The following is a 129716-nucleotide window of genomic DNA, read 5'->3' on the forward strand; positions in this document are numbered from 1 at the left end:
TAACCAACCAGTCCCGATAAAATGACTCACCAGGTGGCATACTCAATCGACTCACTAATGTAGACAAGTTTGGAAACAGTAGTTCATTCCGCATTGGGATCCACGGCTCCATTGGGATACACTTTTTTATGGGGAAGTGTAATTGTGTATCCCGAGGCAGAAAGATTTACGATTCCGAACTTGTCATGTCAGTGAGTCAATTGAATATGCCACCTGGCGAGTCATTTTATCACGACTCATAACCAATTTAGCCGAAAGTACTATCATCTGATAGTCTTTCTAATATCTTGGGCCACAGAATGGGCCCCTTTATAGGTTGTAGATATCCAAAAGTGGTATTTTCGTAAATCACTGCCAACTTAAGGGGTACGATTCTAGACAAAAATTCCAGGTCGAATAAATTTCCAGATGGCAATCTACCATTCTTGAGTCTTGAGTAAGTATCACATAATATTTGTGACCCGGAGCTTCTATTCAAGTAGCGAAGGAGCCTTGTCTTCCGCCACGTGTCCTATAGCTACCACGTAAGCAAGCCAATACTGCCACGTATCATGTAATGATACAGCAGGACCCGTGACCTCTTCTATTTAAGGCCCTGAGCCCCTGATATCTCTCTGATCTTTGAAGCAAAAGATTGCAGAAATTGAAAATGGAAAGAAAATCATCAATTGAAAGTGAACCAAGGACGCTAAATTTCAGCCAAATCCAATTCGCAAGGGTTGGTAAATTAATCTATATTATTTTTATTTTATAACATTTTTTTTATTAAAATAAAATTTTAAATATATAGACTTCATGTTGTAATGCTACTTTCTTAAATATCTTTTATTTATAGAAATTATAAAACTATTGCATTGATGTTGTCCCATGCAATCTGAAAAAATTTGAAGTGGGCAACCTCATCACATAACTCTAGACCTCAATATTTTGAGTTGTGATAATCTAAGCCCCCATCACAGAACCGCAATCATTTGCCTTAGGACAAACAAGAAAATATTTATGATTCTATGTATCCCGAGGCAAATGATCTATGATTCTTTGACGGGAGCGTCAAAAAATCATTATTAATCATTTTTTAGAGATATATTATGAAAAAGTGATCAACTTTTGAATAATTTAAAATTCGATTGATTGGCACAAAAGATAACAAATTCAGAGGTTTTAAAGTGACTATTTCGCAAGTTTAAAGTGACAATTTCACTTTGAACTTGCGAAATAGTCACTTTATTTTGAAATTTTTTTTTTAATAACAAAAATGTGATTCATGTTTTGATAATTAAAATGAAAAATGGTCGAAATTGTAAATAACTCATTTTCAACTCATGAAATAGTAATCCACCATTTTTTTTATGAGTCATATTCTATGCCCAACATATTTTGTCTCATATAGGTTCGAAGTTTCGGAATGAATTAAATTTTGGTGAGGAGATCATTTCACAAAAAATCAGTCCATTTCAAAACTTCTAATCCCAATTTATAAGTTGAATAATCACATGTTTCTTTGTAAATCACTTTGGATGGGGTTAAAAAGTTTTGGAACAAATTGATTGATTTATTTTGGCAGCGAGATTGATCATTCTCATAAAAATTAGCCCATTCTAAAACTTCTATCCTATACAAAGCGTGGTTAGTCAAATAGTTGATTGTCGAATGAATCATTTTTTTTAATTATAAACTAATGAAAAATAACTTAAAAGTCCCTTGATTTTTCTTCTTGAATCCTTAATTTTTCTCCCTAGAATTAATTATCTTTGACCGCTTGGATACAACGATGGCATTGAGATTATTTTTCATTAATTTTTAATAAAATTGTATCTCTAAAAAAATTATATTAATCCCTACAAAACAATAATCAATCTCGAATTCTTTTTTATTTTATATACTAAAGTCTTTGTTCTAATGGTGAAGATTTTTTTCTTTTAGATCTAACTTATTTTATATCTAAAAAAAGAAGGGAGAGAAGGAAATGATTTGCACGTCAGCACTTTGGATCAGGTACATCACCCAAAAAGAAAAAAAAGAAAAACAAAATCCCAATTATGGAAAATCCGAGAAATCAAAAACTAAAAACAGAACTTCTCAAGAGAGATGGATGTGGGCCACAATATACTGCTGGTGTGCCAATATAATTGGTGTATGATTAGAAAAAAAAAATTGGCATGGTAATAGAAGCTCTCATATGTAAGAGTATTTTGTTTATGTTAAAATCTAAGACCATTTTAACTATTTTTCTGAAAGGTTGGTTACCAAAACGGCCAAGTTTAATGCCAAAATTATTAGTCTGCTCCTTTATAAAATGTTTATCAAAAAGAGTATATATTTGTTCTGATGATTATATATATCCAAAAAGGGAACGTGTGTGTGTGTGTGTGTGTTTTTTTTTGTTTCAAAATGGAGTCCAAATATCTAACAAAAAACGTATTGAGAAAGGGACTTCTAATTTGCTTTATTTTTTATTTATTTTCTTGATGTTTATGATTGATATCAAAGAGTTTGGAGTCTGTGAAGAGTGTCGCGAGGCTAAAAAAGGATTGTGAGAAAAAATTCGGGCGAGTTCAACTGCATCCAAGATCAAACACAACTTCCACACCTTGTCACAAAGTTGAGGGATATAGCCTCTGCACCCTTTTCGGTGCTTTGGTTTCTATCTAATGATAGCTAGTTTTTCTTTCCTTTAGATGGTTCTCTCTTTCACTTATGTGAAGATGAAATTTTTTCCTTCCAACCTTCTCAATAGTGTCTTGATGCTTGCAGAGTTATACAAAGAGAATGAAATACAGATCTTTAATTGTTTAAATTCATGCAAAGAGATTTATATAAAAGGTTTCAATTGTTGGGTCATATTGTTTTGGGTCCACAATCTGGTGAGTCCACTTTTGGGCCCTATAAACTTTGGGATCCTGGTCCACTTCTTGGACATTAGTAGCAAAAATCAATTTGATTGGTTATTGCTCATTTTCCACCCAAGACGATGAAAGTTGAATTTTGTTCAGAAAAAAAAAAAAAAAAAAAGTGTCCACTATCATCAAAGTCTTGTCTAAAAAATTTAAGCTGAGTTGTTTCTCGGATTAATTATATCTAAAGTTAAATTTTCTATTAATTTTGGTTTACTAACAATTAAAATTAAAATTAAAAAAAAAATTGTAGATTATTAAACATCGCTGACCTTACAGTGATTGGGTGCAGCCCAAAACTAAGAATGTTTGGCGAGTTCTAGACCAACCCAGCAATTATCTTAATCTAGAGCTTTGTCTCGGATTGTTAGATTCTGATAATAGATTGTTGGAAGCAGACTATGAAAATTGATTTTCAAAATTCAGTCTCATTTGGCTACAATGTTTCTGGAAATTGATCAGAATTCTCTAGTATGATATTATCTGGCATTATAAATATCATAGTTGATCGTGTTTCTATAGTTATGATGCAAAATATTGCATACCTAAGTGGAAAAAAAAAATCTTATTATATTGGAAAATTACTAAAACCAAATTAAAAACTTCAGACGAAATGCTGCCTAATGTCTGTAAGGCACCAATCTGATTTCACAGTGTATAATGTGCCAAAGTCATGAAGTTCTAGCCATCGGTGTCCAACCAACAGTTGAGATGCAAAGCTGTTCCTAAAGAAGATTGGATATTAAATTGATTCTCTTTATAGTGATTAATGGTTTATATAAAAATCATAGAGAATCCTAAATAGAATCAAAATCTAAGAAAATCTAATCTAACCATATCTATCTAAATCATAATCTAAATGAGATGATATGATATATCACATTACACCTTATTACAATGCATGAAATCCTAATACTCTAACACCCTTCCTCAAACTCATGGTGATTGGAGATCAACAATTAATGTGAGTTTGCTGACATCAATAGCCTCATAGAACAAGATGTCGAAGACAAGTCACCAATATCAAATGCACGTTATCGAAGAAGACCTCCCAATGATCACATGGCTTGAAATAAATCAAATCACCTCAAATATGAATGAACAACCCGAAAAATAAACATTATTGAATGACCTCTTTTGGATCTTGAAATCGGTTCAATGTAGGCTTCATTGTGAGTTTGATCATTGGCCATTGCGTCTTTTGGGTTTTAAACGATCTCAATGTGACTCTATCATGGACTCAATCATTAACCTTAATTTGGAATTTCATCAATCCATAAACATCTTTAAAAGAATATGATGGGCTGAACCATACAAATTGGTAGTGATTTGATCTTGGGTGAATTTGTCTAGGGGCTTAGAGAAACAAGGCAATAAGTGTCCGATGTGGGACTAAACTCAATGTATCCTCGCATATATGAGTTAGACTGGGCCAGAGCACGTAGAGATATGAATTGGGTGACAGCTAAGAGAGAAAGGCTCACTCTGATACCATGAAGAAGATTGGATATTAGATTAATTCTCTTCATAGTGATTACAAGAACCTAGAGATCGTAGAGAATACTAAATAGAATCAAAATCTAAGAAAATCTAATCTAATCACATCGATCTAAATCATAATCTAAATGAGATGATATTGTGTATCACATTACAGTTCCTCAGTAATTTTTCTAGAAAATCTACACTAAGCCCCAAAAAATCTTTATTCTTCTTCTCATCTCAGCAATATCTGGGCACACAGCCTACAATGTCTGTTCAGACATTGCTAAAGTCTCAGGCCAGATATTCATGTAATCAGCAGTGGGCCATGAAAAAATACTAGATGCCCCATTCTGGGATGCCAACATCAAAGTTTTGATACCCATAATAACACCAAAGTTGGATTTTAGAGCCAAAAAAAAAAGATTAAATTAAATTTTATTTTCAAAATTTTGAAACATGGTTGTTAACCCAGCAGGAACTTTGTACCACGTGTCAATCGTAATGAACAAACGTTCTGTGTCAGTACTGACTACTGAGGGCCGGCCGTTTCAAATAGACTGCTGCTCACTCTCTCTCTCCCTCTCTCCCTCTCCTTGTTAGTGTGTTTGAAGAAAAATAATGGAAAAATCTACAGAAAACCAAATTGAAGCAACCCCATCAATTGAAAGTGAACCCTTGACTCTTACAAGTGAACAAATGAATGCTGCAAGGGTAGTTAAATTATTTATCTTTAATTTTTAAGTATTTTTCCTTATTTTCTCTCTTAAATATCTGATGCAAGTAACATGCATTCTCTTAAGGGTCATTTTAATGAACTCTATACGTGTTTATTTTATGTTTTAGCCTATTTTTGCCAATTTTTTCTAAGTTTTTTTTTTTTTTTTCTTTTACTTAAATGCATGCAGGAGGAAGCTCAACATGTGGTGGAGACTAAGAGCTTTGAAGAGGCTCTTAAAATTTTCACAGAGGTAAAAAAGCGTAAATCAAAGTACCCATGATAATATAATTATAGAACCTTGGAAACAACAAAGATCCAATTGAAAATATATTTAGTTACATTAATTGGCAGATTGATCCATCCCACTTGTGCATGATTAAATTGATATATAATGCATTAACATATCCAAACAAGAAGTCTAATTATACATAATAAAAGACATGACTCTAGACAGAATTGGGGGTGGGTGTGGGTGTGGGAGAGATTTGTTTAACCAGATCCCTAATCTTCCGAAGCTTCGATGATTGTGACCATGAATTCGAACTTATCTTCAACATGCATGCCTAATCCCAAGTATTTACAGTTGCTTTGTGGTCTAAGTATAATATTTGGCCAATTCAGATCGCAATTAAAATAGGCCCGATTGATATGATAATTAGGTGATTTTTTATTCTCAAGTTGAATTCTGCAAGTGATCACTGGTTGGTGTGGTTCTAATTAAATTTTTAGAAGGATTATGATTATTGTATTTTTGTTCTGATTTAGTGATTTAGTTGAATAATTGCTATTGTCGTATTATGTTGGGATTTAGTTGTCGCATTTTGTCGGGATGATTATTACCGTTTTATCGTTATCGTAGATAATTTAATATTTTAGCATTAAATTTTTGTATAAATTAATTTATGAATAATGATGAATGCACACGGTTTTAGTACACAGATGACATGGTAAGGGCACAAAACTGCACATATTTTTCTGTTTATCCCGATGAAAAAGATCTATGATTCTGTGCCCTTGCCACGTCAGTCAGGTACCAAAACTGCGTGCATCATTCACGACTCTTAATTTATATAATTCATCATTCACTACTCTTAATTTATATAATTCTAGATATTTTTTCAACCAAAAGAACAATGGCTTGTTGTAGTTAATTAGCAAATCAAGATCACTTTTTAAACAAAATTTTTATTGAGGGATTTTGACTCTAAAAAAATAATAATAACTTACATCATTGTCTATGCATTAGCCCAGTTTCTACGAAAAAAATTGTCTAAAAATATAATCCTTAAAGGCCCATGACTTAGCACATCAGTGCCAGCATTTAGCCCATGTAGGATCTATCCAATGGGCAAATCTTGACAATTATCCATCATCCCTATCAAGCGTGGGGTCGTCAAACAACTCTTCATCCTTTTATATCAAAACATCAAAAGAGCATTAAACAATCCTCTTAGTTTGGTAATTAAAAATTCAAATCCACAATGAAGCCGGCATTAATTCCCTGTAAAGGCCCATGGTATACGTGGCTGATGACTGAGCTCTTGATGGACTTAGAATTGAGCCCATTTACAGGCCATCTGATCATGTAATTATTATTTTTCCTTCAAAAATTAATCCCATGGGCATCAATCTTACCTATACCATCACCTGCACACTATACCTTTAAGAGACAATCCATTATGAATTGAGATATTTCCTTTTGAATAATGCTGCAGTGACCTCAAGATTGTTCCTCATATCTCACTTCCTAGAGTTGAAGTGTGTAAGAACCATAGGCGCTTTTCATCGAGATACGAGTGAAAAAGCATCTATGGTTCCTGCACACTTCCATGTCAGGAAAGTGAGATATGAGGTACAATCTTGAGATTACTCCAATACGATTTCTATAGTAAATCCAACAGTGTTGATGTTATCAAATGATCCAAGCAACACAAAGTTTCTCGAAAGAGTCGTGACAAAATGACGTGCTAAAACGTACGTGGCTGATGTGGCAAGTGCACAGAACTGTAGATCTTTTTCCTTGGATACACAAGGAAAAAGATCTACAGTTCTGTGCACTTGCCACGTCAGCCACACACAAACCGCGTACGTTTTAGAGCATCATTTTATCGTTAGTCTTCTCAAAATATTGTATTTTTGGTACTTCACCCAAGAAACAAGTATGTTATGCACCCAAATGGGAAATATATTTTATGAAGTTATGGCTATGGAATTAGTATAAATCCTATTTTAATTGTGTATATTGTATTAACTGACAAGACTTTTATGCAATAAATAAAAATATTTCTACAGGGAATTAAAAAACATTTTATACGCTATAAACAAGCGACGAATTTCTGAAATAATTTCATACAATATACTCGATGAATCAACTAATTGAATTAATAAGGTTGACCAATCTTATCTATTAAAAAAAAAGCCTTATATGTTACTTTTTATTGTGAATTGAACTCTATGTTGCTTCAGATCTTGTTTAAAGGGATAGCCATAACAACTGAGTCATTGTTACCTACATTAAAACACTCTAAAGCCTTCTATAACAGCTACATATAGTTAATATTAATATAATTCTATCATCGTAATATTTTTAAATGGAGAATGCTGAGTGACTTTGTTCGACACTGCGCTCAACACTGCACTGACATGGCAGTGGGAAGAGAACCATATTTTTTTTTCCTTGTATCTCGAGGAAAAAATCTATGGGCCCACTACCACATCAGCACAGTGTCTAACGAAGTCAGTTTAGAACGATTCTTTGTAACTAGCGGTTTATGAACCTAGGAGAAATTACATCCTTGAGATGTGTTTGCATTATGAGATTTGGAATATTGGTCAACTGTGTTATTTTAAATTTACATCTAAGGCTAACTTACAATGATAATTAAATGGTGATGATTAAGGGTTTGAAGACAGAGATAAGCAATGTTAAGCAGGAAGGAAATGCAAAAATTGATTCGGATGACGATTCAATGTTTTTGTATGAGAGCGATAGTGAATTATATTCGGATGAGGAGAGCAACTATGGTGAAGGTCCAATACCGGTTCCACCCAAGAAGAAGATGAAGGATGTACGCTCGGCACCTTTTTAGGTGGGTTGGTTTAGTAGTGGTCGTCTTTAGATAGTTATGTGCTTTACTACTGTTATGTATGGAACATGAACCGTTCTTCGTTTTCTATGATCACAACATATGCAGATGTGTTTCCAAAGTCATATCCTTTTGGTGTCTACTGTTTTGTTCTTTTTTCCCAGCTTTTGTGTGTATGTGTGTGTGTTTGTAGGCCATGTTGTGCTAGGCAAGCAAGGGTTAGTTGCAGCTTGACATGCTTCTTAAATATAGCCATTTGGTTGCTTCTCTTCAACTTTAGAAAATTGACACACTTCTTCAAGTGTTCATTATTAAGGTCATCAAACATGACTGACATAGAATCACCTGAACTACCCATCTCAGCAAATGTCTCCAATTGTTCATTAAGTTGCTTCTCTACATCACTAACTGTCTCATCAACCGAGACAATTTCATCCAATAGAATTTTTTTTGACACACTCTTCTTCTAGTGCTCATAGTTCAAATCATCAAACTTCACTTGAACCATTTTAGGTAGAATCACCTGAACTACCCATCTTAACAAATTGCACCATCTTTTCAATTGAGTCAACTTCCTCAACTTCAGAAAATTAGCACAACTCTTCTTCTACTATTTGTAATTCAGAGCTTCAAACTTCACTTATATAGAAGAGCACGGACCATCCATCTACCTAAATGCCATAATGTACATTCGAAGGCATAAAAGAGTCATTGGATGTGGGTTTTTCAGGGAGTGACTCACTATTGTTTTCTTACCAGGATTCAGTTTGACTATCCTTCAGAGGAACATAAGAAAGCAAATCAAATATTCTTTTTAAAAATAATCAATGGGTTTTCCAGAATATGCCTCTTCAAGTGTTTTGCATTCTACTTTCATGGAAGGTAATCCACCGAATAGGAAACCTGTTTTAAGTCTCAAGTGCATCATATTAGTTCTTTCTAAATCACATTCCTATCGTAGAGTATTTGTTGACATAAATATCAATGGATTTAATTATTAATGCAGTAATTAAGAAGGAGATTGTATTTCAAAGAAATTAAAGACATGTTAGAAGCTTTATCCGGCAACATCATATTAATTCTTTCCAAGTACCCATCCTATCGTAGCATATTTTTCTTGATGATAACTATCAATGTTATAATGCATGCATTATTCAAGAATCAGAAGAAGATTTTATTTCGATGAAATTTGTTTGGGGCCCGCGGGGTGTGGGGTAGGGGGGGAGAGAGTTATTAGTTGTTCAAGAACCCTTAGAACATAATGGTTCTTTGTATTATTTGCTTGAATAATTGAAAAAAGGAACGTTGGAGGCTGTATCTACCAAATGGATGAGATGTGAAGATATTCCCTACAACTTCCCTATAAAATGGACCATTGGGAATCTAGAAGCCTGCACTAATCCCTAGGAATGCTGTATTTCTCCTCCCATCTCAGCTTTATTAAAGACAGTTGGAGGCTAGAAAGCCCTTAGAAATGTATTACATGCATGACAACCCTTTAATTTTACAAGAATAGTTTCTAAAACTGTAATGTCTAGAATACCAATTTTCTTTAAAAGATTTTTTCTTTTCTTTTCATCAGAGGTCCCTCCTTTAGTTGTTATATATAAAGATCATAAAATGCGAGTTCTATACGCAGAGATCTTTCAAATGCAAATAATTATATGTAACAACTTTCTTCTTTGGTGATCTTGAAATATTCTCTTGAATAGAATGAGAGATACAAGAATTTCTTCACATAAGTGATATGATATGGGATTTTCGAGGGTTGACAGATTCTTAGGGGAACCACTCAAGTAGGTAAATTAGTTGGCATTGTTTCCACATTGACAAATAATATGTCATGATGTGTTATATTACCTAACTAGAACTTGCCTGTGCCTATGGCACGGTCATCCTTTTTGGGGTTAAGGGGGTAAAAGAGGAAAGATAATAAAGTTGTAGTGGTACTATTGGAAAATGGGTAGAAGGGTAAAGATAATAAAGTTGAGGGGGTATAATTGAAAAAGGGGGAGAAGAAGAAAGAGAATGAAGTTGGAGGTGTATTACTGGAAAGAGGGTATAAGAGAAAAGGCAATAAAATTGAAGGGGTATTCTTGAAAATAGATGACGGAAAAGGGAAAAAAGTTGAAATTGTTCCTCGAGATGCTTGTGAGATTGAATCAGAACTGCTCTTTATGGGGATAAACATTGGGGGAAGACAAACGTTGTGTGTTATCATATAGATAAGCATGATTCAGAGCCCCTTAAAATTTAAGGGGTTGAAAAATATAGCCCAAACCTTGATTTGGTGGGATAGTAACGCAATGGTTCCCACATGGGAGCTTCTTTAGTTGATGAGTGGTCCACATGGGTAAATTGGGCATTACAAAAAAAATATTGGGATATTGAATTATTATTATTATTTTATTTGTTATCTTATTTTTTATGCACTAGATGTAGTTTGATCGTTTTGTTTTTAATTTACAGGACAATGGTAGGGTTGGACTATGAAACAATATATAAATCTTACTTAGTGCTTTTTAGTACATTTAATTAATAAAAATTGCAGCGTGTTTTCTAAGGAGTTCAATGGGGTCTTTTTTGAAGATTTTATTGTTAGATGGGAAAGGGTTTGTAATTTGACGTTGGGCAGCGTGTTTGCTTCCTTGTTGCTTTGGGTCGGTCCCCTCAACAACCATTTAGTCTGGTAAAATTAAGCTCTGTTTATCAACGAAACTACTAAGTATTGGTTCAAGAGTTTTGAACATGCCCCTTAGATAATCATACTCAGTAGTAATGAACCGAAAGTCCTAAATATAGAACAGAGATATAAAAAAATGGACTACCACCCATGCATACAACCCCAAAAAAATCAAAGGTCCTAACACAGAAATGGATAATTATAAACATGTGACTAACAATTCCAATTAGAGATATAACATGTGATTGAGCAATCACTAAGAATAAGTTTCCACACATACCAGCCCAGTTTGGCAACCATTGCAAGGAGAAAGCCCCACATCAGAGCTATGAGCGGACCTAGGATAAACATAAATGTAAAGCTGCTGCCGCATGTAGCCTCCTTGAGCGATTGTGCCCATAACAACACAGACAAGGGAACTCCCCCAACTTTTTTGACAAAGCGTCCTCAATGCACCCACACCTGACAGACACCTCAACCTTGACATAGATGGGGGAGCCATCATAATAAGCAAATAGACTATATAGCCTTTGGATCCCTTTTCTCGGTTGGTTGGAAATGAGCAATCTGCGGCCGAAGCAGCATGATTGGGGATGGAACCCAATAGGCATTGGAGTCTCAAATAGGAAGCAATGTGCAATTTACCTGGAATGAGCATGACAGCAATAATGAAGATGGACCTCACAATGTTTATTATTAAAGAAAATCAATTACAACGGCAGCAAAAACTTGCTGCACCCTCTGAGGCTTACAGCACAAACCATAGGATACATAACCTTTATTGAAGGCCAAGATGGCAGAAAAACTGAAGACTTCACTCAGGGTTGCAGTGATTAATTGCAAAACAAAATGAACTACAAAAAATAAAAAATAGAACCCCAACATCCATTTGGTTCATAGTTTTTGCTCAAGCTCCCTTTATGTTCCATTTCGTAGACTGAAATCCACTAAAACATCGGCATTGCATCGAGGACAGTGAAAGCTACCTCTAGCTTGTGAAGTGTGTATATTCTCTCTTTCTGGTACTCCGCCTGAAGGAGCCGCAGGGGTTTTGACTGGCATCTTCATATCCAAATATCGTAGTTCCTCCAAATCCATTATCCTGGAATAATTGCAATATCAGTAAAAATCAAATAATGGTATAAAAATGGTATAGAAGAAAAAACAATCAAGAAATGTGGGGGAAAAACAAGGGAATAAGCATAAACAACCAAAAACTTACATTTGAAACCACAGCCAGGTGCACCTCAAATATAACAGATCCAGTCGGAAGCATAAAATGAGGCATGTTTACCCCATAAGCAAGCATAACAGTTTCCGAAGGAAGGGCTGTATTAACTAAACCTTCCAGATTACCATAATCATTAGAAATATCACACAAGTCCTCAGGTGGGATGGGTTCACAACTTTCAACAGGGTTTATCATGGGATACTGAAGGTCATTCAAGTCCATATAATCGCCTGAACATATTTGTATCCCAAACTGCTAGGGGACTGGAATTGATCAGTTGGATTCAGCGCTGAACTGGTGCTGTAGTGATATGGAATGTGCTAGAAACCGTTAGCTTCCAAAGGGAACTCCATGGGGCACTGAAGATTTTCTTTTACGGGGTATGGGGAACTCAAGATCATCCAACCCAATATAGGATACATCACCTCCTAGAAGCGTTTGATCCAGAACATATTTGCCTCCCACGTTAGGGAGGTGGAAATTGTCAATTATGTTCAGTTCTGCCCTGGTGTTGAGGTACTCCAAGCCACTAAAATCATCAGAGTCATCCAAAAGAGGTGGTGCTTGAAAAATCCTGAAAGTAATGTTGAAGAGTACATCACCTCCTAGAATCGTTTGATCCAGAACATATTCGCCTCCCACATTAGGGAGGTGTTCTGCCCTCAAACCACTAAAATCATCAGTCATCCAAAAGAGGTGGAGCTTCAACATTACTTTCAGGATTTGTCAAGAGTGGCCTCTGAAAAGCCAATAAAACATGTCTGGATTAATAACGTTCGAAAATATGAAACACAGTGAGAATAAAACAACCCATCTGTACATTTCACATGAAATAAGACGGGACAACTGAGCAACAAGTGAAAAAGGATAATTTGAACAATGCCTCTAAACTACAAGACCTGTCAAAATTCATAAGTAGAACATATATAATAGTAATCTATTCAGGCCAAATGGCTAACACATTACAGTTACCTTGCTGTTATCATCACCAATGAGACACAATGGATCTTCATCATTCGGAGTTGCCAACAGAGATTCAGTATCAACATAGTCTGACGACCAAGGATACTTCTTATTGGCAATAGGCGACTCATTTAGAAAAGGAATAGGACCCAATGAAGACCCACAGATGTTCTTTTCCATGACAGTATTTTGGTCATCAGCCAGACTAAATGATGGAGAACCATGGTTGCCAAGGGGAGAAGAATCCAAGAAATTGTTTACCATGTCTTCCTCCCAATCTTCCTTTTTAAATGACGCTCCATACTGTTCACAATTCTTTGGGCCCGCACCACTCTTTTCAAAGACTCTGCAAAGCATATACGCATCCTACAATGGTACAAGCCAAACATTTTCACAAAACAGTTGGAACAAATACTTCCATATCAAAACTGACATTTTGTCTATCGTTTCTTTTATTAAGGCATGAAAACAACTCGAGTAACCTGAAACAATTAAAAAGGATCAGATACCAATCATCACAATAGATTTTATTTTTTTAAGAAGAAAACTTTATTAATCAAAACTAAACATAGAGGGTGAAGAGACCTAACAACCATAAAGGAAAAAAAAATGAAAGGAAAACTACAAACATGGAAGGACCGACCCACAAGAATATCCCACTTAAATATAAAATCCTCAAAAAAGAAACCGTTGAAATCATCAAAACATTTACTAAAGGAAAAAAAAAACAGGCTTAAGATTGTAATGATGACCTCTTGGAAGGAATGCTCCTCCCCCATGAAAAAGCGACAATTTTTTCTCTCCTTCCAAACAAGCTAACAAACAAAGCAAGGTGTCAAGCTTATAAAAGCCTCTCTCTAGATTTAAAAGTAGAGGACTGCCAACTTTAAAGGAGAGACGTGATTGATCTAGGGAAAGCCCATAAATGTGAGAAAAAAGAAAGAAAGAAATGCAATGGGCCCAGGTGACATGAGTGGGGGAATAATAAATAAGGAGATGATTAATAGAATCTCTAATAGTTTTACACAGAAAGGGAAAAAAATCAACTAAACTGAATCCAGCCAACCAAATGAAAATTCCACCTTGGATGGGACTTTAGGATCCTAAATACTTTATGCTGGAAAATCAAATATAGAACCATTATCAAGGGATTGATAAAATTATTTAACCAAGAAAATACCATCTCCATCTTCTTCTAAACCCAGCAATCTTACTCTGAAGTCTGAACTTGAGATGGTTATGACTTATGACTAATATCTGACTGATAAAGGTAAGGATTGACTCATGCTCAAAGTATCCATATGATATTATTGCATCGATACTTTCATGTCTCTAAAATTTAAAAAGGAGACCCAAGTTTTACCTGTGAGGTTCCTATATTTTCTAGACCCTTGTCTTCAAGTCTATACTCATGCATTACCCAATTTGTTCGAGTGCCTCTCGGGGCCCTTCCAACATGAAAAACCAATGTCTTTTTCATCCCTACAGTCTGTGAATTATGGAAAACAGCACTATCCCTCCCAGTTGTTTTCCAGTATCCAATTTCAGTAGCACGATCTGTCCTTAGCCCATTGGGATATTTCTTGGAAATACCACTCGAGGTGCCTGCTTCGCCAGAGAGATTTTTCTGCAGACAAGGGAAAGTGCATGATAAGAAATGGGTTCTAATTAGAAACAAAGGGGAAAAAGAGCAAATAGAGAGTCGTACACAAATTAACACTCATTCTCATAATATAAAATCTTATTTTTCAAAAATAAATTCTCCTTTCAGAAACTAAATAATAATTCAGTGCCAATCAAAATCTAATATGACTACATAGAACAAGAACATTCAACCTCATCAATATTAAGACTCTCAATCTAGATGAAAAAAAAATAGAGAAAATAGAACAGAGATATACCTGGAAGATCCCAAGGAGCAAACTTGTAAATGTCTACCTCACAGCACTTTCCCCATGACTTTCCTCCTAAGATAGTACATAACTAGCTTGACATCCAAAGGATAGAAGCGAAAACCGGGTGACAGACGTGCTGGCCTCATTTCTAAGTGTTGTTACTGAATACTGATTTCTTATGGCAGAGAGAGAAGAAGTTAAAACAAATCTTGATTTTGAAATTGAATGTAATAGAAAAATATTACCTAAAAAAGAAATGGTTGAGGCATGCACAAAGCACTGTCCTAAAACGAAATTCGCCCCTGCTACGGTACCACTTCGAACTCGACGATGTTGTGTGCTCTCACAATGAATAATAAATTACTAATAGTCGAAAAGATGTAAAATAAAATCAGAGATCAAGTGATTTAAATCAACTAAACATTGGACATAAATAAAGAGAAAGTGACTGTTTAAAACAGTCACAAACCTATTCCTAACAGACACATTGTGCTGGTTCAGAATAAACACACTAGTTCAAAACAGAATTTAAATTTAAAAACGTCTAGAATTTTTAAATAAAAGCAAAAACGGGCCTTTGCGCGCACCCACGTGAGGTGTAAATCCGAGATTTTCAGACCGGTGGATCCAAATTCCAATTAGAACCATGGGTTTTCCTCTTGGGCCCCCGTGTGCGCGCGTGAGCCCACCCACTACTTCTATCCATTTTAAAGCTATTAGAAGCACAACTATTTAAGAATTACAAATCAATTCTTCTCCTAGTCGATGTGGGACTAAAATTACTCAAGGCAAAAACAAAACTATCAACTAAACTTAAAGCAATAAAGTAAAAGGCATAAAGCATAAAGCATAAAGCATAAAGCAAACATGGGATTGAAATACCCTATGGTTAATAGATTGATTTATCATATGGTTAAAACTAATTGAATATTAAAGGATTTTCCAATTCACCCTCTAAATTCCAACACTAAGCAGGAAAGATTAGCACCACCAGTACTATCTATTTTTTATTTATTCTTTGAAATGTTCTTTAGCTGTCTTCTTCGACAACCTAAGATATAAAAAAAGAGAAAAAAATTGCTTTATATCAAAACCTGCGACAAACTAAATCTAATCCAGGACTAAATTAAACACCAATGGCAAAAATAAGATTCGTTGAGAATAACAACCGACACTCGATTCAAGAAACACAATTCACATAAAAGAAACCATTGATGTTTGTTGATGCCATGATCAATGAACATTAGGCATACCCTGTTTTCAACAATATTTGTCTCCGAAGATTATATTAAAAAAAAACGATGAATCCAACATAACAAAACCTCAGAACCCTTCAAAATCCGAAAGAGGTGATAAATCAACTATATCGAGATACAGAAAAGAGAGTAATAAATAAACTTCAAAAACATCAAAAAGCCTTGATCAACCACGGAACCAAATGCACAAGGCCTCAAAATTCCTCCAGATAGCAAAGACAACAGACAACAAAGATTAAACAGACTCAGATAAGAGGGAAAAAAACACAAATAGACGTAAACAAAAACCAACCCGAAACAAGAGAGAAGATTAGAAAAATCAAATCCAACAAAAAACTATATCGAACATCTAAAACACTAGAAATCCAAAATGTAGGAATAAATCAAATTCGAAAACAAATCCTGAACACGTAACCAGATGAATTAGAAGCTCTACTGATCTTACCATGACAAAGAGAGGGAGAGAGAGCTGAAACGAGACAGTGAGAGAGTAAGAAGAGCTCGAAGGAGACAAAGCTGTTCTGCGCCGCGTTGAGTGAAAACTTCTCTTTGAATCCTCACTTATATAGTGGCAGAATTTAAAGATTTCAAATTCTTTCCTTTTAGGGTGTGTTTGATTGAACATGGAAAATAGGGTGGAAAATGACATTTTTCAAGTGTTTGATTCCACATAGAAATGGAAATTCATTTTTCACTTCATTCAAAATGTCCACTAAATCATGGATTTCACTTTCTCACCCATATGGGTGGAAAAATGAAATCCACCCATATTTTCTATCATCAATTCTTCCCTACCATCGCCACTACTACCATTACCACCACCACCACCATTACACTAACCTCGTCGTCGTCGTCATCACCGTCGTCACCATCGCCGTCGTCATCGGCTCCGTCTCCGATCACCTTCTCTCTCTCTTCTTCTTTTTCTTATTCTCCATCCCTCACTTCCTCCACCACCACGTTCTCCTCACTTACCTCCGTCGTCACCATCGTCGTCGTCGTCGACGCCGCAATCGCCGTCGTCGACGCCGCAATCGCCGTCGTCACTACCGTCGTAGTCATCGCCGACACCGCAATCGTCGTCGTCGTCGTCACCACCTTCATCGCCACATCCTCCCTCCTCCCTCTTCCTTATCATCTTCTTCTTCCTCTCCCCCTCCTCACATCTTCTTCCTCCTTCTCCTCTTCTTTTTTTTCATATTTTTCCATGATTTTATCCAAGTGAAATCAAACAATGGAATTTGATTTTCCAACCCTACCTATTTTCCACAACTAATTTTTCATGGATTTCAAATTCCATGAAAAGTGATTTTCAATGCAATCAACACATACCCTTAATGTTTTTCATTTTAATTATCGTAGAGAGTTTGGATTGGCAATTGCACGTATACAATTTTTTGTCTTTTATCACTGCACGTGGCAAAATATTATTGGTTTATTTACTCTCAATATTTGAACCACTGTTTGACTACAAAAATAAGCCTGCTTGATAAGTTTTCATAATGGGCTTTGTGAGTAGGTCCATTGGTTGGCCTTGTGAATCCAATGGTCGAAAATAATTCCAATCAATTTGATATGTTTGATCTTAGGTTCAAGTAATAGATCTTATTTTATTTGTCAATGGGCCCAAAGCCCTATAAGAAAGGGACATGGTAGCGAGCGACTATCCAAGTTAAAGGAGGATGGAGTCAAAACTCACTACCACGTCATGGATATTATATGGATAATGTCGACACCGTCGATCCATTAATCTTAACCATCCATTAAGTTGTCTAAATTTACAAAGAAAAATGATAATCTATCGATAGCATACGTATAGTGAAATAAGACCAAGATCCAAACATTACGAACTCCTCGATTATTTGAATTACGAATCTCAAGAACTGTTGATGGTTTGGATCTTAAGTTGATGTCAATATACCATACATCATGGCCATATAGAATACTTGGCGATTAATTTAAATGGCACGTTACTTTATTGCAATCAATCATATTCAATGCGTAAGGTCATTTGTTATAAATATTGGCATTATCCAAGCGTTGTCACCAAGAGATTCACAATCAATTCGTTAAATATATGATTATTATTTATATTAATATGAATTTTTCGATGCCACGTTATTAGTAATTACAAGGATATTGTGGAAACCAAGTTGACACCCTAAACCAAACATCCATCAGTGGCAAATATGTAGAGGTTTAAAATCAATATCCAAAAGTTAGATATCCGGCGAGATTTTTGTGTTGTGGATCTCAAGGATTATCAGTTTGGACCTAAGGTTTGACATGGTGAGGCATCCGACGTGACCAGATAGATACACTCTTTGTTTACAAAAATATGACAATTTTTTTTGTAATATTAGATCAAATACAATCTCTAAATTGATTTGCCATAAATAAAATGCTAGTTGGACGTTGCCTCGAGAAATTTACAATATTCTATATATTTTATTTTATAATTTCTTTCAATGGTACCCTTAAAAAGTTGTTTTTTTACTAGTACCAATGACTTACACAAAAAGGGTTGGTAAGATGGTTAAGACCACACCTTAGGAAGCAAAGGTCATGAGGTTGAATCCCCCTTTAGGTGCCACCCTCGTTTTTTATTTTATTTTATAAGTATAAAATTAATGGATAGCAAATGAAGTTAGGGTCAAGGGAATTTGAACTTAAGATGTCAGAATAACACTCCAAATGTCTTACCACTTAAATTACTTGATGCACATGGGGGGAGGGGACTGCATGTGCGTCGAGGATTAGTCGAGTGCTCTAAGAGATCCGAATACCTCGGCTTCAAAAAAAGAAAGTATAGTACTTATTTTAACTATCCAACTTCTTCGTGAATAAAATGTAAGTAATATTTGTAATGTCATTTATGTATATAGTTGTCCATATGGGAGCCATGGTCCGGATTCCAAATTGGTCCATTTTGAAACAACTTGGATTGGATATATTATTTTTGGATGCTAGGTTGCGTCACATTTAGTCATTTTTTAGCTTGTGAGTTAGATTAGAGTCGCCACGTAGTTTTGATCTATGTTAGCTAGGAAAATGTTTGGTACAATTCATGTGCCTGACTCTGTAGTTTAGCATGTGTTTCCAAGACAATAACAAAAATAACATGTTTTTGTCTTGTTCTAACTTCCAACCCTTCCCGACCAAAATCCCATTCGATTTTAGGTTCCCTAAATACTAGCACATGGAATGTAATAATATAAATTTGGTTCTACATGTACTAGACACAAATACTTGAAGAAGAGTTGAACGAGAGTCTTACTTGAATATTTCATAAGTCAAATGAGCGGAGAAGTATTGTTCGAGTTTGTTTCCTTGGATTTGGAGTCCTCTCATTGAACTTCGACTCCTTGTGATGCCTCGGAGCCTTTTCTTCATTCTCAAATGAATCTCATAATGGGGTGCTTCAAGTAAGTTGGGATATGATTTTATTCAAAAAAAACAAATAAAGAGTAGTAAAGGAATGGGAAATGTGATAACAAAACCGCGGAGTCTATGTGCTTGGGTGCGGACAGGATCCGTGCCCATGAGTCAAACCGCCGAGAAAACTAAAAGTGTCTCCAATGAACGGGAGCAATCTAAGCTAGCTCTTAAAGTATTTTGTGCTACAACAGAGGTTCTACATATATTTTACAACAATCTAGGATTGCTTATCATAAGCTTGAAACCCAATACTCCATAAAATTATTTAGATTCACGGGAAAAAAAAATCTATCAACAATAAATAATCACTTAAACTTTTGAAAGTGATAAACATCTATGATTCTGCATGCACCTCCACGTCAGCAAATTATGTATTGAGGTCAATTTAGAGGTCACTCCAACACAACCCCAAACTCTTTTTAAGTGTACAAGCCAACTACTGGGTTAGTCATTGGATATTTAGTGGCATAGTGTCCCTTAAATCACTCTAAAGAGGAGAAATCATGGAGGTTTGTCATTGTTATTGTCAAGGAGAACTATTAGGATTGATCGATTGATTGGAAGCAAGCAAAGTCTGTAGGGAACTATAGATGGTGCATAAGTAACAAAGTACAACAAACAATCGGTGGGACAAACATGGCATATTTTTGAGGTTAAGATATGATTACAATAAGTGGGGTGATACCTTATCCATTCTTTATCTAAAAATACATTTGTCTCTCTAAAATCTATTGCTAGAATCTCTAAACACCCCCTCCCTCCTCACACACCCACAAAACACCCACAACACACGCACACAAATCATTTTGAAATTAAGTGGAGGTTTACTTATGGATTGGTGTGTTATAAGTTAGTGTGCTAATAGTAGCTCTCGAATAAGGACATTAAGCACCACCCCCTTCCCATCTTTATTTATTTATTTATTTATTTATTTTTCGGAGCAATTAACACCGGGTAGAGGTGTTGACGACAAACACGCTAGTTCTCCCTAATCATCAAATACCATCTGTTTAAAGGATAAAGCCGCCGTTCGTTCTCATTCTTCTCTCTCAGACAGTGAGAGAATAAGATGATTTCTCACACTGATTTCTCTCAGTTTCCCAAACATTTCTTCTCCCAAACAAGAATTTCAACAGTAAGAAATTCTGTTTCTCTATTTTCTTCCCCATTTCGTCGCCACGTTTCCAGAGCAACAATTCTAGGGTTTAAGAACAACCCACTCTTCATCACTAGTCCTAAGAGGATCAACAGTGATTCCTATTTTAAATCTTCATGTTCGAATTCAGACTCCATTGTAGTTTCGAAAGACGTAGGAGAAGAAGAAGAAGATATCGAATCCGCTCGTCTCTTCGAGGTCTACTAAATGAGTAATTTTTTTTTTGGTTTATTTATATTAGATGAATTGCGTTTTTCCTATGAATTTGTATTTAGTTTCTTGTTTAGATTACCATTTTTGAGCCAAAAAGGAAACTTTTTTCCTTTTTCCTGGAATTTTAAATCCTGTTTAGAACTCTGTTTGAGCGCAAAAAGTGAAGAAATGGGAAGCTATACAGGCAATTAGTTTAGTAAGATACTATGCTTCTCGATACATTCAAATCCTTTAGGTTTGCTCTAGATGTTCACAATTCATGAAATTGGAAACCCCAATTCTTCTGTTTGTATAATTTTTTTGATTATAAATTGAAAATTGGATGTTAACTATTGCTCACTTTCTTAAACCTTCGGATTTTCAGAAACTCAAGAATGCAGAGAGGGAACGCATAAATATATTGGAACAACTAGAGAACAAGGCGAACATGCAGTTAGAGAGGCAACTTGTATTGGCTTCATGTTGGAGCAGGACATTACTGACTATGCGAGGGAAGTTGAAGGGAACTGAGTGGGATCCTGAGAACTCACACAGGATTGACTACAGTGAATTTTTGAGACTTCTTAATTCAAATAATGTCCAATTTATGGAGTATTCAAATTATGGTCAGACAATATCTGGTAGGTCTTACCTTTTTTATTTATTTTTGGTGGTAGTTTATTTATTTAGGGATTTTTGTTGTTATGCTTGATGACATGAAACACATTGCTCACATTCATTGAATGATGAAATGAACCTATGTTACCTGGTTTTTCGGTTCACTTGGTTCGAATTTGGGTTTGTGGTTCATGGTTCATCACTCTAGAATGAACTTGGTTTGTAGGGGTAGGTAGAGATAATTTGTTTCTTGGTTCACTTTGGTTTCCTAGATCGATTCACTAGCATGGTTCACTTGTGCATATGTATAATTCAAGTATACAAGTTATAAGTATAATTATAATGCTATTTTTTTTTTTTTTTAAAAGTTAAATTGAAAAAAATCAATATAATAATCCTGATTTTAAATATAAACAATGAAAAAGATATAATAAATTGGTTTGCTACCAATTAAAAAATGCTTTGGTTCACCGAACCGAACCCAATCAAAATTTGGTGGGTTCGTGGTTTGCTTGATTTTATGAACCTAGTATGAACCATACTGCTAACTGGTTTGCTTTGTACCAGTTTATGGTTTGGATTAGTAGCAACAAATTGGGTACCATAGAAATGCACTACCACTTTATCTTTGTGGTGTTTCATTTATTAGCATTCTAGTTTTACAGGTTTTTAAACCAGTTTCAAAAAGAAACTAGTTTGTTTGCTAATTTGGATGATGATGTATCAATTGCGATTGGTTTATGTTTAAACGAAACAATATATGGTGTCGACATCATATCGATGTTTCATTTATTGTGGCTCCATTTCTATTTTAAAAGGGATGATTCATGTTGGGAAGTTCACCTTCTTTCCCTAAGCCTTCCAATTTTATTTTTCTACTTATAATCATGTAACCGGTATCTTTCCTACTGAAATATAACAACTTTTCTCTTTGGATTTCTGTCATACACGTGTGACACTGTATATTATGCTTAAGGAATATAAGTTGGCATTTTAGTTAAAAATAGTATTATATTGCTTGGGATTGGGAATCATTGTCGAGTTGCTTTTCATGCTCATTTCCTGGACACTTATCTAGGTGAAGACTGCTTATTCTTTTAGATTTTATCGTTCTGCAGTGATTCTACCATACTACAAAGATGGAAAGATGGAAGAATCAGAAGGGAATTCTAAGGGGGACATTGTTTTCCGGCGCCATGTGGTTGATCGGATGCCAATTGACTCTTGGAATGATGTTTGGCAGAAGTTGCACCAGCAGCTAGTAAATGTTGATGTTCTTAATGCGAACACCGTACCTGCAGAAGTCTACTCCACAGTTGCAATTGCCGTTATATGGTCAATGCGTCTTGCCCTCGCTATTGCTTTATATGTCTGGATTGACAATTTCATGAGGCCAATTTATGCAAAGTTAATACCTAGTGACTTAGGAACTCCCACAAAAAAAGCAGAGCCTCTGAGACGCCATGCACTTCGATCATTTGGTACACTTGGATCTTTGGGTAAGAGCCGGTGAGTGGAGATCAATTTCCTGATAACTTGGTTGTTGGATTATATTTTCCATATTATTTCCTACCAAGTGAAGTTTATCACGATCTATTCCTTTCTGTTTGTTCACCATTTTAAATTCATTGAAGAAATAAAGAATGATCAAGGTAGGATATAAGGAACCAAGGGTGTTGAGTGGAGATCAATTCCCCGATAACTTGGTTGTTGGAGTACATTTTCCAATTATTTCCCACTCATTCACCATTATAATTCATTGAAGAAATAAAGAATGCTCAAGGTAGAAGATTAGAACGGAGGGTGGGTTTGCTCTGGATCCTTTCTTTGTTGTACAATGAGGTCTCTTGCCCTCTCAATATAAAAAAAAAGGTTCTCTTTTACCTACAAAAACAAAGAAACTAATTTGCATGTCACAAACCTGATGGTGGTTTGTATTTGCATTTGGAAGGTATCTTTGTCATGTTGCGAGCCTTATGGAGGTTTACATCTTGCATTTCAAAATATCTGTATCATATTTTCCCCCATCTAGAAACAGTTCTTTGTTCTTCCATTCATTTTTCTTTTTCTGCTTTTCAAAGAGCTGGGGGTGTTCACTCAATGTCATTATGATCTTTTAGTTTGGTATGAGTTGCAATTTCTCGTACTGACATTAAATTTTATAGTTCTTGAACGTTCCTCATAGTGCATAGCTTTACATGGTTTGATATTAATGTATCACCAGGGCGAAATTCATATCGGCAGAAGAAACTACTGGTGTCACATTCGATGATTTTGCCGGCCAGGAGTATATAAAGAGGGAACTCCAAGAAATTGTCAGAATACTAAAGAATGATGAAGAATTTCAAAATAAAGGCATCTATTGCCCAAAAGGTGTGCTTCTTCATGGGCCTCCTGGTACTGGTAAAACACTGCTGGCCAAAGCAATAGCTGGTGAAGCAGGAGTTCCTTTTTTTGCATCAAGTGGCACTGATTTTGTAGAGGTGATAATATATAATACCTATATTTATGGAAACACAAACGTTGCTTTTCCCTTACACGATTGCATTCAAATTTCTATTGATTCCATGTGGAGTACTTCTTTGATCATTTTGTTATTTTGTTTTGTAAATTGATTCATGTACTTTTTGAATTATTCTTTTTCACTTCTCATGTTTGATTGCTGCATTACAATATGTATCTAGAAAACCTGATTTTCAGTTATCCATAATTCCATAGTGTTTTAACAGAAGCTCACTGCTGTTAATTGCAAGGTACCACTCAAACAGAAAACTCAAACCATCAAACCAAAAGAAAAAAAAAATCGGGCTGAAGTAGGTGCCAATTGAATTTCTCTGTTTGAGAATGTCATCCGGAATATTCCTGTAATGTTTATGCCATGATCCTTCGAACCCATATTTTTTGGTTTTTTAGGTCATCTTGTTTCTTCTTGAAGTTCTGTTGAAGAATCAATCCTTTTCAAATTTTATCTATCCTTTCCTATGGAGAAGAACTCACCCTCAGGTTGCAGTCTATACTCTGAATTGCCATTCTTCGCCATAAAACTTGTAAAATTTATGTAACTTTTAACTTGATCTTGGAAGTGTTGCATTGGTCTCTTTCAATTTCTTCTTGTTGAACGCTCTGCTTTGGAACACTTTTGATTGAAGCAGGTGACCGTAAGACCTCCCTTTTTTATGGAAGTTATTTGGGCAGTAATTCCGGGAGAGGTTGTTCATTGAAGATATGAGTTGGGTGTCAAATGTGTATTCAAGGTCTGTAAGCAAGTGTCCAAAGGTATAGGGTTTTTGGAATGAGTATTAGGAATGTATGAATAAAGTTAGTTTTGGGAGAATCATTAGTGTGGGGATATAAAATTTTGTTTTAGATTTTCTTCTTTATATGATAGTCTGGTTTAAATATGCCTTTGCAAACGAGTGTTTTTATTTGGGGCCCAGGGAGGTTGGTGATGTGGAGTATTTGATCTTGTAGGAAATATAAGGGAGGAGGATATCAGACCATTACTAGGGAGTCTAGATAATGAGTCATATGAAGAATTTAAAAGTTGGTTTGAACAAGGAATCCTGTACGTCCATTGATTTTATGAGAAGCTGATCAGTAACTTGGAAAGTGTCTTTCCTCATTCCATTTTGTGGATGCATAGTCCACTTAAAGTTAACACTTCTCCAAGGTGATTCGTGATTACAGTTGATCACTAAATCGCTGTGGCAAGCAACTCCAAAATGGTTTTCTTCTTGTTTCCTTTGCATTGAAGCTGAGGAAGATGTGCATTACCTCTTAATGGAGGCATTTTATTCACTTCTCCAACATCTTTGGATAATTTGGATGTTTTATTGTTACATTAGTCGACTGCATGGCAGGGGTCCACCAATGCATTTGGGGATGAAAGGTACAATTTTTTGGAAGCTTCTACTATTCATTCTTTGTGCGGGCGTTCAAAGGAGGTGGATTCTAGATTTTTCCTAGCTAAAACTAAATCATAATTTGTTAATTTACTCAATATGAAGCTTTAGATGATTAGGCAAATATACATTTTGAAAGAATTCAGAATACCATGTAACTGACCTTGATTGGATTAGAAAACTATTTTTATGTAGTCTCGATGGAAAAGTTACTTGAAAATCAATAAGAAGCTAAAGAGAGGATGGTAAAGTTAAATTTTATTTAATGCTCTTAAATTCTAACAAATGCTGTTTTGACAATCCCAGCCTGGTTGGCCAAGAAACACTTTAGAGATGGAGGTCCCAAGCTTAAGGTGTTTTTTGGTTCAACTGGCATCCAAGAATCAAATGTGGCAAAAGTGACGGTTCCCAAGCTGAAGGTGTTTTTTGGTTCAACTGGCATCCAAGAGTCAAATGAGGCAAAAGTGACGGCTCTCCTTGGAGGCCTAAAAGTGTGTCTCTTTCTTCTCTAGGCTTCTTTGGTAGTGGAGGCTGACTCTTGCAACTCCATAGTGTATAGCTGTTAGGTGCATGGAAATTTCTTTTGAGACACCAAATTTTGTAGATCATATTCAAGGCTTGTGTTTAGCCAAAAGGGAGGGCTCTCCTTAAGGGCCTAAAAGTCTTTCTGCTTCTTCGATGCTCCCTTGGTAGTTGGAGTTGACTCTAGCAACTCCATACGTGGGTGCGTGGGGATTTTGTTCTGAGACATGCAAATATTGTAGAAAATATTTGAGACACATGTCAAGGAAAATAGATTATGTATTGTCATAACTTGTACTCACAGGAATGCCAACGACGATGCAAGTCATTGGCTAAAGATGTCATATATTGGTATTCTTGGTATACTGGAAGCAACCCTAGAGCCATCTTTTTCTATTTTACATCTTTGATTCTAAAGAATAACACACGGGCAATTAGTAAGACCTGGTAGCTTCTATAGATGTTCTTTAAGTTTCTTAGTTTGCTAGGATTGCTTCTCTTGAATTGATATACATACTATTATTATACATGTCATTGGTACTAATTGATACATATCCTCTCGATTCAATACGCATATTATTGTCATGCACTAGTAAACTAGTTAATGCGTCAAGGTTTCAAATGTAGATATATGATTTTAGTTTGCATCACTTGGTCATTTCTCTGTCTGGAAACATATGCAACTTTTGTTTTAACGTGTCTTTTTTGGCTAATCTACAACTTTATTTCTTCTACAGATGTTTGTTGGTGTTGCAGCAGCTCGTGTCAAGGATCTTTTTGCTAGTGCGAGATCCTTTGCACCATCAATTATTTTTGTTGATGAGATTGATGCAATTGGTAGTAAACGTGGTGGACCTGATCTGGGAGGGGTAAGATAATCCATGATGTTCATTCTTTTAAGTTTAAATATTGTGTATTTAAATAATTTTTATTTTTGCTTCTTGTTTCTATTTCCTGTATGCCATTACATCAACAAATCAACAATTTTTGTTGAGTTTACCATCTAATTTTCTATCATTTGAGCCCATTTGTTCCACAACTTGATACTTGTTTTATTTAAATGTTCTTTTCTGAAACTGTTCGAAACCTCTTTGAGGAAATTGTCCCACATTGATAAATTAGGTGATTTGACAGACAATATGTGGAAATGCTACTACTTAGGTTTGGCTTGTCTTGGCACTCATCAAACATATATGGGATAGAAAACTGTGAACCTTAATCATTTCTTTGAATACAAATGAAGAGCAAACTGCAAACCATCACTATCAAATAATATGACGAGGTGAGAAAGCTTTAGAGGAAAGGCAAATCTTTAAATAGGAATCCTTAATTTTCAGGAAGGGATCACAGTCCACTGTCATCGACCCTTATGTGACCTTTTCTTCACCATTAATACCAGCCATTGTGCTTTGAGAGTCTCCTTCTTGCTATAACTGAAGGACATGGAGTTTTGGGAGGGAGGGGGAGATGTTTGCAGGCGATTTTAGGGTTTGGCTGAAAAATTTTCAGTGGAAGGTTTTTGGGTTGAATTTTAAACTGAGTTGTGTAAGAGATACATGTAAAACGTTTTCTATGTAACGATCAGAAGAAAAACAATATTTGATAAAGTAATTAAATAATGATGATTTACTGTAATTTGCCGAGAGCATTTAGTTGAATGAGCCTGGTTTGAGACTCAGAGCTCAGGTTTTGTTCGTTGAGAAGCAATTCTTTGATCAAGTTGAACGATCTTGGCTCACTAAGAGCCTTATCTCACAGGATTCACCTCATCCCAAATCTGAACTTGGATTCTGACTCAATCAAGTCAAATTCACTATCACACTTGTTTCCAACTTTGGTTAGAATTGATACTATTGTGCTTATGTAATCAACTCATAAGTTTGAAACCCCATTTTAAATTAGGCCATCTTTTATTTCCATTGCTTCTTCATGCTCTCTACTACGTGCTTCTGTAATTAAATGTATATTTTACTGATAACAGGGCGGTGCAGAAAGAGAACAAGGCCTGCTTCAGATACTAACTGAGATGGATGGATTTAAAGTTTCAACATCACAGGTATGATTTAAGATATTTTCTGCAGATTTAACCAAAGAGATTGTTAGGAATTTATTACTAAACTTGGGCTTGTCAGGTATTAGTTATAGGTGCAACTAATAGGCTGGATATACTCGATCCTGCTTTATTGAGAAAAGGCCGTTTTGACAAGATTATAAGGGTTGGTTTGCCCTCCAAAGATGGAAGATTGGCCATATTACGGGTATGTTTTCCAGTGTGTTGGTCTTTTTTCAGTTCAGATTTGTGAAGTCTGTATTATGACTTCATTATTGGAGATTTTTATTGGTGATCCAATGCATAACAGGTGCATGCTAGGAATAAGTTTTTCCGGTCGGAAGAGGAAAAAGATACTCTCCTTCATGAAGTTGCAGAGCTTGCTGTTGATTTCACTGGAGCAGAGCTGCAAAATGTACTGTAAGTACTGCTTTATCTTAATTATTTCTATCTCAACATTGGGAGAGAAGTTTGACATTTTTTTTTTGGGCTGGATGACAGGAACGAAGCTGGAATCTTGACTGCCAGAAAAGATTTAGATTACATTGGACGAGAGGAACTGTTAGAGGCATTGAAGAGGGTGGGTCTCCTCTTTTTCATTCCACTCTTGGATAAAAACATTATTTAACTGCTTTGATTTTTTTTTTTTTTTTTAAATGTGCTCATGCCATTTCTGTTTCTGCAATGTATGCTTTTGCAGCAAAAGGGCACATTTGAAACAGGTCAAGAAGATAGCACTGAAATTCCAGAGGAATTAAAGTTGAGGTTGGCTTATCGAGAAGCAGCCGTGGCTGTTCTTGCATGTTACTATCCAAATCCTTACCGCCCTTTTACAGAGGTCAATAAAATCATATGAGATTTGTGTGAATTATTTCTCCTGAAAGGAAGTTTCTATGCTGTCTGTTGCTGTGATGGCTTTTAAGTGTTCCTTGATCAGGGACTTTTGTTTGTTGATGCAAGTGTGATAATTTCTGTTGCAGACAGATATTCGTTCCATTCATAGCCAACCAAATATGCGCTATACTGAAACATCAGGAAGAGTGTATTCAAAGAAGCCAGACTATGTAAACTCTATAGTACGCGCATGTGCACGTGAGTTTCTTGCTCCTACCTTTACTATGTGGTATAGTTTTGATCTTGTTTAATTTTTATTGCTTGCTAATTATTTCTATTTTGTTTTTTTGCTTCTGATACAAACAGTGTTCATGTAAAATTTAGTTTAATAATTTATAATTGATAATTCATGTGCATGCCTGCAAATGAAATATCTACTAGTTGTTTTCCCTTCTGAATGATAACTATAGCTTTACAATATTGGCTTTCAATCTACCATTTGTTTGTGTAATTATGCCAGGAATTGGGTTTCAGGTGTCAGAAGTGGAGCTCAGTTTTGTTTTTAGATGGGTAAACTGGGAGCTCAGTAGGGTTGTTGATGAAGTCGCTGGTTTTTGTGTACCTTGATCTGAAATCTAAAGCTTGGTGGGGTATTTATAAATAACTTTTTAAGACCCAAGATTCGAGTATTCATATGGTTTACTATATGTGAATTCATATGAACAAGGGGCCTTCATAAAGGGTAGGCACTTTTTGGATGGTGCCTTGATTGCAAATAAATGCATTGATTCCAAAATTCAGTTGGGGTCCCCGGGACTCTCTGTTTACATTGAAATTTATGATCATGTCATTGGGAATTCTTGGAATATTTCTTGGGGAGGTGGGGTTCTGTGGTCTAGGGATTATGTATGGATATGACATGAAGAAAGTCTACGACTGTGTTAGCTTGCGAAATTGTTTATTTCTTTTTTACGTCTAGAGAGTTCTCTTGAATAATGAGGGGTTTTAGATACAACTAATGGAAGCTTTATTAGAAGGGTAGATAAAATAAATAGATTACTTTTGTATGCATTATTGTTAAATTTCTTTGGACATAATAGGAAAAATGCAAATAAATTTTTTTTTTTTACTTGAATATCTTGCCAATATTTTTTTTTATAACTTGAATAAAATATTCAATAGGGAATCACCGTGTAGATCTCGCTGTGAGCTTTCTAACGATACTATTTTTCTCGCAAAACCAACTTATAGCTGGGAGGTTGTGACATTTTGAAAAGTCTAAACAAACATGTTTTACATGATGCACATGTGGTTATTTATGAATAATATGATTGGTTTGCAATAAAGCAACTTTGAAAACTTCGTCTACTTAAGCAACTTAAGGATGGTTTACCGTGTATCTTTTGTCAAGAATCCTAATAATATTGGGAGAGGGTTTGCAATGTAGGTATGGGGTAACTTTTTTTTTTTGTGTGGCTGTTTTACAGCCTTGTGCTTGCTTGTTTCTGTTTTCCGGTTGGTCTCCTTGACCTCCGTTTTTGAATTGAAATCATCTTTACTTATATATATATATATATATAAAGAATCCTAATAATATTATATTTAACTGTCCTCAATAAATTACAGTACTATTCTTAATTATCGTATCTTGATACTATAGGGTTTCTTTTCTTTTTGTTTGAAACTAGTCATGGAAGAAGCCTCACCTTGACTAGTCAGGCCTCACAGTGAACTCGAGTACCATCACTGAAGTGTATAAATTATTGTCTTAACATTTGAGGCAAGATATTTAATTCAACATGAATTTGCCGACGAGAGACCAAGAATAATTCATCTTCTAAGATTCTGTAATGTACACGAGAGTGATATTTTGCTGGTTATTATATTCTTTTGAAAATTTCTATTTTAGTATATTGTCTGTTTTTGGCAATCAAACTAGTAGAAACATGGAATGACTAATTGCTCCATGTACCTTCTGTGTTTTACCAATTGCTTGAATCTATAGCTAGAGTAATCGAGGAGGAGATGTTCGGGGTTGACAACTTGTGTTGGATTTCTGCAAATGCAACGTCTGAAGCTTCAAGACTCGCAGAATTTTTGATTCTGCAAACAGGGATGACCGCATTTGGAAAAGCATACTATAGAAATCAAAGCGATCTTGTACCAAATGTAGGTTAATGGGCCCTGTTTTGTAATTTTTATTTATCTTATTTCATTTTGGTGGGTTAATAAAGAAAATATGAAAATGATCATTTACCCTTCAAAAACAGTTTTTTTTTCCGTTCCCCCTGGGGGCAGCTTTGCAGGTAGATCTATTTGGAATAAAAGATCGCATGAGTAGTTTACGTATATATTTTTGAGTTTTTATTCACAGCTTGCATCAAAACTGGAAGCACTTCGAGATGAATACATGCGCTTTGCTGTTGAAAAATGTTCATCTGTGCTGAACGAATACCATTCAGCTGTGGAGACAATCACAGGTCATCTTGTTCTAATTGTCAACTGGATTTATTTATTTATCATTGAACCCTTCATGGAATTAGATTGTCCAGTAGATGCCAAAATTTTTAACTTGAACTTACACTGGTGAATTGGGAGTCACAGAAAGTCAATGAGTTATGCTTTCATATAATTCAAAATGTGTTTGTACTTTTAAAATTTTTAGTGCTGATGGGCTACTGCTTTTGCATCGTGTCCAGATATTTTACTTGAGAAAGAAGAGATGAAAGCTGAGGAAATTTGGGATATATACACTAAAGCTCCAAGAATACCTCAGGTATATTCCATTTCTTGAATATAGCCGATGATTCGTGTAGTGACAATTTTTTGTTCTGGTTCGAGCTTACTTTTTATTGTTTTTTGTGGTCCATGAAGTTAATGTTTGGTTCTTTGTATGGCACTGCTGCACAATGCTGAACTATTTACATTCTTTAACACCCCTTGCAATTATAATGTGCTTTGGAAAGATAAATTTGACCTTCTTAACACTAGTGTTAGTTTTCTGAGATGCAGTTTCTAGGAGGTTGGGACTTTCTTGTTTAATTCAAGTAGCAACTTCACTCTGCAACTTGAACAAACAAATCTCATATTGGGTTATTTAAAATTTATGATAGGATCACCATAATTTGCATTTTGTCTCAATTACTAGGGTTGGCAAAGTGAAGCCTATTTTCTCCATCTAATTCTATCATTAACCTTGTCTTATAATCAAGGCATATTCCTTCGTTTCTTTTCTTACTACCTCCATGCATGTCATTTTTGGCTTTCTTCTTTCCCTTTTATGAGAGGACATAATCTTTACTGTCATTCAAATTAATTTATTAGTTTGTACCATTGCGTTTCATTTTACCTGAAAGTTTTCTAAATCCTAAGTGCATGTTTGTCATATATTTTCCTCTTTATACATTATTCCTTTATTATTTTTTCTTTTTTGATAAGTATAAATTTTATAAATTAAAAGGCAAAAAGGAGGCTGAGGTAGCCCCCAAACAGCAAGAAAAGCAAAAACAACAAAAAAAGTAGAAAGAAATAAAAAATACATGCCCTATGAGGGACTACTAGTCACATATGTTATCCCAATTAAAAACAAAGTCTTGGAAACGCGCTCCCTCAAAGTTTTTGCTCAACTTTGACCAAAGGAAAAGCAAACCCAAGATCTCTAAATGAAAAAGGCAGAACTTATATCAAAGGCAGAACTTATATAAATTGAATCAATGGAAAATAATTTTGTATGTACAAGAGGCTCTATAGAAAAGGTAGTGATCCCACGTCCTTGGTCCAAACCCCCTTGAACCCAACTTCATTTGCTAACCACTAACCTTATACCGATCAAAAAAATGAAAAAGAAAAAAGAAAAAGAAAAAGAAAAAGAAAAAGAAAAAGAAAGAAAAGGTAGTCACATACGTGGTCACTTCCAAGAAAATAATTTTGTATCTTGGGATGGTGGAGAAGTTCCAGGGAAATTTAATACTAGTATGGTTGAGAGAGAATCCCTTTCGATATTGTTTTTAAAGCTATAAAATATTGCTTCCTTGAATTAATCTTCGTTTTTAATTCTCATTGGTGTAGCCTCCGGTGCATCCAGTTGACGAGTATGGGGCACTTACTTATGCCGGAAGATGGGGACTCCAGGGAATTTCACTTCCTGGAAGGGTCACTTTTGCACCAGGGAATGTAGGCTTTGCAACGTTTGGTGCACCACGCCCGTTAGAGGTAAGAAAGAAAGCATATTCTGACCCTATTATCATGACAATATGCTCATGTCAGGTTATATGATGTGTTTTTTCCCCTATTATTGTCTGCAGACCCAAATTATCAGTGATGAGACATGGAAGCTAATAGATGGCATTTGGGATAAAAAGATCCAGGAAATTAAATCTGAAGTTTCTATGGAGATTGAAGAAGATACGAAAAAACCTCAACTTTTAATGGCTGATCACTTCCTTTGAGAATTCGTCGTTAATAATTTCTATGGTATGTATCTACTATATATTCACATTAGTCTATGCAGACAAAGAAGTGCAGTATGTGATCCAATAGGGAGGCATGCCATGGGCGAAAGTATGGTACCCTAATTTGGGTCAAATTGAATCTATTCAAGTCACTTCTGATCCTGAGAGTGCACTGGAGCACACTATTGGATGGATATTTTAAACCTCAACCAGGAAATGCACCATGAAATGGTATTATGGATATCCTAATAGGGAAAACATTGAACTTCTGTTCAAGTCACTTCATTGGACATACTGACATGTAAAACTGAATAGTTAAGCTTCTCTGTCCTAGACCTTTCTTGCTCGTGTCGCCACTTCATTTAGTTACTTGAAATTAAAAGAAAAAAAGAAAAAACAGGAATTCATTGCTAATGAAACAGTTCACACCAAAAGTTGGAGGCTCTCAACTAACTAGATTGTTGATGATACCAGTACTTCTTGGCTGATTGACATTGCTGGCTTGGTTTGCAGGCCTTACCATTGTTATTTGGTTGAGTTGGTCGAGTGTACCTGGGAAGGCTCTGAAGACGAGTCCTCCATAAAGATGTATGAATTGAGCGTGGCTTTTACAGAAGGTTTTAATGGGTCGTCTAAATTTGCTCAATCTGAGAATTCCAGCTGATTTTGAAGTGTTCAGTTGAATATCGATGATCATGGCAGCAACTGCAATATTCCGGATTGAGTTATGAGTAGACTTGGGAGGTACATGTTCATGAGAGTTCATATATCCTGGTGACTGCCTTGTTAATTTTTTTTTTTTTTAAGGATAAATCCATCACTAAGATGTATTTAATTTTTTTGTTGTTGGTAGAAGTTGTCATTTTGACAAATGTATTTCTCTTGTACATGCCTTCGGTCATCGATGAGAGTTGAGATTTACTTCACTTGGTGGTATTTTAATTTTATTAATAATTAACATGCTTATTGTGCATGTATTTTCGTAGAAGTGTTTGATCTGTTTTTATGTTCTGAAGGTTTGGAAACAAAAATTGTCAGAGACCTCGAACTCAAAACATCTATCGGGGAAGTTGGATGAGAAAGTGTGCACATGACATTATTTGGGATGCTAAATCAAACTTTTGGTAGATATTTTTAACATACTTTCATTAAAGTCTTATCATAAATCCACATTAAATATTTAAATTACCCTTTTTGGTGGTCACCTCGACCTGTTTTATGAAATTATCTTTATATATATATATATATATATATATATATATATATAGGATCAGGGTCCGTATACACATAAAACTACTCATAAAATTACAATGTGTTTTATCTTATATGGGTAAAAATGTTTGGAATGGGCTAATTTTTTGTGAGGATGATCTCTATGGTGAGGAGATCATCCTTGCCAAAAATCAGCTCATTATGAAACTTTTAGCCCTATGTTTACAAGTTGAAAAATTTTAGACCGTCCAATTTTTGTAAATCAGTTTTGATGGGGTTAGAAATTTTGGAAGGGATGATTTTTTGCAAGGATGATTCCTTCACCATAGAGATCATCCTCACAAAAAATCAGCCTATTCCGAATCTTTTTAATCATATAAGACAAAAACGTTGTAGCTTTATGAGTAGCTTTATGTGTCTATTGAACCCCACCCATACATACATATATTTGTTAAATTTTAAGAAGAAAAATGTTTGGCACCTTACTATTTATCCTACATGGTTTAGAAGTTTTGGAATAGGTTGATTTTTGATGAGGATAATCTTACATGGGTTAGAAGTTTTGGAATGGACTGATTTTTGGTGAGGATGATCTTTATGGTGAGAAGATCATCCTTACTAAAAAACAGTTCATTCCAAAATTTCTAATCCTATATTTACAAGTTGAAGAATCGTGGATTATCCATTTTTTGTAAATAATTTTTTATGGGATTAGAAGTTTCGGAATATGATGATTTTTGGTGAGGATAATCTCTTCACCATAGAAATCATCTTCACCAAAAATCAGTCAATTCCAAAATTTCTAACCCATGTAAGACAAAACACGTAGGATAAATAGTAGGATGTCGAACATGCCCCTCTTAAGAAAGTATAGTCGAGTAATGCGTTTGAAATGAATTACCTATATAATATATTATAAAATGATATATTTATCTTTAAAACTTATGTGATAATGTGCGAGCTTATGATTTTGAGGAATCTTTACTACTAATTTGAAAGAAGTGAGATTCTAGATAAGAACATAACAACCATTAACAAAGGATCATGAGGCATCAAGACAAGCCAAACGGTTAATTAATTTTGATCTTGAGTCAGCACCAATGCTACCTGTGGTAACGAATCTTTTGCCCTTGCCCAAATTATAATCGTAGTTAATGAGCTAAATCGAGTTGGCACGTTGCTTCCTATAAAAGTGACATTTTTGTCTTTCAGGATAAGATTCCCCTACATACATAAATGGAGGACGAGATCAACATCATGATTGTTGGATTCTGACTAAAGGATTCCCTTATCTTGGGGTTGGCCGTCAAATCTGCGTTACCATATTCGTTATTTGGTCTATCCTATGACTACAGTTTCTTCAATGATTGGCGGATTTTTTTTATATGTAGTCAGGTATCCCTATAGACAGCAGACCGGGGAACGGATTTTTCTCTAACAATGAATCTAGTAAGCTCATGATCATATTGCATTAATACTAGTTAAATAGTTACTTCCTACTAGATTGAATTGAAAAAGAGAGGAAGCACACAATTCGATTAGGCCTCTATCTCTATAATTTACTTCTTTGATTTTTTAACATTATAATTGTACTAGTTATAATTTGTATGTTTGAATTATATATATATGCACACGTGAATTGAATTAACGAAAACTAAACAAATTAAAAATGAATTATCTAACGAATCAAAAACTAATTATCTCTGCCTACTCGTACGAACTGAGTTCGTTCTATGGTTGGTAATTGCAAACTAACTATAACCTGATTATTTCCAGACTTTGTATGTTTAATTAACCTGACTAGTTTATACATGTGGGGATTGAGCAATCAAATTATTTTCATTATAGGAGAGCAGGAGTCGAAATTTAAACTAAGTCCAGGGTATTACAGGATCCCCACTAAGTGGAATTGGACATTGGCTGTAGATTCTACTCTTTATTCTTTCCATTATTATCCTTATATGTGCTACTATAATTACCAAAATACCTGTAAGCTGCCAAGATATATACAACAGCTTGTTAACAGCAAAGCCATGGACAACAAGTTTTGTAATTTCATGCCAAAGCGGGCATTTTGAGAAGAGCATCTCTATATAAGGAGTAAAACCCATGCTTATACTTGTCACATACACTCATACAAGAATATAGATAGAGAAAGAGAGATGAAGAAGTCTATTTGTTCAAGACTAAGTACTCTTCTCTTACTAGTTCTTTTTGTTACACTACTTTTCTCTAAGATTGAAGCCAAACCCTGCAAGCCTAGTGGAAAAGTGAGGGGGAAGAAACCCCCTCGAGGCCAATGTAATCGGGCAAGCGATTCAGAATGTTGCGTAGAGGGTAAGCTCTACAACGTGTTTCAATGCTCCCCAACGGTTTCTCATAAAACAAAAGCAGTTTTAACTATTAATGGCTTTGAGAAAGGTGGTGATGGTGGCAGTCCATCGGAATGTGACAATAAGTATCACTCGAATGATACACCAGTGGTTGCACTCTCGACTGGGTGGTTCAATAGGATGCGAAGGTGCCACAAAAATGTGACTATAAGAGCAAATGGGCGAAGTGTGGTGGCTATGGTGGTGGATGAGTGTGATTCAACACAAGGGTGTGATGCCGACCATGATTATCAGCCTCCATGTGCTAACAACATCGTTGATGCATCGAGAGCTGTGTGGAAAGCCTTGAAGGTGCCGGAAGATGATTGGGGTCTGTTGGATATCGTTTGGTCTGACGCTTGATATCAAGCACCACAAATAATGGATGCTCAAGTAAGTTTTGAGTGTTGTAATAAGGCAGGTATGGAGTAAGGAATGCCAGAGTAATGTTAATTTTTTATGTTTAAATAAGGTTAATTTCATATGTCGTTGCTTATTATAAAAGACAGACCAGGAAAGAGAGAATAGTGTATGTGAGGTTTATATGTTTGTAAAGAGGGTACTTGAGGCCAACCAGAACATTCATGGTGGTCCTAACTCCTAATGATACCAATTGTAATAGAAAAATACAATTTACAAAAGACTAGTGAGGGCTGTCTTTAAATGCTTGGGTTTATATAAATGGATTTATAAAAAAAGTATAAGGAGGTAAGGTGGTCATGAGAGTTTTTTCAATAAAGTTCCTAAATTATCTATGTAGAGGTAAAATCTTGGATGCCGTCGGTTCCTCAAGATTTACCCCTAACAATCGAACTTTATTATTCTTGACGCACTCAAATGATCAAAAATCATATAGAAAAATAATCACAGAGAAGGGAAAAAGAGAGATGACAAAAAGCAAGATTTGTTTATGGGGTTCATATCAAAATCGGACTACGTCGTCCCCAGACTCCGAAGAGCCATTCCACTATACTTCAAGCCATTACAAAATTTATAAACCTTAGCATCCTCTCAACTTTTTTTCTCCTAAGAGCCTCCCCCCTTTCTTCCTAATCGTTTTCTTTACATAGATAGAAAGATAAATTTTAAATGAAAAGTCAAACAAATCAGAATTCTCTACAAAATCTATCCTTATTTACAAATATATATTCTCTAGTCAATTAGGAGACTTTCTATTTCTAAATAAGATTATAATCTTAATAAAAAAAATCTAATTAAGGATATATCAATCAATGCCTCAAGATAAGTATTGAATATTGTGTGCATTGATTATCGATATTCGTCTTATTTACGCTACACGTCCAATACCAACTTTACCCTCTACAATCTATATATCATATGTGAAGTTAAATTAAATCATGATTTCGTTTGATAAAATTCGAAGGTCTCGACTTGCTAAGTTGATTAAAGATAATTGATATCACAGCTTGGGTTTAAAACCCCACCTTTGCCAACTAATTACTGCTTGTTAAAAAAAGAAAAGAAGACAATATGACTTCGAGAAATCCCAAACAAACTCTCTATCAAGTTTTGTTACATCCCTTTTAATTGATCGACAATGTAATTAATGAGAAATCTGTGGAGGATATTTATTGCTAGGTATCAAGGGGCGACATGTGACACCTAGGGATTTTAGTCAAGTACAGAGATACGAGGATAAGCTCGGTGACTCGGTCATAAATTGACCATGGGTTTGGGTCTCAGTTGGAGAAAAGCAGGGAATAGATCAAAATGGATCAAATCGTCCCTCATTTGAATTGTCCATTTGCAATATCAACACGTATTCCGATGTGAACACGTGGCATCATTTGAAGAGGTTTAATTTTCTTTTTAATGTAATAACTAATTTAGCTAAGGGTAATCTGGTCAATTGTATCCTAAGAAGGGTTAGAACTCTTTTAGGGATTTTCTATAAAAAGGTCTTGAGACCATTGAAAAGAGGATGAAGAAGGTTGAGGGGAAGAGGAGTTGAGGATGCCATGTAACCAAGAGATTCATAATGAAACAGCTCCTCGAGTCCGTGGACGTAAGCACATTTGTCGAATCACGTAAAAAATTTGTCTTCTAATCTTTTTCATGTTTTCATTATCGTTTTGGGGGGTTGAATGAAAAATGGTGGTAGAGGTTGATTTATCCCAAAATCGACCTCCACAAAATCCCATCTATGTTGCCAAAGGGATCCATAGACGTAGAATACTAGACTTAAATAGAACTCTCGCACATTTTCGTTAATCCATAAATCTAGAATCGGAATCTCATTTTGCTGATCATGTTTTTACAGTTGTAATAGAATGTAATGTATTATACACCTATGTGTAAAAACTGCCACTTAACACAAGAAAAACTTCTAAAATCACAAGAAATGAGTCCCGCATCATTTTAATCGATTTCCAATTCTAATTAAGAAAGATTCCCTTTTATAACATCAACCAAATGTAACGTTGGATTCTATTTGGGCATGAATTGGATTCTAGAATCCCGAAAGTGACATGTGATTCTAATACAAATACATGGGTACATGTTTCTTTAGGATTAAACAAAAAAAGAGAGGTTTTAATAAGGTAAAAAAAAGAAGAGAAGATGAAGTTACTCATTGTCACAAGGTACACCAGCGGTATTCTTGTTACGCGTTAAAAATAAAAAATACTTGACCCTTTAAATCTAGTTGTCACCCTGCTTCTGATAAAAATGACAGCTAAGATTCCCGACTTATATATATGTATATATATTGGATCTAATTAATGAACGACGGTATCGACGTAAATGCTGGATTCTTACTAGGGACTGTAATATTGTGAGATTGATGATGGAAATAAGAGAGAACCTTAGTAGAACTTCTAAATATTATAAGATTAGAGAAAGAGAGAAATCTAAGTTCATTCAATTTTTTTCTTATTATAATTAAATAATGTGTCTATATCTTATGTAACATAGAATAAATAACTTTAGTAACTGGAGTGCAATAAAAAAAAATATTAAGATACCATTAATTAACTCTAATCTTATTGGTAGTCGTGAATAATACTATGTTCCCTACTCCTATAGTTTAGTTGGTAAAATCTATGGGGGATAATATCATAGACCATGGTCCAAGTCTTGTCTCATTAAAAACTAAAAACTAGGGTTAGAGATCTTAGAAAAAAAAAAAATCCCTGGAGGTCACGGGTCGAACTCCATTATCTTCCATATTCTGAGATTATATGCTAAAAGAATAAAATACAGAATTTAAATGGGGAGGTAGAAAAAGACAATATATATGACACAAAACTGAAAATTTTAAATTTTATAGGGAATGAAATAGGAAGGAAGAACCCAACCAAAGAATATCAATAAAAAAAAGATTTAAATATGTAGCCGATTAGAAATATTTGTTTGTTTAAGAATGCAGATTGTATATTTGTATATATGTTCTCAAAAGATCAATTCAAACCACCAAGATCCAACAGCTTGCTTACCACAAAGCCATGAAAGGGGCATTGAGATGGCATCTATATAAGTAGTACAACCCATTCATCTATTTCTCACACATACACAGAGAGAGAGAGAGAGAGAGAGAGAGAGAGAGAGAGAGAGAGAGATGAAGAAGATTGTTTGTTTAAGACTATGTCTTCTCTCACTATTCCTTCTTGTTTCAATTCTCCTGAAAATTGAAGCCAAACCTTGCAGCCCTAGTGGCAAGCTTAGGGGGAGGAAACCCCCTCCAGGCCAATGCAACACCAATAACGATTCCGAATGCTGCGTAGAGGGTAAGCTCTACAACACCTTTCAATGCTCCCCAACGGTGTCTCGTAGAACAAAAGCAGTTTTAACTATTAACAGCTTTGAGAAAGGTGGTGATGGTGGCGGTCCATCGGAATGTGACAATAAGTTCCACTCCGACAATACCCCAGTTGTCGCACTATCGACCGGGTGGTTCAGCCGAAAGCAAAGGTGCAACAAAAATGTGACTATAAGTGCGAATGGGCGGAGAGTGGTGGCTATGGTGGTGGATGAGTGTGATTCTACACAAGGGTGTGATGCGGATCACGATTTCCAGCCTCCATGTCCTAACAACATCGTTGATGCTTCGAGAGCTGTATGGGAAGCCTTGGGGATTCCAGAAGACAATAGGGGTGAATTGGATATCTTCTGGTCTGATGCTTGATATCAAGCACGACAAATGGATGCTTGGGTGAAGCTTTGAGTGTGTAATAAGGCAGGTTTGGAGTGTGGAATGCCAAAGTGAAGTAGATTTAGGTGAATTTGATTTGTTGTTGCCTATCAACCCCCCCCCCCCCCCCCCCAAAAAAAAAAAAAAAAAAAAAAAAAAGGATTGTGTGATGTTTCTATGTTCTTTGGTATTTGAGGCCAATAAGATCATTTATGTTGGCCCAAGTAGTACCCTTATAACATAGAAAATACAATTTCTAAATTAATGCAAGTGATGTTTGTTCTTAAACTCATGGGTTGATGGCAATGATGCCTAAAGGCAATATTATAAGGTAGTTATTGTTATTAGAGCTTTGGAACTGAACTCTGTAGAATCTAAGTCCACTGTGAAGAAAATAAGGTGTTTATAGTTGTCCCTTTTTATTAGAAATAATTTACAATAGATGATATATAATATCAAATTGTAAGTTTTTTTATTTGAATGGGATGATGACCTATACATAAAAAAAATCTAATTCCATTGAAATTGAATTCCTTTTGAAAGGAAAATTGCATTGGTGTGACCAATTCAATAGATTCAATAATTTGTTGTTGATAAATAAGAGATCTTGTTGGTCTGACCCATGAGGAGGATTCCAGCAATGTGATTGAGACGATTGATGATTGGTTGCATTTGGCCAGTAAATAATGCAATAGCTTAAAGAGTAGTGGGTATTATCTTAATCACAAATTAACAATATCTGCTTCGCTAATGATCAGGATGGAGAAATATAAATTTTTTGGCTAGTTTTCTTTTCTTTTTATTTTAATCCAACGAGTTTGGAACTTTTGATTCATGTGACGGAACTTTTGTTTGTGTTCCATACTCCCAAGGAGGGAGTGGTAGGATTTATCTTTATCGTTTATGTTGAATCGATGGGTTTGGACTTAAATCGAACCAATTTATACAGTTGTCCTCATGGATGGATTGGTGATGAAATCCGTTTTTTAAGCATTAAAAACTTGTGATGAAAATGGATTAGACTGTTTGCAAGGAAGAATATAATTGGGATTAGACCCATACTCCAAAGCAACTTTGAGCTAGTGGGTTCAAGTCCATCTTGCCCATCATGGATTAAACTCTATAGGAAGAATTTACTTATTACTCAAACAAGTTAACACGATAACATGAATTATTTCATTTGTCGGATTGTCCAATTTGAACTTTTAGAAATGGAATTTGTACCCGAGCAATTGATAATTGTGAGAAAGGAGTGACTTAATTTCCTTGGTTCATTTGTTTTCACACTAAAATATTAACAATCAACAGAAAATTATTCTTTCACGTTCAGTATATAATTAAACAAGTTTTTTTTTTGGGAGTGGAAAGAGGGATAATTGCTATGCTTTTTCATAACCGATTTTCTCAAACTCTAAAGCAATGAGGGAGGAAGATCAAGAGCAAGGTCAAACGGGGGAGTACAATTAAGAACTTGTTAATAATTATATTTGAATGAAATCTGGTAAAGGTTTCTAGAAGAGAAAATGGTGGAAGAACCTAGAGCATTGGTTTTCTTGGAAAAAGAAGAAATTCCTCGGGAAAATGAAAATAAATTCTAAAGAGATAAAAAGCACAAAGAGGATTATTTGAAGAGGAAGAAAATGGATAATAAATATTCTGACAAGAAAATAGAGGGATTTATAAGAGGTAAATGATGATATATCAACTTCCAAGATTTTTAATTAATTAATTAATTAATTAATTGTTGGTAAACTTGTTTTTAATGAGTTATGTAACTTGGAGTTGGCGGGATTTGAACCTAGGTCTCTTGTATCATCACTCAAAGAGGGATATATATATATTTGTTTTGAATTGAGGTGAATTGATTTTGAATGGTTTTTACGATCCTGAAGAGATATGAATTGAGCTTTCTGCACCACTAAAATCTAGGTATTTTCGATGTGTCAATTGAGTTCGTATTATTTGGTATGATTAGAAGCAACACCATATCTCTCGGGTTCAACCCTGGGGAGAAGCGAATTCGAAATAAGGTTGTCTATGGGGTCCAAACAAAAGGGTACTAATTTTTTGAAATCCACCACAAAGTGGGTACAAAAGGCATTAGTAGACAAGGAGACCCGAAAAATTAACTATAGGGACCCTAAAAAATAGTTACTAGAATGAAAGCCGTCACAAAGTTGGCTGCTATGGACATCGACTATGCAGTATGGCGATACATTATGACCCCAAGGAGGTATGGACTTAATTTTCTGAATTATTAATGCTTAAGTGTTTTTAATATATTGGTTAAATTCATATCAATTATTTATTAAGAATTAATATATTTTTCTCAATCTATTTTCTAAATTCTCTCTAATTTTTAAAGAAGGAAAAAAACGGAATGGTAGATTTTCTACTTCAAAGAAAATCCAGTAAAAAATGATTAATTATTATTTGTCCTGATTTAATTTCAACAATGGGTTTGTTATAAAAAAAAATTGGTGTGACAACATAAGCTCGATAGTATTTGGCGGTGTGATACAGAAAAGTTGGTGGGGCAATATAACCTCCGTATAAAAATCTTGAAAGTTCATCGACTCTTCGGCCTTGTCACTGAGCGAGCGAAGTGTGTGCGGATATGGAGCTCCAATCAATCCATCGTCACCCAGCTTTTGCAGGTACTCCATTTCCATTAAACTTCTCTCCATTTTCTTGATTTCTCTTCGTTGAAGTTAAATAATTGGGGTAGTTTCCATAGAATTACTAGACTAAACCAAGTCCCTGGGCAGAAGTTATTGCATTTTAGTAATCAAAAAAGCATTGTGAATGCTTTTCTGCAAAGGGTATTTGATTTTTTTCAAATCTTGTAAAATTTCATGTTTGATTTTAATATACTTAAACACAGAAGAAAACAAGTGATCTTTGCCCCTTCTAAGTTGTAAATGTTTTCTTAAAGATAACTTCATAAATATGAACTCCATGGTGGTTGTGGATTGTAGATGTTTGCTCTGTTTTCATTAGTCAGGGTAGGACTCCAATAGGAGGACAGTGTTGGGTCTTGGAAACCATAACTTTCACTCCCAAATGTGATACCATTATAGTCATGCAAGTGTCTTACTAAGGATATAACTTTAGTGAAGAAAGGTGAAAATTTTGGAGAGAAATATAGGAGGAAAATGTTTTTAGGAAGAAATCTACAAAATTTGAGCTTCTCATGACCCAACCCACATCACACACTCTTTCTTTTGCTTAATGTGGGCCCGGGTATTTGATGTATACATTTCAGTGACGTTGCCCAATGATGAGACCCTTACTAGCTGCTTCGTAGTGCCATCGATTGGAATCGGAGTAAACACACATTCGCAGGAGATATCTGATTAGAACTTGATGGGTTAACACTATTGTCTAGAAAGATTTCCTTCTAACTTTCACTTGGGCTCTTCGACTAAACTTTGATACCTTATGCTCCATAGTGAAGAGGCCCTGTGCTGGTGGGCATATCTAGAAGATTGATTATTTTGATTGATGATCCATTTATGATTCGATCACATAATGTGTTTCTAATATGCTACACATTTGACGTCCACGTAGTTAAGTTTGATGCAAATTGTGTCATATTTGTAACCACTTAACTAACAAAGAACAATATATGTGCCTGTAACAGGGCATTTTTCCTTGTTGATGCGCCATCAGTTGTCAAAGCAGAGCCATCATTACCGAAGTGGCTCCAAAAATAAAATATCCGTACAACATAGGAGTTTCTACAAGCATCTGAGATCAGAAAAGAAATATTCTTCAGAAAGCAATGGAACTTCTATTTCTTGTTCAAATGGTGTAGAAAATGATCCTGTGTCTACTTCTGATAGGAGACTATCTGATGCACGTGTACTCTATTGTGTTGCTCCCGCTATGGGTCATAACCAGGTATTTAGAGATTGAGACGTACTGTTTTGCATATGTTTTTAATTGTTTTACTTTTATAGTGTTGGAGAATGATACTTTCTTTCTATAATTTACTTGTTCAAAAGAGGCATGGGAAGTAACATTGGAACAAATTAACTTTACGTGTTTTAGTGTGAAATTTGGAGATTTATTAAAACTTAGTACCATGCAGCTATAATTAAGGCAAGACTCACAAACTGATTGTTGATTAATTATTACCAACAGGAGTCGCATCCAGAATCTAACTTTAGGGTTCCTGCAATCACAACTGCTCTTGAAAAGATGAAGCTCAGTGCGAAGGTATGGAATATGTATTGCCCTCTCTCAATGCTATCTGTCAAACAGTTATTAATTTAAGATAAACCTTTAGGAGAAAGATTGTTAAGTTTATCACCTTTCGTTGATAGAATCTTGGCCCTGCCTTTGTGAATTTTAAAGCAAGAAAATGCCTTTTTTTTTTTAATAGGTAAAAAAGAAAAAAGTAAAATACCCTTTTTGCAATATGTTTACATGATTTTTGTTCTTTGAGGCTACGTTACCTAGATAAGCTGACAATGTGACCATGATTGCATCCAAGGTACTAACCTTCAAATTCTCCCTAAACTTCATTTGGTTAAAGTTCGGGATTGATCATAAGAAGTTCATTAAGACCCATAGAAGGTCTGTTAAACATTTGTTATGCAAGAGAAATTAGGGAATCCATATTATAAGAAAAGATAGAACAAGCACAGTGACAACTCTAATAACCCCATATATCATAAAAACCCCCATTGGAGTAACGTACGCAAAATGAATAACATTCTACACATGTCTCCGAAGTGGTAACCTTTCTCCTTTGTTTTACTGTTCATAAAAAAGAACAACACAACACACCTGTCTTTTATGTGGGTTTAGACCTTAACCATTGAGACAAACACAATCTCATTGCTTGTGTTCCCATTGATAAATATTCTTCTTTAATTAATTCTTTACTGAATCTGAATTCATATGTTGAATGAAACTTGTCACTTATTTTTTGATTCTTTTATTTTCTCTAGAGAAATTTGTGAATGAACTATTTTAAGTTGGAACGATTGCTTGATTTATTTCTTATCATCTTGGTTTATTTTTTATTTTAGTTCCGTGGTTCAGAGGTCATTGAAGTTCAAAATTTTAAGCCTGCTTCCGTGGAAGATATTGCGAGTGTTCATGCAAGAGCTTATGTTCTTGGTCTTGAGAAGGTGGCTTTTTCTTAATTATTCAACCTTTCTACTTTTACAGTCATTTTGACTTCCATATGAAATTTAAAAGGAAGTTTCTGAGCCATGCAAAAGAGGGCTCTGGTTGGAGGGGTTTAAGGGTTTCTCTTCTTCCTTTAAATCCCACTCCAAGTTTTAAGAAATTTTCTTTGCTCGCTAGAATATCAAAAATACCATTTTAGGAATACATGATTAAGTGAGCAACAATTTCATTTGGAATCAGCTTTTTTGAGTTGTCCTTAATTCTTCATTCCGTCCAAAGATAAGTAATTTTTATAACTTCAGTAGCGTCTCTGCTAATTAATTTTTTTTTCTTCATCATTTCTATGTTTATAGTCTATGGGTAAGGCTTCTCAAGAAGGTCTTATATTTATTGAAGGATCTGGACCGACGTATGCTACTGCAACTGTAAGCACCAGTCCTCTTTTTTTCTTCCCCTATTTTCTGGAGCTACTTAATTTGTTCATGTTCTCAATGGATTCTGAATTATGTGACAATTTTATCTGGATTTGTAACTTGTAAGATATTGTCAAAATGATTCTAAGTTGCAACATTTTTGGTGGGTAACATTGTTATCTTATTTATGGCATCGTAACGGTGCAGACCTTTCAGGAGTCGCTAATTGCAGCTGGAGCAGGAATTTCCTTAGTTGATTCGGTGGTGATATTCCAACCTAACTTACGTCGTCTTAAATTAGTCATTCTACTTTAATTTATTTAATAAAAAAAGTGAGTGAGATATACTCCTATGTCAAGTATGACTACAAGTCCACAACATATGCTTCCTTGCGTAGCCTTCCACCTTCCATATTCAAGTCCTATTCTGATGTTAATCTAGTCAAATTCTTGTTTGGGATGCTAATCTGCCAAAATATTCCATATTATCTTTCAGGTGGCAGCATCAAAGATCGGCCATGATCCACCTGTGGGATTTGCTTTGATAAGACCACCAGGTCATCATGCTATTCCTAAAGGGCCTATGGGGTTTTGTGTCTTTGGAAATGTCGCTGTCGCAGCTCGTCATGTTCAGCATGTGCATGGATTAAAGCGTGTTTTCATTATTGATTTTGATGTCCATCATGGGAACGGAACAAATGATGCCTTCTATGATGACCCAGATATATTCTTCCTTTCAACTCATCAAGTAAGATACGATTCACTTAAATTTTAATTATAGTGTATCTTACTTCCATTTATGATGCGTTGGTCAGTTAAACTTATATTTCATTTTAGTCTCTACTCACTACATGTCTACATAAACCATCTAGATGTCTTTTATCCTGAGTTCCAACCCCATGTAGGAATGGTTCATTTCATGAGGGAGCATGTAGTTGGACATATTAATATCTTGAAATAAAGCTTTAAGTCTACCTTGAAAATAATTTGAGTTTTGATGATGAAGCCATCTCAATAGTAGATCTTCCTTCCCAAACATTAACTTCGATTTATGGAGTGTGCTTCTTTACATTGTACGGAACCGGCAATCAAGTTAAGGGGAGATACAATAATAAGATAAGTAGATGTGGAGAAGAATTCAAAAAACGAATGTAATCCGTACCGCGTGGTGGGGGTGCCCCTTTTATAGGCATACTACTTGCTTGTTATCAACTGTTTGCATGTTTATCAGCTATTATGAGTTTGCGGAGTAGACATGTATTAGGCATGTCTATCTTGATGGAATTAAACATATAGTTTGTTGGTCCTGCAAAGCATGATTTGTACCGCCTAGTTAACATCTGTATTTTGCTAGAGATTCATCTTGATAAGTTTGACGTGATCGAATCCTGTTTTAATCTCTATAAATGTAGGATGGAAGCTACCCTGGTACTGGTAAGATAGACGAGGTAGGTCATGGAAGTGGAGAGGGAACAACACTAAATCTGCCCTTACCAGGAGGTTCAGGTGATACTGCCATGAGATCCGTGTTTGATGAAGTCATTGTACCATGCGGCCAAAGGTTCAAACCAGATATCATTCTCGTTTCAGCTGGGTAAGTTGCTTGTTCGCTAAAATTTGAACTATGGTTGAGAAATTGTTGGACTTTACTATGTACATCACTCTTGGGCTTAAAACTATGTATGGATGACATATATGAGACCTAGAGGGGGTGTTTACTTTGGGTTCTAGGGACCAATTCTGGAATCTGATACTTCATTTAATTCGGATTATTAAAGTGATTCACTCATAACCGGAAATAGGAATTGTCTAAAATCTATATAATAGAATACAACAGTGGGTCCCACTCCAACTATAATTACGTCACACTTCAGCCACAATGGAGTGGAGTCCACACTACCCCACTTAATTGCCTTTTCCTCTTCACCCCCTTCAACTTTATTGTCTTTCCTCCCCCCCTCCCTCCTTTTTTTTTCCCAATAATATCCTTCCAATTTAACTATCTTTCCTCTTTTACCCCCTTTAACTCAAAGATGATGCTTTTGCCGCAGGCATGGGCAAACTCTAGTAAAAAATAAGACATGACCTGGTTCTTGTGATTTTGTAATTTTTTTTCTTGTTCTTGTTCTTTTTTATTTTTATTTATATATATATATTATATTATTATTTAAATTTTAGGTATATAATATTATGTATCACAACTGTAGAAACAGGGTCAACAAGAGGAGATTCTGAAATTAGTTTCTAGAAAGTGTAGCCAAACGAGATTCTGGAATTTGGAAACCGATTTTTATGATCTGATTCTTGCAATCTAAAATTAGAGTCTAACAATCCAAACCAACTGCTTACATCCTACAATTCTAGTTAATCAGCTAACAACTTAAAAGAAAAATTGAATTTCCAGATATAGATCTACTTGCGATCTCTCTATGTATATTTACGTGGATTCCCCTTTATCCTACTTACACACTTCTTTTTTGCTTAGTTACGATGCCCACGTTTTGGATCCTCTAGCTTCTCTGCAATTTACAACAGGTACATACTACATGCTTGCATCAAACATTAAGCAACTAGCCAAAGAGCTATGTGGGGGCCGTTGTGTATTTTTCCTGGAAGGCGGGTACAATCTCCAATCTCTCTCATATTCTGTAGCGGACTCATTCCGGGCTTTTCTTGGTGAGCCTAGTTTGGCTTCTCAGCTTGATGACCCTACTATTTTGTATGAGGAACCGTCGGCAAAGGTGAAACAAGCAATTCAGAGAGTCAAGCACTTACATTCCTTGTAAGAATATTCACGTCTACTTGAATTCTTGTATGTGAATTGTTGTATAGATCTTACTACATTTACTAATTACGGTCAGTGCATTGTTGACATGATACCGATCCATGAAGTCGTGTAATGTTTTAATGTATATTTTACACTGAGTTCTTGTTTGTTTATAGGAAATATATATATATATATATATATATTTTACACTGAATTCTTGTTTGTTTATAGGAAATATATGTAGTTTCCATTTCTGGGGTTGGATAGGTATCAAGGTAGGGATGTCAATGTGCCTAGCGCAATCCCCAACGGACTGGGCCAAATAAAAAATGTGTAGCCCAAGCTGGACTACAAGTATTTGGGGTTATCATGGAGCCGTTGTAAAAAAAGTTGTATTATATAAATAAATATAATTATAGTACTTATCTTTACTATTATAATGAGAGAAGGCAGGGTAGAAGTGGTTCGGCACTAAAACTGAGCAGAGTATAATTAAATGCCCTCACTTTTATATTTAAATTTAGAGAGCTTCTATTGCCACACCAACTTTTGCTAATGTCACCCCAATTTTTTGGTGATTTACATATAAATTGGTGTGGCATTAGCAAAATTTGGTGCTGTAATAGAATCTCTTTAAATATAATATAATCAGGGTCATTTCTTTTATATTTAATTTAATATAATTAAGGTCACTTTGATATTTAAAAAAAAAAAAAAAAAATTGCTGCTGACGACCTTAGAATCATGTAGCTAAGTTTTCAAAATTGCATAACAGTCTTCCTATGACCTTGCATGCAACACTGCTCATGTGGTGGTAAGTGTGCAGAGGATCATAGGTTTGTGTAAAAGAAAAAAAAAATGGAACGTTATCACATTAGCAGTGTCCAAAGAAGTCAGTTCAGTATTTTTCATTACAAAAATATGTAATATTCAAACATCCTATAATCAATATTTTAAATTAAAGATAAGATAAGCCTTTTTATACATGTGCGATTGCATGTATACCACCATCTTATACATACATAAATATAGTTATAAATTAAGTTATAATAAGTTATTGGACTGGGCCGGGTCAGTGGATTTAGCTCCTGGTCCCAAGTTGAATTCCGTCCCTAAACATGAATCAGGCCTAGAAATACTATCCAAAACTGATCCATGATAGATCACACCGGGTTTTGATAGAATGTCATGGATGGCATCCCTGCTCCCTACTTGTGTTCTTTCATTTCTCCTAAAAATATCTTTAGGATCTGTGATGATGGATATAATAATCAAAGAAGCTAGAAAGATATCATTCTGGTGGGCAGAAAGTAGATGTGAAAATTTTCTTTCTATCCTTTTATGAGGAGGAGGAGGAGATAAGAAGAGAATCATTTCTCACATCAAACTCCACTCTAATTAAAAATAAAATAAAAAAATGAGGAGAAACACATCACCACCACCACCACCACCCATTATCTACACCTCTCTGACTCTGGTACGGCAAGCCAATCAAGCTCCCTAAGACCTATGATAAGTTTGAAGTGCACTAATTTTTTCATGATGGTTTTTAATAGCACGTGTCAAGCGTGCAAACAAATGTTACTTAAAGTTGATCCCACCAACTACATAGGAACAAAAACCCTTAATAATCACAATGTTCATAAACTAGTTAAGATGTCAAATGGAATGTTTCTAGGCTGGGGGCTTGGTGGGTCAGACTTCCTCTTTATAGGTTGTCATAGTTTCACTTAACGGTCCAACCCAAGCCCAATACAATATTCCAAAAAATAAACTGAATCCAGATTCTATACCCAAGAAGTTGGGTTAGCTACCAAACTCTAGGTCTTCTCTTCATACCACGTGGCACACAATGACAAATAAGAAACAGCTGGGATGACACAAGAACTTTGGCTAAATATTCGTATAGTTGTGTTAAAAATTGATGGTTCCACGTGGACTCAAGATGGAAGCTTAAGTATTGAAGTTTGCTGCTGACTCACATACCAAAGTTTCACCACTAGCTCCCTCCATCACTAACATTTGCCCACAGCCCCACAGCCGTTTCACATACGGGCAGGACAGAGAATTCTTCTCTCATATTGCGTACGTAAGTTTCACCGCATGGCAAACCTTTGTTATTGGACAGTGCAACAGCCGTTTGACATGTGGCAAAAGTGACGCAAGCAATAAGAGAGAGAAACTTCTTACAACTACCCGGCCGACCTCCTCTGCCCACTAACTTTTATTTTAAGATTTTAAATGTAAAAAAAACAAAAATTTCTTGGACCCATATGATTTGTCACATTGGCAATCTAACACCCGTAGTCTTCTAGATTTTTCCTAAAGTTGAAAGAATTTCGTCCCCTACAACCCCGAGACACGGTCTCATGATTTTGAATGCCATTTAAAAGCAAAAAAAAAAAAAAAATAAAATCCTTTTATCCCCCACAAATTCCTTTTTCCACAGTGGGCAAGAGAGAAATTTTCTCCCATATTGCTTACGTCAGTTTCACCACTTGTCAAACCATTGTTGGACTAAAGCTTGAATAACATCTAACAATATTCCGTTCCCCACCACCTTTAATTAAACTCAACTTCCCTCTCCCTCACCCTTTCCCTATAAATATCCAACACACAAAAACCTAAAGCACCGCCACCACCACTACTACTTATTTGTTTACTACTGAGATGGGAGACAGTAATGTAAACCTCCCTCCAGGCTTTCGGTTCTCTCCCACCGACAAAGAACTTGTCATTCATTTCCTTTGTCGTAAAGCGTCACTCCTACCTTGTCACCCCGACATTATTCCTGATCTTGATCTCCATCTCTATGATCCATGGGAACTTAATGGTGATATATCCCTCTATCCCTTCTTTCTCTTTACAAATTATTTGATTAATTTGTTGAGTTTTTCAAACTATCTTTATTAATCCAATTTCATTATATCATTTAACACAACTAATGCAACCTCTTTTTTTCAATTTTAATATTTTTTATGAGCTTGTAGGTAAGGCGTTAGCAAGTGATAATCAATGGTATTTCTTCAGTCGAAGGATACCCAATCGAATTACGGCTAATGGGTATTGGAAGCCAATGTGTGTTGATGAACCCATTGTTACAAATGATGGTAAAAAAGTTGGTATGAAGAAATATCTCGCCTTCTACATCCGCAAAGCTTCAATGGGGTTCAAAACAAATTGGATAATGCATGAATTTAGTCTCTTGGATTTTCGTTCTAGTAAAAAGAGAGGAACCCCAAAAATGGTTAGCATTCTCTTTGCCATATTAGTTAAAAAATTTCTTTAATTATGTATTTCTTTTGGTACATGAAGAAAAAATGTAGGACTAAAGCCGACAATATGTCGAAGAATATTAAGTAGGATTCTATAATTAATTTTCTTTTTGTTAGGACCGGAGTAACTGGGTTCTATGTCAAGTATTTGAGCGAAGTGATGATTCTCAAGGAAGCTTGTGGGATGACGATGAAGAAGAAACGGATCTTTCATGTTTAGATGAAGTTTCTCTGCCACAAGAAGATCTTGATGAAACAATAAGTTTCCCAAATTAGATAAATAATTCTGCTGCAAGATGATCTCGATGAAATAGTAACTTTCCCAAATTAGATAAATAAAAAGACCTAAATGAGCTCCTATCAACATTTTGTCCAAAAGTAAATATTCATGTTGTGTTGTTGTAGAGTATGGGCTTCTTTTCCTTCTTGTATTTTCTTCTTATAAACCAACATGAAAGCTTAGAGAACTTATCCATGTTGTTGTAGAGTATCTTCAATGGACTTCTTTTCCTTCTTGTATTTTCTTCTTATAGACCAACATGAAAGGTTAGAAAACTTTTTTCATGTAATTGTTTTTCCACAAAAAGAGACTTCTTATGTTTTGGCTAATTGGGAGAGGAAGGATAAACATGGAGAAGAGGTGGAACCCAAGCATCACTATTAGCTTGCTGAGCCTTCAGCATTCCTCCTTTGCTTTATTTATTTTAATCTTTCTTTTTTCCTGTTTGATGCTCTCTGGTGGTTGTCTTGTGTCACAAAACTAAGGAACAATTCTTTTTGAGAAACATTTTCCTAACTATGTTAGTATAGATTTGAGCCTTACTAAGGGTCGTTTTAGTCAGATGGATTACCACTTCAAGACCACAGCCCTGGAACTTGCTTTGAAAAAAATCAGATTAAAAAAATGATTTTATTTATTTTTTAAGTTGATCCAAGATTTTGAAAATGGAAAATACTGGAATGACACAAACAGAGACTCAAAGGTGACAAAAATAATGCGATGGCGCGCATATAACTATATAACCATAGATGCTTTTTACTCATATCTCGGGGAAAAACATCTACGGTAAGGTGCCCGACATCACGAGTTTTTGTCACCCTTATGTCACACCAGCACGACTCTTTGAAAATAGACACCTACCGAACTTCCACGTAACTCCCAACTTACTACCTTATTAAAACAAGTCGGATTCATTCCTTTTATTGGGTGCCTGCTTATGCTAGCATTTCGTCACATACCTTGTAAGCATTCACACTTGTAAATGATCACATGTTCCTTTGTGAGAGTACATACTAGTAATAGTAACAGGGGGCAGCTAACTTATTTGATAAAGTTTTGGGTAATATATCATAAACCTAGGTTCAAATCTCATCATCATCGAGATATTGAACTCAATAAAAACAAATTTATCGATAAAATAATAATAATTATTGGAGTTCCAATTATGAGATTGGAGGAAGTGGTTCAAGAATTAGATCAATTGAATTTGATTATGGTCAAGGGTATGCAGATATATTATTAAATATATAAATTAAAAATAAATAAAAAGACCAACTATTTTAACAAGGACACATGATACATTTAACCAATCCCAAATCTTTTGGATAAGACTTGGATGATATTGATACAAGTCAAATTCTGAATCTTTGATTTTGATTCGAATTAGATATCGATTAATTAGGTACCCGTTGATTCCTTATCCCCAACACCCACTTTTTTTTTCCATTCTTTTTTTTTCTTCTGATATTCCAAAAATTTGATGTGAGGGTGTGATCATTTTGCTTCTTTATTGTGACCAAAGCTAACTCAAGTGCAGTTAAGAGGGCTTTCCTAGAATCTATGAAATCAAAATGCAAACTGTTATGATTGCACTTGACATGCCCTTGAGGTTATCTAAGCTTCTTCATAAAGCTTAGTGTTTGATACGTAAGCCCCATCCCATCCACCTTTTAATTAGTTATGTAGGGACGATGATGGTGGTTCCAATATTGGCTTATTAGAAGTGGAAACTAAGCGGATCCATGCCATTATGTTAATCCATGCAAGTACTTCTAGCTAGGTCAAGCAAACCCTAACATAGTCACCAATCTCATGGAGAAAAATAACCCTCTTATGGTTAAAATGGGTTTTCATTAGGGGTGCAAACTTAATCCGGTTTGAACCAAGAGCCGAACAAAACCAAGAGCTTTGGACTGATTTGGTTCAGTCTAGACTCTAGAGTGAGTATTGGTTCCGTTTCAAGTTAAAAAAAAGATAGAACCAATTGATTTGGTTCATGTAATGTAAAGAACCGAACCAACCTAAGACCCAAACCTATATAAGATAAAATGATTTATTAGATTTGGGAACGAAACCTCTTGCATCTCTCTCTCTCTCTCTCTCTTCAGGCTCTAGAGCTTCTCTGCAATCTTGCCATGGTTACCACCCCTCAACTCCGGAGACTCTACTCAACATATTCACGTCAGTCTCTCTCTCTCTCTTTACTTGATTAAGTTTCCTTCTCTCTTGTACAATCTTTTTTCAATGTGTCTATGTGGTTTCAGATTTTGATTTCTCTCATTAATGAAACCCAGATTCTACAAAGAAGTTGGATTCAGAGCAAGTTATCAAATTTTCAAATCTTAAGTATTTCTCTCATAAGCCAAACTATTGATAGAATAATGAATTCTTTTAAGGATGGATAGATAATAGATTAATGAATTTTTCCAAATCCCCTCTCACCAAGTAAATTCATTTAAAGTTGAAAAAAATATTTTTATTAAAAATACATTGCTTCGAGAAGGTTATGGAAACTCATAGAACTGAATTGTACTAAGGTCAATTTAATTTAGTTCGGTTCTTTGGCAATTCGGTTCGGTTTTGCTTCTCATTTCATGGAATCAACCTAGGTTGGTTTGATTCTGATTTGACCTCAAATCAAACCAAGTTGCACCCTTAATTTTCATGAACCCCTCTCACAGGCAAAAGCCCATGACTTAAGTGGCTGACATGCTAGGGAGCCTCTTGCTTAAGAAGGTTATGACTCATTCGTCATGGGCTCAAGCCTAACATGCTAGCTGTCTGCTCTGACTAAATGATCACGAGTAATGCTGGTGTGACATTGGGATTTACTGATTCTCACATTCTTGATGTGGTGGTGTGCACATAATCATAGGGGTTTTTTACTCATATCTTGAGGAAACACATTTATGGCTATCAGATCAACGCAGTGAAAACACCACACACCTACACACACATGCACACACACACACACAAGATTTTCCAATGATCATACCTCTTGTTAGTACCATTCAAGTTTGGATTTGAATGGTCATTAGTTACAAACTAATTAAAACGAGGCAGATATCGATGATTTAATTGATCGATGGTTGCTAAGTAATTGCATTGTTGGAATCATACCATTAATACATTTCTAAAGCGGAAGTTCGATTTAGTGTCCCAAATATTTTTCTCATAATTTTTATTTTTTGAATTCCTCGAGGAGTTGGACAATGGGCAGGTGATCCATTGTCGCTACGATTATGGAGAAAAGAATAAGGTTGATTTTGTGTTACCAGATTCGCTTCTATAGTATATGGAACCATGAATTACCAAGTGAACCAATTCAAAATTCGTACTTAGTAGTTCATGGAAAGAATTGCAAACCACACATTTTGATCAATATCAGAGATACCCATTTGTTTTCAAACCTTTTTCATTTACAATGCCCCCTTGAACGGGGTCTTCTTCTCTTGTTATACTAACATAAATGATCTAAATTCCCTCTAAGAAACAAACTCTACTCACCAGATTCGTTATAGAGTGGCAAACAGTGAATCCGAATTTGAACATAGCGAACCAAGTAATTATATATTTTGGTTGGATTAATAAGAACATTTTCAGAGGATACAAGGGAAGGGATTGTAGGGGAGTAAGTTTGAAATAAGTTGTATATTAAAAAATTAAAAAATAAACAAATAAAAAAAGTTTGAAAATGAGTTGAAACTTGAAAGTCCTCAGGGAGACAGAAGCCCTTCTTTTTCGAAAACTTTAGTTTGACACACAGTCACACACCAACAGTGTGTCAATAAAAAAAAGTCTGATGTGCCAATATAAAATTATCTTTAGAGATGGTAGCAAGTGAAGGCTTGTTGGAACAAACGTTTTAGAAACGATATGAGAAATTGAGAATCACAAACGTAAGAGGCATTGATTAATGTAGTTGGACACTCGATGTCCAACGAGCAAATGAGATTGAAGAGATTTCAGAGGATTAGTTCAAGAATTTTCCTACACAGTAGCTGACCCACAACCACCATTCCATGGATCCTGTCCTACTCTTACCTAGGAACACTTTAGTGTCCAACGTCTCCTGCTCAGATGAGAAGATAATCCCCAAGGCTGATGAGATGGGAATATTTTGCCTAGGGATTCCCTTAAAGAACAGATGCCAAGAAAAACTGTGCCGATTGATCCGCCCTTGTCCAACGTTGTTGGACCCTACAAAATCCTTTACTAAAACGTCCTTCCACACAGCCTCTCTCTAACGCTAAACAGATAAGACAGAGTACGTTATTAAGGAAAATTCTATTGCTCAAAAGCTAAGATGGGAAGATGATTTTCTAGGGATTCCTTAGGGAAGCTGATCAGCAATCTCAGCCGTTAGTTGGACCTTATAAAACAACTCTTTTCAAGTAACTGAGCGACCCATTAAAGGCAAAATATTGGGACATTAAAATCCATAAAGAGTTGTAACTTGTAACTTATAACATCTACAGCTACAAAATATGACCTCTGTCCCATTCTATATATTTGTTACCGTACCAAGGCATCCCCATTGTAGACAAGACAAGAGAGAGAGTATAAATTGTAGGCATGGCAACCGTTGAATCGTCTTCCATAGTGACCATGGTGATGATACTATTACTGGCCTTATTCAAATCGGGCCTATCAGACACGGTCGTCGTACACAATAAACTGAAAGGTGACAAGCAGATTTATATAACTTGTCATGCCTTGGTTGATTGGGAGAAGTATATCAACATCGCCGCTGGTGAGGAAGCCACATTTAATGTGCCTTACATACAGAAACTTTTTGGTTTGAGGCCGTCCTACTGCATGGCCCAATGGGAAAGTATCCTCATAAGAATATACTATGGGTTCTATGACCACAAAGCATGCGAGGATAAGTGCATCCTAGAGGTGAGGGACAACGGCGTGTACCGATGGAATGGTTTGAAGAAAATCTGGGTTCCAATTCGCGGGATCTAAAAGCGACAACCCAGAAATAATATTAAAGATCACTGAACCCATTTTCCAACACTGCATTTACATAGTTCCAAAGTGAATTGTATCAGCATATGGATGACAATTCGAGAATCTAATAGTGGCTTCCACTGCTTTTAAATAATCAACATTGGCTTACTAGAAGTAGAAATTAAGTTGGATTGTGTGGGCCAATTAACATGTTGCTTTTGAGCCACTTAAACTAATTATGTTAATCCATGCAAGCACTTCTAGGTCAAGCAAACCTTGGCATGGTCAACGATCACATGGGGAAGCTTTAGGTCCCAAATAATCTTTTACTTCATAGGCAAAAGGAAAAAAAAAGACTATGGAGAACAAGAATGAGAAGGTAGGATTTTGTGTTACCAGAGTCACCCATACGGTTTCACAGTTTGTATTCGTGGAAAAAAGCAAACCTATTTGGTTGATTTTAGATGCCCGGTGTTTTGGTCAATATTAGAGGAGATACCCACAATTTGGGTTTTGGTCGATATCAAAGACACCTTGTGATTTCAAACTGAAGACATGACATAAATGTTCTTCACAAAATTATCTCTACAAACTCTAGGTTCGTTCTAGAGTGACAACCGTAGACTCAAATTCGAACCAAGGGAACAAGGTAACATAGGTTGGGTTAATATGAAGATTTTTATTTAAGGTAGAGGAGTAAATTTGAAATGAGTTGAAATTCCTCGGCAAGAGAGAAGCCTTCCTTTTCTAAAACTTTGGTGTGAAACACCAACAGTGTGTTAATAGAAAATTTGGTGTGACAATATAAACACTAGTCAGTTATGGTAGCAAGGCTTGTTAGATTTTAGAAAACAAGGTTTCAAAACTCGTTATCTCATCTTGTTCATGAACGAGACTGAGTTGTCTCAGACAAGTCATCTCGTTTCAGACGATTCATATTGGTTAATGACGAGACAATACAAAAATTTCATCATCTTTTACATCCCAAAAATCCTTTCCTCTTGTTGAAGTTTGAAGGTTGAATAGAGCCGCACCTTAAATGGATTTGAGGGACAAAAATCATAATATTTTACTTTCCAAAATCCAATCTTATTATTAGGGTTTGAAGGTGGAAGGTGGAAAATCTCTTAGATTGAAATTTAAAAACCTGTAAAAGACTAGGTTGGGGAGAAAATCAAGGGCATGGGTTGAGATGGAAGACGAAGGAAGGGGGTATCATCTCTATCAATTTGAAAACACAAGGTATCTTTAATATTTGCAAATATATGGACGTCTTTGCTTTAAAGAACCTATTTTTTTGATTATTATTTTTTTAATCTGCATTATAATCGCTCTCTCTCACTTATCTCATCCGAGATATTGTGGTTATCTAATGATTTCGTGTGAAGATTGTATCACATTGCAAATCTATCTTGTTGTGAATGACCGAGATGACTCGGGCAAATCGTCTTGGTCTCGAATGATATTTAAAATCATGTAAGAAAGAGAGATCTTATTGCCACACCAACTTTTACTAGCATTGCCGAGATTAGTGCCAATTCTTCATTAATATCATACTGCAAGGTGGCATGTGGAAACACACATGTTTAAAAAGGGTTATTTGTAATTTAATATACTAATTAAAGGGTTTTTTTAATAGAATCATGCTAAACTGACTAAAAAAAAGATACTAGCGTCGCATTGTGCATGGAACCATAGTTTTTTCCTCAAGGAAAAATCAACGGCTCCCTGCACACTGCCATGTCAGTGAGTGTATTTTGAAAGTCTCTTTTCCTTTTTTCTTTTTTTGAGTCGGTATAGAATTTATTCTTTTGAATATTAAATGGTAAAATGAATATTTGTAATTTGAAAAATTTATAATAGTTAAAGGGTCATGGACTCATGTGGGAGTGCCATTTTTATTTTTATTTTTGACCAGAATGACCCTGATTATATAAAATTTAAAAGTTAAAAGTTAAAAGTGGGCACATTTGTGAGATCCAAATTTTGGTATGGAACCCCTTCTACTCCGCATTCTCACATACAATAGTAAAGAAGATGAATTGGGGTGATCTTCGTAAAAGTTGGCGTGGAAATATAATCTCTCATTTAGAAACGTTATGAGAATCACAAAACGCTAGTGGGCATTGATTTTCCAACGTAATGCATGAACTTTTATCGGGTCCAACTACATCCGACACTCAAGTGTCCAACGAGCAAATGAGATTGAAGAGACCATGCAGTAGCTGACCCACAACTACCATTCCATGGATCCTGTCCTACCTAGGAACACTTTAGTGTCCAACGTCACCTGCTTAGATGAGAAGATATTCCCAAGGCTGATGAGATGGGAATATATTGCCTAGGGATTCCCTTAAAAAATAGATGCCAAGAAAAACTGTGCTGATTGATCCTTGGACCCCACAAAATCGAAACTAAAACGCCCGTCCGTGGCTTCTCTCTAAGACTCTTAACGCTAAACGGATGAGAGAGAGTAAGTTATTAAGGAAAATTCTACTGCCCAACGGCTAAGATGGGATGATGATTTTCAAGGGATTCCTTAGGGAAGCTGATCACTGATCTCAGCCGTTAGTTGGACACTATAAAATAACTCTTTTTAAGATATGAGCGACCCATTAAAGGCAAAATATTGGGACATTGAAATCCATAAAGAGTTGTAACTTGTAACTTACAACATCTACAGCTACAAAATATAACCTCTCTTCCATTCTATATATGTTACTGCACCAAGGCATTTCCGACTCACCATTGTAGAGAGAGAGAGAGAGAGAGTAAATTGTAGGCATGGCGACCGTTAGATCGTCTTCCATAGCGACCACGGTGATGGTACTATTACAGGAATTATGCGAATCGGGCCTATCAGACATGATCGTTGTACACAATAAACTGAAAGGTGGCAAGCAAATTTATATAACTTGTCATGCCTTGGTGGATTGGGAGGAGTATGGCAGCATCGCCACTGGTGAGGAAGCTACATTTAATGTGCCTTACAATGAGAAATTTTTTGGTTGGGTCTGGCCACCGCGCGGGCCAATGGGAAAACACCTTCATAACAATATACCCGGGGTTCGATGACCACAAAGTGTGCAAGGATAAGTGCATCCGAGAGGTGAGGGACAATGGTGTGTACAGTTGGGATGATTTGAAGAAAATATTTCAATTCTTAGATAGCCTAATCTGAATCTAAAGGTGACTTCATTTGTATGTGACAATGATGATGCAAATCATGTTCTACCATTAGAAAATAATACTAAAGTTAAAGAAATTGAGATCACAGAACCCATTTTCCAATATATTTTTTTTATAAATGTATCAAAATAATACAGAAGTGAATTGTCTCAGCATATGGATGATAATTGGAGAATCTATATTTTATGATTATATCACAATCAATAAAGGGAAAAGAAGAAGAAAAGAAAGAATAGGGATGCAACATCTTAAAGTTGGTATTCTTCTTTATACTGAAAAATCCTAAGAAAGTGTGATGAAGTGTTGCAAAGAACTAACCAGACTTGGGGGCCAATGCTTTGTTTCTCTTACGTATGTGAGGTCCGTATAGTGAGGATCAAGCAGAGTCGCAATTGTGAACTGGTTTTCGGCGAGCAGTGGAGCATGTTTGTCCACGTACAAGGCGGCTGCTAGAGCTGCATGCACTTCTGCAGAAAGAGATCATTGATCAATTAAAAACAAATTAACCTAAATTATTCTTCTTCTGTGCCTTTGTAGTGTCTGTAGCAGAAAGCCAGAAACTTTTATCTCCTCGTTCTACCAAGTTACCTGGATATCCCTTTAAAGATATGGAAACATCCTCCATCTCAGCAATTGCTTCTTCTCTGTCACCAACCTCATACAAGGCCAATGCTCTTCCCACTCTTGCATAGTCTGAAAAGGCAAATTCTTTGTAATCTTTGACCACCTAAAGTGATGTGAACAAGTAAGAAGGAAGCCGTCACATACTTTTCCTATAAATAAGAGGTGATGAAACTTTCCCACAGTAAAAATGAGACATGAATTGGCTCATTTACATAATGATAATATGTTTCGTAGTCAAAATATACCGAAGAAATCAAGACTCGTAATAATAACCTAAAAGAGAAGGGTCTTCTTGATTTCTTGTCTTCCCAAAATAATTCTTTTTCAGGGAGTAGTGTAGGGAACAAAAACAGTTGACTATTCTCCTTTTTCAAGAAATTCAAAGAATTCCTTTAGAAAGGGATTCTGTTATCCTAAATGTTTGGATATGTGTGATGAACATTATTTATTCAACTTGCCACCAGTATCAAAGAGTCGTTTATATCGTAAGCACAGAAAATCATTTTGGCTGAAAAACCAACACTTCATTTTATGGTTGGTCCATTTATGTATGCTTTTCCCAAATGAGCTATAAAAAAAAAAGAAAACTTCAAGTGGATAACCCAAAAAGGGGATCATCTCCTTCTTCAATGCTGAGATATACTAATTCTTCAGATCATTCTAAAATATTTCATTCAATTTCACATGTCGCCAAATTCTCATCACTAAGAGTTGAGAGGACAGCTCTCTGGCAACTTTCATATGGAAAGGGTCAAATAGACTGGATATCTCTCATAGGAAATCGAAAGAAAATGCAACAATTGATTAATGCCTGACAAAAATAGACAGGTATTCCTTCACTAGAAATCTCCACAATAGTCTTCAATCAAAGAACATGTAGTTTTCCCTAAATGAAATATTTTGAGTTTCATAAGGCACCAACTTGGCGAGTTGGTTGAGTTTCATCATCTTACATAATTAAAAAGAAAAAGATATCTCAAGTCTACAATAAGAATCCATTTCATATAAATGAAATGTCCTTGAAACAATCTACAAATAAAAGTCTCATTTTATATATTTGGATATATTTTGAAATAGCTTCTACGAGCCGTTCTTTGAGACAGTGTTTCCAAGTTACTCCAAGAGAACCCATTTAATATCTTCAATATAAAATTCAAAACCTTTTACAATGGACTTTACACCTTGTTTTGTTTTTGATACCTTGGGTATCCAGGCTTCTCAGAGCACCCGACTAATCCCTAGGGCACACATGTGACTTTACCCGTTTCAACCATACACTAATGAAACAAACTTAACAAATACTATCAAATCTGCAGAAGAAAGAGTGGTGTGTATGCTTCCTGTGTCCACGCGATTAAATAAGAATATTTCATATCAAGAATTTCTAAAGTTGAAACAAATTGGTTGGATCAACATTACTAAATCCAAAGAGAGTATAGCTTTTTGGCAATATTACACTTTACTTTGTAACAAATCTCAGAGAAAAACAGACTGAACTTTCACTGAAGAAACAAATCATTAATCAACAAAGATGAAGTACCTATGAAACCACACCAAGGAGATTTGTAAGAATCCCATTTTACTTAAATTTACCTAGTAACAAAAATAAGCCAGTGTACAATCTATCAAAGAAAATGTTTTTATTTTATTTTATTATTTTTACACTAAAACTGCTTTAGAATAAGAGAATTAAGAGAAAATCACAAGAATTGGCTACCAAGACCTGATTTAGCCTAAATTCTCAAAGAAATTTAATATATTTTTTTAATATATAATTAGAATATAGTCCACGACCCAAGTTCTGGCCATCAGATAAGAATTACTTAATTTGTTCACAAAACTAGAAATTACTAGAAAATAAAGAATAGGGAACCTCAAATACCCATCAACCAACACACCATCAAATACTCGAACATAAATACTCGAAGAACGGAAAAAAATTGATGGAAAATGAAGAAATGGGTACCTCAGTAAAGTAGTCTAGAGCTCGATTGAAGTCCCCCTGAGCCTGCAAATCTCTCCCTTTCTCGAGCAATTCGACAGCTTCCGAGACCCTACGAGTGAGGGAATTACTTGCATCTTTTTCTTCAGGGCTCACAGGATCGAAATTCGGAAGAGCACAAGAAGAGAGAGGTTGAGTGGTACAGGGGAGGAGAAGAAGAGTTGTAGAGATGGGGAGAGAGAACAGCAATAAACGCCTCGTTGTTGATGGAGTTGCAGAGAGGATCTTTACGGTCTTACGGTTTTTTCTTTGGTGAGGTTTAGGGTTTTGGGGTATGGGTGTTGAGGGACGAAAAAGATCGAAAATGGGTGCTCTGGAGGCACCCATTGTTCTTGGCAAGTGGCTCTGTTTCTGTTTGGTTCTCTTTTGTTACTCGAGAGTATCTCAAAGACTCAAACCGTCATAACTCACAACCGTAGTTGTTTTCTGGGAACTCGAACGAGTCCAGATAGTGAATCGGATCAATTTCATAAAACATGAGTTACATGACTAGGTTCACTCCACATCTGCTCCCGATTGATGAATAACAGACCAAGCCAAGACCACGGTTTTAAAACTCTGGTTTGGCGTTTCATCTCTTCCATGCCACGAGTTTTTCGATATGGTTGTTGCGTTTACTTCAAAAATGAAAAAAAATGAATGTGGGATTTCAAATCTTGATCAAAAAATTGATTTGTCCATCTATCTCGTCAAAATGACTCAAATGATAGGTCTCAGTTTCGAACGAGTTTTGAAACCATGGCCAAGACCATTACAATTCAAACAAAAATACCTCATTATTAGGAGTGTCAATGGGTCGGTTCTAATTCGATTTTTAAGGAACTTAGAACCATAGCCATTACATTCTTATCGGTTCTGGTTTCAAAAATCACGAGTACCCATCGATTCCGATTCTCAAGAATCAAATGACAAAAATCATATTTCAAATCATTATAAAAAAATTAACATATTATCAACAAAATTATTAACTTAGTTATAATTTGTTATACTAAAGATAAAAATTAATTATTTTTTTCAAAAATAAAAATTTATCTTTGTTAAAAATAATAATTTTTTAGAAGAGCAACTCATTTTAAGTTTCAATCGATAATTTATAAGAAAAATTAAAGAATTTTATATAATATGCATTTATTTTTGAAATAAAAAATACCTTAAAAATCATTCATAATATGAAAAGAAATGACAAAATAAATTGATTTCAGATACTCGTGGGTACCCATTGGATATAACCTAATGGTTTCGATTCTGGCCCCCATCGGTTTGGTTCCATTTTAGACCCGACTCTAATCTATTCTAATAAAAGGGGATCCGAAACTGGGGTATTCGATTCTGATTTCGGTTAAATGGGCACTCATTGACACCCCTACTCATTATAAAATATTTTAATAAAAAATTATAATGTTGAATATTGATGGTGCATCCTAAAATAATTTAAAAAGATAATTATAGTCAAAGACCATTTGTAAATTGCTTTTGATATGAATCCTATGAATAATTGAGTAAAAATTAAAGAGACCACTTGACTTCAATCTTAGTAAGAAACTTTTAATCTAAATGATTAAAATCCCCTCATTTTCTACCCTTTCTTCAACCTTTAGAGAAGTATTTCTAATCTATTTTTAAAGCCACTGATTCCTCCACGCCACCCAAAACCCGTCATGTTTAACATATGATATTTTTTACCCTTTTAAAAATTGTCATTCTTTATCATTAATAAAAACTGGGTTCAGAGTAAGAACGCGAGAATGCATAGATGAGGGCATTTTTATCTTTTTAAAATTTACCTTTATTTTTTTTTCAATGAAAGAAAGATAAAATAGAAAAATGGCATTTGAACATTATCAACCTTTGTCATACTCGTATGATATGGGAGGTAAGTGCCATTGTGAAAACTTTAGAAGATCAACATAGAATCATGCCAAACCATAGGGGTCAAAATTGTGTTTTACCTAAACAACAAAGTTTTTCTTCTTAGGCTCAGTTTTTGCTGCGCCATGCCATTTTTAGGGGGTTGTTTGATGGGTAAGGTCAACCCAACTCTGAGCAACCGAACACCATCTAGAGTCAGTCTAGACATGGTGTGCCCCATTGTGACTCCTAATTGAATACAAGCCAAGTAGCCTCAATTCATGGAACCAAAAACAAAAAAGAAATCAACGATGGCAGAGAGCTTTACTAACAACCAGAGGCATCAGTATACAAGGAAAAAAATAGACATGAAAAACATGAGAAATGAACAGGGTTAGAATTTGAGATTTGGTTTTATAGTTTCCCGCAAAGGACGGATGCAATATATAAGCGAGACTTCGTCAGATTGAAAATGGAGATCACCACCACCACGGTTACAACCACCACTCCTTTTAAGGGATTTGAGAAAGTAGTTGAAGACGACAAACACGATTAGCAACAGCCACTAGTTGATTCACTGGTTGGTGGAGGTTTTTCTTTGAAGATGTTCCTTTTCACACCCACTGAGCCCTCAGCCAAGAGACTCGGTGTATCCAAAATCTGCACATCATAAGCCATGCAATCGCTCCTCATTTTCTTGCACATAAGGATATCATGAAGGCACATTTCAACAATATCGAATATTATGAAACAAAAGCGGGGAAAAAAAAAAAAAAAGCTGCTTTCAAAATCAATACCTTTAAAACAAGCTCCTCAAAGCACTGCTCTACATTTACCCGAGTTTTTGCACTACATTCAAGAAAAAGGCATCCGTATTCCCTAGCAAAGTCAATCCCCTCTTTCTTTGTTACAGCCCTGTCACTTTCCTGGAAAAATCAAACCACCTTGGATTTGTATGTCTTGTGACATAGTTTTGTGGGGGACTATCCAATAAAAGCAAGACAAGGAAAAAAGTTCATAATTTCCATTTAAGCAGATAAGATACTCAATAATGAGTAGCAGCAAACCATTGCTGAATCCCTTAGTAAAAGGAGAGCATTCTAACCGTTAGATCATTAGAAGAAATACCTTATCAACTTTGTTTCCAACAAGCATCTTGATGCAGTCTTGATTAGTTGAGTAGAGATCAATTTCCTTTGCCCATATGTCAGAAAGATTCGTGAATGTATCTCGCCTTGTTACATCGTAAACTGCAGTGTTCCAAAAAGAAAGAAGAGAAGAAATTATGGTTGAACAGTCACCAGAAGAACCCTTCCTCTTAAAAACCAGATAAAAACTGTTTGTTTATGTTGAAGTATAGAGTTCAAGAATCTATACAAAAAGTTTACTTCCGACTTCAGAAAAAAAATAAAAAAATAGGAGGCGGATAATACATGGGCTAGTTCAATATAGTTCTTGACGTTGCTATTATTATTATCCTCACCAACTTCAATTGAAAGAGATATCATATTTTCTTCTTAAGTCAGTGATAAAACATAAATCCATTACACGTGAAGAAGTGCTAATTCATAAAATACCTAATACAACAAGGCCAGACATTATTTCTACAGCAGCTAAAAGAATGCCAACTCATTTTTTTATTTATAGGTAATGCCAACTCATTATTAGAATCATCGTTTGACGACTTCTCCTAGTCAAATGATGAGATGGGATTGGGATGCCCCTCAGCCTCAGGTCTCCTGGGTTGGAAAGCCAAGCTTTTATACTATGACAAAATGGTCCTCTACACAAGTAAAACCACCAGATAAAATCAAACAAAATAAGAAAATTCTAAATAATATTCTTCCCTTCAAAGTCCCCATGTCCTCTTCTTCAACTGAAATGCTTTCTCGATCCCTTTGATCTCCTTGTGTTGAAGAAACCTGGCTCGAATGATTTGTTTGATACCTTAGGTTAGGGTTGGACTGCGGTGATAAATGACTTCAGGGTTTAGATAAGGAGGTCTGGTGGCAAAAGCCTAGACTTCCAGATGTAGTTTGGAGTTTTTCTCCTTACTGTCCTTGACTTCCAGAAGTAGATCCTGATGCTCTCGTAAACTTGGACATTTGGGGATGATGGTGAGAACTGAGAATCTAAAGACAACAAAAGCTGGAAAAAAGGAACTCATGACCACTTCCATCCCAACAAAGTCATAGTGGAAGGGTTTCTCAACAATCACGTTTACTGATCTTTCTCAATAAAAGTATGTCTGTCGCCAATGACACGACAATGTAAGAAGGCATTATTACAGAGGTCGGTCCTCAATACTACCAATGAAAAATTCCATGTCAAATAGAGGATTCTTGCAGGTGAAAATGAGCCCAACGCACTGTTAAGGTAATTTACCAACTCCCACCCTATTTAAGACTGCATTCCAAATGAATTCATGCTATCACCAATACAATAAATAAAGAGAGCTCCTATTGCCACACCAACTTTTACTAACAACACCCCAAGATGTTTGTTAATTCTTTGATGATATACATACAAATTGGGGTGCCGTTAGCAAAAGTTGGTGTGGCAATATAATCTCTCTAAATAAATAAGAAGGCACAGTTAAAAAAAAATCAGCAGTAGTCTCCACGAGAACAAGAGTAACAAGAAGGGGGAAAAGGCTAACCCATTATGATCCCTTGGGCTCCTCGATAGTATGAACTTGTTAATGTTCTGAATCTCTCCTGCCCAGCTGCAAGATTAAAATAATACCTTTATGGAGTCGTGTTATGACAATCTTTCCATCTTTGAAAAAAAGAAAAGAAAACATGGTTTGGAAAAAATTAAATGACATACTGAGGTTAGGTGAAAGAAAAACAAACACAATGGGAGTATCTAATCCTAACAAGTATGTCCGTTTCTCATATTAGAATCCTTGTTCATTTAGCAAAGAAAAAAAAATTCACAAAATCAATTCACGCTTTCTTGTATTGGCACACAAACTTGATACAATGACATTATGACATTAATTTCTTATGTTGGAAAGATTTATTTTTTAGAATACTTAAAACTCCCGCAAACCATACAATATAAAAATAATTAATTTATATAACTTGATGAAATCAAACAAATAAATCATTCATAAATGATAGCTGAAAGCAAAATAGTTTAGTAAATTATGTTTTAATAAGTTAAGATTCATGTGGATAGGTGTGTCAGTGAGTGTCCATTAGTATAATATACTGTTCAACATGGAATCTTTTTAGGGAAGACATTGTACTTACCGGGGAAAAAAGAAGACATTTTACTTGTTATATACGTTCTAAATAATATCAGATTACAATGTTAGTGACAAAGTGGCCCTTTGATGTATATTTATCCAGCTTGAGAGTGAAAGTAGGTCTTTGATATACAGGGAAAAGAGACAACACTAAGAATTTCACAAATGGAAACACAAAAGCAAGAAGAGGAACATAAATCATATGTGGAAAAAGAACATTTGGCTCAAACCCTCGAAGCACACACACACACACACATGCACACACATTACCTGTGTCCCAGATTGCAAGCTTCAGCTTTTTACCCCCGAGAGTAACCACTTTTACCTTGAAGTCCACACCTAAAGAAAGGGGGGGAGGGACATCAGATTCGAATATCAAAGAAACATGATAAAATATTACTTTTCTTATAGCTAATTAACCCTATAGTATCTAAGCATTTGTAAACTTACAAGATGTTTAATGAACAAGCACTAAAAATAAACATGATACAAATTACTTTGTGCTTTAGAAAGGAGAAAAAAAAAGGATGCAAATATGGTTATTACCCATAAAGAATTCAAAGGCTCATCATACAATTGGCTATGTTCATATAACAATTACTATAGTTTGAAAAAATGGCTTAAGGAGCAAAATGTCAAGTTTCATCCATGAGATGTGCTAGGGGCACTCATGATAGTCCAACATAGCAGCCACTTACCCTATTTGTAGAACACATGTCCATGTGACGATATTTTCGCAGTTTACATGAAGCGCAAAACACAATACAGAATCTCCATGTTTCTCGATTCCTTGAGTGCTTAAAAGAAATTTGAGGATTCAATTTTAAAGATTTAATCCTTCTTCTTTTTTCTGTTTACCTATGACCAAGGTTTCAGATCTAGATTTCGCTCAGAGTGAGACATTGTAATACTAAAATATGTTCTGTTAATCAATCCTGCAAAATGTTTGATTTAGCTAAAAATATTACATTTAGCCTCACAAACTAAATTTTCTGATACAAGATGATAAATTCCATTATCAAGGACCATGGAACCTTATCAGAAAGAAACCCAATCGAAACAATGCTTGAACAAGTATCTAAATTCTCTAATCATACTTACGATTATGATCTGAAATTAAGTATCCAAACGAAACATTTTGCATAAAATTGCTTAAAACTCACAATCAAATGTACAAATGAGGAGAGAAATTTACCAATGGTGGGGGAAAGATCTTCAAAGGTATCAGAGGTGAAACTCAGAAGGAGACTACTCTTCCCAACCCCAGAATCTCCAATTAACAACAACTTGAACAAGTAATCGAATTCTGGTTGGCTTGTGCTTGATAAATCCATCAAATTCAATCCTTCAATCAGCCCTTTCTCACCTTCGACGCAACAACTACATATAAACCCTAAACACAGATCTAGATTTACAAGAACAGAGAAGAAAAAGAGAGAAAAAGCTCGAAAACAAACGCAAAAAAAGACGGGAAAAAAAAGCTTCAAAAGGTTCTCGCTTTCACGGTTTCACCTACTCTTCCGAACCAAGGCAACAAAGGAAGAATCTTTGTAATTCTGTACGTCGCGATATACGGTATTAAAAATGGTCCCTGAATCACACACACCCTTTATTTGATCAATCACAAGTAATGGAAGTCAAAAAGTTTTTTGAGCGATGATCCTGTACTCCAGAGTTCGGCGATGCCACCCAACTCCACCACTATCTATCACTATCATCTTTGATCTTACAACAAAAATTCAACTTGATTGGTGACTTGTAAATAAAATTATTGGGTATGAGATCATTTTTCGGTGGACCCACATCCTTAAGTCAAAACTCCAGTCGGTAGATACAAGTACGATATATATATATATAGGGTCACGTTCAATGGCTAACTTTTCGACAAACTTTTTGGCAAAACATTTTTCAAAACATGAGTTAGAAGTTTTGGAATGGGCTGATTTTTGGTGAGGATGATCTCTACGGTGAGGAGATCATCCTCACCAAAAATCAGCCCATTCCAAAACTTCTAACCCATGTTTACAAGTTGAAAAATCATGGACCGTCCATTTCTTGTAAACTATTTTTGATGGGTTAGAAGTTTTGGAATGGGCTGATTTTTGGTGATGATGATCTCCTCACCGTAGAGATCATCCTCACCAAAAATCAGCCCATTCCAAAACTTCTAACTCATGTTTTGAAAAATGTTTTGCCAAAAAGTTAGCCATTGAACGCCACCCATATATATATATATATATATATATATATATATATATATAGGGTCGCGTTCCTACGACCCCCATTACGACCCTCATCGCGACACACGAAGTCAGCCGTTCGATATTCGCAAGATCTACGGTCCAGATCGGGTGTCATTTTAAAAACGTTTGCAAAATAACATTTTTTTGCATATTTGGAAGCACCTCCCCGTAAATCATAAATCGGATTTTGAAAACAAAACTTCGTCTTCTTCGTCTTCTGCCCTCTGCTCTGCATTCAGAACTTCAGCTCCTCTTCTGCACTCTCATCTGATTCATTGTCTTCCTCTTCTTCTCACTTTGATACGCGCAAGATCCGAAGACGATCTATCATCTCTTCGATTCCTTACTCGTTATTTGCGTTCGACTTCCTCTCTGCGTTCAACGACACACAGACCAACTGATCTGAGTTCGAACGACAACCATTGCGTTTCTGACATCGTTTGTGACGGCACCGACGAACCATTCGACTTCGTCTTCACTCTCTCTCTCTCAAAGGTAAGAAATCACAAACCCTTCTAACCTTTTTATTTTTAAATTTTTTTTTTAAATTTCATGTTTTCTTTGCTGAGTTTCTTGCAATCAATCTCCGTTTTAGTGTGCTGTTGGGTAGGAAACGTTCTATTTTAAATTTCATTATGTCTTTGTCGATTTCAACCATCAAGAACTCCAACTCAAACAATGATTCATCATAGTATTTAGCACTGCAGGGAGAGCCAGCAGAGAAGTGAGTTTGGGGGTTTGGTTAGGTTTGTGGGTTCCAAGTGAAGGTATAGATGAGAACGAAGAAGAGTGAAATGGGAATAATGGGGTTTCGTCAATTTTAATAGAGAGATGGGATCAGAAACCATGTCCTTTATGAAGTATTGAAACACCTCAGGCTTTGTCTTTAATTTAACCATAAAAATTACACATTTCATATTTTGAAAAAAGATTTAGATCTAATGTTCAGTAATGTTAAGAAGAAAAAACAAGAAGAAAAGAAAAAAAAAGTAGGAATGATTGGGTAGATGTTTAAGGAATTGTAGTGTGTTGTTGTTTGTTCTGGTAAAATTTTTAGAGGGACATTTGATCCCCATCTTTGCATATTTTCAGATTGCCCGTTCTAACACGGCACTTAGTGTGAAGGCCGTGTTAGAAGACATTCCTAACCATGTGAAGGCCACTATAGGGGGTATGTCATAAGAGGATCCTCGACTACAATCTCTTCAAAATGATTGCCTGACTCATGAACCTAAATGTTAAGCTTGGTTCAACAGAACGAGGGTTGAAATCCCTATCAAACTCTTGTAGAATGATTGCCTGACTCATGAACCTAAATGTTAAGCTTGGTTCAATAGAACGAGGGTTGAAATCCCTATCAAACTCTTGTAGAACGAGGTGTTTGTTGATGCTAATGTACGCTAGAGGAATACAACAGTGAAAAATGCTCGCTCTCACAGTGGGTTCTGTTTCTGCCCCACCAACAGGAACAAGGACGAAATGCAGATGTTTTAGGAGGTGTAGAGGGGTTGCAGCAGATGGGTTCCCGTCATTTCTTTCGAAGCAAGTGGAGAGAATCAGAGACCCATTTGCTCGAAAGCTGGCTAAAAGGATTGAAAGACTTCCTGTAAAGGTGTGTCATTTAATATGTATATATTTTCCCCTTCTTTGATGTTTTCTTTTGTTCTGAACTTTTTGTTATAATGGGTTTTCTTCAATTGTTTGTTTGATGAAATTATAGCTGTGTGTGGGTGAGTGTGGCCTTTTTTTCTCATTGTAGGTGATAATTAGTAAATTTTCTTACGTTTTTGAGTTAGTTGGATTGATTTGAGAAATGGGAATTGAATTCCTACGCTATGTTATTTGTTTAAAGAGTTTACACCCAAACATACCGTCGTATGTTATTTGTATCCTACGCTTATATCTTCTAATATATAACTTATTGTATGTCTGCACTGTTGGCTTATGAGAATCCTGAGGGCCAGGCTGCTGGTATGTTTTACCTTTACCCAATCACATGTCCATGGCTCATGTTACTCATGTTACTTAGTTGACCATCTATATTTTGTTTACCAACTTTAGGTTTCTCTTAGAAGCTGATAAGGTCATTTTGACTGTGCTGTAGGTTGTGGAGAATGGAAATCCCATTGAAAGGCAGAACTGGTTTCCTGATATTGGGCTTTCTAGCCGTTGTTGCCCCCTTTTTTTTCTATTATCTTCATACTTCATAGACCACTTTCTTTCTAGCATGCTTTCACATTCAACTATATATTACTTTGATGGGAATCAGGGATGCCATATTCAGACTTTGGTTTCTAATGCATTTACTTTATCTACACCCTTAAAGAGGAAGAAAAGACTAATCATGGATTGAATACACTTTTGGGTGCTCTTCTATATTTGACTCATTTTGATGGTTCATGCTATTGAACTTGCAGTTTGTCAATGATTTGCATGGTCTTATCAGTCCAACTCCTCAAGGAACTCCTCTTCCAATTGTTTTACTTGGAAACGTACAAATTCATTGCCTATTTAATGTGATACTTTGTTTCAGTCCAAAAATGCATTACTGTCAACTTTCTTGTTTCTGGATCAAATTGTCTGGCTTGGGAGAACTGGCATCTATAAGGTACTGTTTTTATGTTCCTGCCATTATGTATTCCTCATAAAATATTTGCGGGGAAAAAAAAAATTTAATTAGTTTATTGGTACTCCAGAACAAAGCACGTGTAGAGCTAATTGGCAGGATCTCTCTTTTCTGTTGGATGGGCTCCTCGGCTTGTACCACCTTGGTTGAGGTTTGTACCATCTACATTCCAGCTTCAATGAGAAAGATTTTATACATAGGAATGTGAATAAATGAACGTTTTAGCTTTTGATTGAATACACATTCACAATATGATCCCCAACTTGAACTGTCTGTTTTGTTCCTCTCTTTTCTATATGAAGCTTGCAGAACTTGGAAGGCTTTCAGCATCAATGAAGAAGTTGGAGAAGGATCTCAAGAACACTGATAGCTAATCAAGTATGTTTAGCTTGACAGTGCAGACTTGTTTTAAGAGTGTGACCCTATCATATCTTCTCCTTCTCCATTTTTATTCCAAAGATTGGTTCTTTTTTTACCGCCTTCGTGAATGCAGAACGAGCAATACTGCAACAAACTCAAAAAATCAAATGATAGGACCTTGGCTCTCGTAAAAGTTGGTATGGATTTGGTGGTTGCGATTGGGTTGCTTCAACTGGCACCTAAGAAAGTCACTCCCCGTGTAACAGGAGGCTTTGGATTTGTCAGCTCATTGATCTCTTGTTATCAGGTAATGGCAAAATCCTGGTTTGTTTCTATATCTATGGTTATATAGCGCAGAGTTTGGGTGATGAAATTTGTTATGTTGTGCAGTTGCTTCCTTCCCCACCGAAGACCAAGACACCATGAAAGCGGGAGATTCAAGCTTCCACACCATGAAAATAAACAAGTTCCGCTAACTTGACAAATGTTCTCATTATTCAGTTACCCTTGATTCGATGAAGTTGTACTTGAATAGGAGATCTCAAAGTTCCATTCCAATAAGTTTCATACTGGGTGCAGTTCAAATCATTGTTAGTGAAGTTTGTACCATTTATTGTTGCTAAAAAAACTGGTTTATGTTGGTCCAGTTGTGGTTAATGGGGTTGCTATGCCCATTGAAATCATTCTAACTAATTATTCAAGATGTATTGGATTGCAGCCATGAGATTGTTGGAATTGTCAAAGAGGTTGGTTTCAATGTTGAACATTTTAAAAGTGGTAATCATGTTGGAATGGGAACTTATGTGAACTTGTGTAGAGATTGTGAGTATTGTAATGATGGGATGGAAATCCATTGCTCAAAGGGTTATACCTTAACCTATGATGTTGTTGATGAGAATGGTACAATAATAAAAGGGGGATATTCTGTTGAAGACCAATCATGCTTGGTTAAGAAAACTAAGTATTTCAATAATTTTTTAACATAAACTCAGGCCTTTTGTGAATTGAACCCACCCAACAAATCCAAAACACTTGAAACAAGATGTAAAACAGAATAACGACTTTATCGAAAACAAAAGCAAATTGTGCGAAGGCTTCAAACTACGCAAGTTGAAACTAGTTCCAAATTCAATTTTCAAAACAACTTGCATTGCCATTGCCTCTTGTCACCATGAATTAGTACATCTTTAAACAAATCAAACAATGACAACAGTTCTGCCATGCTTCTTTGTTCCATAATGCTTCACTAAAAATAACTAAAACAATAAACTCTAAAAATCTTAGATAAAAATTTATAAAAAGTTTCAATGCAGCCTTTTCATGCAAAGTGCCTGACATGTGACAGCCACCTCAGGCCCATATTAGCAGAAACATTGATAATCGCTTACCACATTCATAGGAAAAGCTAATAGAAAAACCATTAACAAGGATGGCCAAATAAGTAAGGATATAGGACCAATATAGTCCAAATGCGACATTCACACTTACATTGAAGTATCAGAACAGATTCCTGTCACCCAATTAGTAGTATCCTAATAACGTATGTAAGTTGAATCATTAATCCACTAAAGCATCACAATCGCTTACCACATTCAGAATCACTTTGGGTTCAGTCTCCTTCACAATAAAAAATAGTGCTCATACACTATGGGCAATATCTATCCATTCTTTTTCTCTTAGTGGTTATGGGGGAAATACATCTCTGAGGGTGTTAATAATGTAGAATCCAATGTCACGGACTTGGCTTCTTTATTTGAGGCGTGATGATGCTTGAGTAAATCTACTCATAAGTGATTTAGAGAATCCTTAATAACAGTACTTATTGAAATAAATAATGAATACTTAATAATACTCTTTAAACTCAAGAGAACACTGAGAGAGTTGGAACAAAAGATGTATTGCACTCTTCAACTTGAACTGAATCTCGAGCAAATACAAAAATTGAACAAAACTATAACCACATGACTAATTAATGAGAAACTAGGAAGTACAAAAATCCAAAACTTCCCAAAACTTAAGTTATAGAGAATAGTTCACAATGAAAAAATAAGCAACCACTTTCCTTATTTTACAGATTCAAAACAAACTATAGGAATGCAAAAAAAAAAAAAAAAATGAACAATATAACCAACATAAGTGTTGCTAATGGCCAGCAACATCATCTCTTATCCTATTTACATAACCAACATAAGTATTGTTTTATAATTGGTTACTGCTCATTCACTAATATACAACGTATAACTTAGAGAGTTGTCACAAGGCTGGAAACAGTTTGTGACCTTTCCCATCAAGGCCATAGCAAATCTTCATCACCATTTGCTATAACTGGAATAGAAAGTGCTGCTACAACATCAGCAATCTCACTCCACTTAGCAGGATCCCATGGCCTATCTGCAACTTTTCTGCAAGTTATCAACATGAAGGCATGCAATCATATTTTGGAAGGAGTCAGAATGAAGTCAGTCCATCACTAATGAAGACGGTCAAACTCCAAACAGCATATCAAAGGGAACATAATCTAAAAACAACACATTTATAAATTTTGGAAATTGCTATTAAATCCTCGATGTCTACAATTTGTCAAACTTCGAATATGAAGTAAAATGGGAATTATTGTAAAGTGGTATGATGTGTTCTAGTTGTAGACGATGAAATCAAAAACAAATTTATAAGTGATGGACTTTTACCTCTTGTATCTTATATAATTCAGAATGCAAACGTTGGAGACACAAGCACACACAAACACAAATAGTAACTTGTAAGCTAGAGCTTCACTGACTGTGCCATATGAGTCCAAATTGATTAATGACTGTACCAAGTTAAGTGTTGCTAAAATACCCATAATGAAGGTTCCTTCTCAAACCAGATTCCAAGAGTTGTTGTATGGGTAAGGGATAAGGCAAATGATCAATGGTGGCCTCTTTGTGAGAAGGTATGGCATATATAAAGAAGGATATCCAGATATAATGGAGTGTTCATACACTTATGAAAACCAAGAAATGGAGGGCGAGGTAGCCCCAATACAAGAGAAGGGAAAAAAAAATGCATGTATCGGTTATTTTCAATGTTAAGTCTATTATTGAGATAATATCTTGGCAGAGTACCAGGCTACATTTACAACCCAAAAGATTGTGTAAATCCAGGCTAATCAAACCCAACATGAGAAGAGAACTGATGGATAACTACCCAAATTGGTCCATTTGATCAAAAGTTCACAATAAATAAATTAGGGAAGTGAATGCAACAAATATATCCCAGATACGCGCAACAACTATTACATTATTCCATTGTATATTCATCATGGGAATACAACAACTATTACATTATTCCATTGTATGAAATTTTGGATGGGTTAATACCTGTTTTGCACATTCGTTGAGCACACAAGCATTCTGATTGAACCAAATCTTCTTTTACCAAATATCCTGTTTCAGCTATTATTTACATAGTGCTCATATGATTTGATTTTCACATTTATCAACTTAAACTTAGATGGAATTTTTATTTTATTTTATTAATATCTCTTAATAAATGGAGTAGACTGTATATAACATTTGGGATTGTTTGGATCACAGCGTTTGAACTTAATATTAGTGTCCGATACCGATAGTGGTATTCGTTGCCAAGTTCCATTGGTGTCTGTGTTGTTTTACAAGTCTATAAACATATACTTTGAAATTAAATTAAGTATTAGAAATGTAGGAAGGATTCAACTAGAAGACATCACTATTTTTCTGGGAAATGAACATATGCTTTGAAACTGAATTGGATGGATTATCGATAGAGACAACTCTACTCAACCCGTTGCACGTAGGAATTTCCAAGGGGGCTGTGCATGTGACCGTAGGATTAGTCTCACCCAAAGAGGGGGGGGGGGGGTACCCACGATAAGTATATATATATATACTTAGATGAATAGAAGAGGGAACTAATGGAAAGCCAAACCAAAGAAATGGTGTAAATTTCTCTGAACTACACTGATCATAAACAGAATAAATTAATATAAATTAAGAATTCCTCAACTCAAATTCATTAACCCGCATTCCGATACAATAAAATTAAAATCTAAATCCTGAAGTCAAAGAAAACGAAAATCTTCAATCATACCAATGCATATTCAATGATCCATGTTCAATGAAATAACGAATTAGAAAAAGCTATAATTCAAAAACTCAATAGAAAATGATACAAATTCAATAATATAGAAACTCAAAAGCACTGACAAAGCCCATAATTCAAAATCCAACAACAAGATAACCAACTCTCACCAATCCTTATAAACAAAATCAATATAACAAAATAATAAACATAAAAGATCAAATATCAATACCTAGCAAATAATTGAACGTAGAGACCGCTAATAAGACCTTGGTGACTAAATTACCATTCTACAAGAGTTTGATAGGGATTTCAACCCTCGTTCTGTTGAACCGAGCTTAACATTTAGGTTCATGAGTCAGGCAATCATTTTGAAGAGATTGTAGTCGAGGATCCTCTTATGACATACCCCCTATAGTGGCCTTCACATGGTTAGGAATGTCTTCTAACACGGCCTTCACACTAAGTGCCGTGTTAGAACGGGCAATCTGAAAATATGCAAAGATGGGGATCAAATGTCCCTCTAAAAATTTTACCAGAACAAACAACAACACACTACAATTCCTTAAACATCTACTCAATCATTCTTACTCTTTTTTCTTTTCTTCTTATTTTTTCTTCTTAACATTACTGAACATCAGATCTAAATCTTTTTTCAAAATATGAAATGTGTAATTTTTATGGTTAAACTAAAGACAAAGCCTGAGGTGTTTCAATACTTCATAAAATTGACAATAAATTTTTATGGTTAAACTAGGGACATGGTTTCTGATCCCATCTCTCTATTAAAATTGACGAAACCCCATTATTCCCATTTCACTCTTCTTCGTTCTCATCTATACCTTCACCTGGAACCCACAAACCTAACCAAACCCCCAAACTCACTTCTCTGCTGGCTCTCCCTGCAGTGCTAAATACTATGAAGAATCATTGTTTGAGTTGGAGTTCTTGATGGTTGAAATCGACAAAGACATAATGAAATTTAAAATAGAACGTTTCCTACCCAACAACACACTAAAATGGAGATTGATTGCAAGAAACTCAGCAAAGAAAACATGAAATTTAAAAAAAAATTTAAAAATAAAAAGGTTAGAAGGGTTTGTGATTTCTTACCTTTGAGAGAGAGAGAGTGAAGACGAAGTCGAATGGTTCGTCGGTGCCGTCACAAACGATGTCAGAAACGCAATGGTTGTCGTTCAAACTCAGATCTGTTGGTCTGTGTGTCGTTGAACGCAGAGAGGAAGTCGAACGCAAATAACGAGTAAGGAATCGAAGAGATGATAGATCGTCTTCGGATCTTGCGCGTATCAAAGTGAGAAGAAGAGGAAGACAATGAATCAGATGAGAGTGCAGAAGAGGAGCTGAAGTTCTGAATGCAGAGCAGAGGGCAGAAGACGAAGAAGACGAAGTTTTGTTTTCAAAATCCGATTTATGATTTACGGGGAGGTGCTTCCAAATATGCAAAAAATGTTATTTTGCAAACGTTTTTAAAATGACACCCGATCTGGACCATAGATCTTGCAAATATCGAACGGCTGACTTCGTGTGTCGCGATGAGGGTCGTAATGGGGGTCGTAGGAACGCGACCCATATATATATATATATATATATATATATATATATATTTCTATACAATCATGTCTATTTTTTGTTGGAAAAAATTTGGTCCACCAATCCAAGAGCAAAGTTTGATACACCAATAGAAAATGAAGTGTGTCTCATTTGCTCCGTATGTTTCATCCACCACTCTTAAATGGTTAAAATTAAGGGTATTATTGAAAAATAAGGTAAAAGTAGAAAGTATTAAAGTTAAATGGGGTATTATTGAAAAGGGGAGTAAAATATTATAGAAAAAGGGCGAGGGGAGGGGAGAGGGAAATGTCTAAAATTAGAAGGAGAAGAGAAAAGACAATAAAGTGGATTTCATAAAAATGTAATTGAGTAGATGTTTATCCCCCACAAAAATGTGGGGAGCATATCCTCTTGTAGTACAATTTCCTTGTAGTGATTTTTAAGTAGTAGAGATTGACATATTGAAAAGAAATTTTAACAACTTGACCTTGTAAGGATTATGTTGTAGATCAAACTTAAAAAAAAAAAGTCAATTTTTTAATTTTGACAAAAGCTTTGAAAATGGATAGTCCCTTAACTCTAATTTTTTAAGGAATGAGATTTTGTATATTTATGATGCATCTCTTCCTCAATCGTCAAATTCCACAACAGAGAACTGTAGGGGAAATGTACTACAGAGGACCCTTATCCTAATTGAATGGAACCCACCGTTGTATTTTATTATATGAATATTTTGTTATTGATATTAATTTATTTCTAAAGTTAATAAAGAAACACTCACATTGAGACGTGCCTCAAAATAACAAAGAAACGATACACAAGAAGTAATATCTCAAAACCATCAAAGTTTTACTGGTTTAATCAAAATTAGTTCTATAAATTGAATTCTCCTCTAAGCTGAACAACTAGAAAATGTCGAAGATAGTCACATGCTAGCAAGTAAGCTCATTTTCTTTCTTTATTATTTATTTGATTTTGTTTGTTTATTTAATTTCTTAATTTTATAAAATCCTAACCTTAATAGGTTTTTTTGTAAGAAATCTTGGGGTATTTTATCTTTAAAAGAGAAACTATTTTATTGTTTCTCCTTGTAGGCCTTTTATGGAAGAATTTCTTAAATTTTTTACAATTTTAGAATATTTAAACAATTTAAGATAATTTCTTTTTCTAAGCATTTATACAAAAACCTCATTTTTATTGTATTGTAAGTTGGAAACTAACCATTGATACAGTCATTTAGAAGAGATTGTTCTAATATCTTTTTTCTGTATTGTTGAAGAAGGAATCTTAATTATAAATCAACATTTGTATCAACAAATTAATCTATTCTAAGCTAATGAATTTTTTTCCTTGCAAATCTCATGGTAAGATGAGATACATATTCTTGACCTTATTTTTATAATAAATCGTACCATATTTCGGAAATGTCTTAAATCCTTAAAATTCTAATGAGTTACCTCCAATATATTTTATATCATATTTGTGCCTCTAATTCCTAATATAATTTTTTGTAATTTTAGGTATTAAGCCTTTTTTTCCAATCAAGTTTTAAAGTACACGAAATAATCCATCATCTTAACTAAGTAAATTTTTCAAAAATTTCATTGTAGGATCTTCAACTATGGAAATACAAAAACAAAAAAGAAAAAACTTTTGTGAACTTTATTGTGTTTGAGCATGACAAAAAATGGGGCAATTTTTTTATGGTAGAAACGAAAAAGGCCAAATGTACTCAAGCATACCCTGATATTATAATAATAAAAAAAATTTTAAATCAGAGTATTTTTTAAGCAGATAACTTCTATAGCTTTAAATGGTGAGTTTTGTTTTTTTTTTTTTTTTTTTAATGGTGGGTTTTGTTATATTTGAGTAGATAACCAAAGATATATAAGAACAGGGCTGTCAGTAAACTTTAGGTATGATTCACTATTTAATAAGTCATTCTGTAGACTAAAGTCTTTTCTTAATTTTTTACGTGGCAAAGGACTTAAAAATATGGGTACCTAGTTATGCAATTAGAAATAGGGAAAAAAAAAATGAGGTTTTAAGATTTTCATCACCAAATCACCTTACTTTTTTAAAGTATAAGATTAATATGTTTATACTATAGAAATAGTTCATTATTATTTCTTTTTTGAAGTGTTAGATCAACATGTTTAGACATTTATGAAAACAAAATCACTGTTTTTGTAAGGGGCATTTAATTAATGGAATTCTACATCAAGCTCCAAAAATTATAGAGCTTCGAATGATCATAACTATTGGATCAATGATTTACCTGACGAACACAAAGCTATCAATTCCTCATCAGGTATATTTATTTATTCCACCACTAGCTACTTTTCATTTTCTTTATTTTAATGGTCTTTTATGAAGAATTGTAAATGACTATAGTAGTTTATAACTATATTTTTGCCTTCTTTCTAGGAATCTTTTTTCTCAAAATGATACTATTTGATCAACAAGAATGAATGATGAAACTGCATGTTTTTCATTTATTGTTCAAAAAATTGTTAATGTTAGATATTTACTTATACTTTATTAGTTTAACATCATATAATGCCATATGATTAATAGAGTTACATATAAGTAATTGAGAAGAATTTGTAATAGTTGAACATAATATTTGTATATCCACTACGTTACTAGGATACAAACTTTGTTTCCAAACACCTAGAAATCCAACACAAGGACTATAATTTAACATGGACAATTGCAATGGAAAAGGATCTTCAAACTTAAATTGCCTCAAACACTATTAAAACTTATGCAAAACACAACACTATCATAATAAATAGAAATAGCCTTATTATGCCCAGGAAGGAGAGACCTCATTTTTCCGATCTTGATTTAGTGCCAATTGAAAGTTTATAGGTAGGACCAAGATTTTTACCCTCCTCGATCTTGATTTAGAACCAATTCTTCGATATCTCTTATTTTGATTAAGAATTAATTGGCTCACCTCCCCATCCAATTGTAAATTTTCCGTTGTTTGGAATTTATTGGAGGCGCATAGCATCAGGAATAATGCACTTGGCTAAACCTTCATCTGCTTCCAAAGAATTGGGTCAATCAAATTTGATTTAGCCGAAGCATATATAGAGAGTGCGTGTGTGGAATGCTAACCTTTTTTTAATAATTCTACCATCTGTCAAAATAGATAAAACTTGTTGTAATGTGGAGAATTTATATGAACAATTATCCATATTAATAGATGATCAATCTTCTTATCTCAATTTTTAGATTAGAAAAAGTTATTTAAGTTCGAAAACCAGTAACGATAATTATAGTCGAGCACTTGAGAAAAAGGTGCGGCCAAAGAGAGCTGCGATTAGCATGTACTTTTTCTTCTTATGAAATATATTCAGACATTGATTTATACTATTTTTTTATTAATCTAATCACATATCTTTTTCATAAGAAGTATGTTTTCTTAGCGTGTTATGTTGGCAAATTAAAGCACTGTATATTGGTGGGATTCGGGAAACTAAGTTGGTTTCTGAACATGTATTTTTATTTTAAGGATTAAAAAAAGTAATAAAGAAATACTAGTATGCAAATCTAATAAAATTGTATATTTATGTAATTTCGTTCAACAAAATAATCTCAATCCCGATGAGCAGTTTTTATCTAGAGTGAATTACTATTTTGTGAGCTAAAAATGAGTTATTTATGATTCTGACCAATTTTCATTTTAATTACCAAAACATGAATAATCACGTTTAAAAACCTATGAATTCGTTATCGTTCACTTTTTGGTAATTAATATGACGACAGACTCATAAATACGTCAAAAGTTTATCACTTTTTTGTAAATATCTCTTTTATCTAACCGTCCCTATGGTTTTGAAATCTTACCCACCGAAGCAGCAAAACCGAGACAATGGATAGGTATGGTCACTAGCCATACTACTTTCAATAATTACACTAAAAACAAAGGTTGGGGTCCATTTAATCCCAACCATTAAAATGCAAAATCCAGCAGTCAAAATATATCTAGGAATACATGAGGTATCTTCAATATACATGTTTTATCTCGACTGTTGGATTTTATGTTTCAATGGTTGGGATTATGTTTTTGTTTATGAGTTATCTTACCACGAGTACACCATCCCGCCCCTAATGATACTATTAGATTGTGGTATAGTGATCCAAAATCTTTAGGTGCTGACTGGTTTGTCTCACCTGGCAGCTGGTTTGGTTTGTCGCTAATCCAGCCTGGCAAGAATGTTTTATTCCTTGCCTTGTGTATAGATGACACTTGCTGTTTTTCTATTGGATTGGACATAACAAACTGTACTGCAGAACATTGTGATGAAAAAGGAATATATTGCTGGATCCAAGGAGGATTGAGGTAGCAAAAGAGAGAAGAAAGGTGTGTTAATGACTAGGTTCAGAGTATATTCATTAATTATATTTGTTTTATAGCCATTCTTTGCTTCTATAAAGCACCCAAAGAGAAACACACACACACACAAATAGAAGTCCTAGGTGAACATTGTAAATTCTAAAGAGGTAGTCGTGAGTCCTTCTTGACTTTTCTGTTGAAATGGATGTAGTAGAGGTAATTATAGGAGTAGGACCTTCAGGCCTGACTACCTCAGCTTGTCTAAACCGACATTCAATCCCCAACATTATTCTTGAAAGAGAGGATTGTCATGCCTCTTTGTGGAAAAAAAGGTCTTACGACCGCGTTAAGTTGCATTTAGCAAAGATGTTTTGCCAACTCCCTCACATGCCATATCCCCCTGATACACCAACCTTCATACCCAAGAACAAATTCATTCAATATATAGACGACTACGTGGCCCATCTTAACTTAAGCTCTCAATATCGTCGGTCCGTTGACATGGCAATGTTTGATGAGTCTGTTGGAAAATGGACTATCGTAGCCAGGAACACGGTCTCAAATGAGGTTGAGAGATATACTAGTATGTTCTTGGTGGTGGCGGCAGGAGAAAATAGCGAGGGGAATATCCCTGAGATTCCTAGATTAGATAGCTTTGGAGGGTAGATAATCCACTCTAGTCAGTACAAGTCAGGGTCCAAGTATCATGAAAAGAATGTCTAGGTTGTTGGGTGTGGCAACTCGGGGATGGAAATTTCTTATGATCTTACAATTTTCGGAGCTAAAACATCCATAGTTGTTAGGAGCCCGGTAAGCTTCTATACACATGAAGTGGTTCCTTTCCTTTTATTTTAATTTTTTAATTGAATTCTGATGTATGTATACTGGTATTGATGAATATGATAACCATCTAGACTCATAACCAATACAATCAGTATATTTTAGTTTTAACATATCTGGCCCAACCAAAAACCAGCTTATGTTATAGCGATATCGAGGATTCCAAGTCTCTTCTGAGGGAGACCTAAGTGATGGATTGAAAATGGGCCTACTTTGATGATTGTAACCATTTCTCTTTATATCCTTTTGAGTCTCCCCTTCTCTTTGAAAATTTATAAATGTTTATTTCTATATTTTATAATTATGTTTAGTTCCTCTAATTTATAATTTGTTAGATTCTATTCTTACTGATGGATGGATAATTGGCTGCAGTTCCATTTCCTCGCTAAGGAGTTGGTCTATGCCGGCATGTTCCTCCTGAGGTTCCTCCCATTTTTTTTAGTAGATAGTTTGGTATTGACACTTTCCAAACTTAAGTACAGAGATTTATCAAAATTTGGGATAAAAAGGCTTGCGCAAGGGCCATTCTATCTCAAAGCAGCCACAGGAAGGTCTTCAGTTATAGATGTCGGGACCATAGAGATGATAAAAGATGGAGACATAGAGGTACCTTAAAAGCTTTGAGTTTATCTTCATGAGATCATGATATGTTTGTTGTCCACACATCTTATCGTTTATGCTACTAATCGTAAAATATTTATGTGACACTCAATTCTTGTGTCAATATATGAAGGTCGTGCCGGCGATATCAAGTGTAAATGGAAATGAGTTGATGTTTGGTGATAGCAAGACAAAGGAGTTCTATGCTATAGTTTTTGCCACTGGCTATAAAAGCCTTGCTAACAATTGGCTTAAGGTATTTATATCATTTCTATCTTAAGATCACATCCTATTAGATAAAACATTTTCATAATATCCATATATGTTCTTCACCTAATGTAGGATGAAGGGCATCTCCTAAACGATGCTGGAATGCCGAGCGCTCCTTTTCCGAATCACTGGAAGGGGCAAAATGGGTTGTACTGTGCAGGACTAGCAAGGAGAGGCTTGGCTGGGGTGTCTATGGATGCTCAAAACATAGCTGATGACATAAGGAAGACTCTTGGTTCCAACATGAAAGAACTGTGATGTTAGAATTGTTATGAAGTTGTCATGTATAAGAAAGGAAGGGATGAATGATGTATGGGAGGAAGAGAAATTTTTTATTTATTTATTATTTAGGAAAATGCTGAAATGACATAAAGTATTTACTGTGATTCTCACAAATCTGACGTGGGATGTGCACATAACCATAGATGTGTTTCCTCGCGATACGAGTAAAAATCATCTACAGTTATGTATGCATGTCCACGTCAGAATTGCGAGAATCACAGTACATCTCTGTGTCACCCCAGCACTCATTTATTTTTTATTATCAATAATAAAGTGTTTTTTGTGATAGTTACAAATGAAGTACTGCTTTTTTTCTTCAAAAATTTATCTGAAATGCTTGTATAAGCAATGCCTTAAAGGTACCCTTCGAATCTGGTTTGAATGTGTGCTAATCCAATCTGCCGTAGCCCAGTAAAACCCTCTCAAACCAATTTGCCATTAATCACTCATAAATATATATTTGAGAATTTCAAAATAATTATTCTAACCAGATAATTTTTCACTAGTGTAGAATTTATTTGAATAAAATTTGTACAATAATTTACGAGGTTGTGCATATATGCCTAAAGATTATATCATGCTATAACTCAATAATTAGTTATTATTTTATCCATTTTACCTTACACAGGTGTCCCATCAAAATATAAAATCATCAAAAAATAAGTTCTTTTACTCCACAAATAGTTTAGACCATCAAATTTTCCAATCACGGATAATCAGGAAATACTCAAACATGGAATGAAAAGATTTAAACTTGAAAAAACTCTTTTATCTTACTCTAATAAATGAAATATTTCATTCAGTAATTTCAGTCTCTTTAAAATTTTATTTTATTATCTCATTCCGAACCCTTAGTTTTTTTTTTTTTTGTTGTCATATTCCTGAATTTTATTGATTTCTGAAAAATTATATGTGCTATATTTAATTTTTTTTTCTAAAACAAGTAGAAAAATAATGATTTTAAATTTTAATATTTTACAGATATTTTTCTTTATATACTAAATCCCATACCCATTTCAAAAAATTGGTATTAAAACTCAAAAACGGTTAAAATTCAAAAAACCCATAAAAAAATTTATATTATGAAGGAGCAGACCACCAAACTCTACATCCACAGCCAAGCAATCAAAACTACCAAAAGACCATATAACTTTATCTTGTTGGAGATGTTTTAAGGGTCAGGAACTCAATTTAGGGTTTGGAGATGGTGAAAATCAGTAAAATAGCATAGGGATCCATCCTACGCTAGAGTTTCATCATTATAATATGATGTATAAATTGAAGATCTTTATTGCATGATTTTAAACTAATCGGGTCGACTCAGTTGTAATTCCAGGTGACTCGATGCCTTGTATCCATGTAACCAACTTAGTGAGTGTACTCATCAACCTGGCCAAACGGACCCACTTACTGATTATACTCATCAACTTGGTTAACGTGTCTCAAAAAGGCATCACAGCGGGTTAGAAATCTGTGTAATAAAATACAATGATGGGTCTCACTTTGTTATAGATTTGTAGGATATAAAAATTGAGATAAAAGAGTAAGATTCACATAACTCCACTTTATTATCTTTCATTTTCTCTTCTTTCATTTATAGTATCTTTTCTCTCTCTCCACTTTCCCATAAGCACAATACCGTCCTTACGAACATTATAAGATTTTAAGTCTTTTTGCTCAACCCCATCTAAGGGTAGCCATGATTTTGCCCAAGTGGGGGCAATCAAGAGTTTAAAAAAAATTGTGGGGAAAAATAAAAATGAGAAAACCTAATTGTGGGAAAACTAAGAGAGGAATTTTTTTTGTGGGGGCAATAGTGGCATATTTTTTTATCCGCCACTAAAATCTGTCGCAATAACTCACTAATCCATAGACTTTGAAAATTCTTGTGGGGGCAAGTTCCCTGACTATAAATACGCCCCTGGTTAACTCAATGGCAATTGTAGGCCGTGAGTTTAATACCCAGTATGAGCATTAATTTCTCAAGGGCCACCCACAATGGTGCACCCTCACTACGTGAAAATTGGAAAATTCGACAGAAAAAATTGACGGGCCCACGAATTTTTGAAGCTGAATATTGACGGTTTAGGACTGTCAAAATTCTAGATATTCCCAGATTTGACGAATTAGAGTTGTCGAATTTCTCCCGTCCTTTATTAATTTGACAATTTCGGCCCGTTGAAGAAAAAAAATTTGACAATAAAAAATTCGAAGCCAATTCAACCCCTTTGTCCGTCGAATTTTATGAAATTTAATAGCCCAGGACTGTCAAATTTGGGCTTTTTTTACATTGTGCCTCAATTTTTGGTGTTTGTGATGTGTAGAAGTTGCACGTGCCTCGGGACTAGTCATGGACAAGACCATGGTCTATGGACGGGGCAAAACCAAGATACAAGCCTGGTCCGCTATCTACAGGGATACCCAGTTGTCAAAAAAATAATGGTTGTTTTGCTAAAATGGATTACCATATTAGCAATCCAACACCAAAGCCCTCTAAATTTCTTTTGAATTTGATCCAAAGTTTTGAAAATGGACAGCACAAGGTGAGTCCAAGGTCCCTTACTAAGGGTGAAATCCTTACTTACTAAGGGTGGTCAGAATCTTTGAATGATACCCCTCTAACTAAAGTTTAATACTCCTCCAATTTTATTATTTTTTCTCTTTTACCCCTTAATCCCAAAAAGGATACTTGTACTCTAGTCTAAACAATAAAACACAACAATGGATCTACAAAACTACAGTTTTGTGGGATATAAAAATTGAGATAAAAGAATGAGATCCACAAAATCTCATTTTATTACCTTTCCTTTTCTTCCCCTTCAACTTTATAGTCTTTCCTATTTTTTCATTTTTTTCTTTCTTCATAATACTCATCTAACTTTACTATCTTTCTTTTTTACCTTAGTAACTCCAAAGATTTTTTAATAACAACCCTCTAACTTTTTTATTTTTTTCCTTTTTTACCCTTTTAATACTAAAGAGGATGCTCGTGCCTACATTAATACTTCTCCAATTTTATTATTTTTCCTTTTTGATCACCTTACCCCAAAGATTTTTTAATAATACCCCTCCAACTTTATTATTTTACCTCTTTTACTCCTTTATCTCCAAAGAGGATGTCTGTGCTCAAAAGTGTACATATTATCTATTTTAAATGTATTAAAAGCAAAACTTTAAGTATTTAATATATTTAATTTTACTCATCCAAGTCGGATTCATCAGTTTCGATGATTCTAGCTCTATGAATATCCTACTCTGGTCACATTTTCTAAGTTTTAAAATTATGATTTACAAAAACAAAAAAAAAAACTCCTATTCTATTAGATGCGTTTGAATCAATGTTATGAGCTGGTTCGTTGGTTCAAATTTGGGTTTTCGATTCATGGTTCGCCACTCAAGAAAGAACCTAATTCATAAAGGTAGGCCAAACCTAGATAGAGGTGAAAAACAATTCAAATCTATTTTCTACTTTCAACATTTTAAGGAATTTAGTAGAATCTAAAATTATCTTTTTGAAGGAGAATGTCTTTACTATTTAAGTTAATGACAAACATCTAGAGATTGCAGACATAAGAAATCAATAACCATCAAATGTAAAATTAATAACGTCTAGGGTGTTCTAAGATATGAAATCAATAAGCAACAAGTATAAAATAGTGGCCAAATTATTCTTCAATGTATTCCAAGCCATAAAGGCGTAATGTAGGAGAAATCACAAAAATGGGATGTAAATGAGAGAAGATGAAGAATGCAGCTCTTTCTTTCAAATTAGGGCAAATACAAAACTACCTATGGATCTTAATTACTGAAGATAAAATGTGAAAATACCCTCATAGGAAATTACCAAATTACTCTTAATAGAATAATTTGATTAACAAAATATCTGAACAACTCCAAACACAATTTTGAAGGCTACGAAGGGCAGATGAACCTTTGTGTTATTCATGAAATGAGAAATTTGAATTCACCAAGAATGCATATGCTATCTTCAAAAATGGAAATCATACCATAAATGGCGACCAAAACAATTTAAGATTTTGGCACGACATCAAGATGTTTCAATATAATAAAGATTTTATTGGTTCAATTGAATAAACCTTTCACATAGAGATATTACACAAATATTAAAGAGTTCAAGCACGTGCACAAGAATGATTTAAAAGAAAAATACTAATCTTACATATTTCATTATATTAATGACTAGAGTTTGCCCATGCCTGCGGCGTGGATGTCCACTTTGAGGTTAAAAGGGTAAAAGAGGAAAGATAGTAAAGACAGAGGGGTATTATAAAAAAATGGGGTAAAAGAGGAAAGTTAGAAAAGTTAAAGGGGTATTAGTGAAAAAAGGGGGGTAAAATATTATCAAAAAAGGGGGAGGGAGGAAGGAGAGGAAAAAGTACGAAGTTAGAGGGAGGATAAGAAGAAAGGCAGTAAAATGAACCCCACAAAAAAGTAGTTGAGTGGATGTTTATCCCCAAGAAAAATGTAGGGAGCGGATCCTATCTAGTACATTTTCCATGTAGTGACTTTTAAGTAGTAGAGATTGACATATTAAGTAGTAGAGATTGACATATTGAAAGAAAATCTAACACCTTAGCCTTGTAAGGATTATGATGTAAATCAGACTTCCATTTATTTTTTTAAAAGGTCAAATTTTTAAGCCTATCAAAGGCTTTGAAAATGGACAGTCCTTGAACTCTAATTTTTAAGCAATGAGATTTTGTACATTTGTGACGTGGCTCTCCCTCAGTCGTCAAATTCCACTACAGAGAATTGCTAGGAAAACATACTACAGAGGATTCCCTCCCTTATCGTAGTTGAGTGTGACCCATTATTGTATTTTATTATATAATTAGTTTAATATTGATATTAATTTATTTATATAATCATGATAATTAATAAAGAAATGCTCACATTGAGACGTGTCTCAAAACAATAAAAGTTCCATTGGTTCCATCGAAGAAACTTTATGCAGGAAGTGGTATCTCAAAACCATCAAAGTTTTGCTAGTTTCGTCAAAATTAGTTCTAGAAATTGAATTCTCCTCTAAGATGAACAACTAAAAAATGTCGAAGATAGTCGCATGTTTGCAAGTAAGCTTGTTTTCTTTTCTTTTTAATTTATATGATTTGGTATGTTTATTGAATTTCTTAGTTTAATTTGTTAATGTCGAAGATAGATTTTTTGTAAGAAATTTTGGGGATTTTTATCTTTAAAAGCGTAACTATTTGATTGTTTCTCCTGGTTCGCCTTTTATGGAAGAATTTTCTTCAATTTTCAATTTTAGAATATTTAAACAATTTAAGAGAATTTTTTTTCTAAGCATTCGTACAAAAATCTCATTTTTATTGTATTGTAAATTGGAAACTAACCATTGATATGGTCATTTAGAAGAGATTGTTTTAATATCTTTTTTTTGTATTGTTGAAGAACGAATTTTAATTATCAACATTTATACCAAACGAATGAATCTATTTTGTGGTAATGAATTTTTGCCTTGCAAATCTCATGGTAAGATGAGATACATATTCTTGACTTTATTTTTATACTAAATCGTACCATATTTCGGAAGTGTCTTAAATCCTTAAAATTCTAATGAGTAACCTCCAATATATTTTATAACATATTTGTGCATGTGTCTCTAATTCCTGGTATAATTTTTTGTGATTTTAGGTATTAAGCATTTTTTTCTAATCAAGTTTTTAAATACACGAAATAATCCATCATCTTAACAAAGTAAATTTTTCAAAAACTTCATTTTAGGATCTTCAACTATGGAAATACCAAAAAAAAAAAAAAAAAAATTTGTGAGCTTTATTGTGTTTGAGCATGACAAAAAATGGGGCAATTTTTTTATGGTATAGAAATGAAAAAAGCCAAATGTACTCAAGCATACCATGATATTATAATAAATATTTTTGAAAAATCAAAGTATTTTTTAAACAGATAACTTCTATAGCATTAAATGGTGAGTTTTGTTTTGTTTTTAAATGGTGTGTTTTGTTATATTTGAGTAGATAACAAAAGATATATAAGAATGGGGCCGATAGTAAACTTTAGGTATGATTCACTATTTGATAAGTCATTTTGTAAACAAAAGTTTTTTCTTAATTTTTTACATGACAAAGGACTTAAAAATATGGGTACCTAGTTATGCAAATAGAAATAGGAAAGAAAAAAAATGTGGTTTTAAGATATTCATCATCAAATCACCTTTCTTTTTTAAAGTGTTAGATTAACATGTTTATACCATAGAAATAGTTCATTATTATTTCTTTTTTGAAGTGTTAGATCAACATGTTTAGACATTTATGAAAACAAAATCACTGTTTTTGTAAGGAGCATTTAATTAATGGAATTCTACATCAAGCTCCAAAAACTTTAGAGCTTCGAAGGATCATTACTATTGGATCAATGATTTACCTAACGAACACAAAGCTATCGATTCCTCATCAGGTATATTTATTTATTTCACCACTAGCTACTTTTCATTTTCTTTATTTTAATGCTTTTTTATGAACAATTTTAAATGACTTTAGTAGTTTATAACTATATTTTTGCCTTCTTTCTGGGAATCTTTTTCTCAAAACGATACTATATGATCAACAAGAATGAATGAGGAAAATGCATGTCTTTCATTTATTGTTCAAAAAATTGTTATTGTTTGATATTTACTTATACTTTATTAGTTTAGCATTATATAATGCCATATGATTAATAGAATTGCATATAAGTAATTGAGAAGAATTTGTAATAGTTGAACATAATATTTGTATATCCACTACATTACTAGGATACAAACTTTGTTTCTAAACACCTAGAAATCTAACACAAGGACTATAATTGAACATGGACAACTGCAATGGAAAAGGATCTTCAAAATTAAATTGCCTCAAACACTACTAAAACTTATGCAAAACACAATGCTATCATAATAATTAGAAATAGCCTTATTATGCCCCGGAAGGAGAGACCTCATTTTTCCGATCTTAATTTAGTGCCAATTGAAAGTTCATAGGTAGGACCAAGATTTTTACCCTCCTTGATCTTGATTTAGAACCAATTCTTCAATATCTCTTATTCTGATTAAGAATTAATTGGCTCACCTCCCCATCCAATTGTAAATTTGTCTTTGTTTGGAATTTGTTGGAGACGCATAGCATCAGGAATAATGCACTTGGCTAAACCTTCATCTGCTTCTAAAGAATTGAGTCGATCTAATTTGATTTAGCCAAAGCATATATAAAGACTACATGTGTGGATTGCTAACCTTTTTTTAATAATTCTACCATCTATCAAAATAAATAAAACTTGTTGTAATGTGGAGAATTTATATGAACAATTATCCATATTAATAAATGAGCAATCTTCTTATCTCAGTTTTTAGATTAGAAAAAGTTATTTAAGTTTGAAAACCAGTAACGATAATTACAATCGAGCACTAGAGAAAAGGGTGCGGCCGAAGAGAGCTGCGATTGGCGTGTAGTTTTTCTTCTTATGAAATATATTCAGACATTGATTTATATGATTTTTGATTGATCTATTCACATAGCTTTTCCATAAGAAGTATGTTTTCTTAGCGCGTTATGTTGGCAAATTAAAACACTGTATATTGTTATGATTAGGGCAACTAAGTTGGTTTCTGAACATGCAGTTTTATTTTATTTTTCGCTATAGTACTCAATATAAGGATATAAAAAAATCATAAAAAAAAATACTAGTATGCAAATCTAATAAAATTGTATATATATGTAATTTCATTCAACAAAATAATCTCAATCCCGATGAGCAATTTTTATCTAGAGTGAATTACTATTTCGTGAGTTGAAAATGTGTTATTTATGATTTTGACTAATTTTCATTTTAATTACCAAAACATGAACAATCACATTTAAAAACCTCCGAATTCGTTATCGTTCACGTTTTGGTAATTAATATGAAGCTGGAATCATAAATACGTCAAAAGTTGACCACTTTTTTGTAAATATCTCTTTTATCTAACTGTCCCTATGGTTTTGAAATCTTACCTACCTAAGCAGCAAAACCAAGACAATGGATAGGTATGGTCACGTAGCCATAGTATTTTCAATAATCACACTTAATACAAAGGTTGGGGTCCATTTAATCCCAACCATTAAAATGCAAAATCCAGTGGTCAAAATATATCTAGGAATACATGAGGTATCTTCAACATACATGTTTTATATCGACTGTTGGATTTTATGTTTCAATGGTTGGGATTATGTTTTTGTTTATGAGTTATCTTACCACGAGTACACCATCCCGCCCCTATTAATACTGTTTGATAGACAACTAATCTAATCTCAATATACTCTGAACCCAGTTTTTTAATAAATAGTTTTCCTAAAATGTTTTAGTGAATGTTCCAAATCTGTGAAGGTAGATGTTATCCTAAGATTTGGAGATTTTATTCATTAATTATATTTTTTTTGTAGCTATTCTATGCTTCTATAAAGCACCCAAAGAGAAAAAAAAACACACACACACAACACAAAAATAGAAGTCCTAGGTGAACATTGTTATTTCTAAAGAGGTAGTATTGAGTCCTTGATTTTTCTGTTGAAATGGATGTAGTCGTTGTCATTATAGGAGCAGGACCTTCAGGCCTGGCTACCTCAGCTTGTATAAACCAACATTCAATCCCCAACATTATTCTTGAAAGAGAGGATTGTCATGCCTCTTTGTGGAAAAAAAGGTCTTACGACCGCGTTAAGTTGCATTTAGCAAAGATGTTTTGCCAACTCCCTCACATGCCATATCCCCCTGATACACCAACCTTCATACCCAAGAACAAATTCATTCAATATCTAGACGACTACATAGCCCATTTTAACTTAAGCCCTCAATATTGTCGGTCCGTTGACATGGCAATGTTCGATGAGTCTGTTGGAAAATGGACTATCGTAGCCAGGAACACAGTCTCAAATGAGGTTGAGAGATATACTAGTATGTTCTTGGTGGTGGCGACAGGAGAAAATAGCGAGGGGAATATCCCTGAGATTCCTGGATTAGATAGCTTAGGAGGGGAGATAATCCACTCTAGTCAATACAAGTCAGGGTTCAAGTATCATGAAAAGAATGTCTTGGTTGTTGGGTGTGGCAACTCGGGGATGGAAATTACTTATGATCTTGCAATTTTCGGAGCTAAAACATCCATAGTTGTTAGAAACCCGGTAAGCTCATGTGTAGTTCCTTTCCTTTTATTTTAATTTATTTAATTTAATTCTGGTGTATGTATACTGGTATTGATGAATATGATAACCATCTAGACTCATAATCAATACCGTCAGTAAATTTAGTTTTAATATATCTAGCCTAACCAAAAAGCAGCTTATATTATAGCGATATCGAGGATTCCAAGTCTCTTCTGAGGGAGACCTAAGTAATGGATTGAAAATGGGCTTACTTTCACTACGTGAAAATTGAAAAATTTCGATAGAAAAAATTGATGGGCCAAGGCCCACGAATTTTAGAAATTGAATTTTGACGGTCTAAGACCGTTGAAATCTTAATGTTCCCAGATTTGACAGCTCTTCATTAATTTGATAATTTTGGTCTGTCGAAAATTAAAATTGATAATAAAAAATTCAATGCCAATTCGACCTCTTGGTCTGTCGAATTTTATGAAATTTGACCACCCTAGGCCATCAAATTTGGGCTTTTTTCCACAATTGTGTTCGATCATTGTAACAATTTCTCTTTATATCCTTCTGAGTCTCCCCTACTCTTTGAAAATTTATAAATGTTTATTTCTATATTTTATAATTATATTTAGTTCCTCTAATTTATAATTTGTTAGGTTCTATTCTTGCTGATGGATGGATAATTGGCTGCAGTTCCATTTCCTCACTAAGGAGTTGGTCTATGCCGGCATGTTCCTCATGAGGTTCCTTCCATTGTTTTTAGTAGATAGTTTGGTATTGACACTTTCCAAACTAAAGTACAGAGATTTTTCAAAATTTGGGATTAAAAGGCCAGCGCAAGGGCCATTCTATCTCAAAGCAGCCACGGGAAGGTCTCCAGTTATAGATGTCGGGACCATGGAGATGATAAAAAATGGAGACGCAGAGGTACCTTAAAAGCTTTGAGTTTATCTTCATGAGATCATGATATGTTTGTTGTCCACACATCTTATCATTTATACTACTAATCGTAAAATATTTACATAACACTCGATTCTTGTATCAATATATGAAGGCCGTGCCGGCGATATCAAGCATAAATGGAAATGAGGTGGTGTTTGAGGATGGCAAGACGAAGGAGTTTGATGCTATAGTTTTTGCCACTGGCTATAAAAGCCTTGCTAACAATTGGCTTAAGGTATTTATATCATTAATTTCATTTCTATCTTAAGATCACATCCTATTAGATAAAACATTTTCATAATATCCATATATGTTCTTCACCTAATGTAGGATGAAGGGCATCTCCTAAACGATGCAGGAATGCCAAGCGCTCCTTTTCCTAAGCACTGGAAGGGGCAAAATGGGTTGTACTGTGCGGGACTAGCAAGGAGAGGCTTGGCTGGGGTGTCTATGGATGCTCAAAACATAGCTGATGACATAAGGAAGACTCTTGGTTCCAACATGAAAAAACTGTGATTTTAGAATTGTTATGAAGTTGTCATGTATGAGAGAGGAAGGGATGAATGATGTATGGGAGGAAGAGAATAGTTTTTTTTATATTATTATTATTATTATTATTAATATTATTATTATTATATTATTATCAATAATAAAGTGTTTTTTGTGATAGTTACAAATGAAATACTGCTTTTTTTCTTCAAAATTTTATCTGGAATGCTCGTATAAGCAATGCCTTAAAGGTACCCTTCGAGTCTGGTTTGAATGTGTGCTAATCCAATCTGCCGTAGCCCAGTAAAACCCTCTCAAACCAATTTGCCATTAATCACTCATAAATATATATTAGAGAATTTCAAAATAATTATTCTAACCAGATAATTTTTCACTAGTGTAGAATTTATTTGAATAAAATTTGTACAATAATTTACGAGGTTGAGCATATATGCCTAAAGATTATATCCATTTTATCCTACACGGGTGTTCCTTCTAAATATAAAATCATCAAAAAATAAGTTCTTATACTCCACAAATAGTTTAGACCATCAAATTTTCCAATCACAGATAATCAGGAAATACTCAAACATGGAATGAAAAGATTTAAATTTGAAAACGCTCTTTTATCTTACTCTAAATGAAATATTTCAGTCTCTTCAAATTTTTATTTTATTTTCTCATTCCGAACCCTTAGTTTTTTTTTTTTTTTTTTTTTTTTTCATATTCCTGAATTTTATTCATTTCTGAAAAATTATATGTGCTATATTTATTTTTATATTTTCTAAAACAAATAGAAAAATTATGATTTTAAATTTTAATATTTTACAGATATTTTTCTTTATATACTAAATCCCATACCCATTTCAACAAATTGGTACTAAAACTCAAAAACGGTTAAAATTCAAAAAACCCATAAAAAAAAAAATTATATTATGAAGGAGCAGCCCACAGTGCTTTACATCCACAGCCAAGTAATCAAAACCACCGAAAGACCATGCAACCGTGTCTTATTGGCGATGTTTTAAGGGTCAGGAACTAGATTTAGGGTTTGGAGATGATGAAAATCAGTAAAATAGCATAGGGATCCATCCTACGCTAGAGTTTCATCATTATAACATGATGTATAAATTGAAGATCTCTACTGCATGATTTTAAACTAATCGGGTCGACTCAGTTGTAATTCCAGGTGACTCGATGCCTTGAATCCATGGAACTAACTTACTGAGTATACTCTTCAACCCAGCCAAATGGGACCCACTTACTGATTATACCCATCAACTCAGTCAATGTGTCTCAATAAGGCATCACGACGGGTTAGAAATCTATGTAATAAAACAAAATGATGAGTCTCACTTTCTTTTTATAGATTTGTAGGATATAAAAATTGAGATAAAATAGTAGTGGTCACACATTTATTAAATATCACTTTCTCTCATTTCATCTATAGGATATTTTCTCTCTATCTACTTTTCAATAAGCACAACACCGTCCTTACTAACGTTATAAGAATTTTAGTCTTACCAAGGGTTGTTTTGTCAACCCCAAGGGGTTGGCTCCCAGGGCAGAGCCAGTATTTAATTAGCCCATGTGGGGGCAACCAAGAGTAGAAAAAAAATTGTGGGGAAAAATAAAAATGAAATAACCTAATTATGGGGAATATAAGAGAGGATTTTTTTTTTGTGGGGCAGTAGCAACAAATTTTTTTATCCACCACTAAAATCTATCGCAATAGCTCACTAATCCATAAACTTTGAAAATTCTTGTGGGGGCAAGTTCTCCCACTGTAAATATGCCCCTGGTTGGCTAAATGGTAATTTCAAACCGATAAGCAGTTAGTGCTCGTAGGTCGTGAGTTTGATACTCAGTATGAGCATTAATTCCTTAAGAGTCGCCCATGAGGGTTGACCATCACTTTACGGTGTTTGTAATGTGCAGAAGTTGCACATTCCCCGGGACTAGTCTTGGGACAAGACTATGGTCTATGGACTGGGCAAAACCAAGATATAAACCTGGTCCGCTGTCTATAAGGGTACTCGATTCTCAAAAAATTAATGGTCATTTTGTTAAAATGGATTACCACATCAGCAATCCAACATCAAAACCCTCTAAGTTTCATCGAAAACTAAGATTAAAAGAAAATTCAATTTCTTTTAAGTTTGATCCAAAGTTTTGAAAATGGATGGCTATTGAATATCTACATAACTCCCAAATTTTAAAATTGAAATTCGATGGTGAAAAATAACTTTTTTTTAGATAAAAAAAAATTCAAAGTTCATTGAATTTTATACTCTACAACCATGAATCATCTAATCATTTTTTTGGATGCCACAAGGTGAGTCTAAGGACCCTTAGTAAAGGTGAAGTCCTTACTAACTTAGTAGGGGCAGTAAGATTCTTTCTATAATATCCCTCTAATTAAATATTAATACTCCTTTAAATTTATTATTTTTTCTCTTTTACCCCCCTCACCCCAAAGAGGATGCATGTGCTCTAATTTATATAATAAAACACAACAATGAATCTCACTCATCTACAAACTTATGGGGTACACAAATTGAGACAAAAATGGGGATCCGCAAAATCCTACTTTATTATCTTTCCTCTTCTTTCCCTTCAATGTTATTGTCTTTTCCCTCCCCTTTTTTTTCGATAATTCTCATCTAATGTTTCTATCTTCCCTCTTTTACCCTTTTAATCCCAAAGGGTTTTTAACTAACATCCCTCCAAGTTGGACTCATCAGTTTTCGATGATTCTGGCTCTATGAATATTCAGCTCTGATCATGTTTTCTGAGTTTTCAAATTATGATTTACAAAACAAAACTCCTCTTCTAATAAATGCATTTGAACCTATGTTACAAGTGTTAAAGCCCATGGGCCTAATTCATCCTCACAAAACCGGCTTGCAAGGAGAGGGTTACCCCCACTTTATACATTGCACCTCCCAATAGTACCCAGGCAATGTGGGACTATTCTAACAACGAGCTGGTTTGTCGATTTGAATTTGACTTTCCAACTCATGGTTCACCACTCAAGAAAGAATCTAATTCGTAAAGCTAGGCCAAAAGTAGATAGAAGCGAAAAGCTATTCAAATCTGTTTTCTACTTTCAACATTTTAAGGAATTTAGTAAAAGCTAAAATTATCTTTTCGAAGGAGATTAATGTCTTTACTTTTTTAGTAAATGACTCAAACATCTAGAGATTTCTAAGATACAAAATCAACAACCATCAAATGTAAAATTAATAACGTCTAGGTATTTCTAAGATATGAACTAAATAAGCAACAAGTATAAAATAACTGCCAAATTATTCTTCAATTTATTCCAAGCCATAACATTGCAGATATGTTTAATAATGCATATCAAACCCCATTCATTAGCCTCATTGTTCCTCTGCCAGCACATTGTCCTTCTTACTAAGGTACTTAACGGCTAAATTATTCTTTTGATTGGAACATTAGGCATGAATTTTTCTTGGGGAAAATAATGGATTATTTATAGGCACATAAACCTCCCTTTCATTTTGCATCCACACTACAATAGTATTTTGGCTACTTCAAAATAAAAAAAAAGCCAATGGAACACAAAAAAAAATAGAGAAGATTACAAAGAAATTTGATCTTTAACGTTCTTCAAATGGAAAGCTTAATTAGATTAACTAAAGTACAAGTTGGTGACCGTAGAGTAATTCCCCCTTTTTCAGCTGATCACCATTTCCAGAAAACATTGGAACCACACTTGTATTTCTCCTTCCCTTCACACTCCAACTCCAAATCATCACTAATAAATGGCACTTTCTGCACCATCAAAACCAAACAACATAAAATTAAAGCCTAACTTTAATGTCACTACAATAGCACAAACTCAAGTACGATTCATACCTTTTGCTTAGCAAGATCTTGGCATCCTGTGAAGTTATATGGGAACTTGCATGTGCCGAACTCAACTGTGTACGCACGAGCAAAGTTTGCCCCACTCGTTGCCAACCTCTTCCTGTCATTTAGTTCCTGCAAACTCATTCATATTTACTAATAAGCTACACTTAAATCTGCAACCTTTAAAAGTATAGCTATGCGTTTTACAGAGCGCGTTTTTCCATCCACTAGGCATCGAGCCCTTTTTGTATTCTACTGTTTAGATACATAGGAAATTTGGTTCGAGGCAAGAAAACCCCCTTGAGACATTATATCTAAGCCCCGAAAATGTCTTTTTGTAAAAAAGGAAGAAATGGGTTGTGATTTATTTCTGATTTTAGCATATTTATGTTCTGATCATAGAAGAATCACTTTTATAGTACAAACTACACGTAATATCGGATTCTAGAACCAGGTTATGGGTAAAAATTATTTGGAGTCTAGAAGTACATGGACCTCCAATGGATGTTAACAAACCTTGTTAGCTTTACTCTTCTCGAGGTAATCTTCGATGACTCCAGCATTGGCAGATGAGGCAGAAGCGAAAAGAACGGCCGCCAAGCCAAGAACTGCAGCTCTTCTTCCCTCACTCCCTTTCCCTTCCTTTGAGTTAGAAACTCTAGCCTGTTGGGCGCTGATCATAGGCAATTTGGGACCTGATGCAATCGGCAATGATACGGATTGCGTCGAGGCAAGCTTCCAATTAGCATCGGCCGAGCCCATGCCCGAGATAGCATAGTTACAAGCCAACACACCAGAATTCATAGCTGCCATTGCTTAACTGTGAGGAAAAGTTGGAATTCAGATTACTTGAGTGGGGGTGAAGAGAAAGTTGTAGTATAGAGGTGGTGTTAATGGGATTTGTTTTAGTTTTAGGATTTGGTGAGTGTGGTGGGAGTGTGGATAAGGTGAGATTGCTCCATGCCTATTGGCAGATAATAACTCTTCTTTGGCCCCACAATTAGATTTGTGTGGTGGGTTTGTCACTTGGGAGTCCTGACTCCTGATCACCACCTCCAGCAAAATTTCACTAAAATACAATTGGTTTGGGGGCATGTAAGTCATTTCTGATTCAATGGGATCTACCAAAGTGATCTAAAATCCCAAATCTGGTCCATTGGATTAACTATAATCCTGAGTACAGATCCTGTACTCCAAAGAGTTGAGTTGCAACCCATACTCCCACTTTCCTTTACAGCTATAGGTCACTCTTTCTAAGGATCCATCAATTTGAACATTTTGTTTTTGTTAGGGAGTACAATTAGACTGTTCGGTGTGTTGAATCTTAGGACGAAAATACAGACTCGGGGCTAAAAATCACTAATCAATCTGATTTTTCTCCAGTAATAGATCATCTATTGTCCATTCATGGCTCAGTAGGCTCGAAAGTATAACTCATTGGATGCAAAGGAGAGCACAAGTAGGAATGCAAATCAACTCCAGAGCGGAAACCACTCTATTTTGCATGCTTCCTCCACATCCCTAGTCAATCAATTCCTACTGGACCATTTTCATTCACAAATAGGCCTAAATGAGTCCTCCTGACCCATTGAGGAGTCTTTGGTGGGCAACTGAGAAACCTCAACCCCATACTTGCCCACCATGCCCTAGAGAGACTGGGGCCTTAGCAAATAAAAAATAAAAAATTCTCATTTATCTCCTCTACTCGATTGCTAAATATAATCAAATATTAATTGAAAAATGATACAAGAGAGCTCAAGCTCATTGTTTTATTGCACTGTTAGTCACACAGATTAATCAATTGAATCCACCACCCACTCAAATGTATATAATATAATCAGCCATCCTTGGTTGACGAGGCAATGATCAAAGGGTCTCTGAGTGCAACTGAACTTTTTGAGCTCCATGGGAGTCGGAAAACTAATCATCCTGCCAAATGAAAACAAAAACATTTCTAGTTTATAAGGATTCAGGTTAGCCAAGAAGCTTTCTAACAAAATTGAAATTTTGAATATCCTCTGGTGAAGCAGACTGCTTTCAGCGCAACTTTAGGAACCAGTTTCTAACCATCAAGACCTGAAACCAAGTTCCCAAGATGGTCGTTTCACAAACAGGTGAATTTTTTTGAAGAGGGCCCACTTAACAATTTCGATCTCAAGATCCTTTAAGTCATCTTGTACTCCAAATACAGATGCTTCATCGCCACGTATTGAGAGGACTCTTCTCATAAAAGGCAACTAGACCATGCCATCAATGCATTTTTATGGATCCCAAAGAAAAACAAAGATGTGAAGAACAAAGAAAGAACCTCGAGATTTCGGGAAATTTGAGAGCAATGCCATCTCAATGGATATTATTATTGCACTAAACAACCTGTAAAGAGTATAAACAATAACAGTATGCGAAGTAAGAACCAAAAGAAGCAGCTTAGTTCTTAAAATTGTATAAGAAAGAATTGCAAAGAAGAAATTGAAATCAAACTGTATAATGCACCAACGCTAGTAGCAACCATAAATAGCACGAATAGAATGATTAGAACCAGGTCATGAACGATTAAGAGCATCAAGGAAAAAAAAAATTACCAACAAAGGCAAAGCTCTCTTCATCCATCAAGTATCACCTTAACCGTAACACTCGTTTCCGCTTTCGATTCTTTTTAAGGGAAATACTCTTATAACTACTCTTCACATTAGGAGGAAGAGCCAAGGTCAATGATGGTCTGCCACTAAATGTTCTGCCTTTCTTAGCAACCCACTTCAACGGCAGATTATTTACTATATCGCCAATATCTTTGGAATTGTTTAGCTCAACCAGTCTCTGAATTTGATTGAACATATGCTGAGTCCAGGCCATTGACTGATCGAGTTCAAACGAATCATCCATGGGTTTTTGCCACAGACTTACTAAGATCTCTCGGAATGAGTGAAATGACATGGGCGCTTGATAACCCTGACGATTATGAACAATCATATTGACCTTGATGACATGCTTGCAAAAATTTCCCTGTATAGCCCATGCACAATCACAAAAAGCGAATTCTGATCCAGGGTTCCACACTATATGTGTCTGATTAGAGTCTTTTTGGCTTACAACCTTGGCAAAGAGGTGGTCTTTATCATCCAAGATAACAGCTGTGTCTGGAATCTGCAGTGCTCGATGCCACGATGTAGAAGCAATATACTCATCCTTGACATTTTGAAATGAATTGCTTTCATCTGCAAATCGATCGAGCCAGTAGCTTGAATGCAACTCGGTTGTCAGTTTGTGCACTAACCAATCAACTCGTTGGAGTGCACCAAGATGTGAATCATCATAGAGTTTGAGTTTCAGCTTCAAGTGGTATGCTTCAATGGCCCCAGATGCTTCCAAGCTTGCAAGTGGAAGTGTTTTCATAGTTGCAAGCCACATTTCTAGCAATAAAAAATATATATATATATAAAAACTTTTAAGCCACATTTCTAGTATATATATATATATATACACATGTCTCATGAAGAATGACTCGTGAAAAAACACATGATCCCCACCGTTTAAAAATGGCCAACAGTTATACTTATCTCCATAACACAATCTCGGAGTTACTTATCTTGATTATAAATCTCTATCGTTGGACTTTGTATTTAAATGGTTGGGATCAAGTGTTATTTCGATGAGTCATCGGATCCCGATATATATATATATATATACATATTAATCCATTTTTAACGAAGGAAGTTCATCTAACCGATCTTAGGCACCCAAGAGGCTTTGAAGTATTCCATGAAATCAGTTTGGTCAACGAAATCTTCAATGAATTCCCCCATGGCTTCCACAGAATCAATTCCACCCCAGATATTGTAGACAATTTGACCAAGACGTTTAAAAATCTCTCGTTGAACTTGAATGTTACTACATTTCTTGCCAATGTTTCTCAACCATGATCTACGAACACGCCAAAGGCAAAAAAGAACAGGACAGCAAAATATATCCCTGAAACACCAGTCAATAATGCATTAAGACCTGACAACTCCGTACTATTATGGAAGCTTAAATTAATCAATTGTAAAGATCAAGGGCGTCTTGCCTGATTGGATCGACCTCTGCAGCTGCATCATCAATCAGAAACCCACTAATCTTCCAAGTAGAATCTATAGTATGAGCTCTATCAACAAGAGCTTTCATCCATTTAGATACATCTTGCTTGGCAAAGCTACGGGTTATCACCCATGCAACTGGGAGTGCATGTTGTCTCGAGTCGAACACAAGAAGTGTGCATAGTGGATACTGTCAATCAAACACAACATGGCATGATCATATTAGATATATAGTAACATAAGCTTGTTATAATGACAATGTGTTTCTAACCTTGAGTTTTTTTATGCCAAAGGTTGAATCAGCTGCCATAAGACTTTGATGACCAAAACGGATCATCTGTTGTAGCTGCCATTCCGTTTGAATCCCCAAGATGAAAGCATCTGTTTCCGAAGTATCCTGATAGAAGAATGTATATTTCTTATTGCGTTCGACCCATAATCGAATGCTAGCTTGATCATCCAGATCCAACTCGTGTGTCGACCTCTTTATAATCATCCCAAGTTTGTGGACATATTGGGATGCAAGGCTATTGACTTTTGCATTTGAACCGCAGTAGCCTTGAACTCCCTCGATGTATTTCTGCATCACATTCTCCTCAGGAATGCCAAGATAAATCATTGACATTGTTTGTTGTTGGATTTCATTACAAATGTATGGGATTTTCTTGGCACCAGGGCCGATAGCATCTCTGTCTAGTGGACCATGGCATATAAAACCAGATTTATTTACATGCTGACGCCTGTTATTGTATATAAGTACTGCAACTGATGGGCGGGCATACAGACGCTTCACTGTGAAATGGCAAGTACAGCCTCGCATAGATTGTGGTCTAGCAGCCCGGTTTCTGGTATTGAGTCGATATCTCCTGCTGGGTAATATACCCCCACCCTCTCCGTAATTCTCAGGACCAAATGAACACCAATAGCTTAAGAGGCAAATAAATAAATTTATAATAATTTAATTTCGATAGGTAAATTAAATTTGAGACTTCCATGAGTGTAAAAAAAAAAAATACTGACTGGTTATCAATGTAGAAAATTTTCATAAGATCGATTAGCTTTTACATTTGAACATTAGCTATTGTCCTTCAGTGAGATGAGCCCCCAATGGAACTCTACTGCTTGATGCATGGTGTAGCCCCAATGGCACAACACTTTTATGTCAACAACCTTTTAATAGAAAAAAGGGCAAAAAGGAACTGAAGTTTAATGGAATATGTTACTTACAGCCTATATTCCAGATATTCATCATTATTATAGCTCTTTAAGCTACCTTCCGCTCGTTTTCTACCTCTCTCAATGTGAAAACGTGTTGGGCATTCTACATTTGAACATTCTCCGATTATAAATGCATCAACTCGATCATAAGGAATAAGGGCCACATCATCATGGTGCTCATCACTTCCAAACTTGGTCCAGTTCAGATCAGCAGAAGAAAATTCTTCATCCGGTGGATCTTGCAATGGAATATCGAGAATGGACTCCGTTATCTCCATCAGCTGTTGTATCCCTCCCCTCGTCGAATCCTGAGGAAGCACAATATCTTCAATCTGTTGGTACCATAATGACGTGTAAAATGAACCAAGAGAGTTGTAACACAATACATTGAAGTTTGGCTATAGAAAAAAGTCTGTTAATTGATAGGTTGTTGACTGGAATGCACTTTCAGAAACAGAACACTAAAAGGAATTCCTAAATTGGCACTTCAGGAGGGTAAAACAATTTTTTTTTCTTTTAAAAGTAATGTATGTTGTTTGCAAGAAAGTCTATTTATGAAGACTTGTAAAAGTAACTGGAGAGAAACCTAAATTCAAGTTCAAGTTCAAGAAATCAATTAAAAATAAAATTCACATGAAGGAAAAAAAAAGCAAAGCGTAAACACAAGGAAAATATAAGAATGAATGAAAGATTCCAACTCAAGAATTCAACATGCAAGCAACTCACTATTCATAATCAGCATTCAAAGAAACATGTGGTAATCAAGTTGGGTCACTATTTTTTATAGTAATCACTCAGTCTACTACTTATAGTCAATATTCAAACATGCCAAAAGCTATCAAAAGAACATTCAAATATATAAAAAGATAAAATGAAAGATTATGGGTTCTTCAAAAGCTTAAAATTTTCAAAACGCCAACGAAAAGGACTCCAGAGGTTGGATCAAAGATCATTTTTACATATATTCAAGTGAGAGAGATAATAACCTTAAAAGCTAACAAAAACTAAAAAGAATGAATAATGGTGTCCCATTTAAATACAAAATCTTCAAATCTAATGAGCATAAAACTCCGGAATAGTACATGCCCAATAATATAAGAGAGCCTTTGCTTCCCTATTAAAAAATTCTCCTATTCCTCTCTTTCCATACAACCCAAAAAATGGAAAATAAAGTGAACTTTCCAAGTATTTGTCCCCTAAAGTTGAAGGCATGAGTACTCCAACCCTTCTATACATAATGAAGGCTCTCTAAAAATAATCACAGCATATAGAAAACTCTCAAAAACCTTTGCCAAATCCAACTAGAGAAGAAGAGATGCCCAATGGAATCACCACTATCCTTGCATAAGATGCAAATGTTGGTACTTATTTTCTTCCCACTAATTTGGTCCTCAACCTAGATAATTTTGTCCAACATTACCATCCACATGAAACAAGAAAAAAGAAATTCCCAAATGGAATTGACACCCCCCCCCCCCCCAAAAAAAAAAAAATAATAATAATAAATAAATAAATAAGAAAAGAAAAGAAAAATAGAAAATAGCTTCATTGGGAATCTGCCTTTGACGTCATAAGAAATCTTGAAGAAGATTTTATGAAAAATAAGGCAGCAAAGAGAAGAATAATCACACACAAACACAAGAATTTATGTGGCTTGGCAGTGTGCCAATGTGAACATATCATAAAGACCCAATTACTCAATTACACAAGTATAAGGGGAAAATTAATTTTCAAAAAAAAAAAAAAAAAAAAGTCCCCCTCTCGAAGATAATACACAATCCTAAGATAGACAAATACAAACACATAAAAGCAACATACCCACGAATTCTTCAACGATTATAAAGACCCAATTACTCAATTACAAACACAAGTAAAAGGGGAAAAATAATTTTCAAAAAAAGAAAAAAGAAAAGTCCCCCTCTCGAAGATAATACACAATCCTAAGATAGACAAATACAAACACATAAAAGCAACATACCCACAAATTCTTCAACTTTTACAAAGACCCAATTACTCAATTACAAATTTCATAAGTAAAAGGGGTAAAATAATTTTCAAAAAAAAAAGTCCTCTTTTGAAGAAAATACACAATCCTAAGATAAACAAACACAAACACATAAAAAAGCAACATACCCATTCTTCAACGATTACAAAGACCCAATTCCTCATGTTGGGCTGGGTCCACCTCATGTGGGCCACCTAAGGGAAATAAGGGCAAAAGCCCATTCAACTTAAAAAATTAAAAAGAAAAAGGGCAGCAGCTAGTTCTTTAGTTGGGGCAATTGTTTTTGGGGTTACAAAAAAGGAGAAAAGAAAAGAGCAAGGCTGAGAGAAAAAGAAAAGAAAAGCAGTGGACTTTAGAGAGTTAGGGCAAGAAGATTAAAGGACAAACTTTGTCCGATTTGGCTCAAATTTGGAGTGGAGAACCCTTATAACAACCTTTACAACTCTTCCGATTGATTTCTCCAGATTAGCTTCTCTCTTCATCTTTATTGAGAGATTTTCTTGGTGAGACCTAAACTTTTCCCTTTGTGTTTTTTTGTGGAATCCATCTTTATTAGATGATGTTTATTGTAGTGTTGAACCAAGAATAGCTATTCTTGATGTTGATTGTAATCTTGTGAGCCTCTAGATTGATCTTGAGAGAACTTTGGTGTAACTTATTATTGTTGATAGTGGAAAATTTGAGTGTGGACTACCGAGACAAGTCCCGTGGTTTTTACCTTTACTTTGAAGGGTTTTCCACGATAAAAATCTTGTGTTGCATGTGATTGTTTATTTTGCTCAATTGGATTATCTTGCACTTGGATTGGCATTATTTGGTATAATGGTGGTGTTGATATTGGTTGAATATTTTTAACCTATTTTGGTCACTCAAAGTGGGAAAGGGTTTAATTTTTGCTGTGATTATATTACACATTGTATGGTAGTTTTCCCAACACCTCAATTATGAACACAAGCAAAAGGGGGAAAATTATTTTCCCAAAAAAATGTCCCCTTTCAAAGATAATACACAATCCTAAGATAGACAAATACTAACCAACACATAAAAAGCAAAACCCTCAAATTCATCAACAATTACAAAGACCCAATTACTCAATTACAGACATTAGTAAAAGGGGCAAAATAAATTTCCAAAAAAAAGTCCTCTTTTGAAGATAATACACAATCCTATCTGGAAAAAAAATGAGGACAAATCTGCCTCTGCAACCAAGTACCCCATAAAACCCCTCACCATCCATTGTCTACCTCTGAAACTTCCCTCTCAAACTGATAAAATGGCTTTCTTTTATTCTATGTTTCCCCCTTTATTTTGAAATTTCAACATCAATTATACATTTTTGAAGATAAACATGACACATGATCTTTCAATCACCTTTTAGATTATATCTAACCATCTTGCAAGACTTTATTGATGAAATTTCACATTTGGGCCAAAAATTGGTTCCAAATCAAACCAATAAGCTCAGAAATTCACAAAAAAGAAGTTAAGAAACAAATAGATTAGAGAAAAAGAACGTACCTGAACTACAAATTTGTCGAATTTTGATTTCTAAGGTTTGTTTTGATGAGTGAATGTGAAAAGGGGACTGAGAGTAGAAGAAGAACCCTAGCTTTGATGAGAAACGGTGGAGTCGTCGGCAATTTTTTGTTTTATTGTCTTTGGTCCTTCTGTGAGAGAGAATAAAAGAGAGAGAGAAGTTGGCTGAGGTTGGGAGCTGCAACGAGAGAGAGGAGCGTCTGTGCTGAAAAACGATGGCTTTGGGGAAGAAGAAGAGATTACAGAGAGCAGTTGGCTGAGGTTGGGAGCTGCAACGAGAGAGGGGAACGTATGTGCTGAAAATCGATAAAACAATGGGTTTGCGCAACGAAAGAGGAGCGCCTGTGCTGAAAAACGATGGATTTGGGGCAGACGAAGAGATTACTAAGAGGAGTTGGCCGAGGTTGGGAGCTGCAACGAGAGAGAGGAGCGTCTGCGCTAAAAATCGATATAACGAAAGAGGGTCTATAGGTTTACATTTTCGCTGCAAACCGTTTTCCGTAATTGATTTTGTGCAAAAGCCCAAAAAGAAATCCCCTTTAAACGACTTTAGGTAAAACTTAAAAAGTAAAAAAAAAAAAACTGCTGACTTCTAAAGCTTAAACAAACAGACCCTTAAAAATGAAGCCTTAAATCAAATCTTATTGTCAGTTTTTATTCGTTTTGATTTTTAATATAGGATCTTTGGATCAGAACGGCCTTACAAATATTCCATTGAATATCCATAAAATGAGTATCTGATATAAAAAAATTATTTATAAATATAACAATTTACCTTATAATTCCTCAATTGAAATTTAAGATCAATAAAGAATTCTTCAAGCAAATCAAACTTTTAAGAATAAAATCATAATATGTACAATTTATTTGTTAAAATTGTTGAAAAATGTGAAAAATGAATCAATATTCATGTCGAGAAAATACAAAAGATGAAATAGTTCTAGTATTTTATTGGACTACTAATTTTATCATAAATGTTATAAATTTATTAATTCGGTACTCATTGCCTTCGAATACTTGATTATTATCAAATCCTTACGATGGTTACATGATCTGGACTCGACAATAATTGGGTCCATAATGGTAGACCCAAAATCGACTAACCTGTGTTTGAATGCATTGGGTAATCAGGTAATTGGGTACCCATTGACAGCCTTAGATCTAAAGAATCATGTTAGTGTGAATCCCAAGATTTATATTGGATTCATTATCATATTATGTGGCATCTTATCTGATTTTAGTAAGAGTCCTAAAATAAGTCCTAAAATAGGAAGACTTTTAACTAGTGGAATGATTATCTAATTTTGAGGACTATTTCTTTTGTAGTTGCAATTTGGGATTTATTTTTTTTTGTTTTTTTCATATGATTGATCGAGGATTGAGTTGAAATCTATGTCTATCAGAGAAATCTAGGATATCTATGGCATCCCATCCTCCGATCTCAAGGGCAATCTTGCGTTTGTAATAATGTTGACGTTTCATGCTCAATTAGGGCACCAACATGATGAGGATCATGAATATGTTATTTGGGATTTTTTTTTTTTTTTTTTAAAAGAACATATATATATATAGGGTCGGGTTCCTGCGACACACATTGCGACTCACATCGCGACAAACCGTAAAGACCGTCGGATTTATCGAAGATCTGCGGTCCAGATCTAACTTAAGTTTACAATCGATGTAAACAAATAAAGTTTTGGAAATTAGAATCGCCTCCCTCTCGACAAAAACAAATCGACAGATTGCAGAGAACGTATTCTTCCTCGTTCCTCTTCTCAACTTCATCTTCTTCCTCTTCTCAAATAAGATCTCGTTGTTTACAAAAACAGATAAACCCTCTCAAGTACGTCTTCTTCCTCGTTCCTCTTCTCTCTTAGCTCTGCTAACAAACGACAACAACGACAGATTCGATCTACTCCTCTTCCTCTTCGTTTCCAGCAAGATTTGGGTCCTCTAAAGTTCGTCTTCATCGTTCTTCACGAATCGTTCAACATCGTCTTCTTCTTCGACAAAGTCAGATCTGCGGTTAAGATCGATTTGAGCATCTAAAATCTAGGGTTCTTGTTTCAAAACTTCGACTTCTTCATCGTTTTAGTGGTAAGAAATCAACCCTTAATTAGTTTTTATTTTTTATTTTTTTATTTTATGTTCTGAATTCCAGTATCTCTTGAAAATTTTTGTATGAAAATTTGTTTTTATTTAAATTTTTTTTTTTTTTTTAATTTCATGTTTTGAATTTTATGTATGAAAATTGTACATGTTGGAATGCTACTCTCATTTGTTTAATCTGAATAATGGAGTTGCAAAATTTGTTAAATCGCAGATGCATAATCTGAAAAGATCTTTTCAAAATTTTAATGACAGATCTTTTTAATGGAGTTCCAAATAATCTGGGAGCTATGTGATTAAGCATCTGTTATTATTATCATTTGGTTTTCTGCTTATATTATTTATGTTGCTTGCTTCAATATATATATTGTGACAATGGTTCTGGTTAAAAAATCGGCAATAGGTGAGAAACGAAAGAGGCTGGAAGAGAAGGGCATCATCATTCGCTTTGTTATTGGTCACAGTTGTGCACTTAAAATACTTTTGATGATGACCTCAGTTTGAACTGACTTGTTCCAACCATCCTGGATGTGAAATTGCTCCTCCTAAAGGTGGTATCAATAAGTGGAATTCCAAGATGTCCCAACCATCCTTATTACATAATAATCTCAAATTTGGTTAATGATCCAAGCATGAAGAATTCTCAACCTCTAACTAAGTTTCTTCTCTTAATGATTGGTTATTTTGCTCTTTCTGTTCCTTCTGGGCTAAGTCTTTGTTGGTGAGCAGGCCTTCTCATCCTCCCTTACATGTCTATTTATGCTAAAATGGATACAATCAATTGGTTTGGACTTCGGAATATCAATTTGTTGCAAACAAAAATTTCTTGTTATCATCCATGAAAATTAGTCCATTTATTTCTAAAGGATTCTCCCCTCTTTGGATCATTGATAAAAATGAAGTCTGCAATATCTGAAAATCCATTCTCCTTGTCCATCTGTTTTATACTGTTGAATCCATTCTCAGTGTGGTGCATAAGTTTATCACTTGCAGCCTGCAGGCTGGAACAACAGCGCTGGATTCTTCGGAGTTTCAGTCACTTGAAGATGGTATTGTCGTTCCTCTTGGCAAACCAAAGGAGAAATGGAGTGCCAAGGTACTGCACTTTGTATTAGGGATTTAATGTTGTGTGGTATTATAGTTGCTAGTTAACAATCTCTAAACTTTGAATGGCCTCTTATTCCAAAGGTCTGTTTGTGGTCTCTAACCAAAGCATGTGGGACAGTCATTCATGCGACAGCAAGGCCCAACCCAGTGGTACTTTCAAGATGTTATGTTCAATTGTGATGGTGATATGTTGACACCTCTAAGTGAAGAACTTGGCCATGATGACACACTTGGGCACAGGCAGGGCCACGATGATGGTGCTCTCGCAGGTTTATTCATGCCAACGGTGCCCTAGTGGGCTTGTTCTGATGATGAAAATGGCATCTCCAAGACGTGGAGGACAAGTTGGGTCATTCTATATTATTATTCTCTCTTTTTTTTTTTATTTTTAATGTGGTTGAAAAAGAAGATTTTCAGGTAGGCTATGATGCTGCCACTTGTACAAATGATTTTAAAAATCTTTTTGGTAAGAGATTACAGGTTAGAGTTGGGAGCCATACGTCGTCAGTCAATCTTACTCTTAAAAGTATTTGACAATGTTTCAATGCTATTCAATACAATGTTTCAATGCTTCCAGTTGATGGTTTTCTCCACCCATAACAATGTCCTTGGATCATAATCTATATATATCAAGCAGTTGATCAACACAAAGCATCCTATAAAGGATCCATCCCTAGGATTCTGGTGGGCAATGTTGTTTATACTTATTTTGATGTGCTACATCCAGTATCTACTTGGCAGCATTGGAGCACCGATAGTAGTAGTAGCATAGATTATGTCCCATGATGTGAGGGAGGGATAACCTATTCTGTCTGCCCATTAATTGGAATCATCCAAGGTAAAGCACAAGTCCTATACCAACATCAGTGTAATAGGAGGTGTATACATGATTTGGCAGTGTCCTACAACATGTCCAAGTGCTCTTGATGATGGCCCTTTTTCCAAATTGATGGTATGTTACTTGTATTTGTGGTGTGTAGGTATTAATAGGCAAATCACTACCTACAAGTAATCACATGTTTAGCATCGAAGCAGTCATTCATGTACTACTCAATAAATCTTCCGATGCAAGGGCCTAGGAGAGTCAACTGATACCCAGTTAACAAAGAAGGGGAAAAGCAAAGCTTCCTGTACAAAATTGTATCTAGGGGCATTGGACCCAGTTAATAATGTATCTATTAAAAAAAATTGGATAACGCTACCGCAAATCCAATCGTCAAAAAATTCATCAACACAAATAAGGCTAGTCAGGTACCTCATTATTGACATTTTGGCTGGTGTCTTGCTTTTTGTTTGGTAGGTGGGTGCTTTGGGATTAGGCAAGTTTTCTAGGGGCATTGGACCTTTTTTCAGTTGGTTTGTGGTGATCCTCATCAAGGTTTGGGTTTGTCATTCTCACTTGTGGCATTGTAGAGATCAGATAAGGTGGGGATTCTCAGGTTCTCAAGCAACATGTGATACATCAAGGCCATGCTGCCAATGCACCAAAAAAATTGCATGCTTTGGAGGCTTCCTCATGGTAACTTATGTTGGCAATACAGAAGCATTGAACATAATCATTAAGGTGTAAGGTGTACCCTCTTTTTTAGCAACCTTGCCCAGTCGTCCCCCACCTCAATGGAGGTAACCAAATGTTTTCGAGATGATATGTGTCTCTGGCCTCGGCCTATGGTAGTTTAATCAGATTGTTTCAGAGGAGTGAAAGGAGGGATTTTCGATAATGTTAGAGAGTGCTCAAATTTCGATATGTGTCTTGGGATTTTCGATAAAGTTTCCTGTACAAATTTTGATTTTAAAAAGAAATTTGAGCAGAGTTTTTCGTCTCAAAAGCCAACCAAATAAAGAATAGATGAGATCTCTTTTGCACGTATAAGAAGGAATTGGCATTGGCTGTATTTGCCACAAGTTGCATTTAATCAAAGGGCCCACACCTGTTTTTGACAAAAAAAATATTTGATGACAATTAGTGACTGCCCACCTAAAAGTGCAAAATGGGTCATCCTTTCGAACCCATTGACCACATGAATTATTGGTCCATCTAGAGCTCTCTCCCCACTTCAACCTCAAATACATGCAAAAAGGAACACAGTCCAAATGTCAAATGTGCTAGCGAATGCATTCACGCCAAAATCCACCAAAGTCTTGCATCTTTTAAAATTCAAAAATCAACAGGACATCAGTGTTCCCTTCTCTATCCAATCCATGATAAAATAAAACTCAAAAGAAAAAAAATAACAAACTAATATTATAGGGCATGAGCAACTCCCCACTTCTCTTCATTTCTTCTTCCCGGCCTTGGGAGCATCTCCAACCTTAGTCTGCATATAAGAAATGGGGTTAGTACATAAGAATGACATATCACAAAACAATGCAAAAAGAGAAAGGAACACAAAACACAATAAAAAAATTAAAAAAAATACATGCTTCTCCACCCACCTTCTTCACTCCACGAATCTTCTTAGCCCTGTTCTTTCTTTCCTTCATTTGCTTTCTTGATTTCTCCACCTAGGTATCAAGTCCATTCTGCCAATACCATAATCAAACAAAAGGTGAAGATCATGGTCATTCTCTTTATGAGCCCATCAGTTGGATATCTTCTCTTTGAGTTCAAAATTATAAACCCTTCACAATTGAATGGATCAAGCTACATTTGCTCAAAGGCAGATCACGGTCATTCTGAAACTCAACCACAACTCTTAAAAGAGAGAGAGAGAGAGGCAAGTGCACACATGAAGTTACCTTTTATTATAACAACAACTCATAAAGCTTTCTGAACCTCTTCATCTACAAGTAAAATGTAAAACTTAGAGATTGTTATTGGCAACTATAATACCACACAACATTAAATCCCTAATACAAAGTGCAGTACCTTGGCACTCCACTGCTCCTTTGGTCTGCCAAGAGGAATGACAATACCATCTTCAAGTGACTAAAACTCCGAAGAATCTGGCGCTGTTGTACAAGATTATAATGCATTTCAGAAGTGAAGAGGAAAGATAAGGGTACAAGTACAAATCTTAAAAAACTAAAACAATTTAGAGGTTTAGACACGAGACTTTAATAACTCTTCAGCATTAATCTTACAGGGATTTCAATCCTTGAACATGCATTCAATCAGCCCACAATTCATTGAAAGCATGATAAGTCCAAAATTTCCCCTGGTTTCTACTTGAAATTCTGATTCTCAAAACTGTAAATATCTTACTTCTCATTTAACAATCCAGAATTTGCATATTCAAGTGCCACATACTTGAGATACACAAAAGAGACTTCAAAAACAGCGTAGGCCTGTACCCTATAGCTTCCACTTCAACTCTAAAATCCTTTTCAATAGAAAACCTAAGAAGATCTATATAAAATGAAATACGAATACTCAACTCCTCCACAAGTGCAGAATAACCATAAAAATAAACTACAAAATTTACATAAAATGAGAGTAGCATTCCAACATGTACAATTTTCATACATAAAATTCAAAACATGAAATTAAAAATAAAAACAAATTTAAAATAAAAACAAATTTTTATACAAAAATTTTCAAGAGATACTGGAATTCAGAACATAAAATAAAAAAATAAAAAATAAAAACTAATTAAGGGTTGATTTCTTACCACTAAAACGATGAAGAAGTCGAAGTTTTGAAACAAGAACCCTAGATTTTAGATGCTCAAATCGATCTTAACCGCAGATCTGACTTTGTCGAAGAAGAAGACGATGTTGAACGATTCGTGAAGAACGATGAAGACGAACTTTAGAGGACCCAAATCTTGCTGGAAACGAAGAGGAAGAGGAGTAGATCGAATCTGTCGTTGTTGTCGTTTGTTAGCAGAGCTAAGAGAGAAGAGGAACGAGGAAGAAGACGTACTTGAGAGGGTTTATCTGTTTTTGTAAACAACGAGATCTTATTTGAGAAGAGGAAGAAGATGAAGTTGAGAAGAGGAACGAGGAAGAATACGTTCTCTGCAATCTGTCGATTTGTTTTTGTCGAGAGGGAGGCGATTCTAATTTTCAAAACTTTATTGTTTTACATCGATTGTAAACTTAAGTTAGATCTGGACCGCAGATCTTCGCTAAATCCGACGGTCTCTACGATTTGTCGCGATGTGAGTCGCAATGTGTTGTCGCAGGAACCCGACCCATATATATATATATATATATAAGGTCCCTTTTAGCACCAAACATTTTGGCCAACATTTTAGCCAATCATTTTTGTCCTACATGGGTTAGAAGTTTTGGAATGGGCTGATTTTTTGTGAGGATGATCTCTACGGTGAGGAGATCATCCTCACCAAAAATCAGCCCCATGTTTACAAATTGAAAAATCGTAGACCGTCCATTTTTTATAAATCATTTTTTATGGGGTTAGAAGTTTTGGAATGGGCTGATTTTTGGTGATGATGATCTCCTCATCGTAGAGCCCATTCCAAAACTTCTAACCCATGTTTTGAAAAATGTTTTGCCAAAATGTTTGGTGCTGAACATTTCCCATATATATATATATATATGGGTCAAGATCAAGGGCCATATGAGAAAACATATGTAAAAACAATGTAACATTAATAAATTTTCAAAATATGGGTTAGAAGTTTCGGATTGAACTGATTTTTTGTGAGGATGATCTCTATGATGGGAAGATCATCCAAAAAATAAAAAACCAGTCCAATTTGAAACTTCTTACCCCATTAAAAGTGATTTAGAATGTGGATCGTTGATTTTTTGTCAATTTTTATCAATAATTTGTAAATCACTTTTGATGGATTTTAGAAGTGTCTGATTGAGCTGATTTTTTGTGAGGATGATCTTCTCATCATGTGACCATCATCGCAAAAAATCAGCTCAATCCAAAACCTCTAACCCGTATTTTGAAAAACCATTGTTTTTTCATGTGTTTTTACATATGGCCCTTGAACCGCCCCATATATATATATATATATATATATGGGTCCCGTTCGCCACCCTTAGTTTTACCACACACTTTAACAAACGCGTTTTGTCTTACATGGGTTAGAAGTTTCGGAATGAGCTGATTTTTGGTGAGGATGATCTCTATGGTGAGGAGATCATCCTCACCAAAAATCAGCTCATTCCAAAACTTCTAACCCCATCAAAATTGATTTACAAAAAATGGACGGTCCACGATTTTTCAACGTGTAAACATGGGGCTAAAATTTCGGAATGGGCTGATTTTTGGGGAGGATGATCTTCTAATCATAGAGATCATCCTCACCAAAAATCAGCTCATTCCAAAACTTCTAACCCATGTAGGACAAAAAACGTTTGTTAAAGTGTGTGGTAAAACTTAGGGTGCTGAACATTTCCCTATATATATATATATATATATATATATATATATATAGGGGGGCGTTCAATGGCCAATTTTAGCAAACTTTTTGGCAAAACATTTTTCAAAACATGGGTTAGAGGTTTTGGAATGGGCTGATTTTTGGTGAGGATGATCTCTATGGTGAGGAGATCATCATCACCAAAAATCAGCCCATTCCAAAACTTCTAACCCCATCAAAAACAGTTTACAAAAAATGGACGGTCCACGATTTTTCAGCTGGTAAACATAGGTTAGAAGTTTTGGAATGGGCTGATTTTTGGTGAGGATGATCTACTCACCGTAAAGATCATCCTCACCAAAAATCAGCCCATTCCAAAACCTCTAACCCATGTTTTGAAAAATGTTTTGCCAAAAAGTTTGCTAAAAAGTTTGCCCTTGAACGCTACCCATATATATATGGGAATGTTCAGCGCAAAACATTTTGACAAACATTTTGGCAAACATTTTGGCGCCGTCCGATTTAACGCAAATGAACGGATCAGATTCAATCTCTACGATTTAACGTATAATTTATCCGTTTTCAATTAATTATAGCGCCATCCTTATACTTTCCATTATTTAGTGTTACCTCCCTCTCTCATTAAACTAAAAAAAAAAACAGAGAGTGAGACTCTCCATTCTCTCTCTCTCGAATGGACTCTCTCTCAAACCCTCTCTTTGTCTCTCTCTCTCTCTCACTCACTCGCAAACCCTCGCTCGACCTCTCTCATTCTCGCAAACCCTCGCTCAAGCTCTCTCTCGCGAACTCTCTCGGTTTGATCTCGCTCTCGTTCTCACTCTCTCATCATCGCTCGCACGAACGACGAAGACTCCATCTCCCTCGCACAGGTACTCTCTCTCTCTCTCTCTTGGATTAATTTGAGTTTCGATTTAAGCTTTATCTCCTTGGATTAATTTGAGTTTCGATTTGACGAAGACAAAAAATCCGAAATTATTTAGGACTTTTTTTTATCTTCACTTTGGTAAATTAACAATAGACTGTGAACCTGATTGAATAACAATTTTTGTATTAATTTGAGTTTCTATTCTTTGATTTGAGAATATTTCAACTGTGAAATATTTCACATAAAAAATTCCGATTAGTTGTTGTGTTTCTTGATTTTAATCGAGTGAGCAAGTGAAATTTGTTAGGTTCTCTATTGGTCCCAAGTAACCAACCAATAAGATCACAAACCCACAAACATAAATTTGAATTTAGTTTATCTAGTAGACTCATAACTAAAACACATGAGAAATTCATGACATACTGATTTGGAATAGCAGACGTGCACAAAAATAGTAACTATATGAAATTGGCACCCACCTTGTGATAGTAAAGATAGTGAAAGTTTGAGAGAAATTTTGAAGGTCTCGAATGTGAAATCGGTTGAAAAGAATAGTTGGATTTCAAGATTATCGAATTCTTGTTTGGAAGATGCGAAGGCTCTTCTAACACTTTTGACTGTTAACATGCTCTCTCGGTCTTTCATGGCGGAACCAAAATCAATTCCGTCACTTTCCATGTATCCAACACTTGATATTGGGGACCGAATATTAGCAGAAAAGGTAATTTTGAATCTTTTTTATTAATTTGTTTTCGTTTCAGCTTTGTTTCTATTCGGATTTTTATAATTGAAAATGTTAGAATTTTGCTACTTTGTTTCAAAACCAAGTTTTAAAAACCTGACGACAAGTACTGACTGAGTTTAGTAGTTCCTCATAAAAAAGTATATAACATGATGGGCTTTGGTTCTTTTGGAAATATTCTTTAGGTCATGTATACACTTAATTGTGTCTGTCTTTAATCAATATTACTTTACGCAGATACCAAGGAGACAGGAAGACGCTTCCATGCGATGAAGATTGAATGGGATTTTGAGAAATTCATCACACTAAGAACTTTCAATGATCCTTCTAATGGATACCTTGTAGATGATGTGTGTGTGTTTGGAGCGGAGGTTTTTGTCTGCAAGGAAAGAAGTAGAGGCGTAGGAGAGTGTCTCTCGATGATAAAGGGAGCTAGAACTAGTAAGCACACTAGGAAGATTGATAACCTTTTAGATGAAAAAAGATTTAAGCAACGTCATTTGGAGTCTGAAGCATTCATGGCTGGAAATCACGAATGGTATACATACATACATACATATTAGTACTATTTAATTTAATTTGTTTGCAATTAATTGGTATATATTTTGTAGGAAGATTGAGCTCTATCCAAATGGACGTGGTGAGGGAAATGGAAATAGTGTTTCTATGTTTTTAGCTTTGGCTGATTCATCAAGACATTCTGTTGGTAGAAAACTGCATGTGGATTTCACCTTGAGCCTAATGGACCGAAACCTGAAGAAACGACAAGCTAGTGGTAAGTATATGCATAGATCCTTGTACATGTTTTAAAACTCATCGATCTAAGTTGAGTAAAGTCACAAGTTGATTTTTATGAGTCAAATAATTGTAAGCTTTGTTTCTAAGTTGATTTTTATGAGTCAAAAATCCTTAAAACACTAATCTCAATTTTACGCTCTTTGATTACCCATCAAGCGATCAAAACCTTACTTTGTTCTATGGGTGCTCGAATATAGCTATAGCTGCACCACCAGCCCCCAATTTTACTTGTTCAATTAATGGTGTTATTAGTGATGTTTATGTGATTGGGTTTGGTCCAATTCCAGTAATTGATGGCTTAGGGAAGTGTAATGTTAGTGTTTGGTTCCAGTTCTTCTATCATCTTTTCAGGCACTTAGGAGCAATGAATCTAGTCTGGGTGAGGTTCTGAACCAAGGGTTTGATGTGCAGTGGTTCATGAACAAAACATTTTCTAGGGATTGCGTCGAATCTGGAGGACATTGTGGCTACAATTGGACTTCAAATGAACCGATTTGTTTTTGCAACGATGAAGCTTATTTAACGTCTTGTCCTGCCTCAGGTACACATCTTAAAACTTAAACTTCGTGTGATGATTCTCTTTTTCTTAGTTCTTAAACGTCTGAAATCTGGATCGTATGGTTTTAAAACCTAGCTTTCCGAATTCCTAATCGGATTGTCAATCCCCGATGTGTTTTAATTCCAATCGTTGTCATCATAGGAACGGGACAGCATTGTGGATCGGGAGTCACCCAAAGTCGCACGCACACGTAGTCAAAGTTCAAGTAGTGCTTGCTGCCCATATATTTTTTTAATATTTATTGTTCTAAAGCAAGCAACATGGGTTCCCAATTTTTTACGGAAAGGAGATTAGTTAGTTACAGTGTTCCTATATCATTGGTTTTTGGGCCAGCATAAGAATTACCTGTTTCATAGAGCTATTTGCATACATCACTTTTTCGTTAAATTTTTTTTTCCTGCTTTAGTGGGAATGCTTTTCATGTAATAGCCATTAATGTCTGTTCTCAAATCCCATAAGTTTAAATGGTTTTTGGCTTTGTCAATATTCTATATACCCTTCTAATTACAGGTTTTTTGGCATTGTTAGGTCGTTTTTGCAAAGGGCCAAGAAGCTGTAGACACAGCTCTTAAAGCTGATTTGGTTGTTTTAAACACTGCTGTTGCTGGGAAGTGGCTGGATGTTATTCTCAAGGAAGATGTTCCTCGTGTCCTCCTAAAGGTTTTATGGTGGATTCATGAAATGCGAGGGCATTACTTCAAACTGGAGTATGTTAAGCACCTCCCTTTTGTGGTTAAAAATACAGTTCGATGTATTACATTTTCCATCTGTCCAATCAGACTGGCCCCAAAGTAAAAAATATCCCACGCTTTAACATGCTTTGTAACTAGAGAGGATGAAATAAAATGCTTTAATCTTGACCTCTTACGTGGTTAGGATTTCTACTCAACCCACCTTTTTTTTGCGCCATCTACGAATCTGTGAATGAGCCCAAGAAAGCATTGAAGCTCTTACAAAAGGCAATGAAATTGTTGGAAGACATACTGGGGCAACAAAGCACGATAGCAAGAATAGAAGCACAGATGGGTGTGATGCTTTACATGGTTGGACGATATGGAGAGGCTCGGAGCTATTTTGAGAGTGTTGTAGCAAAGCTTAGAGCTAGTAGAGAGAGGAAATCAACATTCTTTGGGGTTATACTGAATCAGATGGGATTGGCTTGTGTACAAGTGTACAAGATTGATGAGGCTGTTGAGTTGTTTGAAGAAGCAAGGGGGATATTAAAACAGGAGTGTGGTACATGTCATCCAAATCAAATGTTTGCAATTGTATGAAGTCTTGTGTTCTTTTGCCCATTACAGGAGTAAAACATGCCTTATGTATTGAACAAGAATTGTAAATGAGACATATTGTATGTACAGGCAACTCTTTTTGTATATTGAATCATTTTTGTAATGTTTTTTTAGGTACCTACTGAATCAAATAAAAATGTTTAACATGAACCTACAAATTCAATCTATCAATTTTATTTTTTTTGAGTTTTTGAATCCAAAATCATTTCTCTAAAGGTTGTGAAGTGCTGCATATATCGATATGCAATGCTTTCATTATACCCATGCCTTTGCCAAAACTGGATACAAACGCATAACACACATAAACCACCCGGGGGCATGCATGATGCTCTTGAGGTTATATTAATGGAACTACATGTTAAGAAATGCAAAATTGCAACTTAAAATGAAATATGCATATATAATGATAGAAATAGTTAAGAAAAGATAGCATTGGAAAGTTTGCCAAGTTTTGTATCAAACATTTTTTGTAAATCACTTTTGATGGGGTTAGAAGTTTTGAAATAAGCTGATTTTTTGTGAGGATGATCTCTATGGTGAAAAGATCATCCTCACAAAAAATCAGCTCATTTTGAAACTTCTAACCCTAGTTTACAAGTTAAAGAATCGTGAACTGTCCAATTTTTGTAAATCACTTTTGATGGGGTTAGAAGTTTGGAATATGCTGATTTTTGGTGATGATGATCTCCTCATCATAGAGATCATCCTCATTAAAAATCAGTTCATTCCAAAGCTTCTAACCCATATTTTGAAAAATGTTTGGCACCAAACTTAGCAAACTTTAGGGCTGCTGAACCGTCCCCTATATATATAATGAAATTCATAAATTCAAGTTATTATCATCAAATCCCATTTTTTTACATTTGTGAATCTCCAAATTTTATTATGTATCAAACCCACATTGGAAATATAAGTGTTTAATTCCTTTTTTTATGTGAAAAAAATCAAGAATAAAATGGCAATTTTTTTGCATAAATGAAAAAGTCACATTTTTTTAATTGTCAGAGATGCAAAACACATTTTTTTCAAAAAAGACTCATATTTGATGGTCTTAGCTCGTCAAATTTTGAGAAATTTGACGGACCCTCCCGTCAAATATTCTCTTGTAGAATTTTTTTTTTGACGGCCCTGGATTATCAAATTATTGGAGAATGGAGTTAAGAAAAAACAAAAAAAAAATCCATAAAGTATGACCGTCAAATTTGGAGGTTTAACAAACAATAACACGGTCCTCTAATTCACCAATCACAATGAACGAAATAATAAAAAAAAAAAATTAGAAAAAGAAAAAACAAAAGATCGAAAATTAATATACATGTAAACCTCTTTATTAAGATCGAAAATTCTGTCGAAGCTACAAATAACTGACAATAAAGCAGTATATGATATATATACAGCTATTTATGTCACACTCCTGATTTAATTTAGAACACAAAACACAAATAATTGACGATACAAAGAACAAGGATGGAGTATCCAACAATATGGTGGTAAAAATTCCAGTAAATCCTATACTTGTGCTCCTTCTTTGGCCTTAGGAACAATGCGAAAATCTGCACAACACAAAGAATGATAAACTCATTATGATTGATTAAGAAAATGTGCCTAAAATAAGAAACAATGAACAAATTTGGAACGTCTCATTAAAGTAAATGTATGTGCCACAGTAAATCTAGTTTTTTATTTAGCTATACGACCAAGGTGGGTCCACTTTACAGGTATAGGTCTTTGTCCTGAAGATAAGGGTATCTACCTGATGATGATTGCCTCCAACATTATAAAGCAATGTTGATTCAGCAAAGCTTAGCATCTCCATTGCTATTCTCACAAAGGAAACCCCCCAAGAGCTAAGACCATTTTCTTTCTTTCTTCAAAAAAATGCAGGCACCAACATTACTCACTTAGAAAGACAGTATGTTGGCTAATTATGTCCCTATATTTGTCATGTTACCAGTAAGTATCATTTAAACTTTGGAACATAAGCATTTAATATTTACTATATGCTAAGGTTGGTCATGAACATATATCATCAAATACTAATGTTGTCATGTTTTTTTGTTTTTGTTTTTGTTTTGTTTTGGTTATGTAATTGGGTGTTGTGGAATAGTTCGGCGTGGTGACAGTTGATAATGTTTTTGAAAACAAAGACGAAATTGAGAAACAACTCAAGCAACTTAGAGGGGTAGATGTTGATGGGGTCATGGTGGATGTGTGGTGGGGTGTAATACAAGCTAAGGGTCCTAAGCAATATGATTGGAGTGCTTACAGGGACCTACTTCAAGTAGTTCAAGAATGTGGGCTGAAATTACAAGTGATGGACATGCAGAGAAGTGGAACCCATTATCAAAAAGAGTAAAACAAAATGATCTTCCAGAGTAAAAGTGGTAGCTTATATTTGGAGGGGAAAGCTCACTTCAACACAATCTCCTGCCTTGGCTACAATTCTTTTGATCAACACATCAAAACCATTTTCCTGCACAAAGTAACTGAATAATGTAATTTCGAAGGGCTTTATCACATATATCGCACGAATAAGACTGCATGGTAAAGTTGCATATTGTACCTGCAGGCCTAGGGGAGCCTTGAAGATCACTATATCTGTAACATCACGGTTTTTGAAAAAATATGATACCTGAAACATTAATAACAGAAGAAAAAAAATCAGCTTCAACATTTACACTCTCTGGTCAAATTGTTGCTGTGAACAAGCAAGAAATAATGATACTTATTTAAACTAGGACAGGATTTGAGAACAGACATTAATGGCTATTACATGAAAAGCATTCCCACTAAAGCAGGAAAAAAAAATTTAACGAAAAAGTGATGTATGCAAATAGCTCTATGAAACAGGTAATTCTTAAGCTGGCCCAAAAACCAATGATATAGGAACACTGTAACTAACTAATCTCCTTTCCGTAAAAAATTGGGAACCCGTGTTGCTTGCTTTAGAACAATAAATATTAAAAAAATATATGGGCAGCAAGCACTACTTGAACTTTGACTACGTGTGCGTGCGACTTTGGGTGACTCCCGATCCACAATGTTGTCCCGTTCCTATGATGACAACGATTGGAATTAAAACACATCGGGGATTGACAATCCGATTAGGAATTCGGAAAGCTAGGTTTTAAAACCATACGATCCAGATTTCAGACGTTTAAGAACTAAGAAAAAGAGAATCATCACACGAAGTTTAAGTTTTAAGATGTGTACCTGAGGCAGGACAAGACGTTAAATAAGCTTCATCGTTGCAAAAACAAATCGGTTCATTTGAAGTCCAATTGTAGCCACAATGTCCTCCAGATTCGACGCAATCCCTAGAAAATGTTTTGTTCATGAACCACTGCACATCAAACCCTTGGTTCAGAACCTCACCCAGACTAGATTCATTGCTCCTAAGTGCCTGAAAAGATGATAGAAGAACTGGAACCAAACACTAACATTACACTTCCCTAAGCCATCAATTACTGGAATTGAACCAAACCCAATCACATAAACATCACTAATAACACCATTAATTGAACAAGTAAAATTGGGGGCTGGTGGTGCAGCTATAGCTATATTCGAGCACCCATAGAACAGAGTAAGGTTTTGATCGCTTGATGGGTAATCAAAGAGCGTAAAATTGAGATTAGTGTTTTAAGGATTTTTGACTCATAAAAATCAACTTAGAAACAAAGCTTACAATTATTTGACTCATAAAAATCAACTTGTGACTTTACTCAACTTAGATCGATGAGTTTTAAAACATGTACAAGGATCTATGCATATACTTACCACTAGCTTGTCGTTTCTTCAGGTTTCGGTCCATTAGGCTCAAGGTGAAATCCACATGCAGTTTTCTACCAACAGAATGTCTTGATGAATCAGCCAAAGCTAAAAACATAGAAACACTATTTCCATTTCCCTCACCACGTCCATTTGGATAGAGCTCAATCTTCCTACAAAATATATACCAATTAATTGCAAACAAATTAAATTAAATAGTACTAATATGTATGTATGTATGTATACCATTCGTGATTTCCAGCCATGAATGCTTCAGACTCCAAATGACGTTGCTTAAATCTTTTTTCATCTAAAAGGTTATCAATCTTCCTAGTGTGCTTACTAGTTCTAGCTCCCTTTATCATCGAGAGACACTCTCCTACGCCTCTACTTCTTTCCTTGCAGACAAAAACCTCCGCTCCAAACACACACACATCATCTACAAGGTATCCATTAGAAGGATCATTGAAAGTTCTTAGTGTGATGAATTTCTCAAAATCCCATTCAATCTTCATCGCATGGAAGCGTCTTCCGTCTCCTTGGTATCTGCGTAAAGTAATATTGATTAAAGACAGACACAATTAAGTGTATACATGACCTAAAGAATATTTCCAAAAGAACCAAAGCCCATCATGTTATATACTTTTTTATGAGGAACTACTAAACTCAGTCAGTACTTGTCGTCAGGTTTTTAAAACTTGGTTTTGAAACAAAGTAGCAAAATTCTAACATTTTCAATTATAAAAATCCGAATAGAAACAAAGCTGAAACGAAAACAAATTAATAAAAAAGATTCAAAATTACCTTTTCTGCTAATATTCGGCCCCCAATATCAAGTGTTGGATACATGGAAAGTGACGGAATTGATTTTGGTTCCGCCATGAAAGACCGAGAGAGCATGTTAACAGTCAAAAGTGTTAGAAGAGCCTTCGCATCTTCCGAACAAGAATTCGATAATCTTGAAATCCAACTATTCTTTTCAACCGATTTCACATTCGAGACCTTCAAAATTTCTCTCAAACTTTCACTATCTTTACTATCACAAGGTGGGTGCCAATTTCATATAGTTACTATTTTTGTGCACGTCTGCTATTCCAAATCAGTATGTCATGAATTTCTCATGTGTTTTAGTTATGAGTCTACTAGATAAACTAAATTCAAATTTATGTTTGTGGGTTTGTGATCTTATTGGTTGGTTACTTGGGACCAATAGAGAACCTAACAAATTTCACTTGCTCACTCGATTAAAATCAAGAAACACAACAACTAATCGGAATTTTTTATGTGAAATATTTCACAGTTGAAATATTCTCAAATCAAAGAATAGAAACTCAAATTAATACAAAAATTGTTATTCAATCAGGTTCACAGTCTATTGTTAATTTACCAAAGTGAAGATAAAAAAAAGTCCTAAATAATTTCGGATTTTTTCTTTCTTCGTCAAATCGAAACTCAAATTAATCCAAGGAGATAAAGCTTAAATCGAAACTCAAATTAATCCAAGAGAGAGAGAGAGAGAGTACCTGTGCGAGGGAGATGGAGTCTTCGTCGTTCGTGCGAGCGATGATGAGAGAGTGAGAACGAGAGCGAGATCAAACCGAGAGAGTTCGCGAGAGAGAGCTTGAGCGAGGGTTTGCGAGAATGAGAGAGGTCGAGCGAGGGTTTGCGAGTGAGTGAGAGAGAGAGAGAGACAAAGAGAGGGTTTGAGAGAGAGTCCATTCGAGAGAGAGAGAATGGAGAGTCTCACTCTCTGTTTTTTTTTTTAGTTTAATGAGAGAGGGAGGTAACACTAAATAATGGAAAGTATAAGGATGGCGCTATAATTAATTGAAAACGGATAATTATACGTTAAATCGTAGAGATTGAATCTGATCCGTTCATTTGCGTTAAATCGGACGGCGCCAAAATGTTTGCCAAAATGTTTGTCAAAATGTTTTGCGCTGAACATTTCCCTATATATATATATATATATATATATGGGAAATGTTCAGCACCCTAAATTTTACCACACACTTTAACAAACGTTTTTTGTCCTACATGGGTTAGAATTTTTGGAATGGACTGATTTTTGGTGAGGATGATCTCTATAATTAGAAGATCATCCTCCCCAAAAATCAGCCCATTCCGAAATGTTTAGCCCCATGTTTACAAGTTGAAAAATCGTGGACCGTCCATTTTTTGTAAACCATTTTTGATGGGGTTAGAAGTTTTGGAATGAGCTGATTTTTGGTGAGGATGATCTCCTCACCATAGAGATCATCCTCACCAAAAATCAGCCCATTCCAAAACTTCTAACCCATGTAGGACAAAATGCGTTTGTTAAAGTGTGTGGTAAAGCTTAGGGTGCTGAACGGGACCATATATATATATATATATATATAGGGAGCGGTTCGGCAATCCTAAAGTTTGCCAAGTTTGGTGCCAAACATTTTTTGTAAATTCACTTTTGATGGGGTTAGAAGTTTTGGAATAAGCTGATTTTTTGTGAAAATGATCTCTACGATGAAGAGATCATCCTCACAAAAAATCAGCTCATTTTGAAACTTCTAACCCTAGTTTACATGTTGAAGAATCGTGGACTGTCCAATTTTTGTAAATCACTTTTGATGGGGTTAGAAGTTTTGGAATAGACTGATTTTTGGTGAGGATGATTTCCTCATCATAGAGATCATCCTCACAAAAAATCAGCTCATTCCAAAGCTTCTAACCCATATTTTGAAAAATGTTTGACACCAAACTTGGCAAATTTTAGGGCTGTTGAACCGTCCCCATATATGGGAGCGGTTCGACAGCCCTAAAGTTTGCCAAGTTTGGTGCCAAACATTTTTTGTAAATCACTTTTGATAGGGTTAGAAATTTTGGAATAGGTTTTGTGAGGATGATCTCTATGGTGAAGAGATCATCCTCATAAAAAATCAGTTCATTTTGAAACTTCTAACCCTAGTTTACAAGTTGAAGAATCGTGGATCGTTCAATTTTTGTAAATCACTTTTGATGGGGTTAGAAGTTTTGGAATAGGCTGTTTTTTGGTGAGGATGATCTCATCATCATAGAGATCATCCTCACAAAAAATCAGCTCATTCCAAAGCTTCTAACCCATATTTTTAAAAATGTTTGGCACCAAACTTGGCAAACTTTATTTATATATATATAAAGAGAGAGAGAGAGAGAGAAGGTATACCCCCTATAGATCTTTCAAATAGTTTGAGGTCATCAACAATTCAATATAAGATTTCAAATATTGAGGAGGATTGCAATTTTTTTTTAATCCGCAGACACCAAAATTTTCTTTTTTTTTATTCATAAATTTTAGTGTCTAACGAAGTTAGTCCATTAATGCAAGATTTAGGTGCGAAGAGAAACATAGCTTACCTAGGCAATGGGTTCCTCTGTTTTTTCATCTTTGTTTAAAATAAAATCAAAAAATCAAAAATCAAAAGGGTAATGGACTATCTCAATATCCCTTATTTTATTTTTTTAAAAAAATTATGACTTTTTTGAAGAAAGATATGCTATTTTCCTAGTTAATTGGACCTTTTTTATTTTTTAAGTCACGATAAATTGACTTAAAAAACACTCAAATGACATGGCATGTGAACCTAGCCATAGATTTTTTCCTTGGTATAAACATGAGAAATATCTATGATTCTGTGCAATTGAGTGAATTTTGAGTTTTTTTTTTTTTGGAAATAATGCTGCTCAGGCTGATACATTTTTACATCGAGAAGTGCGATATGAGGTTACAGTTTGAGGTCACTTCAGCACAACTCTTTTTAAA

General features: G+C 35.0%; 16 protein-coding genes, 1 long non-coding RNA gene and 2 pseudogenes across 32 annotated transcripts; 12 read left to right on the forward strand and 7 right to left on the reverse strand.

Annotated features, from left to right (window-relative positions):
• Window positions 1–4928: 4928 nt before the first annotated feature.
• On the forward strand, window positions 4929–8305 carry LOC147402857 (uncharacterized). Its single transcript, XM_086438234.1, has 3 exons — window positions 4929–5087; window positions 5282–5344; window positions 7995–8305. The coding sequence occupies exons 1-3, from the start codon at window positions 4995–4997 to the stop codon at window positions 8181–8183; spliced, it is 345 nt and encodes a 114-aa protein (XP_086294360.1). The 5' UTR covers window positions 4929–4994; the 3' UTR covers window positions 8184–8305.
• Window positions 8306–11532: 3227 nt separating this feature from the next.
• Window positions 11533–16808, reverse strand: LOC147402858 (NAC domain-containing protein 53-like). The gene is made up of 5 exons (XM_086438235.1): window positions 16654–16808; window positions 14421–14684; window positions 13067–13423; window positions 12086–12833; window positions 11533–11965 (listed from the first exon to the last, which is right to left on the reverse strand). The coding sequence occupies exons 1-4, from the start codon at window positions 16654–16656 to the stop codon at window positions 12774–12776; spliced, it is 684 nt and encodes a 227-aa protein (XP_086294361.1). The 5' UTR covers window positions 16657–16808; the 3' UTR covers window positions 11533–11965; window positions 12086–12773.
• Window positions 16809–20602: 3794 nt separating this feature from the next.
• EMB3144 (AAA-type ATPase family protein) lies at window positions 20603–34359 on the forward strand. 2 transcript variants are annotated; one of them, XM_086438236.1, is made up of 17 exons: window positions 20603–21000; window positions 21380–21635; window positions 22731–23121; window positions 23837–24095; window positions 26774–26905; window positions 28018–28092; window positions 28169–28294; window positions 28397–28506; window positions 28588–28666; window positions 28787–28924; window positions 29067–29178; window positions 30926–31089; window positions 31295–31400; window positions 31620–31696; window positions 32989–33132; window positions 33225–33393; window positions 33885–34359. In XM_086438236.1, the coding sequence occupies exons 1-16, from the start codon at window positions 20716–20718 to the stop codon at window positions 33366–33368; spliced, it is 2598 nt and encodes an 865-aa protein (XP_086294362.1). In that variant the 5' UTR covers window positions 20603–20715; the 3' UTR covers window positions 33369–33393; window positions 33885–34359. The 2 variants fall into 2 exon arrangements, with proteins under 2 accessions (XP_086294362.1, XP_086294363.1); XM_086438237.1 differs by having other exon boundaries at window positions 20874–21013.
• Window positions 34360–36745: 2386 nt separating this feature from the next.
• LOC147402860 (uncharacterized) lies at window positions 36746–41211 on the forward strand (annotated as a pseudogene).
• Window positions 41212–43620: 2409 nt separating this feature from the next.
• HDA14 (histone deacetylase 14) lies at window positions 43621–49640 on the forward strand. 2 transcript variants are annotated; one of them, XM_086438238.1, is made up of 9 exons: window positions 43621–43762; window positions 44749–45008; window positions 45252–45326; window positions 46145–46246; window positions 46601–46672; window positions 46868–46924; window positions 47156–47407; window positions 48072–48253; window positions 49145–49640. In XM_086438238.1, the coding sequence occupies exons 1-9, from the start codon at window positions 43723–43725 to the stop codon at window positions 49443–49445; spliced, it is 1341 nt and encodes a 446-aa protein (XP_086294364.1). In that variant the 5' UTR covers window positions 43621–43722; the 3' UTR covers window positions 49446–49640. The 2 variants fall into 2 exon arrangements, with proteins under 2 accessions (XP_086294364.1, XP_086294365.1); XM_086438239.1 differs by having other exon boundaries at window positions 46868–46921.
• Window positions 49641–52042: 2402 nt separating this feature from the next.
• LOC147402862 (NAC domain-containing protein 104-like) lies at window positions 52043–53176 on the forward strand. The gene is made up of 3 exons (XM_086437607.1): window positions 52043–52259; window positions 52417–52673; window positions 52819–53176. Exons 1-3 carry the CDS (start codon window positions 52097–52099, stop codon window positions 52975–52977), a joined length of 579 nt encoding a protein of 192 aa, XP_086293733.1. The 5' UTR covers window positions 52043–52096; the 3' UTR covers window positions 52978–53176.
• A 4380-nt stretch (window positions 53177–57556) lies between these two features.
• On the forward strand, window positions 57557–57952 carry LOC147402863 (uncharacterized). Its single transcript, XM_086437533.1, has one exon. It carries the CDS (start codon window positions 57557–57559, stop codon window positions 57950–57952), a length of 396 nt encoding a protein of 131 aa, XP_086293659.1.
• Window positions 57953–61208: 3256 nt separating this feature from the next.
• LOC147402864 (uncharacterized) lies at window positions 61209–64133 on the reverse strand. Its single transcript, XM_086438240.1, has 3 exons — window positions 63717–64133; window positions 61715–61853; window positions 61209–61593 (listed from the first exon to the last, which is right to left on the reverse strand). Exons 1-3 carry the CDS (start codon window positions 64077–64079, stop codon window positions 61409–61411), a joined length of 687 nt encoding a protein of 228 aa, XP_086294366.1. The 5' UTR covers window positions 64080–64133; the 3' UTR covers window positions 61209–61408.
• Window positions 64134–65901: 1768 nt separating this feature from the next.
• Window positions 65902–70377, reverse strand: LOC147402865 (ras-related protein RABC1-like). The gene is made up of 6 exons (XM_086438241.1): window positions 70049–70377; window positions 69124–69192; window positions 68260–68325; window positions 66729–66850; window positions 66398–66526; window positions 65902–66260 (listed from the first exon to the last, which is right to left on the reverse strand). Exons 1-6 carry the CDS (start codon window positions 70185–70187, stop codon window positions 66153–66155), a joined length of 633 nt encoding a protein of 210 aa, XP_086294367.1. The 5' UTR covers window positions 70188–70377; the 3' UTR covers window positions 65902–66152.
• Window positions 70378–71254: 877 nt separating this feature from the next.
• LOC147402866 (peroxisomal membrane protein 11D-like) lies at window positions 71255–74848 on the forward strand. Its single transcript, XM_086438242.1, has 8 exons — window positions 71255–71591; window positions 72563–72708; window positions 73201–73588; window positions 73630–73704; window positions 73793–73873; window positions 74025–74100; window positions 74216–74389; window positions 74473–74848. Exons 3-6 carry the CDS (start codon window positions 73496–73498, stop codon window positions 74094–74096), a joined length of 321 nt encoding a protein of 106 aa, XP_086294368.1. The 5' UTR covers window positions 71255–71591; window positions 72563–72708; window positions 73201–73495; the 3' UTR covers window positions 74097–74100; window positions 74216–74389; window positions 74473–74848.
• Window positions 74849–81100: 6252 nt separating this feature from the next.
• LOC147402867 (putative indole-3-pyruvate monooxygenase YUCCA10) lies at window positions 81101–86728 on the forward strand. 4 transcript variants are annotated; one of them, XM_086438245.1, is made up of 5 exons: window positions 81101–82063; window positions 84058–84127; window positions 85313–85546; window positions 85674–85796; window positions 85883–86727. In XM_086438245.1, exons 3-5 carry the CDS (start codon window positions 85349–85351, stop codon window positions 86066–86068), a joined length of 507 nt encoding a protein of 168 aa, XP_086294371.1. In that variant the 5' UTR covers window positions 81101–82063; window positions 84058–84127; window positions 85313–85348; the 3' UTR covers window positions 86069–86727. The 4 variants fall into 4 exon arrangements, with proteins under 4 accessions (XP_086294371.1, XP_086294369.1, XP_086294370.1 ...); XM_086438243.1 differs by lacking the exon at window positions 84058–84127 and having other exon boundaries at window positions 85883–86728; XM_086438244.1 differs by lacking the exon at window positions 84058–84127 and having other exon boundaries at window positions 85276–85546.
• LOC147402868 (putative indole-3-pyruvate monooxygenase YUCCA10 pseudogene) lies at window positions 84135–85269 on the forward strand (annotated as a pseudogene).
• A 4309-nt stretch (window positions 86729–91037) lies between the features above and the next one.
• Window positions 91038–96837, forward strand: LOC147402869 (putative indole-3-pyruvate monooxygenase YUCCA10). 3 transcript variants are annotated; one of them, XM_086438249.1, is made up of 5 exons: window positions 91038–91185; window positions 92432–92548; window positions 95950–96183; window positions 96311–96433; window positions 96529–96837. In XM_086438249.1, exons 1-5 carry the CDS (start codon window positions 91159–91161, stop codon window positions 96712–96714), a joined length of 687 nt encoding a protein of 228 aa, XP_086294375.1. In that variant the 5' UTR covers window positions 91038–91158; the 3' UTR covers window positions 96715–96837. The 3 variants fall into 3 exon arrangements, with proteins under 3 accessions (XP_086294375.1, XP_086294374.1, XP_086294373.1); XM_086438248.1 differs by having other exon boundaries at window positions 91170–91185; window positions 92432–95286; window positions 96529–96834; XM_086438247.1 differs by lacking the exon at window positions 91038–91185 and having other exon boundaries at window positions 91229–95286; window positions 96529–96834.
• A 3142-nt stretch (window positions 96838–99979) lies between these two features.
• PSAN (photosystem I reaction center subunit PSI-N, chloroplast, putative / PSI-N, putative (PSAN)) lies at window positions 99980–101504 on the reverse strand. Its single transcript, XM_086438252.1, has 3 exons — window positions 101080–101504; window positions 100570–100695; window positions 99980–100485 (listed from the first exon to the last, which is right to left on the reverse strand). The coding sequence occupies exons 1-3, from the start codon at window positions 101374–101376 to the stop codon at window positions 100396–100398; spliced, it is 513 nt and encodes a 170-aa protein (XP_086294378.1). The 5' UTR covers window positions 101377–101504; the 3' UTR covers window positions 99980–100395.
• Window positions 101505–102272: 768 nt separating this feature from the next.
• LOC147402871 (SWIM zinc finger family protein) lies at window positions 102273–109898 on the reverse strand. Of its 3 annotated transcripts, XR_015177346.1 has the most exons (8): window positions 109378–109898; window positions 105864–106186; window positions 104908–105562; window positions 104627–104826; window positions 104288–104532; window positions 103146–103973; window positions 102872–102936; window positions 102273–102492 (listed from the first exon to the last, which is right to left on the reverse strand). XR_015177346.1 is itself a non-coding variant. In XM_086438251.1 (7 exons), exons 2-6 carry the CDS (start codon window positions 106130–106132, stop codon window positions 103180–103182), a joined length of 2163 nt encoding a protein of 720 aa, XP_086294377.1. In that variant the 5' UTR covers window positions 106133–106162; window positions 109378–109898; the 3' UTR covers window positions 102273–102936; window positions 103146–103179. The 3 variants fall into 3 exon arrangements, 2 of the variants coding, with proteins under 2 accessions (XP_086294377.1, XP_086294376.1); XM_086438251.1 differs by having other exon boundaries at window positions 102273–102936; window positions 105864–106162; XM_086438250.1 differs by having other exon boundaries at window positions 102273–102936.
• A 1187-nt stretch (window positions 109899–111085) lies between these two features.
• LOC147402872 (uncharacterized) lies at window positions 111086–113187 on the forward strand. 4 transcript variants are annotated; one of them, XM_086438253.1, is made up of 4 exons: window positions 111086–111492; window positions 111908–112225; window positions 112498–112600; window positions 112730–113187. In XM_086438253.1, the coding sequence occupies exons 2-4, from the start codon at window positions 112137–112139 to the stop codon at window positions 112904–112906; spliced, it is 369 nt and encodes a 122-aa protein (XP_086294379.1). In that variant the 5' UTR covers window positions 111086–111492; window positions 111908–112136; the 3' UTR covers window positions 112907–113187. The 4 variants fall into 4 exon arrangements, 2 of the variants coding, with proteins under 2 accessions (XP_086294379.1, XP_086294381.1); XM_086438255.1 differs by having other exon boundaries at window positions 111088–111492; window positions 112693–113187; XR_015177348.1 differs by lacking the exon at window positions 111908–112225 and having other exon boundaries at window positions 111091–111492.
• A 1542-nt stretch (window positions 113188–114729) lies between these two features.
• Window positions 114730–116607, reverse strand: LOC147402873 (uncharacterized). The gene is made up of 5 exons (XR_015177349.1): window positions 116223–116607; window positions 115481–115563; window positions 115351–115395; window positions 115048–115134; window positions 114730–114929 (listed from the first exon to the last, which is right to left on the reverse strand). It is a non-coding gene; the product is annotated as an uncharacterized LOC147402873 (long non-coding RNA).
• Window positions 116608–119263: 2656 nt separating this feature from the next.
• LOC147402874 (uncharacterized) lies at window positions 119264–121268 on the forward strand. Of its 2 annotated transcripts, XR_015177350.1 has the most exons (5): window positions 119264–119500; window positions 119759–120059; window positions 120133–120296; window positions 120731–120860; window positions 121020–121137. XR_015177350.1 is itself a non-coding variant. In XM_086438256.1 (4 exons), the coding sequence occupies exons 2-4, from the start codon at window positions 119791–119793 to the stop codon at window positions 120754–120756; spliced, it is 459 nt and encodes a 152-aa protein (XP_086294382.1). In that variant the 5' UTR covers window positions 119264–119500; window positions 119759–119790; the 3' UTR covers window positions 120757–121268. The 2 variants fall into 2 exon arrangements, 1 of the variants encoding a protein (XP_086294382.1); XM_086438256.1 differs by having other exon boundaries at window positions 120731–121268.
• Window positions 121269–123476: 2208 nt separating this feature from the next.
• LOC147402875 (uncharacterized) lies at window positions 123477–126465 on the reverse strand. 3 transcript variants are annotated; one of them, XM_086438259.1, is made up of 6 exons: window positions 126185–126465; window positions 125948–126111; window positions 124734–124802; window positions 124584–124643; window positions 123924–124103; window positions 123477–123723 (listed from the first exon to the last, which is right to left on the reverse strand). In XM_086438259.1, the coding sequence occupies exons 1-3, from the start codon at window positions 126451–126453 to the stop codon at window positions 124777–124779; spliced, it is 459 nt and encodes a 152-aa protein (XP_086294385.1). In that variant the 5' UTR covers window positions 126454–126465; the 3' UTR covers window positions 123477–123723; window positions 123924–124103; window positions 124584–124643; window positions 124734–124776. The 3 variants fall into 3 exon arrangements, with proteins under 3 accessions (XP_086294385.1, XP_086294384.1, XP_086294383.1); XM_086438258.1 differs by having other exon boundaries at window positions 123924–124643; XM_086438257.1 differs by lacking the exons at window positions 123477–123723; window positions 123924–124103; window positions 124584–124643; window positions 124734–124802 and adding an exon at window positions 125255–125513.
• Between the last annotated feature and the right edge of the window lie 3251 nt (window positions 126466–129716).

This window comes from Akebia trifoliata, chromosome 4 (assembly GCF_017979445.1).
Source record: "Akebia trifoliata isolate Shusen 1 chromosome 4, ASM1797944v1, whole genome shotgun sequence".
Taxonomy (NCBI): Eukaryota; Viridiplantae; Streptophyta; class Magnoliopsida; order Ranunculales; family Lardizabalaceae; genus Akebia; species Akebia trifoliata.

Coding starts and splice junctions, on each gene's coding strand:
- LOC147402866 (XM_086438242.1), top strand. CDS start 73,496: ATGCTATTGAACTTGCAGTTTGTCAATGATTTGCATGGTCTTATCAGT. Junction 73,705..73,792: donor GGAGAACTGGCATCTATAAG/GTACTGTTTTTA, acceptor TTGGTACTCCAG/AACAAAGCACGTGTAGAGCT. Junction 73,874..74,024: donor CTTGTACCACCTTGGTTGAG/GTTTGTACCATC, acceptor TTCTATATGAAG/CTTGCAGAACTTGGAAGGCT.
- LOC147402875 (XM_086438259.1), bottom strand. CDS start 126,453: ATGAAGATTGAATGGGATTTTGAGAAATTCATCACACTAAGAACTTTC. Junction 126,112..126,184: donor ATGGCTGGAAATCACGAATG/GTATACATACAT, acceptor TATATTTTGTAG/GAAGATTGAGCTCTATCCAA. Junction 124,803..125,947: donor GAAGAAACGACAAGCTAGTG/GTAAGTATATGC, acceptor TTAATGTTTCAG/GTATCATATTTTTTCAAAAA.
- LOC147402871 (XM_086438251.1), bottom strand. CDS start 106,132: ATGGAGATAACGGAGTCCATTCTCGATATTCCATTGCAAGATCCACCG. Junction 104,533..104,626: donor GCAGAGGTCGATCCAATCAG/GCAAGACGCCCT, acceptor CTGGTGTTTCAG/GGATATATTTTGCTGTCCTG. Junction 103,974..104,287: donor CTCTTGGGTGCCTAAGATCG/GTTAGATGAACT, acceptor TTTTATTGCTAG/AAATGTGGCTTGCAACTATG.
- PSAN (XM_086438252.1), bottom strand. CDS start 101,376: ATGGCAGCTATGAATTCTGGTGTGTTGGCTTGTAACTATGCTATCTCG. Junction 100,696..101,079: donor AGAAGAGTAAAGCTAACAAG/GTTTGTTAACAT, acceptor ATGAGTTTGCAG/GAACTAAATGACAGGAAGAG. Junction 100,486..100,569: donor AAGATCTTGCTAAGCAAAAG/GTATGAATCGTA, acceptor TTGATGGTGCAG/AAAGTGCCATTTATTAGTGA.
- LOC147402867 (XM_086438243.1), top strand. CDS start 82,001: ATGATCATAACTATTGGATCAATGATTTACCTGACGAACACAAAGCTA. Junction 82,064..85,312: donor AGCTATCAATTCCTCATCAG/GTATATTTATTT, acceptor AATTGGCTGCAG/TTCCATTTCCTCGCTAAGGA. Junction 85,547..85,673: donor TAAAAGATGGAGACATAGAG/GTACCTTAAAAG, acceptor CAATATATGAAG/GTCGTGCCGGCGATATCAAG.
- LOC147402874 (XM_086438256.1), top strand. CDS start 119,791: ATGAAGATTGAATGGGATTTTGAGAAATTCATCACACTAAGAACTTTC. Junction 120,060..120,132: donor ATGGCTGGAAATCACGAATG/GTATACATACAT, acceptor TATATTTTGTAG/GAAGATTGAGCTCTATCCAA. Junction 120,297..120,730: donor GAAGAAACGACAAGCTAGTG/GTAAGTATATGC, acceptor TTTGATGTGCAG/TGGTTCATGAACAAAACATT.
- LOC147402858 (XM_086438235.1), bottom strand. Junction 13,424..14,420: donor AAAATATAGGAACCTCACAG/GTAAAACTTGGG, acceptor GTACCATTGTAG/GATGCGTATATGCTTTGCAG. Junction 12,834..13,066: donor TTGGTGATGATAACAGCAAG/GTAACTGTAATG, acceptor TTGGCTTTTCAG/AGGCCACTCTTGACAAATCC.
- LOC147402864 (XM_086438240.1), bottom strand. CDS start 64,079: ATGGGTGCCTCCAGAGCACCCATTTTCGATCTTTTTCGTCCCTCAACA. Junction 61,854..63,716: donor CTCTAGACTACTTTACTGAG/GTACCCATTTCT, acceptor ACATCACTTTAG/GTGGTCAAAGATTACAAAGA. Junction 61,594..61,714: donor ATCTTTAAAGGGATATCCAG/GTAACTTGGTAG, acceptor CTCTTTCTGCAG/AAGTGCATGCAGCTCTAGCA.
- LOC147402865 (XM_086438241.1), bottom strand. CDS start 70,187: ATGGATTTATCAAGCACAAGCCAACCAGAATTCGATTACTTGTTCAAG. Junction 66,527..66,728: donor TTGGAAACAAAGTTGATAAG/GTATTTCTTCTA, acceptor TGATTTTTCCAG/GAAAGTGACAGGGCTGTAAC. Junction 66,261..66,397: donor TTGAGGAGCTTGTTTTAAAG/GTATTGATTTTG, acceptor TATGATGTGCAG/ATTTTGGATACACCGAGTCT.
- LOC147402872 (XM_086438253.1), top strand. CDS start 112,137: ATGAAGAATTCTCAACCTCTAACTAAGTTTCTTCTCTTAATGATTGGT. Junction 112,226..112,497: donor TCTGGGCTAAGTCTTTGTTG/GTGAGCAGGCCT, acceptor TATCACTTGCAG/CCTGCAGGCTGGAACAACAG. Junction 112,601..112,729: donor AGGAGAAATGGAGTGCCAAG/GTACTGCACTTT, acceptor CATGTGGGACAG/TCATTCATGCGACAGCAAGG.
- HDA14 (XM_086438238.1), top strand. CDS start 43,723: ATGGAGCTCCAATCAATCCATCGTCACCCAGCTTTTGCAG. Junction 46,925..47,155: donor TTTCCTTAGTTGATTCGGTG/GTGATATTCCAA, acceptor ATTATCTTTCAG/GTGGCAGCATCAAAGATCGG. Junction 48,254..49,144: donor ATCATTCTCGTTTCAGCTGG/GTAAGTTGCTTG, acceptor TTTTTTGCTTAG/TTACGATGCCCACGTTTTGG.
- LOC147402863 (XM_086437533.1), top strand. CDS start 57,557: ATGGCAACCGTTGAATCGTCTTCCATAGTGACCATGGTGATGATACTA.
- LOC147402862 (XM_086437607.1), top strand. CDS start 52,097: ATGGGAGACAGTAATGTAAACCTCCCTCCAGGCTTTCGGTTCTCTCCC. Junction 52,260..52,416: donor TGATCCATGGGAACTTAATG/GTGATATATCCC, acceptor ATGAGCTTGTAG/GTAAGGCGTTAGCAAGTGAT. Junction 52,674..52,818: donor AGAGAGGAACCCCAAAAATG/GTTAGCATTCTC, acceptor TCTTTTTGTTAG/GACCGGAGTAACTGGGTTCT.
- EMB3144 (XM_086438236.1), top strand. CDS start 20,716: ATGATTTCTCACACTGATTTCTCTCAGTTTCCCAAACATTTCTTCTCC. Junction 23,122..23,836: donor GGATCTTTGGGTAAGAGCCG/GTGAGTGGAGAT, acceptor ATGTATCACCAG/GGCGAAATTCATATCGGCAG. Junction 24,096..26,773: donor GTGGCACTGATTTTGTAGAG/GTGATAATATAT, acceptor TTTCTTCTACAG/ATGTTTGTTGGTGTTGCAGC.
- LOC147402857 (XM_086438234.1), top strand. CDS start 4,995: ATGGAAAAATCTACAGAAAACCAAATTGAAGCAACCCCATCAATTGAA. Junction 5,088..5,281: donor AACAAATGAATGCTGCAAGG/GTAGTTAAATTA, acceptor AAATGCATGCAG/GAGGAAGCTCAACATGTGGT. Junction 5,345..7,994: donor CTCTTAAAATTTTCACAGAG/GTAAAAAAGCGT, acceptor GTGATGATTAAG/GGTTTGAAGACAGAGATAAG.
- LOC147402869 (XM_086438248.1), top strand. CDS start 94,678: ATGGATGTAGTCGTTGTCATTATAGGAGCAGGACCTTCAGGCCTGGCT. Junction 96,184..96,310: donor TAAAAAATGGAGACGCAGAG/GTACCTTAAAAG, acceptor CAATATATGAAG/GCCGTGCCGGCGATATCAAG. Junction 96,434..96,528: donor TTGCTAACAATTGGCTTAAG/GTATTTATATCA, acceptor CACCTAATGTAG/GATGAAGGGCATCTCCTAAA.